This window comes from Choloepus didactylus, chromosome 27, assembly GCF_015220235.1.
Source record: "Choloepus didactylus isolate mChoDid1 chromosome 27, mChoDid1.pri, whole genome shotgun sequence".
Lineage (NCBI taxonomy): Eukaryota > Metazoa > Chordata > Mammalia > Pilosa > Megalonychidae > Choloepus > Choloepus didactylus.
This window is the reverse complement of record NC_051333.1, coordinates 11,395,242-11,536,826: the sequence shown is the minus strand read 5'-3', so window position 1 is coordinate 11,536,826 and position 141,585 is coordinate 11,395,242. Positions and strand designations below refer to the sequence as shown.

Genomic DNA, 141,585 nt, shown 5'->3' with positions numbered 1-141,585 from the left:
AGGGCTTGGGGCATGCCAGCAAATGAAACAGACAAAGATCTCTCTGGCCTTGATTAGAGGGAGATTAGATTTTATGCAGTGGTGGTTGGGAGGAGGCAAAGGATAGAGACAGACAATAAGTATGATAAATGGCATAATCATCTATTATGTTAGGAAGTGATGAGTGCCTGGGGAGGGTCAGGGTGCCGGGGTGGGCAGGCAGGATGCTCTACTAAACAGGGGGGTCTGGCAGACCTCAGAGCTTTGAGCAACTGGAAGGAGGCGAGGGAGTGAAACCTGCAGAATTCTGGGGGTTTCTGGGAATAAGTTCACTTCCTGAAAAATGGAGGTGAAGTCCCAAGGAGCTTCTGCTTCCTGCTTTTAAATAGCTGTATTTGTTTCTTATTGCTGCCATAATAGGTTACCACAAACTTGGCAGCTCAAAACAACACAAATGTATTATCTCACAGGTCTGTGGGTCAGGAGTCCAGCGGGCTCAGCTGGTTTCTCTGCTCTGAGTTGCATGAGATTGAAATCAAGATGTTACGGCTGGGCTCTTATCAGCAGGCTCAGGCAAGAATCTGCTTTCAAGCTCATTCAGGGCTGTTGGCAGAATCCGGTTCCTTGGAGCTGGGAGGCTGAGGTCCCTGTTTTCTTGCTCCCTGTCAGGTGGGTGCCACCGCTCTGGTCTTGCAAGTGAGTCCCCGCATCCCAGAGCCAGCAACGATGTCCCCTTCTGTTGCGGCTCTCTTCTGCTTCCAGCTGGAGAAAGTTCCCTGTTTTTAGGGGCTCATGTGATCAGATTGAGCCCACCTGGATAATCCAGGATAACTCCCTATTTTAAAGCCCACAACCTTAATTATATCTGCAAGGTCTCTTTGCCACAGAAGGTAACATATTCACAGGTTCCAGGAATTGGGCATGGACATCTTCGGGGTGCATTATTCTGCAGACACGATGGTGTGATGTGAGGGCAGGATATCTAGGATTAGGTGGCAAGCCTCAGGAGGATCTTCTGCCTGCTGAGGATGGAGGGATGGAGGGATGGATGGAAGGAATTCACTAAGCCACGAGATAAGCCTGGGGCATCTTGTAAAGTAACGATTAAGGGTTTTGCCACTGTGAGCCGAGTTATCTGTTGTTTGCGGCTGAATGCATCCCAGCTGGTACCCTATCCAGGCTCCAATGGAAATGTTTATTGGAATTGTTTGACCTGCAGTAAAATACCCTAATCTTTTAGAAGCCTAGAGTTTATGGGGCTTACATCCTTTGTCTTAGAGAGTAGTAAAATTTTTAAAACTTCATTTTAGAAGTCTGCTTAAAATTACTGCTGTTTAAAAGAGATTCCAGTCTAATCTCTTTTATTGCAGATGGGGAAACTGAGGCCCAGGGGGGTGCAGTGATTTCTTCTCCAGGGTCATAAAGCTGTCTTCTTGGAGCATTTGAGAAATTCCATTCTGTACTTTGGCCTTGAGAGCCTGCATGTAGGAAAAGCAAGATGAAGAGCAAAGCAGCAGCCTACAAGCACTCAGGTAACAAATCCTAACATCTCAAACACACGAATGGAAGAATCTATAACCAAGACCCCACCACCACCACATCTCCTACCCCTGAAGGCTCTACACCGTGCTTGCTGCCATAGCTTCTTAAATTTCCACAGATGCTTAGATATTTAATTGAACTCCTAATGCCTACTTGCATCATAGAAACGAGCACCTCATTGTTCAATCTTGGTTCAAGGATGTTCACTTTCCCAGCAGTTCCTCCAGTGGAGATATTCTCCCCTCACCAATGCAGTAACTTTGCCACCCCCCCCCATGTCTATCCCCTCCTTCAAGGATGATCCTGAGGCCCCAGAGAACACCAAAAGTAGAGCAAAACTCATGACGTCCCGGTGAGTAATAGTGGGGGCCCTTCCAGCAGGTGGAGCTCATTTGGTCTCTGCCCAGATCCACCCAGGAGGTTGCATCCACCTTGCATCTTCCTCCCAGCACCCCACCACCCTACTGCAGTCTTCATGAGTTTGAGGGGGCCCTACGGCACAGGGGTTAAGGGCCAAACTCAGGAGTCAGAAAGAAACGGCTCCAAAGTCCAGCTCCCCCGCTAGCTGGCTGTGTGACCTTGAGCGAGTGACTTAACCCTTGGAGCCTCAGTTTCCCCTTCTGCACAAAACGGGTAATCATAGCACCTTCCTGCTCAACGAGATGATGAAGTGCTGAACATAAAGGCTCAGCAGACGGTGGAAGACAGGAGGCAGCCAGGAAAGGGGGCTGCTGTCGTTGCTCCTTGTGCAATCTGTAGTAGGCTGGATGGTGCTCACCCAAAACTATCCTGTCCTAATCCCCAAAACCTGCCCTTATATGGAAAAGGGGTCTTTGCAGGTGTGATAAGGTTAAGGATCATGAAATGAGATAATCCTAGACTATATGGCTACGGTGCTGGAGGCCACCAGAAGTATCCTTATGAGAGAGAGGTGGGGTGAGAGTAACACACCCAAGGGGAGGTGTTGTAAGGAGGAGCAGAAAGACAGAGAAGTGGCCACAAGCCAAGGAAGCTGGAAGAGGCAAGGAAAAGAATCCCACCCCCCCACCGGAGCCTCCAGAAGGGGTCAGCCCTGCCCCACACCTGGATTTCAGCTCAGAGAAACTGAGCTCAGTCTTCCGACCCCAGAACATGTTATCTGTTATATAACATACCTGAAATGACATTTCTGTTGTTCAAGCCATCAAGTTCGTGGTAATTTGTTACAGCAGCCGTAGCGAAGTACTACTCAACCTTTCGTGTCCCTCTTGGCCCCTAAGCCGGTTCTGGTACTTAGGGAGCCAGCGCCCACCCCAGCCATGTTCACACTTTGGGGTGCATAAGAATCACCCAGGCAATCTGTTAAACTTACACTCCCAGGACTCTGATTTACGAGGTCCCAGGTGGCTCAGGAAGCTTAATTTTAACAAGCAGCCAAGGTTGCTTATATATGTTATAAAACATTCTTGAAATGACAAAATTAAAGAGAAGGATAATAAATTAGCAGTTCCCAGGGTTTAAGGATGGTGGGCGGAGGGGTGGGTGTGACCACAAAGGAGTAACAGGGGAAGGTCTTGGTGGAGATGAAAGAGTTCTGCATTTTGATTGCAGTGGTGTTTACATGAACCTGTACATACATATGATGAGCTGCTGTAGAACTACACATAGAACCATATTCTCATGTTATGCTACAGTTACATAAGATTTGCCCATTGGGGGAAGCGGGGTGCAGGGTAAATGGGACCTCTCTGTACTATCCGCAGACTTTGTATGAACCTATAGTTATTTCAAAGTAAAAAATAATAAAAATAAAATGAAAATTTAGAAATTTGTTTAAATCTGGAAAGAAATATAACCAAGTCTAAATAATTGCCTATTTGGGGAGTGGGAGCATGTGATATTTTTTTCTTTTCTGCATGCAAGCATTTTCCACAGTGAACACAAATTAACTCAGTTTTTATCATAGTAGTTTTAAAAAATCCACCCCCCCCCCACATTGTGATAGCCCATCCAGCTGCTGCATACTCCCCTCTAATAATGGGGAGCGAGGCATCTCCTGAGACAGCCCAGTGAGAATGTCCCCACAGATAGAAAATGAGGACCTCTGGGTAGTGAGGCAAGCGACAATCATTTGTAGTAAAAAACCTGGTAAACACTCTCTTACATTGCTGGTAGGAATGCAAAATGATACAATTGCCATGCAAGGGAATTTGGCAGCATCTAACAATCTATGTATGCATTTACTTTTGAAACCAGCAATCTCGCCTCTGGGAAATAAAATACATCTCCAACAATATATGAAAATACATGTGCACAAGGCTATTCACTGCAGCATTGTTTGTCATTGCCAAATCTTGGAAACTACCTAAACGTCCAAGCATAGGAGAATGGGTGAATAAATTATGGAACCTACACACAATGGAGTACTATGCAGCTGTAAAAAAAAATTAGGAAGTTCTCTGTGAATTGATAAGAAGTGATTTCCAGGACACTCTGTAAAATGAAAAAAATTAAAGTGCAAAAGAGCTTCTTCACGATGGTATCTGCTATGCAAGAAAGAAGGGGCAATAAGAAAATACATATCTATTTATTTTTACAAAAAAGAAAACTCAGGGAGATAAACCAGAAAACAATGAAATTGGCTACCCATAAAGAGTTAGGGGAAGTGAAGTGTTAGAGATAACAGAAGGGAATGACACTTCTCTAAGTATACCTTTATGCACAGTCTTGTCTTTTGAAAGCAGGACAAGAAAACTAAAGCAAATGAACCTAATTGCGTTTCAAATGAATACCATAACCATACTAAGGGGAAAGAAAGGAAGGGAGGGAAATCCAGGAGAGAGGAGGGAGAAGGAAGAGAGGAAGGAAGGGAGGAAAGAAGAAAGAAGGAAAGGAGACTGGATCCTGTACTAGATAGCTAAAATATGCTATAAAGGGCTCTATTGCGTCAATTGACAAAGTTGGAATTTAGAAGGTATATTAGATAAAACTATTGTAACTATAAATTTATTGAGTTGATTATTGTGGTTATGTAAAAGAATATCTCTACTCTTAGAAAATACGCACTGAAGTATTTAGGGGTAAAGGGCCATAATATAATTTACTGAGGTGGAGAGAATGCAAATAATGAATATAAATAGGGTGAATATTAATACTGAGTAAAGGGTAAATATGTGTTCTTATACTACTTTAATTTTTGCAACTTTTTGCAAATTTGAAATTATTTCCAAATAAAACATTTTAAAAATTGATGATGGAGAAGACTGTGGGAAGATGGCAGAGTAAGAGGCTCCAGGAATAAGTCCCTCCACAAAAATAACTGTTGAACTGGCAGGAACTGTCTGAATCAACTATCCTGAAATTCTGTAGTCTAATGGAACACTGCATAGCATCCAGGGAAGAGCTGGAGGAAGAGGCTGGTAAATTTTGGTAAATATCAGTGGATTTCACTCTCTGTGTGGCAGCTACCATCCCACTGCACGGCAGGCACCCGTGGGAGCACAGCTCAGGGTCCAGGTGCAGCCTGCTGGGGCCAGGGAGGGACTGTAAGGACTTGGTCCTCCAAAACCTGGGGTTGTGTGGTCTTATCACTGATCACTGCTTTTGATCAGCTACTTCCATTCACTTGTGGGGAGTACAGCTTTGAGGGTGGCTGTGCCAGTTTGAATGTATTATGTCCCCCAAAATGCCATTATCTTTGATGCAATCTTGTGTGGGCAGATGTATTAGTGTTGATTAGATTGTAATTCTTTCATTGAGTGTTTCCATGGAGATGTGACCCACCCAACTGTGGGTGATGACTCTGATTAGATAATTTCCATGGAGGTGTGGCCCCACCCATTCAGCCTGGGCCATGATTAGTTCACTGGAGCCCTATAAAAGCTTAGACAAAAGGAGCGAGCTTGCTACAGCCAAGAGGGACACTTTGAAGACTGTACAGAAGCTGAGAGAGAAGCTGCAGCTTACAGAGACATTTTGGAGACGGCTTTTGAAAGCAGACTTTTGCTCTGGAGAAGCTAAGAGAGGACAAACGCCCCAAGAGCAACTGAGAGTGACATTTTGGAGAGAAGCAGAAGCCTAGAGAGAAATGTCCTGGGAGAAAGCCATTTTGAACCCAGAACTTTGGAGCAGATGCCAGCCACATGCCTTCCCAGCTAACAGAGGTTTTCTGGACACCATTGGCCATCCTCCAGTGAAGGTACCTGATTGCTGATGACTTACCTTGGACACTTCATGGCCTTAAGACTGTAACTTTGTAACCAAATAAACCCCCTTTATAAAAGCCAATTCATTTCTGGTATTTTGCTTAATGGCAGCATTAGCAAACTAGAACAGTGGCCATTGTCCAATGCCTTTCAGGTAAAGCAGCAAAGAAGTCTTAAAGAGACAGTACATTTTTTTCTCTCTTTTCTCTATCCATTCCCGTTGAGGAGCAAAAATAGTTTGGAAAATCAGAAATTGATGGCTCCAGAGCTCAATATAAACAAACAAGAACCTGGAAATTCCAGGGGAGTTATAACAATACATCAATAAAATTTCCAGGGTTATAACAATATGCTACTCAGAATGTCTAGTACTCAACAAAAAATTACAAAACACATAAAGAAAATGGAAAGTATTGCCTATTCACAGGAAAAAAAAAAAAAAAGAATTTGCCAGAAACCGTCTCTGAGGAAGGTTACACATTGGAACTACTAGTCAAAGACTTTAACTGACTGTCTTAAATATGTTCAGTGAGCTAAAGGATTCATATATAAAAAACTAAAAAATTAGGAAAGTGTTGTCTGAACAAAATAATGAGATAGAAATTATAAAAAGGAACCAAACAGAAATTTTGGAGCTGCAAATACAGTAACTGAAATGAAAAACACACTAAATGGCTTCAAACAACAGGTTTGAAAAAAAATGCTCAAGGAAGTCCATCAGGCTGAAATGAAAGGACACTAGCAGTAACTTGAAGCCAAAGGAAGAAATAAAGAGTATTGGTAAAGGTAACTAAATCAGTAAATATAAAATCCTATATTATTATACTTTTGATTTCATTAATTGATAGAACATCTAAACAGAAGATGAATAAGGAAATAGAGGACTTGAAAAATACTATTAGCCAATTAGACATAATGGACATACATAGAACACTCCACCCAAAAATAGCAGAATACATATTATTCTCAAGTATACATGGAACATTTTCCAGGATGGACCATCTGTTAGCCCAGAAATTAAATCTTAATCTTAAGAAATTAAATTAAATACTGAAATCATGCAAAGTATCTTCTCACTGCACAATGGAATAAAGCTAGAAATCAATACGAGAAGGAAAACTGGAAAATTTACCAATATGTGGAAACTAAACAACACACTATTAAACAACCAATGAATGGGTCAAATAAGAAATCACAAGGGAAATGAGGAAATTCATCTTGAGACAACTGAAAATGAAAACACAACATACAAAAATGTATGGGGATTCTGGATCCAAGATGGTGGCATAGAGAGGAGTGGAAGCTAAGTAGTCCCCCTGGAACAACTGAAAAAAAACAAGAAACAACTAGTAAATAATCCAGAATAACTGCAGGAGGACAAACGTGACTGTCCACTCATCATACACTAACCTGAATTGGGAGGATTGCCTGAGATCACAGCATAAAACCTGTAAGAACTGCGGATCCAAATCGGGAGACCCCTCCCCCACAGCCCGAGCTACAAAGCCTCCTGGTGCCAGAGAGAAGCTTTCTCCCAGCAAGCGAATATAGCTCAGCTGAGCTCCAACTGGGGTTTCAATTAGCAAGTGTGAACTGTTCACTATGAGGTACAAATCCCCAACAAGTAGACAGAGGCTTTGGGTGACGACTGACCTTGGAGAGCTGGAGGGTCACCTCGGACTAGCTCTGTTTCTTTTTTGACTCAGTGGAGAAAGCCTCAGCCATTTTCAGTTCCCAGTTCTGTGACACAGACAGGGGTGTGGCACAGGCAGAGAGAGACCATTGAAATGCTAATGACCTCCCCCTAAGGTGTCTATCTTCTCTAAGAGGAAAGGGGTGGGGCCCAGCTCTACTACCTGCCTTTCATTCAGAACTTACACCAGTCAAGAATTATAGGCTAATCTTTGCATCAGGCTGGGAGCAACCCTGCACGGCCCGGCGGCCCAGGGCTTCCCTTGAGGGACGGCGTGCACCTGTGATGTAGCACAGCCTTCCCTCAGCAGAGGTCCTGGAAGATCACAGCTGAGAATGGGGGCCTGCTCGGAAAACCCAGGGAGGCTACATCAATGCCAGTGGTTTGTGGGTCAGCGACAGAGAAAATCTGGGGCAAAACTGAAATGAAGGCTTAGACTCTTGCAACAGCCTTGAATCTCTGGGAACACCTGGGAGGTTTGAATATTAAAGCTGCCCTGCCTGCCTAACCACCCAGGCACACGCCCCACATTCAGGGCGGACAACTCCAACAACAAACCCAAACTGAATTCACCAACTGAACCCCACAAAAATCATTTCCCCACACACCACAGAGACAGAGTTGAGGAGAACTGACTTGAGGGGTATAGGTGACTCGCAGACACCATCTGCTGGTTAGTTGGAGAAAGTGTACGCCACCAACTTGTATTTCTGAAAAATTAGATTGGTATTTTTTTTTTACAACTTGAAAGAACCCTATCAAGCAAAGCAAATGCCAAGAGTCCAAAAATGACAAAATATCTTAATGCATATGATAAAACCAGATGATATGGAGAACCTGATCCCAGACACCCAAATCAAAATATCAGAAGAGACACAGTACTTGGCACAATTAATCAAACAATTACAATCGAGGAACAAAAACATGGCACAGGATATAAAAGACATGAAGAAGACCATGGAACAGGATAAAAGGGACATAAAGAAGATCCTAGAAGACCGCAAAGAAGAAATAAAAAAATAGAAGATCTTATGGAAATAAAAGAAATTGTTGGCCAAATTAAAAAGACTGGATACTCATAATACAAGATTAGAGGAAGTTGAACAATGACTCAGTGTCCTAGAGGTCCACAGAACAGAAAATGAAAGAACAAAAGAAAGAATGGGGAAAAAATTGAAAAAATCAAAAAGGATCTCAGAGATAGGATAGATAAAATAAAACATCCAAATTTAAGACTCATTGGTGTCCCAGAAGGGGAAGAGAAGGGGAAAGGTCTAGAAAGAGTATTCAAAGAAATTGTTGGCGAAAACTTCCCAAACCTTCTACACAATATAAATACACAAAGCATAAATGCCCACTGAACTCCAAATAGAATAAATCCAAATAAACCCATTCCAAGACATATTCTGATCAGACTCTCAAATACTGAAGAGAAGGAGCAAGTTCTGAAAGCAGAAGTTTTTCTTTGTATAGGTCTTTTACATCTTTGGTTAAGTTTATTCCTAGGTACTTGATTTTTTTAGTTGCTATTGAGAATGGTATCTTTTTCTTGAGTGTCTCTTCAGTTTAGTCATTTCTAATGTATAGGAATATTACTGACTTATCTGCATTAATCATGTATCCCGCTACTTTGCTAAATTTGTTTATTAGCTCTAGTAGCTGTGTTGTCGATTTCTCAGGGTTTTCCAGATATAAAATCATATCATCTGCAAACAATGACAGTTTTACTTCTTCCTTTCCAATTTGGATGCCTTTTGTTTCTTTGTCTTGCCAGATTGCCCTGGCTAGCACTTCCAGCACAATGTTGAATAGCAGTGGTGACAGCGGGCATCCTTGTCTTGTTCCTGATCTCAGGAGGAAGGCTTTCTTTCAGTCTCTCGCCATTGAGTACTATGCTGGCTGTGGGTTTTTCATACATGCTCTTTATCATACTGGGGAAGTTTCCTTCAATTCCTACCTTTTGAAGTGTTTTTACCAAGAAGGGATGTTAGATTTTGCTGAATGCTTTTTCAGCATCTGTTGAGATGATCATTTGATTTTTCCCTTTTGATTTGTTAATGTGTTGTAATACATTGATTTTCTTATGTTGAACCATCCTTGCATGCCTGGAATGAACCCCACTTGGTCACGGTGTATGATTTTTTTAATGTGTCTTTGGATTCAATTTGCAAGTATTTCGTTGAGAATTTTTGCATCTATATTCATGACGGAAATTGGCCTGTAGTTTTCCTTTCTTGTAGCATCTTTACCTGGTTTGGGTATTAGAGTGATGTTAGCTTCATAAAATGTGTTAGGTAGTGTTCCATTTTCCTCAATGTTTTGAAAGAGTTTATGTAATATTGGTGTCAGTTCTTTTTGGAAAGTTTGGTAGAATTACCCTGTGAAGCCATCTGGCCCTTGGCATTTATTTGTAAGAAGCTTTTTGATAACTGATTGGATCTCTTTGCTTGCGATTGTTGGTTGAGGTCTTCTATTTCTTCTCTGGTCAGTCTGGGTTGTTCACGTATTTCCAGGAAATTGTCCATTTCCTCTACATTATCTAGTTTGTTGGCATACAGTTGTTCACAGTATCCACTTATACTTTTTAAAATTTCTTTGGGATCCTCAGTAATGTCATCTCTCTCATTCATTATTTTGTTTATTTGGGTCTTCTCTCTTTTTGATTTTGTCAGTCTAACTAGGGGTTTGTCAATCTTGTTGATCTTCTCAAAGAACCAACTTTTAGGTTTATTTATTCTCTCTATTGTTCTTTTGTTCTCTATGTCATTTATTTCTGCTTTAATCCTCGTTATTTATTTTATTCTACTTGGTTTAGGACTAGTTTGCTGTTCATTTTCTAGCTTCTTCAGTTGCTCCATTAGTTCTTCTATTTTAGCTCTTTCTTCCTGTTTAATTTATGCACTTAGAGCTATAAATTTCCCCCTCAGTACCACTTTTGCTGCATCTCATAGGTTTTGATATATTGTGTTCTCATTTCCATTTGTCTCTATATGTTTAGCAATTTCTCTTGCTATTTCTTCGTTAACCCATTGATTGTTTAGGAGTATGTTGTTTAACCTCCAGGTATTTGTGAATTTTCGAAGTCTCTGATGGTTATTGACTTCTAATTGTATTCCATTGTGATAAGAGAATGTGCTTTGAATAATTTCAATTTTTTTTAATTTGTTGAGTCTTGTTTTATGGCCCAGCATATGATCTATTCTGGAGAAAGTTCTGTGAGCACTACAGAAGGATGTGTATCCTGATGATTTGGGATATAATGTTCTATATATGTCTGTTAATTCAAATTCATTTATCAGATTGTTTAGGTTTTCAATTTCCTTATTGGTCTTCTGTCTGGTTGATCTATCTATAGGAGAGAGTAATGTGTTGAAGTCTCCCACAATTACTGTGGAAACATGTATCGCTTCCTTTAGTTTTGCCGATGTTTGTCTCATGTATTTTGGGGCACCTTGATTGGGTGCATAAACATTTACTATTATTATTTCTTCTTGTTGAATTGTCCCTTTTATTAGTATGTAGTGGCCTTCTTTGTCTCTCATAACCTCCTTGCATTTCAAGTCTATTTTAACTGAGATTAATATTGCTACACCTGCTTTCTTTTGGCTGTAGCTTGCATGAAATATTTTTTCCATCCTTTCACTTTCAATTTCTTTGTGTCCCTTTGTCTAAGATGAGTCTCTTGTATGCAACATGTTGATGGTTCATATTTTTTGATCCATTCTGCCATTCTATATCTTTTTTTTGATACCTCCTTATTGCTTTATTTTGAATTTCTCTGTTTACTAGTTATATCTTTTAATTGGGGAGTTTAATCCATTTACATTCAATGTTATTACTGTGAAGGCATTTCTTGAATCAGCCATCCTATCCTTTGGCTTATGTTTGTCAGATATATTTTCCCCATCTCTCTTTTAATGTCCTTTAACATATCCATACTGGATCTTTTTAGTTCTGAACCTTTCTCCATACCTCTCTCTCCTTTCTTTGTTTCTCTGTAGGTAGGGCTTCCTTTAGTATCTCCAGTAGGGCGGGTCTCTTGTTAGCAAATTCTCTCAGCATTTGTTTGTCTGTGAAAAATTTAAGCTCTCCCTCAAATTTGAAGGAGAGCTTTGCTGGATAAAGAATTCTTGGTTGGCAATTTTTCTCTTTCAGAATTTTAAATATGTCATGCCACTGCCTTCTTGCCTCCATGGTGGCTGCTGGGTAGTCACTGCTTAGTCTTATGCTGTTTCCCTTGTAAGTGGTGGATTGCTTCTCTCTTGCTGCTTTCAGAACTTGCTCCTTCTCTTCAGCATTTGACAATCTGATCAGAATATGTCTCAGAGTGGGTTTATTTGGATTTATTCTGTTTGGAGTTTGTTGGACATCTATGATTTATTTATGTTGTATAGGAGGTTTGGGAAGTTTTCCCCAACAATTTCTCTTCCCCTTCTGGCACACCAATTATTCTTATATTTGTGCATTTTACATTATCCATCATATCCCTGAGATCCATTTCGATTTTTTCATTTTTTCCCCATTCTTTCTTTTGTTCTTTCACTCTCTGTTCTGTCCTCTTCAAGCTTGCTGATTCACTGTTCAGTTTCCTCCAATCTAGTACTGTGAGTATCCAGGATCTTTTTAATTTGATCAACAGTTTTTCCACTTCCATAAGATCAACTATTTTTTTATTTACTCTTCCAAATTCTTCTTTATGCTCTTCTAGGGTCTTCTACATGTCCTTTATATCCTGTGCCATGATCTGGTTGTTTATCATTAGTTCTTTGATTAATTGCTCCAAGTACTGTGTCTCCTCTGATCTTTTGATTTGGGTGTTTGGGTTTAGGTTACCCATATCTTCTGGTTTCTTCATATGCTTTAAATTTTTCTGTTGTTTTTGGCCTCTTGGTATTTGCTTATCTTGATAGGGTTCTTTTGGGATATGTAGGCTTCTTTGAACAAATATCTCTAATTTGTCAGAGCTACAGCTTGATGAAGTACACTTTCTCTGACTAACCAGAGGTGGTGTCCGCAAACCACTTATTCCCTTCAAGCCAGTTCTCCCCAACTTTGTCTTTGTGGTGGGCGGAGGTCTGTATCTCGTGGGAGTCCAATTGGTGCACCAAATTTCTGTGTGTAGTTGGTGCTGCTCGCCCTGAATGCGGGGGTGTGTCTGAGTGGTTAGGAAGGAAGGTCAGCTTTAATAATCAAATCTCCCAGGTGTTCCTGGAGACTTATAGCAGTTGTAGGAGTCCGAACTTTCGGTTCAGTCTCCCTACAGTCTGTCTCTGCCACGGACCCACACGTCCCTGATATTGGTGTATGGTCCCTGGGACTTCCATGCAGTCCCACCTCCAAGGGCCTCTGTGGGAGGAAGACAGCGCAATGTCACCGGTGAGCGCAGTCCACAAGGGAAGTGCTGGGCCACTGCATCGCTCAGGGGCGTTCCCAGCCCACTGAAAAGATGGCTGTATGGGGCATGGTTATTTTCCCTTTTTCTCAGACCTCCGCCTTCCTAACTCTGGGACTATTAGCTGCGGGTGTGCCAAAGGCTATCGTCCATGCCAGATACTGAGCTATGTGCGCGTGTTGCTGGAAACACTTCCCGCCGCGCTGGGTTGTCTGGCATAGCCCTGGGCTGCGGTGCTGGGCAGGAGCGTTCCCAGTGCACTGGGAAGATGGCTGTATGGAGCGTGGTTATTTTCCCCTTTTTGCTGACCTCCACCTTCCTAGCTCTGAGACAATTAGCTGTAGGTGTGCGAAAGGCTATCGTCCATGGCAGACATTGAGGTGTGCCCAAGGGGTTGTGCTTCACTGTGTGGCTCTAGCTGCCAGCTCCCCAGCCTCTTCCGGGTTTTAAATTTAATCCCTCTCCAAATGCCAACCCCCGGTTTCTCCAGACCGCGGCGTGGCTCTCAGTTCCCCAGTAGGCTCACTCACTCATTTCAGAATGCAGACACTTGAATTCACCAAGTGCACGGTCCCTGTGGATTTAGCAGACCTTGATCAGCCAGTGCATCGCTGGAACTGGTGTTCTGGAGCACTTTCTGTCTTTTATCTAGTATTTTTCACAGAGATGTTTTTTTGCCCTGTCTCTCCTAATCCACCATCTCCCTCCCCACAATTACAGTTTTATTACAGTAAAAGGATATAAACAAAGAGAAGCCAAAAGAAGAGACACTTAGGGGGAGGTCTGGGAGAGTCTCAAAAGCAACCTTCCCTGTCCTCTCCACATGGAGTCAGAATGAATCACCCTCCTGGCAATGTCATTATCAACCATGTTAGCACATAATTGATTTTAATACAACAGTCAGTAGCATTTTAATTTAACCCCAGGAGATAAATGCAGAGAGGAGCAGACACTGGTGAAGACAGTTCCAGAGATACTCAGCATCAACCTCATCTGCTTCATTTCCCCCTTATTGATAACGACAGACTTCATAAGCACACAGGGTTTGCATAATGCATGCCTGCTGTTTATAAAGTAATAATGGCATAGAGGGATCTGTTTTCCAAACCAGTGTAGAGAACAAAATGGAATAAGGAACAGTCTTCATTTTGTAGCTTACAGCCCCAGCCCAAACACCCACCTGACCAGCCGGCAACTCATACGAGCCACAGCCAGGCTTTCCTAAGAATTACCACCTGGCGGACACATCACCGACTCAGAGCACAGGAGGGAGCTGGGACAGGTGCACCAGGCAGGTGCCAAGTAGTGTGCTGGGCGGATGGACGGCTTGACTGTGTGCTTCCTGGATGGAAGTGGTGTGTAAACAGCGAGACTTTGCTTGCCCAGGATCCGAGTCAGTCTGCACCAGAGGCTTCCCCTCCCTGGACAGGGTCAAGCTCCTGGGGAGGTAGCTGGGGACAGGCAGGGATCAGAGTGGGGAAACAGAAGCAGTATGAGGTGGCACCTTTAGGTACTGCTTCTGCACTGGGCTTTATCCAGCACAGTGACCTGATCCACCAGACTGGAACCGTGTTTCAAGTGGGGGTTCCAGTGGTTGGAACTGGCCAATGGGCGTCTGAGGTGGGCAGGCTCTTGGAGAACTGAATGACAATTGAGTCTGGCAATCCAGTTGCCAGTCAAGACACATTCATGGAAGACATTGCTAGGAGGCAATGGACCAATGGGAGCTGTGGGCAAGTGACAAGGAGATGCGATGACTGACAAACAGGGAGACCCACGTGTGAGAAACAAGCACTATTTCTAAAAAGGAATAAACGCTCACCCGATTGTGGAAAAGAAAAGAATTTATTCACGATCTTGCAAGAACGGGCGCCCAACCACAATGTGGTAATTGGCGTGCAGAATAATAGACCCAGCAGTATTTATTCCCTATACCTAACCGCAAGTCCCTCCCCTGTTTCTCCAGTGGCTGATACTTCAGAGGTTACATTCTATTCCACAAGCCTGACTAGCCCAGCAAATTTGAAACATGCAGCCTGCCCAAATTGGAAACATTTGAAAAAAAAAGTCTCCTGTGCAAACTTGGAACATTTGAAACAAGTCTCCACCCCTCTTTCCTTTGTTCTTGAGCTGCAGAGCCAGTCTGAGCTAGTTTGGTAACAACTTATGAAGCTGTTTAAGGAACCTCTACTCCTCCCCCCCAGTCTCCACCTTGCAAGGATAGTGGGCGGACAAACAGGAGAACCGGCCACCGATTATAGCTTGGCTTCTTGACCCTCTGCCATTCCCCTGAGCTGCCCCCATCCTGTGTGAAAGCTAAACTTAATCTAATTCTCACACCACGGACTGCCCAGTCAGCTCGATTGAGTAATGCCTCGCTCTCCTGACAAGCAATGCACAGCAACAAACACCCTCAAGTAACTCAGGGCACTTTTTCTGCTGGGGCTCTATCTGGAGAAAACATCTAGGTAGCTGGACCATCTTGGGGGAAAAGAGAGCAGGAGTCGAAAGAGGGAACAAGATTTTTAGGGCCTAGGAGCTTTCAGCTGGTAGAGAGGAGACTCAGGGAGGACCCAGTTGCTTTTAAAGTTTACTCATACGTGTATTCATTCCACAAACATTTAATGTGCACCTGCTACGACCGGGGCTCTGTTCTAGGCCCCAAGGAAACAGCAGTGAACAAAAGAGTCCCGGTCCCTGCCCTGATGGAGCTCCTGGGGCGGGGAGAAGAGGCTAACGATGAAGGAGCAGATGATGTGAGCTGTGGTCTGGCTGTGAAGGGCCCAGTCCAGGGGTTGCAATAAGGGTTGGGGTGGGGGTGTCAGCTGGGGAGGGGCCCCAGTCAAGATGCTCCCTGAGGGGTTCTGCGGCTCATGAACGCCCCAGTTGAGGGGAGAACACAGGGCTGGGGCCTGCCCAACCTGGGCCCACTGGGGGAGAGATTTCCTGGTGCCTCCCCCAGCTCCGACCTAAAGGCAGGGGAGGGTAGAAGCCCAAGAAGAGGAAATAGAGGAGAATCCATCACCCCCTTTCTTCTCTCCTGTCAAATAAAAAACAAATCCAGACTTAGTGAAGAGAGACTTTATTTGGAAGGGTTACTGCAAGGAGGAGAAGGGATGAGTGCCACAGGGGAGGAGGGCTTTGCAAAAGGGAGAAAACTAACCATAAGGTCTGCAAGTGTCTCCAAGAGTTAGGCAAAAAGGATTTTTCTTTTATAGAGAGGAGCAGACAAGACTAGAATGAAATGGGGAAGTGGGACGAAAGGGTGGCGTGATAAGATCAGAGACCAGAGACTGTTGTACGCTGAGGCCAGCCTGCAGGGAAGATGTGGGGAAATCGGAGCTCGTGCACTGCGCTGGGAGTGTAAAATGATGTCACCTCTGGCTGAGGGGGTTGTGGAGGGTTGGGGTGAGAGCTAAACTGTATTGAATTTCTTTTGAAATGATGAAAATGTCTTTTCACTGACAGCAGAGGGAATTCTCAACACAGAATGCATTGTCCCATTCTTCTGCTGGAAACCCTTCTGTGGTTTGCCTTTGTCTTCAGAACCGGGTCCAGTTGTGTTGGTGCAGCCTCTGCCATCCGACAAGGCCCTCGCTCATTCCACACCACCCTGGAGCCCCGGGCGCCAGCGGACACAACGTCCTGCGGTTCTCCAGGCGGACCACGTGCTTTCCGGCCTCTGGGCCTGGTCCTGCCCCTCCTCCACAGCTCCCCTGGTGCTCCTACAGCCTTGACTCCGGTGCTCCCTGGGTGGCCCCCACCCCATTTCCCTGCCCCTTCAGGCTTGGGAGTAGGAGTGACCATGACCTCTTAGCCATTGCCGGTCCCCAGGAGCCACAACAACCGTCGTTGGTTTCCTGAACCCTGCTCACACCCCTGCAAACCAGTCAATGCTGACTCAAACACCCCAAACCCACCGGGGTCTCTCTGTGCCTTCCCAGCCCTGACACAGTGTTTGATGACATTTATGAAGCATAATACAGGTACAGAAATGTGCCTACATCATAAATACGCAGCTTGACGAATTTTCTCAAACTCTGCACACCTGTTTAACCAGGACCCAGATCAAAAATAGAACATTATCCCAGTCCCCCCAAGCACCGCCTGCCTCCCCCTCCCAGTCCTCATCCCCCACGGGTGACCACTTCCTGACTGCTAACAGTTCCCCACCTTTGCACTGTGCATATAAATGCAATCATACACTGTGCACTCTTGTGCTGGCTTTTTATACTCAACATCCTTCGTGAGACTCATTCATATAGTTTCTTGAATTGTATTAAGTCGAACCATGTGAAGTCGCTGAAAGTCATTTCCTAGGGTTTGATCTAATAGATTGTCCTTCCTCATCAGTGTTCAGAATTTCATTGTTGGAACAGATCACAGTGGGTTCATCCAGCGGACTCTAATGGGCATTTGGGTTGTGTCCCCATGTTTGTGCTGTGCTTTCCTTGCAACAGACTTAAGAAGAAAGGGAAATATTTCTCCAAGCCATGTTTTTATCAAAAGTGTGAAAACAAACAACGGAGCCAGAGGGCAAGCATTTAAGCATTTGATGAAAATGGGAGGGGACCTACTGCTTTGGGGAAGTGAGGAATCTTCTCTGAATGGAATCTGCGGACTGTGACCTGCCGGCTTTTATATCTGAAGCTTTATATCCCCTGGTTGGAGACTGAGTTAGTGATTTTTGCTTCTCCGACTTGGCACACTCCTTGCCAATGGGGGCCAACAGCAGGAAGATCAAACACACACACACTCCCTGCAGATTGGAGGATCGATTGGGGCACACACGACATGTGGTGGGTGCTGTGTTCCCCCCAGATCCCCTCTTCAAGGTTAGCTCACCCATCTCTGGTTGCCAAGAATGTCAGCTGCTGGGGGCTCCCTGCTGAGTCCCTCCAAAGTCAGGCCCCTCCCAGGGGCTAAGGATGGGCTGGGACAGAGATCCGACCCCTTTGTTTCAGTTTGGGCCAGTCCAGCCTCAGAGCTCCCTGTGGGGTCTCAGGGTGGCCTCAGTTGCTGTCCCTCTGCCCGGTCCTGCCCTCCCCAACCCCTGCAAGCACGAGCTGAGAGGGCTCCCAGGTGAAACTCCTGCTGGCAACTCCCCGTCTCAGAGTCTGTTTCTGGGGAATCTAAGACACTGGGCAAACACAGAGTCACAGAACTAACCAGAACCAGCTTTGCTTGCCATGATGTCCTCCCAAGAGGCCACAGGCTTGGCACCCGCCTTGTGACCACAACCTGAAGACGGGGCATTGCTATGCTCTGCTTCTGTAGCAGAATAGTGAAGACCTGTGTCCTGGCCAGGGTTCAAATCCCAGTCCTGCCACCTCCTGGCTGTGTGATCTTGTGAAATTGCTGATCCTCTCTGTGCCTTCATTTCCCCATGTATAATGGGGATAATAATAATGCCTTCTCCTTAGGGTTATTAAATGAGTCCATAAAGCTTTTACATCTGAGGCTGAGCTGTTCCACAGACAAATGTCTCTACCCTTCCAGAGTAGGCAGGCCCCTGGGTCCCAAATTTCTGCTCCTAAATCTTAGGTCACTTCTCCTAATGACCAGCTGAACTTAAATTCAACCCTCCTGTATTTGCATCTGTCAAAGTGTCATAAAATTTCACATCACATTTAATTGACAATGAAAAATAAATTTAATTTTGTTTTAAAAAGAAAGGGGTGCTTAGGCAAACTGCCTCAAAAGTCCACAAAATCTTGCAATAGATTAAGAGGGCCACAGATGTACCAAAGAATCCTATCATACATAAGAGGCTGCAAACTTGAAGAAATGTTTATTGTAAAGGCAAAATTAAGTCCAAAAGTCACATGGGCTTTTTCTGGTAATAGCTTTGTTGAGATGTAATTAATATACCCCACAATTCCCCCACTTAAAGTGTGCAGTTCAGTGGTTTTAGCATATTCACCGAGCACCATCACCACAATCAGCATCTCAACAAAGCTGACATTCTTGGCAATCAGAGATGGGTGAGCTAACCTTGAAGAGGGGATCTGGGGGGAACACAGCACCCACCACATGACGTGTGTGCCCCAATCGATCCTCCAACCTGCAGGGAGCGTGTGTGTTTGATCTTCCTGCTGTTGGCCCCCATTGGCAAGGAGTGTGCCAAGTCGGAGAAGCAAAAATCACTAACTCAGTCTCCAACCAGGGGATATAAAGCTTCAGATATAAAAGCCGGCAGGTCACAGTCCGCAGATTCCATTCAGAGAAGATTCCTCACTTCCCCAAAGCAGTAGGTCCCCTCCCATTTTCATCAAATGCTTAAATGCTTGCCCTCTGGCTCCGTTGTTTGTTTTCACACTTTTGATAAAAACATGGCTTGGAGAAATATTTCCCTTTCTTCTTAAGTCTGTTGCAAGGAAAGCACAGCACAAACATGGGGACACAACCCAAATGCCCATTAGAGTCCGTTGGATGAACCCACTGTGATCTGTTCCAACAATGAAATTCTGAACACTGATGAGGAAGGACAATCTATTAGATCAAACCTTAGGAAATGACTTTCAGCGACTTCACATGGTTCGACTTAATACAATTCAAGAAACTATATGAATGAGTCTCACAAAGGATGTTGAGTATAAAAAGCCAGTACAAGAGTGCACAGTGTATGATTGCATTTATATGCACAGTGCAAAGGTGGGGAACTGTTAGCAGTCAGGAAGTGGTCACCCGTGGGGGATGAGGACTGGGAGGGGGAGGCAGGCGGTGCTTGGGGGGACTGGGATAATGTTCTATTTTTGATCTGGGTCCTGGTTAAACAGGTGTGCAGAGTTTGAGAAAATTCGTCAAGCTGCGTATTTATGATGTAGGCACATTTCTGTACCTGTATTATGCTTCATAAATGTCATCAAACACTGTGTCAGGGCTGGGAAGGCACAGAGAGACCCCGGTGGGTTTGGGGTGTTTGAGTCAGCATTGACTGGTTTGCAGGGGTGTGAGCAGGGTTCAGGAAACCAACGACGGTTGTTGTGGCTCCTGGGGACCGGCAATGGCTAAGAGGTCATGGTCACTCCTACTCCCAAGCCTGAAGGGGCAGGGAAATGGGGTGGGGGCACCCAGGGAGCACTGGAGTCAAGGCTGTAGGAGCACCAGGGGAGCTGTGGAGGAGGGGCAGGACCAGGCCCAGAGGCCGGAAAGCATGTGGTCCACCTGGAGAACCGCAGGACGTTCTGTCCGCTGGCGCCCGGGGCTCCAGGGTGGTGTGGAATGAGCGAGGGCCTTGTCGGATGGCAGAGGCTGCACCAACACAACTGGACCCGGTTCTGAAGACAAAGGCAAACCACAGAAGGGTTTCCAGCAGAAGAATGGGACAATGTGTTCTGTGTTGAGAATTCCCTCTGCTGTCAGTGAAAAGTCTGAACTACACGTGGAGATCTGCCTGGGACGTACCCTCCATTTTTGGTTCCCCTTCACCAACTATGCCTCTCTCCCATTCTCCACCCCCTGCCCACTCCCGCCGTTGAAATCCAGCTGACACTTCATTTGAACCATAAGCAAATGAATGGACAAACAATCAAAGACCCACCTTTTTTTATGCAAATGAATGGACAAACATTCATTTTTTGCAAATGAATGTTTGGCAAATGCATTTTTGCAAATGAATGTTTGCATTTTGCAAATGTATTTTTATTTTGCAAATTTTATTTTGCACATGCATTTTGCAAATTCATTTGCGTTTTGCAAATGCATTTTTATGCAAATGAATGGACAAACAAACAAAGACCCACCTTTTTTTATGCATTTTTTATTGTGAACTTTAACATATATATATACATAACAGTGATAACTTTCAAAATACAATTTAACAAGTAGTTAGAGAGCAAATTTCAAAGAATGTTATGGGTTACAGTTCCACAATTTCAGTTATTTCCTTATCATGAAATATAACATATATACAGAAAGGTGTTAGCTTTCAAAGTACAGCTCAACAAGCAGTTATATAGGTAATTTCAAAAAATGTTATGGGTTACAGTTCCAGTGTTTCAGTTCTTTCCTTATTGTGAAATACAGGATATATACAGAAAAGTGCTAACTTTCAAAGCACAATTCAATGAATAGCTATGGAGCAAATTTCAAAGAATGTTATTGTTTCACCATTTCAGTTATTTCCTTCTAGCTATTCTAATACCCTAGCATCTAAACATATATATGTATATGTTTAAATAAAGTTTCAGTATTCATAATCCTTTGTTAAATCCTATCTTGTCTGTTGCTATCCCTTCCTCTCGTTTAATCACTTTCTCGATCTTTAGAGGTGTCTAGGCAGTGACCACCCTAACTGAGTCATATTGAAAGAGGGTGTCAACACTATAGCGAAGGGGGCTGCATCTGATTATTGTTCTTAAGGAGGCTGTTGCCTCTGGGTTTTAGGACTTGTCTGGCATAGGAACACTCTGGTGGATTTCGGTTTCTGAGAGATAAAAAGTGAGAGAATATTTTATAGAATCTCAAACAGGGACCCAGGTATTTCATAACTACTCTTGGTAAGGGCATAGCATACTGTGGCTATTTGGGATATCTAGCTGGAGCTTGCATAAGAAAAATCTCTAGGATAGCCTCTCAACTCTATTTGAATCTGTTAGCCATTGTAACCTTATTTTTTTACCTTTCTTTTCCCCCTTTCAGTCAAGTAGGCATTTTCAAACCCTCAATGCCAAGGCCAGGCTCATTCCTGGGAGTCATGTCCCACATCACCAGGGAGATTCATTCCTCTGGGAGTCATGTCCCACGTTGATGGGGGGGGGCGGTTGGTTAATGAATTTATTTTCCAAGTTGGGCTTAGAGAGAGAAAGGCCACATCTGAGCAACAAAAGAGGTTCTCTGGCAGGGCCCCCCTGAGGAACTGGGGAAAATGCAGAAATGGTGGACGTCCCCACCTGGGTTATTACTGATAGTTTCATAAACATGGAGAACTAACAATTTAGTAGGCAGAGCCCTCTATCTTGGGGCTTACCCTTATGAAGCTTGCTACCGCAAAGGAGAGGCTGAGCCTCCATATAAACCTCTTTGTCGCTCAGATGTGGCCCTCTCTCTCCAGCTAAGCCAACTCAGCAGGTGAACAAACTGCCGTCCCCCCTACGTGGCACATGACTCCCAGGGGTGTAAATCTCCTTGGCAACACAGGACATGAGTCCCACGGATGAGCCTGGACCCGGCATCCTGGGATGAGAAAAGCTTCTTGATCAAAAGGGGGAAGCGAAATGATACAAAGTTTCAGTGGCTGAGAGATTCCAAATGGAGTGGAGAGGTCACTCTGGAGGGCATTCTTACGCGCTATATAGATATCCCTCTTTAGTTTTTAGTGTATTGGAATAGCTGGAAGGAAATATCTGAAACTGTGGAAATGCAACCCAGTAGCCTTGATTCTTAAAGACAATTATATAACTGCAGCCTACATGGTATGACTGTGTGACTGTGAAAACCTGTGGCTCACACTCCCTTTACCCAGTGTATAGAACAGATGAGTAGAAAAATGGGGCCAAAATGAAATGAAAATTAGGGTGGGACGGGCAGGATGGAATGCTTTGGGTGTTCTTTTTTACTTTTATTTTTATTCTTTAAAAATTTTTTTTTTGGAGTAAGGAAAATGTTCAAGAATTGGGTTGATGAATGTGCAACTACACGATGGTACTGTGAACGGTTGATTGTACACTGTGGATGATTGTATGGCATATGAATATATCTCAATAAAACTGAATTTAAAATTTTAAAAAGAAGTTCTCTGGAGGTATAATTATGGGAAGGCTTAGCCTCCCATTTATAACCCTAAGTTTCACAAGAGCAAGCCTTAAGTTGAGGGCCTGATTTATTAAGTAGTGGGTTCCTAATTTCACTTAATATATATTCTGTCCCAAGATAAACAGTTTCTCACATTATCTTCACTTAGTTGTACAATCATCATCACTCTCAATTTTAAACAATCATCATAAAATAAAACATCTCAGAGCTCTTATCAGTCACTAATTATTCATCTCTAATATTAGCATAGTGCTGGTAAGATATCCTTATTAAATATAGTCTATAATATGTAATGGGTAGTTTTTCCATATACCACTCTGTTGTTAACTCTTTGTACCAGTGTCGTACCTTATAAGTAGATCATGCTAACACTTATTTATGTTTGTGGTGCTACTCTGTGGGTTAAATGCCTTTAAACAACCATTTACAGACATGTTTGCCTTCAATGAATCACTGATACTTATAATTCCATTAATGAACCATAGTCACACCTGATGATTAGCATACCATTATGTTCACCCTCATTATCATATCTGTACATATTAGATTATCATTCCCCCTTCACTAGCTTCTGTCTATCTCACGTCCCCTACATCCTACATTATAAGACACTTATTTTACATTGTTCACGGAGTTCACATTAGTGGTAACATGCAGTATCTCTCCTTTTGTGTCTGTCTTATTTCGCTCAGCATTATGAAAGACCCACCTTTTTGCACCCCTCTTCAAGTAGAAAGCAATCCCCATTCCTGGGACACGTAGGATGCTGTTTCCCCTTTTCTTGTGGCCTTGATAACATTTATCTGCTTTACTGGTCTGTACATTTCCCAAGCACAACACCAGGCCTGACTCAACCAGCACATCCCCTGCCAGGGAAGGAACTGATTTTTCATTGAATTTATTCTCTGTGCCAGGGACTTTGTGCATCTTGTATCACTGAGTCCTTATAATGCAATATAATAAGGTTGCAGTTATCATCACCATTCCATGGAGGGAGAAAACAGGACCAGAATTGCAAAGGTACGTGCCCAAGGCTGAGACAGAGATGGGGAGAGGGACGCTGTGGTCAGCCAAGTAAGCCCAGGACGCTGAAGTCTGAGCTGCTGGAGAACATGTGTATATTCTATAGGCCTGGCATTTTCTAGGAGGACAGCTTTGTAGTTTGCTTTTTTACAGTAAGAAAAAAATACGCTTTTAAGTGGCATGGAGCACAGAGAAGGGAGCAAGCAGATGTGTGGGGATGCTTTTAGGAGAGTTCATCGGAGCTGGGTGGTGAGGGGCGATTCAGAGATCACCAGAGAGAAGGTGTTCTAGTTTGCTAATGCTGCTGGAATGCAAAACACCAGAAATGGATCAGCTTTTATAAAGGGGGTTTATTTGGTCACACAGTTATAGTCTTAAGGCCATAAAGTGTCCAAGGTAACACATCAGCAATCGGGTACCTTCACTGGAGGATGGCCAATGGTGTCCAGAAAACCTGTTAGCTGGGAAGGCACGTAGCTGGTGTCTGTTCCAAAGTTCTGATTTCAAAATGGCTTTCTCCCAGGACGTCCCTCTCTAGGCTGCAGCTCCTCAAAAATGTCTCTCAGTTGCTCTTGGGGCATTTTTCCTCTCTTAGCTTCTATGGAGCAAGAGTCTGCTTTCAACAGCCATCTTCAAACTGTCTCTCATCTGCAGCTCCTCTCTCAGCTCCTGAATGTTCTTCAAAGTGTCCCTCTTGGCTGTAGCTCCTCTTCAAAATGTCACTTTCAGCTGTACTCAGTTCCTTCTGTTTGTCAGCTCATTTATATGGCTCCAGTGATTTAATTTAGACCCACCCTGACTGGGTGGGGTAACACCTCCATGGAAATTATCCAATCAGAGTCATCACCCACAGTTAGGTGGGACACATCTCCATGGAAACACTCAAAGAATTACAATCTGATTAACACTGATAGTCTGCCCACACAAGATTACATCAAAGATAATGGCATTTGGGGGGCCATAATACATTCAAACTGGCACAGAAGGAAGGGAAGCCTTTGGAGATGGGGCTGGGGCTTAGGATAGGCTGGGAGAATTGGGATGCTAGCTAAGCCCAGCCATGCAACAAGTACTAAGTGAGCTAAATCCTGGGGATGCAGCAGGGAACAAGGCAAAGTCCCTGCCCTTGGGGAGCTGACATCTGGTGGGGAGACAACATAGTAAAGAAGTAAATGCAGGCTCTGTCAGCCAATGGTCAGTGCTACCGAGGAAAAGGAAGCAGGGAGGTGAGAAACGTTGGCGTGCTGGGAAGTCAGGGGGCCCTCCCGGAGGAGGTGATGCTTCAGCAGACCTGGAGGAGGTGAGAGAAGGAGGCGTGTGCAGACCTAGACAGAGGGTGCAGCCAGGGCCAAGGCTGGACCCAGTGTCCACGCTGAGGCTGGAGTGTGGCCAGGCATGTTCGAGGAACAGACAGCAAAGAGAGGGTGCAGCTGGAGGAGGAGGAGTGAGGGGAGAGGGTGGGAGATGGGGGCAGAGTGAGTCGGGGAGAGGAGTGGTGGGATGACATGTGGGCATGGGGTAGACTTTGGCTTTTATTCTCAGACAGATGGGAGCCTCAGGAGGACTTTGATCAGAGAACAGACAAGATATGTCTTAGTTTTAGTAAAATCCCCGTGGCTAGGAGTGGGGAAAAGACCCAGGTGAGAGGGCAGGAGCTGGGAGGCCAGTGAGGAGGCCTCTGCAGTGACCAGATCAGAGGAGATGGTGCTCAGAGCAGGGCATCTCCAGTTCCCCAAAACTGGAGCAACCCAGGTGTCCATCAACAAGGGAATGGATTAAAAACAATACAGATGGCAAATCCATACAATGGACCACTGCTCATCGGTAAAAGAAATGATAATGCAACCATACAGATGAATCTCAAAATCATTATGCCAAATAAAAGAAGGCAGATGAAGACAAAGAGTGCCTACTGTGTGGTTCCATTTATATAAAACTCTAGGAAATGCAAAGCAAGCTATAGTGACTGAAAGCAGATTGCCAAGTTAAAGCAGTGTAAAACAACGTCAACCATTTATTATTATTTTCTTTCCCAATTCTGGGGTTCGGCAGGGCTCAGCAGGGTGGTTCCCACTCAGGGCCTCTCTGGGATGAGGTCGGGAGCAGGGGAAGGGACAGGAGAGTAGAATTACCAAGGGGCACAGGGAAATTTTTGGGGGTGATGGGTATGTTTGTTATCTTGATTGTGGTGTTGGTTCCACAAGTGTATACACATAGAAAGACTCACCAAGTTGTACACTTTAAGTATGTAGAGTTTATTGGATGTCAATCATAACTCAAAAAAAGCTGCAAGAGAGCAAAAAGGAAAAAAGTGGTCAGATTCTTGGTGATAATCTGGAGATAGAGTTAGCAGGATTTGTTGACAGTGTGAGGGAAACAGAGGAGCTGAGGATGACTCCCAGGTGGAGGAAGGGTTGACTGAGGGTGATGGGAGGCATGGCAGAAAAGAGGCCACAGGGAGGTGCTGGGCGGGGCAGGGTGGAGATGACAAGGTTGAGGGGCCTGTGGGTCCACAGGTGGCAATGAGCAGGAGACAGTTGCATGAATGGGCCTGGGGCTCAGAAGGGAGGTGGGGACAAGAGAAGGACACCTGCTAAGCAGGGTGGGGTGGAGGGCAGGGGTGTGCCAGTTATCAAGAGCTGAGCGGAGCTGCCAGTTGTCAAAGGTTGAAGAGCTGATGACACACTAAGCCCAAATGAAGATAACAATGAAGACTTGAATCACTTACTGGGACGGTACAAGCCAGAGGCTAACCCGGAGAAAAAGCACCGGCTCCCGGCTGCTCCGTGTTCCCGCAGGGAACAGAGCCACCAAGTGCGGGTCAGATGGATCAGGGCAGATGTGGGGGCCCCGTGAGGCCATCTCACTGATCTCAGTGCCAAAGGAGCCCCGAACAAAAGGCTCCTGCAGATTTTTGGATCTGGAGACTGGGAGAAGGGAGGCTAGGTGTGGAAAAGTACCGAGTCAGAGTGGAGAAAGGTGACTTCAAGGCCTCTCCCTCTTTCCCCCATAGGAGGTCCCAGCAGAGGCCTCTGGGCAGCCCCAGGTTGGGAGTCAGCTCTGGGTAAGAGCTCCAGGGGCCGGGGGCCTCAGTCACGGACTGTGACTCCCTTCAGAGACTGCAGTCACTGGCCAGGCACCACGTCCAACATGGGCAGGCGGCTCTCCCCGGCCGGGCCTGCCAGGCGAGGCCTCCATAAATGCTTATAGTTGAGCCTGAAAAATCACGTGTAGGATTTTGGCCAGGAGCCGACTCCTCATGGTAAACTGTCTCTCTGAAAAATATGAAAAGCCTGATTCGTAGTATGCCTCTGTTTCCTAGTGCCACCTAACAGAACCACAAACTGGATGGCTGAAAACAACAGAGAGTTATTGTCGTACCCTCCTGGAAGCCAGACGTCTGGAATCGAGGGGTCGGCAGGGCCCTGCTTCCTCTGAAACCTGTAGGGGAGAAGCCATCCCGGCCTCTTCCAGCCTCTGTTGTTTGCTGGCAATCCTTGGCATTCTTTGGCTGCGGATGCACCTGCCTCTGTCTTTACGTGCCCTTCTCCCCTGCGCCCGTCAGCGCTGCTTCTTCCTTCTTTCTAAAGACACCACTCAAATCGGATTAAGGGGCCATATTGCTCCAGTGTGATCTCACTTTACTCATCTCTTCAAGGACCCTATTTCCCAATAAGGTCACATTTACAGGTACTGGGGATAGGACTTCAATATATCTTTTGGGGGAACAGAATTCAACCCATAACAAAGTGTGCCAGTTTGGATGTATTATTATTCCAGTTTGCTAATGCTGCCTTATGCAAAATACCAGAAATGGATAGGCTTTTATAAAGGGGGGTTATTTGGTTACAAAGTTACAGTATGAAGGCCATAAAGTGTCCAAGGTAAGGCATCAACAGTCGGGTACCTTCACTGGAGGATGGCCAATGGCGTCTGGAAAACCTCTGTTACCTGGGAAGGCACGTGGCTGGTGTCTGCTTGCTCCCAGGTTGCGTTTCAAAAGGGCGTCCTCCAAAATGTCAATGTCAGTTTCCAACAGCCGTCTTCAAAACGTTTGTCTCAGCTACAGCAGCGAGCTCTTTATGCCTGAGCTTACATAAGGCTCTAGTAAACTAATCAAGGCCCGTGCTGAGTGGGTATGGCCACACCTCCATAGAAATACTGAACCAATAGGTTCCAACCTAATCCACACTAATACATCTGCCCCCACAAGACTGCATTAAAGAATATGGCTTTTTCTGGGGGACATAATATATACAAACCAGCACAATTGTGTCCCCCAAAATGGCATGTTTTTTGATGCAATTTTGTGGGGGCAAAGGTATTAGTGTTGATTAGGTTGGAATCTTTGGATTAGGTTGTTTCCATGGAGATGTGACCCACCCAACTGTGGGTAATACCTTTGATTAGATTATTTCCATGGAGGTGTGGCCCCACCCATTCAGGGTGGATTTTGATTGATTTACTGGAATATTTTAAAAAGAGCCACGCAGGCCCAGATGTTTGCTGCAGCTTAGAGAGACATTTTTGGAGATAGCCATTGAAAGCAGACTTTTGCTAGTCCAGAGTTTGCCTGGGAGAAACTAAGGGAACACCCCCAGATGCCTAGAGAGAAATATCCTGGGAGAAAGCCCTTTTGAAACCAGAAACCTGGAGCACATGCCCGCCACATGCCTTCCCAGCTGACAGAGGTTTTCTGGACACCATAGGTGTTCTCCAGTGAAGGTGCCCTATTGTTGATGCTTTGCTTGGACACTTTTATGGCCTTAAGACTATAACTTTGTAACCAAATAAAGCCCCTTTTTAAAAGCCAATCCATTTCTGGTATTTTGCATAATGGTAATGGCAGTATTAGCAAACCGGAACACACAGTGTTTGTCAACTTCCATGTAAAAACTCCCACTCCAGCCGATTCCAAGCTGCCAGTGGCTTAACAACTGGCTCGACTCCCTGAATATTGAACAGCTCAACCGAGGTGGAGTGAGCCAGCTCCAGTAAACCACTGGAGGCAGTGAAGGGGGAATAATCCTGAAAAATAACATCCAGCAACGCATCACGTGCCCTGCCTCATTCAGAATTACACAGGGCTCTCCAGAGAAACAGAACCAACAGGCCATGTATGTATGTAAACATTATTTGATTTATTATGGGAATTGGCTCACACGACTGCGGGGATTGGCAAGCCTGAATTCCTGGGGGCAGGCAGCAAGTTAGGACCTCCAAGGAAGATTTCGATGACCCCCCCGGAGAAGCTGGCTGGCTGAAGGAGAGAAGGAAATTCTTTCTGACTGCCAGAATCATCAGTTCTCCCTTTAAGATCTTCAGCCGATTGGATGAGACTTCTCTCATTGCCAAAGGCAATCTCCTGTGTTGATTGTAGATGTCATTAGCTGTAGATGCAATCCACTGACTAATGATTTAGAGCCACAAAGTATCCTCACAGTAACCATCAGGCCGGCGCTTGCATGACCATAACCCAGCCAAGCTGGCACATGAACTCAACTGTCACACTCCCCTTCTCTTGGAGGAGAAAACAGAGACTGAGAGGCCCTTTGCTCAAAGCCACAGGGACCAGCAAGGAGAGTGTGGGATTCAAACCCAGGCAAGTCTGCAATCGAGGGGTTGGCAGGGCCACGCTCCTTCTGAAGCCCATAGGGTTCTGGCGACGGCTTGCTGACAACCCCAAACGCCATCTCTGCCTCCATCACACAGCCCCCTCTCTCTCTGTCTCCACAACAGTTGTCTGTCTTCTCTGTCCAAATTTCCTCTCCTTATAGGGCCACTGGTCCTATTGGGTTAGGGCCACCCTGATCCAGTTTGACCTCATCTTAATTGAGAACATCTCCAAAGAGCCTACTTACAAATAAGTTTGCAGGCATAGGACTGGCAGCTAGGACTTAAACATGCCTTTTGGGGGGACACAGACAAAGCCAATGCTCCAGTTTCTTGATCACCGTGCCCAGAAGCTCCCCTTACTGAGCTCCCCCACCCAGGTGAGAACCCATCTGTTCTCAGAGTGTTATTCCTGACGACAACCCTATGAAGTAGATTCTATTATTATCCCCATTTTAGAGATGGCTAAACTGAGGTTAGAATGTACTTCCCCAATGGCTCATGGCCAACTAATAGTGAAGGCAGGAAGTGCCCCCACGTGTGCTGGCTCCCACAGTCAGCTCCAGAAGCAGCGTCTCCCCCAAGCTCAAGGGCTCCACCCTCCACCCTTAATTCAGATTATGGAATCTTTATCACCCCTACTGGGCAGCGTTTCATGCCAACACAGAAGCAACCTCCTTCCCATAAGCTCAACCTGCCTGTGGCCCACAAGTGGTTTCCAGAATAGACCGTGCTACCACGCTTATGTCATCGCCATTTCCCCACATCGTTACATTCATCGTGATTGTTTTGCTTCGGGTTCTCGGACCCTCACAAGAGAAAGTGTTGCAGAGAAAGAAACTGGCTGTCACAGAGGATGTGGCTTGGCAGGCCACAAGGCAGGGAGGCACAAACCCTCCCTGTGGCTAGCGCCTCCCCGTCAGGACCCCTCCAGCACACGGCTGCCCCCGCCGAAAGGAGGGACGGCACCCACCGCTCATTCAGGACCCTAAGTCAGGGGAGCCTGAGAAAATCCATCTCCTCTGGGGGGTCAAAGCTGTGAGCGGGGAACTTGCAGGGGAAATGGGAAGCCACGTCTGTGGAGAAAGCCAGTCTGTAGGAGAGATACGAATGAATCCAGCGCACGGAGACAGGCAGGTGCAAGAGAAAGAGAACAAATCCCCAAGGTCATTTGAGCCTCTGTTCCAAGTGTCCCTGAGACCCCACCCCTAGCTTGGGATTCCAATATTAAAAATTTCCCTTTTTTCCTTCAAGTACTTCAAATCAGGTTCCTTCCATTTGGACCTAGTCTCTTCTTATTAAGAGAGGGAACCCTCCCAGCCCCACCCAGGATGAGGTCCCTATTCTACCAGCTGGGGGCCAGCATCCATCAATATCCCCTTCCCCCCTGTGGAGGCCACAGAGGGTGCTAACCTGGGATCCCCAAGTGCTGTAGATGGGGTGGAGTCCCGATCTCCTGCACTCCGGCCCCCAGAGATGGAAGACCCAGCCCTGAACCCCTTATCAGGACAAACCCCCATCCTGCCATTGCCCTTACCCAATATACACACCTCCAGGAAGCGCCATGCACCTAGAGCACAATGTAAGTGGCTCCCACGGAGCTGTGCAAGGTGACCTGGGGGGGAGGGGGTTGGAGGGTGTACAAACTGGATAAAGGGGGTGTACCCCCCTGTATTAGCTTCCAGAGAAATGTGTGGCAGGATGCACAGGATGGCTGGCATAATAATAACAAAAACTTCCATTTCTCACTCATTACAGCCCGAATGGCAGGGCTGGAGTCAGGCAGCAGGAAGAAGAATTCAATAGCAAGTAGAGTGGAGCAGCGAGGCGGGAAGCGGGGAGGTCAGCTGGAGGCCACTTCGGGCCTCTGGACAAAGAGCAGGGGGTGCCCTGAGCACATCCTGAAGGATGAGAGCCATTCCCACGGCCACATGTGTCAGGGGTTCTGACCAGCTCCCTGGAGAGCAGGCACTGGGGGCTGAGAGCGGAAACCGCTGGGTTTCCTTTTACAGCTGGAGAAAGGGGGAAGGGTGTGCCAGGGCAGGGAACAGCAGGGCCAGAGGCATGGCTGCAGCCTTCTCACTGTATCCCCAGCTCTTGCCTCTTCTCGTTCCAACCCATCAGGCAGTCACGTGACTGGGAGAATTATCCTTCAGAAGGCACAGCTTGATCCTATACTCATCCATGTTCTTCCCCACACTCAACAGCTGAAGTTGGCAGGATCGCAGTCAGATTTATAGGTTTAAATCTATAGGTTTATAGGTTTAAAGCCCCTACCTCAAAGCAAGTTTTCTCAACGTTGCTTACTCGTTGGAACCATGTGGGGAGGCTTAAAAATTACCACTCAATGGAGAAACAAACTGTGAAGCTGGCATACAATGGAAAATTACCCATCAGCGATAGAAGGCAACAAAATAGTGAGACATGAAACCATATGGCTGAATCTCAAAAACATGATGCTGAGTAAAATGAGTGCTCAAAGTGTACCCCAGAGAATATGTTCAGTGTGATTCTATTGATACAAAGCACTAAGAAAGACAAATCTAATCTAAACAACAAAACAAAAATCAGTGTTTGATGGTGGTGGGGAATTAATTGCAAAAAGGAACAAAGGAATCTTTGGGGGTAATGAAAATGTCCTATATCTAGATTCTAGTGGTGGTTACATCCTAATGTACACTTTATAAACGGGTGCATTTTGATGTATGTAAATTACACCTTGGTAATGTTGATTATAAAAAATATACCCTGGCTCCACCTTCAGAGATCCTGATTTGATTGGGCTAGAGAGCAGCCTGGGCACCGGAATTTTAAAAAGCTCCCCAAGTGATTAGAATGCGTCTCTGAGCAGTGGCTCTCCACATGTGCCCCCACAGATGTGCATCAGAATCATGGAACACTTGTCAATGCAGATTCCTGGGTCACTGATGTTGTAGGTCTGGGGTGGGACTGGGAGCCTTGCTTTAACATGTTTCTAGGTGATTCTCCTGATGTCCTAGAAACTGAGAGCCATTGGCTTAGTGCGTGCTGTGCTTTGGGCCCCACCCCAGGGAAAACCAGGGACTAAGGAGATGAAGGCAGAGCTGGGCCCTGCTGTGTGCCCTTGAACCAGTCTCCAAACCTCTCTGACCCTTTTTCACTATACATGTCAGAGCCAGAGCTGCCCACTACAATGGCCACTAGCCACGTGTGGCTATTGAACACTTGCAATGCAGGTGGTCCGCTTTGAGATGTGCTGTGAGGGTAAAACACACACTGAGTTTGGAAGGCTTAGTGCAAAAAAAGGCATGTAAAATATCTCATTAATAATTGTTTATATTGATTACATGTTGGAATAGTAATATTTTTGATAAATAAAATATATTATTAAAGTTAAATTCACCAGTTGCTTTTTACTTTTTAATTAAGTACTAAAACATTCTTAAATACACATATAACTTGCATTATATTCCCATTGGACGATGCTGCTTCAGGCTGCAATGACGCCTACTTCCCAAGGACCGGTGCATGACTCAGTTTGGCCTAAGGATACGTGTAAAGGAGATTGAATTTTAAAAGTTGAAAACACAAGAATTTGATAAACTACAGTAAAGAGTAAAATAGTAATAGGGAGCACGTGCTTATGAAGCCTACCTCATTAAATCTGCCAGCATCTCGGTGAAGGAGTGTATTAGTTTAGTTATCTGCTGCTGTGGAAAAAAGTATTCTAATAAATAAAGGAATGAGCACTTATTACCTCACTGTGGGTCAGGAATTTGGGTAGTTCTGGCTCAGAGGCTCTCATGAAGTGACAATCGAGATGAAGTCTAGAGCTGCAGTTCACTTAAGGCTTGACCCGGCAAGCGGATCTGCTTCCAGAATGGCTCATTCCCACGGCTGCTGGGCAGATCTCAGGGGTCTGGACCCGTGGTCCTCTCTGCAGGGCTGCTTTTAAGAGAGAGGAGAGGCAGAGAAGAAAACTTGGGGCTGGAGCAGTGGAGAGGGGAGGGCTGTGAACTGTCCTTGGAGTGCTGGGTGCCCGCCTCGGATGTGGGAGGAGCGGGAGATCGGGAGGATGTGGGAGGTTGGCGGGGGGTGGGGGCTCCCCCGGCTTCCACTCCTCCCGCCTTCCCTGCTGGAAGTTTTGTTACTGACAGAACAGGCCAGAGTTTCGCAGCAAAATGTCATGATCCCATGTTTCAGCATAGAGAAACAAAAAATCAACCCTGAGAAGGTCAAAACTTTAAAACCTGGAACAGAAGGTGGGAATAATAGGATTATTCATAAAACAGCAGAGGAAATCATGCAATGTTTTGGAAGAGCCCCAGGGCCCTATGACGTAACTCCTCCTCCTGCACTTGACCCGGGCTTCCGGACAGGAACAAGAGGTACGGATCCTGATTGGTCAAAGCCTGAGCCAATCGTGATGCTTCCATCTGCGGGCCAGGGCATGTGACCTGGTTCTGGCCAATGCTGAGTGAAGGGAAGTCTGCTGGGGCTGATGGGAAAAATTTTCTTAGATCTTGAAGAGAACTAGAAGTTCTCATCTTCTGCCTGTGGTGGTTGGTTGGCTGGAGCATCAAGAAAGGTGGCAGCCATCCTGGACTGTGAGAGGAGGCCACCTGGGAGGACAGCCTGAGAGATGCAGAACTTGGGTGTCCCGTGATATCACTGAGCCAACCCAGGAACTGCCCTTTCATTGGAATCCCTGCTGCATACCTGTCTGAGTTTTCAACCGTTTTGAGTTGGATTATCTATTTATTTGCAGCAAAAACTGCTGATTCTCTAATCTAGACAGAATGTGGGAACAATTGAGCATGGGATGGGACAAAGGAGCAGGGACACAGGAGACAATGGGAAATGGCCATTAAACGGTTTTAAAATGTCGGACGGAGACTAAGGGGAAGAAAGAGGCCCCAGGATAGACTTGAAGACTGGAGATGTCACTGGTCACCATGGTAGGCTTCTCAACTTTGCCAGAAAAAAATGTTTTTCAAATGTCAACCTCTGAGAGGGGGGGCAATGTGCAGATGTGGATTTTTCCAAGATTTGGTAAAGCCAAATGTCACCATTAACCCCCAGATGAGATACAGTTTAAGGTGACGTTGAATTGAGTCCTAAAATCTAGCAGAGACTCACAGGCATCCCAGCAGGGCCCAAACCAAACTTTTCATTTTCCTGTCCTGCTTTGTTTCTTTATCTTGATAGATGCAAAAGATTGCATGCTCCCTGTTCTGTTCTATGAATAATCCTATTATTCCCGTCTTCTTTTCCAGGTTGTGAAGTTTTGACCTTCTCGGTTGGTTTTTTGTTCTCTCTATGCTAAAACATGGTTTTATGACATTTTACCGTGAAACTCGAGGCTGTTCTGTCAGTAACACAACTCTCAGCAACAGAACAAAGAGAAAATGTGCCCTTTTCTGGGACTGCAGAAAAGTAGATGTTCTTTGCCTGGGGGAACTCTCCTTGTAGATGTATTTTTAACTAAAAGAGTCTTATAAGACACTCTTATAACCTGACGTTACTGCATTCCACGAGAGCCACCTTTAACCTCCCAAAGCCTGACTCATCTTAGTTGTTTGTTCCTTGTAATAAAACCTACAGTGGCATCCCTTTTCCTGAAAAGTGTACCTCCTTGCAGGTCTTCATCAACACTTCTCTCTTCTCTCACCCTCATAGAGCTAAAAATAACACCCTTAACTCTGTTAGCTTGATTTGAACAAAGATTGTCCCTAATCTTATCTGATTTAAACTACTGTTTTCCCTCCTGTTGATATATGGGCTGTGGCTGAAACAGCCAGGTGAGAAAATTGTTTTCACCCAGGAAATGCTATTACAATTGTGCTTTCTGAATGTTTTGAGGATGGATCTGGTGCCATGACATTCTTGTGTGTCTGATTTGATTGGATTAATTCAATTTCGGAGAAGCCAAAGAAGACAGGCCCATTCCAGGGAAAGATAGTGGGGTACAGTGGGGTGCCCATGGATGGAGAAGAAAGCTGACTCCTTCAGGCCACCAGACTCTGGGAGAAGCAAGCCTTGCCAACATCTTGATTTTGGACTTCTAGCCTCAAAACTGAGCCAATGAATTCCTGTTGTTTAAGCCAACCACTGTGTGGTATTAGTCATAGCAGCCTGGCAAACTATGGCAGAGGCTGAGCAAGCCAAGCTGCAATCTAAAGCTCCTGTGGCATTTTCTCTTCAGCTCCCTGCAGTCACAGGGAACCTCACTTCTGGCATTTCCCTGGGTAGGTAGGGCCAGCTTTGCAGAAAATGACCCAGATAACCTCTGGTTTCTTGGCACCACTTTCCTTCTGGCAACTGGGTTGAGATTTGGAATCCCAGTGAATAATGCCCTTCTTCCTGGCTGTAAGGCAGAACCAATTGAGAGCTGCAGGAGTAAGAGAGATGGGGACCTAAATAATAAGCAATACCTGGGACCATGGCTTAGCTGTGGCCCAAAGGATTTGTCATCACCGACTCCCTCTGCTCCCAACCAGAACAGTTTAACTTAGGACATGAATGTGGCTGCCTGTGACAGATTCAAAATAATAATGGCTTACATTACTTAGAAATGCCTTTTTCTCTCCAGTGACAGTCCCAGCTGGTATGGCCGCTCTGCTCTGTCAAGGCCTCAGGGACTCAGGCTGCTCCATCCTGTTCTCCGCAGTTGTCCCCATGGCCCAAGACACCTCCCCACCGTGTCCCCACCCAAGCCGAGGGAAGGGGAAACAAGAAAGGGAGGCTTTCCTCCTTTAAGGGCTTCACCTAGAAAACTGGAGTTCTGTTAGTGAAGGAAGAGAAGGGAGATTGGGGGGTGGGGGTGGGGGTGATCCACAGGAGCAAGAAAATATTGACTTGGTGGGGAAAAAAGAAACCATTCTAAGCATTTCAAGCAGGAAGTGACTTGGCAGGAATTAGGCTTACAAAACAGTTGGAAGTTCTAGGAAATTAAGGGCAGAAGACACAGGCAATCAGGAAGTGCAGGTATTGCAAGAAACCACCACTGACATTCTCAGCAGCCTGTAGCATCTAAGTGGGTGATTTACATTGTCACGTCTCTTCTGTTCACATCCCACTGGCCATTGAGAAATGTATTCCAGGAAGCCAGGTGCCCAGCTAAAACTCCTCTAACTGAAAGAGAGGGCTGATAGATTTTGGGTTGGGGGGTTCGGCACACCACTAGCTTCTCCATCACATAAATTCACCCCCAACAGCTGCAAGGCCCTCCCTTCAGGGACAGACCCTTTATCATCTGACAGGAGGGGACAGACCAAAATGTATCCTTTCCAGACGTAGGCAAATCCAAACACAGGAGAGAAACAGTCTGAGCTAGGCAAGCTCAGTTTCTCCCAAACTCCAATCCCATAAGAGGGAGATAGGGACAAAAGCCAAGAGCCTTACTGTAACTCTGATTTCTAACTGGGCACGTCAGCATTTTAGGTGAGATAAGTCTTTGTGGCACGGAACACTCCCACTTATTGCAGAATGTTTAGCATTCCCGGTCCCTGCCCAATAAATGTCTGCACTGTTTCCATCGTCAGGCACTGGAACACCACGCTGTAGGCAGGTATTTCCAAAACCCCTGGAAGGGAAAGGAGATGCCTCTGATTGGAAACAATCAATCACTGGGAAGTCCTTCCGATGGAAACGCCAACTGTGAGACAAGGCTTCCGCCACCCAATCAAATAGCCCTCCCTTATAATACACACCACACACACACACACACACACACACACACACACACACACACACACAGAAGGCGAGAAAGAGGGCCTGACGTTGTGCCTCAGGAACTTCATTGTCCCAGGATGACTGGAAGGAAATGAGACAGGCTTGGAGGCTTGGGATGGAGGTGACTTTGTAGATGGGGGAACAGGAAACGAAGTGGGACCAGGGGGGATTTAATCTAGGCCATGGGGAGCCAAGAGGAGGTTTCTCAAAGGAAACTCCAGGTGCTGTTATCCAGAGAAAGGAGAGTAAATGCTGGGGCAGCCGAAACCACAGAGCCCCAGTTGAGATGGCAGCTATTAGTCACGTTGCAATTATTTCCTTATTGTGCAGTGGGATGATCAGAGAAGTCATAAAGGAGGCAGTTTGGCTTATGCTAATAAAGAAATAAACAAGTCATCTGATAATGACTATTTTTAGAGATTTGTGGAGGAGACTTTGCCCCTGGATGGAATCTTGATGTCTCCGGAAGGGAAAAACATGAACTTCTGAGTCAGACAGATCTGAGTTCAAATCCCAGTGACTCACACATTCACTCATTGCAAAAACTTTTATCGAGCACCTGTGATGTGCCAGGCACTTTTCTAATCACTAAGGACACAGCTGTGACCCAGACAAAATCCCTCCCATCCTGGATCTGACACTCTGGTTGGGGAGAGGGGGTGGAGGGCAGAGGAGGGGGGGAGAGATAATAAACAAGTGGACAAAGAAATAAATAATTTAAGATTGTAATAAATATTGTAAAGAAAATAAAACAGAATAATAGTGCAACACAATCAGCCATGAGATGGTTTATGTAAGGTGCTGAGAAGAGAGGATAGCAAGTGCAAAGGCCCCAGATGTGGGAGCCTGCTTGGCTCCCTCCAAGACAGAAAGCCACTGTGAATAGCTGTGTGATGTTAAGCCAGTTATATCACCTCTCTGGGCCACTAGAAAATGAGGACAGTCATACCTACCCCTCAAGGCTGCCAAGAGGATTAAATCAGACAACAATTTTAAAGAAATTTAAAATTGCCTTGAAAACAATTTTAAAGTGCTAATTTTATAATTAGAAAATCATTTTACTGTGCCTGGCCTACAGTAGGTATCCAGTAAATACCAGCTTTTAGTTGGAGTAATACAGTTATTAATTTAAGAAAGAGAGAATGGGCCTAGAAGGTCAGAAAAAAGAAAGGAGCTTTGCAGTTTTATCCTCTGAGACTCTAAAATACAGGAAAGAGTTTGGGAGCGGCCCCAGCAAGGGCTTCTGAGCATGCCTCCGGCAGCCTGCGCACCAACAATCATAATTAGCATTATTTTAATAGCTCCCGCCATTCACTGCGCACCTGCCAAGTGCCAGTCCTGGGCTGGGCCCCTCACATCCAACGGTCCCTTCCGATCACAGGGCAGGCACTATTATTAATTTCCCCGTTTGACAGCAGAGAAAAACCGAGGCTCAGAGCCGACTGTCACAGAGCAGGGCAGAGCCAGGAGGCCAGCACGAGGCCCGCCGCCACCTCCCACCTGCTGACCTTCGGCCGATCCTCACCTCTGAGTGGGATGACGGGAGCGGCAATTCGGCCCCACGCTCCAGCTTCATCATCCTCCCGGCCTGGGGGGTGGAGGAAGGGAGGGGGTCGAGCGAAACCCCAGAGCCCCCTCTCCAGGAACTCTGCCCCATCCTGCTCCCCACTCACCATCACCACGACCCCCATGCTAGAAAAGGGCGCAGGCCTGGAGGTGACATGAGCTGGAGCCCAGGGCGGGGCCCGGGTGTGGCCGGGGCAGGGGGCGGGGCAGGGGCGGGGCTAGTACCGGGGCGGGGTCAGGGCGCTTAGCGGACTGCGCTGCTCAGCGGGGTGGGGAGCGCTCCCTTCCACGCCCGGGACAGATCGCAGCATGACGTGTCCTCTGGACGCCGGGCCCAGCTACGGCCCTGCCTGGAAGAGGCTGCTCCTAGCAGTGAGTGGGAGACGGCGGCTTGGCCACGGGCTGGAGGCAAGGAGACACCCGTGGGGAGAGTCACTGTCCAAGTCGAAGTCGCCCCCGCTCAGAGACCGGACTCTGGTCAAAGTCCATGTAGCCCAGGAGGCCAACGCAGGAGGGCTCTGGAAAGCCCTAGAAGGCAGTGCTGTTGTTCCCTTTTCCAAAAGAGGAAAGTGAGGCGCTGAGAGGGGCAGGGGTCACCAGCCCAAGACCATACAACTGGCAGGGGGCAGTGTCAGAATCCAGGCCCCTAACCCAACACCTTTCCACCAGTGCACCCTGACTCACGCCAGCTGTCCACAACATCAGCAGCAGCAAGAGGACAATTAAAAATAATAATAACAGTAACAGGCCATCATGACTGAGCCCTTCTCCATGCCAGGCTGTTCTCAGCACTTTACGTGTACTAATGTGTAATTCTTAACACAAACCTTTGAGGCAGGAATTAGATGATCCTCCTTTCAGGAGGGGGAAACTGAGTCTCAGAGAGTGTAAGTGACTTCCTAAGGTCACACAGCTTGGAAGTGGCAGAAGGAGGCCATGAACCCAGATGGTCTATTTACTGAGCTCACACTTTCCAGAGACCACACACATCTGCCTCTCAGATAGTAAATGAATCCCCTCTCTTTCCAGGTCTTAAAAAGTTCAATTCTGTGTAACACCAAAACCCCAAACTCTAGCCAGGGTAAAGCTTCTCCCCATCCCCAGCTCAGGCCTGCAACAGACTGCGGGGCAGAAGGAGATCTGGTGGGCCCCTTCCCTATTTCTCTCTTTGTGTCCTTTCTCCCCACCCTGAGCTGATGCCTGTGGCCCCTCAGGGTCATGGGCAGGGGGCAGAAAGAAGAAAGGGGACAAGAAAGTTTCTACTTGGCTGCTGTAGCTGAAATACAGATTCAAGGCCTTTTGCCTTGGCTGAGGAGCAGTTGATGGACTTTTCCAGGGCTTTGGGGTGTTGGGGGGCCCTTTATCACTGGAGAGCATGCTTCCAAGTTTCCATGAAATGGGCCTGCTGGAAGCTCACTGCTGTCTCCCACGGTCACCAGCAGCAAGGCTCTCAGGTGAGGGTCTCTGATAAGACAGCCTCCAGCGGGCTCCCTTCTGAGGTACCCACCTCTGTCTTGTGGGAAACATGCAGACATCTTTATCCTGCCAAACTCTAGAGGTGCAGGCCATTCTTCCCCCAGCCCTCTATTTCCTCTGTCCCACCAGCCTCTTCCACCCCACCTGCCTCTTCCATCCCATCCCTCACCTGTAGACATTCATAGGTATAAGTTCCCACATGCCCCAAACTCCAGAGGATACGCCTCAGGCTCTCGAAGAGGTTCCCCAGGAGCTGCATTTGCCTTGGCCAAGGTGGGAGAGAAACCCAGCCCCTCACCCATTGGGGGGTCTTCAGATTCTCCACCCTTCCCATGGAAGCCTCCCCACGAATCACTTCCTCCCTCCGTGCCCCCAAGGACTGGATGAGACAGATGGATCAGTGCTGGTAGAACCCAGGACAGGAGCCCCTTTTATCTAGACCACCACTGGGTGTCTGTTGATTCACTGAGCTTTTAGGGCCTCTATGGAGATTGTGAGACAATGGGAGGAGTCACATTTAACATTCTATTTTATATATGCTTGCATATAATTATATTTTATATATAATACATATAAATGTAATATAAATAAAATATATATTTAAAATATTCATTTTTTTTAGATGTGTCAGGTAAAGGATGGAATTTCACAGCTAGAATCATTGAGATGATTCCAGAAATGTTATTTTACAGGAGCACAGTTATTTAGAATAGATTTTTTTTTAGATCCCCAAATGCCCAGTAGAAGAGGTTGAATCAATTAAAGGATCAAGTACACGTAGTAGGCATCCAAGAAACACTCACTGGTCAAGTGAAGGATTGACAGGGCCACTTGGTAAAATAGCAGCCAGCTATTAGAAAGTGGCTTAAAGTGTTTGCAATGACAGGGGAGAAATGTTTATGATATCATGTTCAGAGAAAAAAATAAGCAGGTTGCAAAAAATGTACTCATGATATAATTTCAACTCTGTAAACACAAGTAACAATCTGGATAGCAGCATATACCTGCAGAGTGGGGGGCAGGGGGGCAAGTCCCAGTGTGGAGTTCAAAGGTAGGTATGGCTTTATCTGGTTCTAATTATTTTTTTAAAGGAGAAGCACTTGTGTGATTAAAACTGGGCCAAAGGGTAAAGGTCAAAACTGACTGTGTTTTAAAACTTCAACTTCCATGTGAGACCAAAGGAAGAGATGTCTATTTGGTGCAGGATCTATATTTTCTAAACAGTAGAACGCTACAGTCAGTTTGTTCAAACACCACAATTACATGGAAATTTGAATGGGAAGTGAGATACGGCAGGTTAGTATAGATTAGAGTGAAATAGTGACACATCTCAAAGTAATTTGGGCAGAGAATAAAAAATATGTTTACAGCCTCCTCCCCCCACCCCAAGGAGCTGGGGGAAGCTGCAGAAGTGTTGGACTTCTTCACCTGGACTGGTGTTGATGTTGTCACAAACATTGGGACTGGCAGTTTGATGTGCTGAGCCCTCGATCATGGGACTTGCCCTTATGAAGCTCATTGCTGCAAAGGAGAGGCTAAACTTGCATATAATGGTGCCTAAGAGTCTCCCCCTGAGTACCTCTTTGTTGCTCAGATGTGGCCCTCTCTCTCTCTAACTGAGCCATCTCGGCAGGTGAACTCACTGCCCTCCCCGCTATGTGGGACCCGACTCCCAGGGGTGTAAATCTCCCTGGCAACGCAGAGTATGACTCCCGGGGATGAATGTGGAGCTGGAATCGTGGGACTGAGAATATCTTCTTAACCAAAAGGGGGATGCAAAATGAGACGAAATAGTTTCAGTGGCTGAGAGATTTCAAATGGAGTCGAGAGGTCACTCCGGTGGACATTCTTGTGCACTATATAGATAACACCTCTTAGGTTTTAATGTATTGGAATAGCTAGAAGTAAATACCTGAAACTACCAAACTCCAACCCAGCAGTCTGGACTCCTGAAGACGGTTATATAATAATGTAGATTACGAGGGGTGACAGTGTGATTGTGAAAACCTTGTGGATCACACTCCCTTTATCTAGTGTATGGATGGATGAGTAGAAAAATGGGAGTAAAAACTAAATGACAAATAGGGTGGGATGGGGGGGATGGTTTGGGTGTTCTTTTTTTACTTTTATTTTTTATTCTTATTCTGATTCTTTCTGATGAGAGGAAAATGTTCAGAAATAGATTATGGTGATGAATGCATAACTATATGATCATACTGTGAACAGTTGATTGTATACCATGGATGATTGTATGGTATGTGAATATATTTCAATAAAACTGAATTTAAAAAAAAAAAAAACTTAAAGTAATGAAAAAACTTTCAAAGGAAAGTACTCCCCAAAATGTTTCCCTTTGTATGTTAGAACTAGGGATTTTTTTTTAAACTCCTTCTTAGTTTACTTTCCAAATTATTCTACAGTGAAAAGTATGGAATGCTTTTGTAATACTTTTTTTAAATTCAGTTTTATTGAAATATATTCATACACCATGTAATCCATCCAAAGTATACAATCAATGGCTCACCGTATCATCATATATTTGTACATTCATTGCCACAATAAATTTTAGAACATTGTCATTACTCCAAAATAAAGAAAAACATAAAAATAAAAAAGAGCACCCAAAACTTCCCACACCCCTTATACCGCCCCCATTATTTATATATATTTTTGTCTTTGTTTTATGATTCATTTGCCCATATACTGGGTAAACGGAGTATCATCACAAGGTTTTCACAATTACACGGTCACATGATAAAGGCTATGCACTATACAGTGATCATCAAGAATCAAGTCTTCTGGATTACGGTTCAACAGATTCCAGGATTTTCTTCTAGCTATTCTAATACACTAAAAACTACAAAGGAATAGCTATATAGGAATAACCTTCAGAATGACCTCTTGACTCTATTTGAAATCTCTCAGCCATTGAAACTTTATTTTGTTCCATTTCTTTCCCCTTTTGGTCCAGAAGTCATTCTCAATCCCACAATAGCAGGGCCAGACTCATCCCTGTGAGTCTTGTCCCACATTACCAGGGAGATTTATATTCCTGGGAGTCATGTCCCACATAGGGGGGAGGGCAGTGAGTTTATTTGCAGAGTTGGCTTACAGAAAGAGGTCACATCTGAGCAACAAAAGAGGTTTACTGGGGGTGACTCTTAGGCACACTCATAGGTTGGTTTAGCTTCTCCTTTGCAGGAATAAGATCAAGGGCTTGGCTTATTAAAATGGGAGTCCCTAATGCTTGAAAGACTATCCGTTTAATAGTTCCACATTTTTCACCAGTCACTCAAGGGGACTTTGTAAATACTTTCTTATTTTCTGTGCCAAATACTCTGAAATGTGTCAGGGTATTACATTAACCTGTATAGAATAACAGGATCTCATTCTCTGTTCTAGGTTCCATGTAATTGTGTTGTTTAAGTAAACTGTACAGGTTAAATTAATGTGCTACAGAAAATTTAAATTTGATACCAAAAAAGTGTCTCTTCCTTTGGTCTCATACAGAAGTTGAACTTTTAAAATACAGTCAATATCATCCTTTACCCTGTATTCTGATTTACCCTGGTCCTAACCAAGTGTATTTCAGTCACATCTGTAATTGAAGTATGTTCTCTTTATCAGCTTCTTTAGCAGTTGCTGTATATAATACGTTTTAAGAGTTGCTGAATATATTCCCATTTTTTGTGTTTTTGTTTAAAATAAATAGAAACAGTAAGAAGAAACAAAGCTTGAAAAAGAAAAGAAAATCTCTAAAAATGTAATACATATCTCCAGGTGTCTAAATTTTCTGCTATAAACAAATTTTCTGAAATTTTGAAAATATTTTTCCTTCAACTGATATGTGGATGAATAAAATGTGGCACATCCATACAATGGAATATTATTCAACAACACAAAAAAAGGATTCAAGTACTGATTCATGCTATGATATAGATGAACCTTGAAACCGTGATGCTAAGTGAAGGAAGCCAGACACAAAGGACCACTTTGTGGTTTTTAATTCCATTTATATGAAATGTCCAGAATGGGCAAATCTAGAGAGATGGACAGTAGATTAGTGGTCGCTAGGGCTGGGGGAGATGGAGAGATTGGAGAATGACAGCTAAGGGGAGCATGGTTTTTGTTGGAGTGATGAAAATGTTCTAAAATGGATAGTGGTGATATTTGCACAACTCTGAATATACTAAAAGCCATTGAATTGTGCGCTTTAAATGGGATAATTGTATGGTATGTGCATTATATCTCAATAAAGCTGTAAAATATAGATATAGTTAAGTCTCAATAAAGGCTCAGTTGAAGCCATTGTGTAGAAAAGGGGATGCAGGAATGTTCCAGATGCGATGCACAAGTGCAGGGTAAGGTCTAAGCAACTTGCAGCTAGTGGGGGGGAGGGAGTGAAGTTGCCTGAGAGAGCAGGGAGAGGGCAGGCGGGGCTGTACTTCTCCCTGGAAGAAACTGGAAATAAGAGAGAGACACGGGTGTGGGCGAGGCCGGCAGATGCTTTCAGTTTGGGACAGGCTGGGCATGCAAAACCTAATTTAGGCTGTCCTCAACCCTGAAAATTCCCGATCTCATTGCATCTCCCTCCTGGGTGAACGGGGATCCCGAGGCCCAAGGCACAGAAGCAGTAAGTGGTAGTAGAGTCAGGGTTATGGACCCAGGTGGGGAGGTCTCAGTCTATAAATGGAACCATGTTCTACCTTGACTGGAGAAAGTGTCGCTGTTTTAGTTTCCCAGATGCTAAAACAAATACCACCCAATGGGTGGGCTCCCCATCAGGAATTATTGGCTCACGGTTGCAGAGGCTGGGAGGCTTGCTTCCTCCCGGGGTCAGTATTTTCTGGCTGGCCGGAGATCTTTGGTACCTTGGCCCTTCCATCATGTGGCAGTGCACGTGGAGGGATCTTCTCCTTTCTCTTCCAGGTTCTGTTGACTTTTTCCCGGGGCCTTCTCTATAAGGCCTCCAGTAAAGGGATTAAGACAGACCCATCCTGATTCAGTTGGGGTCAGGCTGGGTGTGCTAATACCTAATTTAGGCTGTCCTTAGCCCTGAAAATTCCTGATCTCATTGAATCCCCCTGACTCTACTATCACTTACTGATTCAGTTGGGCACACCTTAACTAACAACATCTTCAGAGGTCCTATTACAAATGGGTTCACATTCACAGAACCAGGGTGTTTTGTGGCCTTTTATGGAAGACAGAGCTCAATTCCCAACATTGCTAAAACACGTGGTCTTCTGCTCATGATGCTTTTGGGACACCCCCCGAATCACCAGGTGCCTGCAGTTTTGTCAGAGTCAGAACTCGATCCCAGGGATGCAGGCTGGATGAGTTAGGATCTTCCCCTTTGGCCGTTTATCCAACAAACATTCCCTGATGCCCAGTCTGTGCCCAGCCTGTGCGGGATGCTGTGGGATCACAGCAGTGACCAAGACAGCCCCAGCCCAGTGGGGAAGACAGACCTGTCACCAGACAGCGATGACCCAGAGTGGGTGGGCCTGGGGCAAGGGAGAGGGAAGGACTGCAGAGGGCAGAGGTCAAGCCTGAAGATGAGGAGGTGGTGGCCAGGGGAGACCTCTCAGGGCTGTCAAAATCAAAGCAGAGCCTCAAAAACACATGGCATCCGTTATGCAAATGCATCCCTGTGCTTTGTGTTCCATCAGGACAGAAAAAGAAAACTCTGAGCAGGTTCTTGGGAATGACTCTTTATTCCTGACATTTTGTGACAAGAGCTCCCATCACCCCATCCGTCAGTGCAGGTGCCTACCTGAACACTGTAGTACACCTGGGGGCAGGGGAGGCTTCGGAAGAGGGGATGTCTGAGCAGAAAAATGAATCATGGATAAAGACTGGGAGAACAGACTTGTCTTGGTTTGCCAGGGGTGCTGTGAAACCAGGCTGCTTGGCTTAAGTAACAGAAATTCATTCTCACACCTTCTGAGGCTCAGGTCCAAAACCAAGGTGTCAGCAGGACTGTGCTCCCTCTTCCTTCCTTGCCTCTCCCGGCTTCTGGTGGCTCCCGGGGCTTCCTGGCCTGGGGCTGCATAACTCCCATCTGCATCCATCACATAGCTCTCTCTCTCTCTCTCTCTCTCTCTCTCTCTGTGTGTGTGTGTGTGTGTGTGTGTGTGTGTCTCTGTCTGTGTCCAAATTTCCCGTTTGGCCTCATCTTAACATCTTCAAAGATTGTTTGCAAATAAGTTCACATTCACAGGACCTGGGGTGAGGACTTGACCGTTTCTTTTTGGGGGACTCAATTCGATCCCTAACAGGCCTTCAAGGTAGGGAGAAAGGCATGGGCGAGTCCAGAGCAACTGCAGGGAGTTTGTCTGATTGGTGTAGAGAATAAGGGGATGTGAGCACAGGAGATTTAGCAGCAGTACCATGCCAGGGAGCCTGACTGTGTCCTCAGGGAACTGGGGAGCCATGGGAGGTTTATGAGCAGGGGAGTAACGTGGTCACTGAGAAAAGCCGCACCAGCTGCCGATTCAGAGAGAAACTCAATGGAGGTGGGAGGGAGGCAGTGAGCCCCCCATGAGATACTACGGTGGGGCAACTCCCAGCTCTCCGCTCGTGACCTTGAGTCTGAGACTCAAGCTTGCTGTGCCTCAGTTTCCTTGCCTGTAAAACAGAACTAGCACCAACCTCAGAGTGGTCAAGGGGGCTCAGGGAGGTAATGGGTGGAAGTCTGGCGAGATCCCTGGCACTCAGCTTCACAGGATCCCCCAAGCGCCTTTCTGAAGCTTCCAGAGCACAGCACATTTGAATCTGCCCCCAGGAGGTGCTGCCTAAAGCCATCATTTCTCTGTCACGAACTGCAAAGAGAGCTGGTGTTTTACGATTGTTCTGTAAATGGCTATTTGTTCTATAAGCATGCATTTCTGATCTTCAAAACATAACCACTTTTTACATTGCTTGTTCACGAGATCTTTAAAAGGCACATTTGCAGCACACTCCATCTTTGCAGAAATAATAATGATGATGATAATTACAACGTCAAGTGTTTATCCTGCAATCGCCACGTCAGTGCCACGTCAGGGCACTGTTGTAAGCCCTTTACAAGCGTTAGATCAGGGTTCCTCGAGCACCACTGACATTTGGAGCCACATAATTCTTTCACCTTGGGGAGGGGATCATCCTGTGCATTAGGATATCGAGCAGCAGACCCCCTAGGCGCCAGGAGCAACGCCCACCCCCATCCCCCACCCCTGCTTGTAACAACCAAAAACGTCTCCAGACATAGCCAAATGGCCCCCAGGGGACAAAATGGCCCCAGAAGGGCAAAATCCTCCCGGTTGAGAATGATTGTTCTTTAAAGATCACTGATCTAAAGTAGATCCTTGAATCCTCACCAAGTCATATGAAGGAGGTGCATTATTATTCGCCTTTTAGAGATAAGGAAACTGAGGCTCAAGGAGGTTATGTACCTTTTCCAGAGTCACAAGCACTAGGAAATAATAGTACTTGCACTTGGGCAGTCTGGCTCTGGAGCCTGCCACCTGGCGTGTGTGAATTTGTGTGTGTGCACGCAAGCATGTGTGGGAGGGACGATTAAAAGAACCTAGCGAATACTCTCTTATTTGTTTAATTCAAATTTTACTTAATTTTTCAATGCGTTATACATCCCCATGGTTCAAATCTCAAAGATATATAAAAAGGCCCCCACTGAAGTCTTTCTCCCACCCCTCCCACCTGGTTCCCCACATCCCTACCCGCCCCCACAGACGAACAAATAGATAACAAATGTTTTTGTGTATCCTTTCAGTTTTTTTATGCATTTACAAACAAATGCAAATATATATTTAGTTTTCTCCCTTTTTTACACAAACAGTAGCATATGATATAGACTGTATTAATGTCTTAAATTACTTCTCTTAGATTATAGGGATTTTCATCTTTCTCTGTGTATTATTCCATTGTGAGAATGAACCACAAATTATTTAATCAGTTCCCTGTTGACAGATAGTTAAGTATTTCCAGTCCTTTGCTATTGTAAATAAGATGCAATAACTTTGTACATCAGTCATTTCACACTGTGCATGTGTATCTGTAGAAGGCATTCCTTGGTGTTTAATTATAGGGTCGAAGGATATCAGAATTTGTAATTTTGAAAGATTTTGCCAAATTGCCCTCTGAACCCTGTAGTCGTTGCACCAGCAGTGTGTGCAAGTTCAGCCCTCAGCCTTGCCAACACAATGAACCATCACACTTTTAGATCTTTGCCAATCTGATAGGTAGAAATATTATCTCCATTTGTTTTAATTTGCATTTAATTTGCATTTTTCTTACTATGAGCAGAACTGAGCATTTTTGCCTATGTGAAGAGACATTTGAATTTTCTTTTCTATGATCTGCCGTCTCTTACCCTTTGCATATTTTTGTATTTGGCTGTTGATATCTTTCTTATTGATTTCTAGGAGCTCTTTATATATTAGTGAAATCATCTCTTTGTGTGTGATACCAGTTGCAGATAACTCTTCCTGGTATGTCATTGCTCTTTTGACTTTGTGCATGATATTTTTTTTTTACCTTGCAAAAATTTCTTTTTATTTTTATGTGGTCAAATTTTTCAGTCTTCTACAGCTGGAGCTTGTGTTCTTATGACAACAGTTGCCATTCCCACAAGGCAGTGGGTAAGTGCATGAGATATGGAGCCAAATTCCAAGGGTTCAACATCAAGCTCCAGAAAATATGGACACTGAATGAAAAGAAGTAAGAGAAACCAAAACTAGGGAGGGTAGAGGGGGCGCTGGACAGTGCAATTTAATGGCTGAGAATTTCATCTGCCTGGATATGCTTCACAGCTCTGCCATTTACTGCCTATGACATCTAGACAAATGACTTGAATTCTCTGCGTCTCCATTTCCTCCTCTGGAAAAGAGGTATAATACAGCATCAGTCTTGGCAAAAAAAGATGGCCTACTCAGAGGGGGTAACTGAGAAGGGTTTAATAAAAGGACTGTACAGAGCCGTGAGCAGTGAACTGGTAAACCAGCATGGGAATTGCGCAGCATTCAGGGTCCGATGACAGCAGGGAGCTGTTACCATCCCTGGGCTAGAAGCCATAAGAGGCTTAAACCCCAACACCCAAAGAGAGGAGTGTATGGAGAGGGCCTCCTGTCTTAGTCTGCCAGGGCTGCTGTAACAAATGCCACTGACTGTGGGACTGAGCAACAGGAATCTATTATCTCAGAGTTAGGGATGCTGGGAGTCCAAAATCAAGGTGCTGACAGGGCCAAGCTTCCTCTGATGTCTGTCGCGTTCTGGTGCTGGCTCAGCGGCGATCCAGAACTCAGGCTCTGCCTCTGTCCCGTGCCGCCTCTCTCCCCCATCTGTCTCCAGCTCTGTCCAAACTTCCTCGGCTTATAAGAGCCCCAGTCATATTGGATTGAGGCCCACCCTCATTCACTCTGGACTAATAATAACTTCAAAGATCCTATTTACAAATGGGATCACATCCACAGGACTGAGCATTAGGATTTGAATGCGTCTTTGTGGGGGACATGATTCAATTCCTAACCCCTTCCAGTGAGAGCTGTGAGCTTTAATAGAGGGACACAGTCAACCCAGGGTGACGGGGGAGAGTGGGAACTGTGGGAAAAATTGCCTCAACCTCAATTTCCTTCCTATCCTCCCTTCTCCTGCCAGTGCTCCCACTGGCCAAAGCCAACCGGAAGCAGACGGTGAGGGATCCCCAATAGTGCAGTCCAGAGAAGTCAGCCTTTTGGGGCACAGAGCAGGGCAGGGAAGGGTGGAGAGGAGATATCCAAAACATCCAGAGGAACAGTAATATGTGCTTTGTGAAACTGATGTAAGGAATAAACAAGTTCCTATACATTTAACATATAGAGCATGGTCTGGCTCATAGCAGATACTCGGTGAATGTTCCTTTTATTTCTACTACTATTTTTATCGTTCCCATTGTTGTCATCAACACTTGCAGAGCCACACTTATACACCCACCAGCTCAGGAAGGGTTACCTGCTGGGTCAGCATCTCGCCTTGGTGCTCACTTGCTCTCCGTGCTCCCTGCGCTTCCTTCTCGCCTCCTCCAAGGCACTCTGCTCACGTCCTGCACCTGCTCTGTCTCCTTGGAGCTGCCCGTCTCTGCCCAGATGGACCCTTGGACCAAAGGAACCCGTGCCCACCTGAACACCCCTGGGAGCCTCCATGGCATTCTCACCACTTCTCGGTTCTGGGGACACAAAGCTCAGCCGGAAGCCATGATCTTTTCTCCAGAGGGCCCCCCAGGGCCTGGTCACACTGGCCAGGAGATACCAGGCAGCCGAGACAGCCTGGGCATCAAAAACCTGATGACTCAAGACTCAGGCAGCTACACTGTAGTTCCTGAAAGCATCAGGGGACGCAGGAGTGCGAAGGAGCAGCTACAAAGCAAGGGTGAATGGGGGTCCCCGATGGGAAGGGAGCATCCCAGTTCTTAGGCCACTGGATCCCAGCAGGGCCCCAGCAGGACATGTTCTATGCCAGTAATTTATGGCTACTTAACAAACCACCCCAGAGCTTAAAACAACAGCCATTTCAGGGGTGCTGAACTTGCAAATTTCCCAAGGTGCTAGAAGTTATTTGCAACCCCAAAATCAATTCTCCTGGGGCATTAGGGGTCATTCTGCAGAGAAGCATAGAGTGGTGAAAAATTTGAATCGCCCAACACATAGTACCCAACTGAGGTGAAAAAAGATGACACTCTGCTTTCTCGTTTTAGCTCTCATACTGTAAACAAGTGTCCTTTTTGCAGTATACTTAATGCCACAATTATTGCATTTTTGTGCTTCTTTTTGGTGACCTTGCTGTTTAAGATGCTCCCAAGTGCAATGCTGCAGTGCTGTCTAGAGTTCCCAAGTACACCAAGAAGGTTGGGATGTGCCTTACGGAGAAAATACATGTGTCAGATAAGCTTTGTTCAGGCACGAGTTATAACGCCACTGGCCATGAGTTCAATGTTAACGAATCAACAATATATTTTAATTAAGGTATCTTTAGACAGAAATATACATAAAAGAAGGCTATGTCTTGATTTGTTGCTGAAAATGTCATTACCAGGAACCTATCTCTGAGTTCCCTCTTGGAGCAATGGTTCAGTATTTGCTAATTCAGTGTTCACAGTTTCTTTGCAGAACTTTACTACAATGAATAATGAGAATCCACTATATTTTTGAGCTCAGGATTCTCCTAGACAACTCCTCCGGTCTCAGCTTGTTTCAGCTGGGCTGACTCGTGAGTCTGTGACCAGCTGGTGGGTACCTGGGGCCCTGGCTGGTCTACGATGGCCACAGGGGTGACTGGGCCACGAGCAGCCTAGCCCGGGCTTGTCACTTGACAGTGAAGAGGTGAGAGAGCTGAAGCTGCAAGGCCTCCTGAGGCCCAGGCTCAGAATTCGCACAATGTTACTTCTGCCACATTTTTTGGCCAAAGCCATCACATGGCCGACTCAGATTCCGCAGGAAGGAAATAGATACCACCTCTCAACGAGAAGAGCTGCAAAGTGTCGCAGCCACTTTATATGCTCTACCACACCCTCCAACAGATATTCATTAAATATTTGTTCACTTGGGGAAGGGCAGTGGTGACCTTCAACTTCACCTATATTTTTATGAACTATTCAGCTCTGGACTCAAACTTTCAATATCTGAACCAGAAAAACAAAGCCCTGAGGTTAACCAGACCCATTCATCTTAGAAGGAAGTTTAGAGACCATATTATTTGGGATTCAGATTCTGGTGCCCTGACAAAGATACAAAATAAGTGTCTTAAACAAGGCGGAAGTTTAGTTCTCTCTCACATAGTAGTCTGGCATAAGCAGTTCAGGGCTGATATGGTGGCTCCGAGGTTTCAGGACCCAGGATCCTAGGACCCGAGATGGTTCCCATCTGCATTTCAACCAGTGTCCCGGGGAGGGAAAGGGGAGAGACAGTGAAAACACCTTCCCTTTAAGGCCCAGCCCAGAGCTACTCGCAAGGCCTTACTCAGCTGCAAGAGAAGCTGTTATGTAGTTTTAACCTGGGCGACCATATATCTAGTTCAGATGTAGGGTTCTGTGACTAAAGGGAGAAGAGGAGAAGAGATGATGGCAGACATCCAGCAGCTTCTGTCACAGTTGCTATTTGAACATCCCCTTGGGGTCTCACCTCCATCCAAATGACTTAGCCAAGTGGCCTTCCAACCACAATACATTTGGCTCCTAGATCAGCCCAGCAACTCACCCCCTGACCAGCCCACTCCCTAGTCTGCCTGTCTCCTGTGACCACTTTCCTATCCATTTATCCAACAAACCATCAGCAGCTGTCCTGTGCCCAGCCCTGTGCTGGGCAGTGTTGGGGAGACAATGGTGACTGAGGCGGCCTGGAATTGCCCTCCCCACCTGGGGCTCACAGTCCATTGGGGGAGACAGATCTGTCCCCAGAGAGTGACAATCAAGAGTGGGTGGAGCTGGCTGAGAAAACCTGGGGGGCAGGAGTGGGGTTGGGAATCCAGTGGGGACTCTTGCCCACTTTTGATCACGTCAGAACATCTGTATCTACACACACCGCAGCTAAAGGAAAGACGAGTTTCATAAGACATCTTTCATCATTGTTATAAGCAATGCACTCTGATTTTTTCCTGTGACATTTTGTTTCTTGTTTTAAATGATGATCACGACCTACCAGCCAGGATGGGACCGGGCTCACCGTTTAACGAGCCCTGAGCTGACGCATGCGCAGTGCTTATGAGTTGACACATGGGCAGCGCTTAGAAAGGTGCTCGGCTGAAAGTGAGAACCCGTTACAGGTGGCCATGACTTTGGTTCTTTCTCCTCCTTCAAGGCTTAACTCAGGCACTGTATCATCAAGGAAGGCTTCCGAGAGCTCTCTGGTTGTGCTAACATTCCTTGCTCTTCACTTACCACATTGCACTGAAATGGGAATCAGCTCAGGGAGGACGTTCCCTGGCACAGCCGCGACGTCAGCCTACCCAGGTTCAAATCCCAGCAGTGCCACCCTCTGACCGTGTGGCCCGGCTCTGAGGACCGTACAGTCTTAATTTCTCTAATGCTCTGTCTTTTTCACCTGAAAAAAAATATGGAAAGAGAGCCGTGGTGAGGAGTATGTATTTGGCATCTCTGTATAAGGCCCCCTTGACTCCCCTTTTTCTCTACCCAATTCGACAGATGCTGTGGGTTCTGCCTTCAGAATAATCCATAATCCTCCCTTCCTGCCACTTCCTCAGCCTTCACCTTGATCTATCCACTCTCTCCTGGACCACTGCAGTCTCCTCGTCACTGGGTTCTTCCTAATTTCCGCCCTGCAACCCTAAAATCTATTTCATGCCCAGCAGCCAGAGGGATGCAGTTCAAACCTACACCAGATCATGTCCCTTCTCTGTGCCGGGCCATCCCTGGCCTCCGTCTCACTCAGGGTAAGAGTCAAAGTCCTCATCACGGCCCTTGAGGCACTGTGCGCTCTGCCCCTGTTCCCCCTCTGACCTCTCCTCGCACCTCTCTGCCCCTTTCCCTCTCTGTTCTCAGGGCAAGCACAGTTCCTTCCTGTGCTGGGTCATGATCATCATTAAAAACAAGAAATAACCTCCGCTCGCCCCCACCTCAGGGCCTTTGCACTTGTCCTTTGTCCCCTCTACCCCCCCCAAATCCACATGACCTCCTCCCTCACCTCCTTCAGGTTTCTGTCCAAATGCCACCTCCTCAGAGAGGCCCTCCCTGCTTACTTCACCTCCAGACCAAGCCCACACCTGCTTCAGTTTTCCTCAAAGCCCTTACAACCACCGGGCATACTACATATTTATTAGTCTCTTTGTTGACTGTCTCCCCATTCGATTATCAGCTCCATGAAGACTGGGACTGTGTCTGTTTCATCACTGCTGAGCCCCAATGTCTTAGATTAACTTCGCCCAGAAGCAGATCAGGAGGCGAGGATTTGAGGGCAGATGATTTGTGGGGAAGCAGCAGAGAACTGGGGAGCGGGAAACGAAGGAGCCATAAAGCCTGTGTTCCCGGGTCAATTACGGCAGTGGGCAGCTGGAGCACAATCCCACAGGGGAACCCAGAGATGTGGTAGAGAGCGGGCTCCTCAGGGCTATCCCGCCCAACAGCAAGGGAGCTGGGGTATTTAGGCACCAACCTGGGCAGGTGTTGGTGGAGGACCGCTCCCGGGTGTGCTAAACTCCCACACTTGTGGCCTGCTGCCTATATGGGCAGAGCAGGCCCTGGCAGCCAGCAAAAGCCCTTCCACAGGGGGTGCGGGAGCCAGCGGTGAAAGTGGTTAGGGTGAGGGGATGGGGTGGGACACCAACAGCTCTGCTACACCCAGTGTCTGTGCCAGGCACTCCAAACACGTTTGTTGGTAAACGAGCAAAAGAATGAATGGATGATGGCCCCTGTGCTGGGTGGAAGAAACGCCCAGCCTCTCTGAGCGTCTTCACCCTGGTGACCCTGCTCCCTGTCTGCACAGCTGCCCCTGGCTCAGTGTTGCTCATCACTCACCTGGAGACCATCCAGGATGTCATCCAGAGTGAACTCAACTACTCGGTGGTCCTGCGGTGTCTGGCGAATGGGGACCCCGAGCCCACGCTGAGCTGGACCCTCGACGGGAAGCTCTATGACACCGGGGAGAGGCTGATCATCCGGCGACTGTCCTGGCAGCAACTCGGCACCTACGTGTGCACGGCCAAGAACAGTGAGGGGCAGCTGTCCTCCCAGCCCGTGACTGTCTCGCTGGCACGTGAGTCCCACCCAGGCCCTGGGGCCCATGCTGGCCCGTGACCAGTCTTCCCCATTCATGGCCAAGGCACCATTCCATTCTTCATCCACCCGGAGGGATGGGGATTGTGAGCCCATTTTACAGATGAGAGGCTACCGCGCGAAGAAGGCTTAACTCGAACAAAAGCCCAGCTCCCATCTGGACCCGGCTGCCTGGGTCTTGACGCCAGCCTGTTATAGGCTGTGGGAAGGCCCCTTCACCTCTCTGAGCCTCAGCACACACCTCCCAAAACTGCGGATCATAATAGCAGCAAGTGATTCCGAGCACAGGCTCTGGAATTTGGATTCCGGCTCTACCGCTTCCTGGCTGTGTGACTTTGGATCAGTGCCTTGACTTCTTTGTGCCTCGGTTTCCTCATCTGTAAAACTGGGAAAATAATACTGCCCCCTCCAGAGGGTGGTCGTAAGCATTCAAAAAGATAAGCTTAAAGGAATATTGCCGGCACATCATGAGGATGCAGTAATTGAGCTTGTCTCATCCATGCAATTATCATCGTCATCAGTAGTAGTAATTTTGTGACTGTTACTGGGTGTGGTGGTCTGTGTGGCGCCCTGGGCAGCTGTAACAAGAGCAGCCACTGTTGGGATCAGAGAAGTGGGAGAAACCAGGTTTAAATCCTGCCTCCACGCCTCCTCAGCTTTGGGCAAATGACTTCCCCTCTCTGACCCTCAGTTTCTTCCTCTGTAAATGACAATGATCCCACCTACCTTTGCAGGGTTATCGTAAGGAACAAAAATAATACACAAATGAGGTCCCATGGGGCACCTATCAGGCAGCAGGGACTTTAAATAGTAGTTGCTCTCCTGAATACGGTTTTTAAGGTATTTAGTCATGGATGACATGGGACTGGGGCAGGACTAGAAGGTTGCAGAGGACCTGGCCAGGAGAAGAGAAGAGGGAGCAGGGGAGGCAGGGGCAAAGGTCCAGAGCTGGACCAGCATGGGAAGGGCTGGTTTGACTGGGCCCTGCGGAACTAGCTGCCTCCTCTACCCAGCCGGGGTCTAATGGGAGCTTCGGGAGTTGGTGTTGGGGCAATTCAATGGGAGACAAAAATTAAAACCTCGTAGCACCTGTTCATTCAGAATGACAGTACTTCCAAGACCCTCTCTATTCATTCATCAACTATCAAAAAATGTTTATTGAGCACCTATGCTCAATAGGCCCATGCTGGCCGTAATGGGGACCCAGCGGTGACTGAGACGTCCCCAGGCCTGCCTTCACGGGGCCCACAGTCCAGAGGGGACAGACTTGCCCCCAGATTGTGACGAGCACAGAGTGGGCAGGATTGGAATTGGGAAACCCAGAGGACTATGGGAACCCAGAGGGGGCAGCTGACACAGCCTAGGGTTCCAGGAGGGCTTCCTGAAGGAGGTGACATCTCAGCTGAAACCAGGATCCATAGGAATTATCCAGGCCAATAGGGAGAAAATGGGCCTTCCAGGGAGAGGGAATAGCACGGACAAAGATCTGGAGGTGAGAGAGAGAGGTGAGCTTAGAAAACTGATTGGAGGTGTGGACAGAAATGAGGCTGGTCAGCAGAGCTGGGCTCTCTCCGCAGGGTGCTGGGGAGCCACAGCAGAGTTCTAAGCAGGGGAGGAACAGGGTCAGTTTTGAGCTTTAAAAAGACCCATCTGGCTTCCATATGATGGGGAGGTGGGTGGGGGTGAGATGGGGCAGGAGACCAGGGAGGAGGCGGGGGTGGGACCCAGCACCAAGGAGGAGGGTGGGAAGGAGCAGGTGGGCTGAAGAGACTCAGGAGGTGGGGGGTGTGGAGGGAGGGTGGATCTCCAGTCTCACCCCTCCTTGGTCCCCAGAAGCCAACGCAGAACCCACAGAGGCTTTGCCCTTCAAGCAGGACCCCACGCTCACCCTGTCAGGAGGGGCTGCCATCGGCCTGGCCATCGCTGGCACCGTGGGGGCCGTGATGCTGATCGGAGGTGTACGCTTCACCATCATCCAGAGCCGAAGGTACCTTCTGTCCCTCTCTCCTGCCCACCAGCCCACATCCACCCAGCCCTGGCCCCACGAGGCAGAGTTTACTCCGCAGCAAGGAGAGGCCAAACCAACAGCCCCCTCCCAAGGAGCTTTAGGTCCACTCGGAGAGAGTTCCCAGGACCCCTGATGTCTCCATCCGACTGTCCCTCAGTTCCCAAAGATGGGAAGAGGTGGGTACTGGGGCTGGGCTGCCAGAGTTCAAGTCCCAGCTCCATCCTTCACCAGCTGTGAGGCTGTGGGCAAGTCACTTCCCTTCTCTGGGCCTCAGTTTCTCCATCTGCAAAATGGGGGTGAAAACAACAGCATGCCTCACTGGGTCGCTGTGAGGACTAAATGAGCTAATATCTCTAAAGCGCCTAGATGGGCACCTGGGGTAGTAAGCACTGTCGCCACCCCTTCCACACGCGCCTGTTGAGGGCCTCTTCTGCGCCAGGCACTGAGGGAACCGTGCAAATAAACGGCGAAAAATCCCTGCCCTCGAGGAACTTGTATCCTAGTCGGGGACACGGACAGTAAACAATCTAGATGGTGTGTTGGATGATGACAAGTGTTAAGGAAAGGAGTAAAGCCAGGAAAGAGGACAGTTTAAATAAATAAATCAGAGAGGGCCTCCCTGAGAAGGTGACGTATGTGCAAAGACCTGAAGGGGGAGACGGAAGGAGCCTGGGAATATCTGGGGGAAGGGCACAGCTGGCCAAGGGAAGAGCAGGTGCAAAGGCCCTGAGGCAGGACTATCCTGGCAATGTTCAAGGAATCAAGTATGGCTGGAGAGGAGTGAGGGGTGAGAAGAGAAGTGGGACATGAGGTCAGAGAGGGAACGGGGAGGGGCCTGAGGGTGTAAGACTTCGTGGGCCACGTAAAGACATGACTTTTATTCCGGGTAAGATGGGAGCCATGGAAGCATTAGAGTAGAGGAGAGACAAGATCTGACTTACCTTTAAACCCCAGAACACTATTAATATCTTCCTACTTATTGATTGCCTGTGATGTGCTTTCTAAATACTAATCTGTAGTCCCCCAAGAGCCCTGGGGGGTGGGGATGAAGATCTTGTTTTTGTCCAAGTAGACTAAGGCTCAGAGAGGAGAGACTTGCCCCCAAGCCCCACAGCTGGAGAGGAGAGATTCAAACCCAAAACCCTGACTTACTCGTATTCTAGCTCCTACGTGACACTGCCTCTTTTCCAATCATTTGTGATACAAGCCTTGTGGGTTGGATGGTTTGGAGGGACAGGAACCCAGACCTCCAGTCCATGAGCCCCAAGTGGGCCCATCTGGGGGTGGGGGAGGGCCCGGTCACCCTGAATCATCGGCCTCACCTTCCTCACTGTGCCAGTTCCCACTTCCTGGGCCCTTGGTAATGTCAGAAGCCTTAAAGGCACAGCAGCTCTTGGAGGTGGTGACTGTGATTGTCCTCCTTTCCCAAATGAGTAAAACTAAAGCTCAGAGAAATCCAGCAGCTCGCCCAAGGACGCACGGCAAATGAATGGCTGAGACCGAAAGGAGCCCAGATCTCATTGCAAAGCGACTCTCTTAGACGGGGACGGGCAGAAAATCAGGCTGGCTTGAGCTCGCCCGGGTCTCCCTGGGTCCCTGCCCCTTCCCCGTGAGCAGGTGGGAGGGTCACTTCCTGTCACCCCCACCACCTTGGCTTGGATCCATATACCCACTGCACCCGACTCCACAACAGAACTGGCCAGAAGGATCCATCCTCCTCCAACTGCCTGTGACCTTGAGATGAGGTCGTGAGGCCCCAGGCCTGGCTGCCTCGTCCTCCCGGTGGGGAGGGGTGGTCCTGCAATAAGAGGGGCACAGGCTAAGTGAGAAACACCCACCCGCACGTGCATCTGCCATACCCAGCAAGGGCTGTGGAGATTCCTGCCATTTGTGACTGAGGGTTGCTTGGGTTCACCTCCCTGTGGAACTTGGGGTGAGCCCCTTTACCTTTCTGGGCCCCCAGTTGCTCATCCGTAAAACAGAGATAGTGATAACACCTGCCTCAAACAGGTGGGGGGGAAACGGGAGGGCTAAATAAAATGACAGGAGGAAAGCCACATATATTACCATCATTATTATTATTTCCCTGTCTTCATTGCAGGTCTGACAGATGGAGAATGTGCAGCTGAGGTGGGGGCATCTGTCCACCAAGCCCAAGAGGAAAGACCAGTAGGAGTGGGAGGGGTCTCCCAGGCAGGTTCTCCACAGGAGACCTCCTTCCTCTCAGTTTCCTCGGCATTTGTCTGTGGCCGTCCCCAACTTGTTGAAAGCCCCCGAGACTGCCTTCTCGCCTCTCGCTACCTGCCAACACCCCATCTGCCCAGCTCACCAATTCTCTGGAACCATCTTAAGGAGCACAGCAACCCTCGTTCCTTAAAACGCGTGGGCTGCAAGCAAAAGAAATTCACTTAGGTGGCTCAAGAGAAATAAAAGGAGGAATTTATATAAGAATCCAGGAAGAGTTCCGGGAATCAGTATCAGATAGTGTTTGCTGTGTAACAAGCGACCCCCAAACTAAGTGGCTTGAGATGACAGCCATTTGCTTAGCTTACTGCTCTGTGGGTCATCGATTGGGGTTGGGCTTGGTGGGACGGTTCAGGGCTCGGCTGGACTCACTCATGCCTCTCTGATCCATCGGTGGGCTGCCGGGGGGCAGGGAGGCTCTCTGGACTGGGATAGCCTCAGCTGGGACAACTGTCCTCTCCTCTGCATGGTTTCTCTTCTCGATATCACGTGACTCCATCTCTTGGTGGGACATTTTTGCAATCTACACTAAAGGCAGGAATGCTTGGTGGGAGAGCAGGAAAGCTCTGGAAGCAGGGCAGTGGCTCGATGCCTCTCTAAGCCCCCCACCCCCAACCCCTCGAATTCCTTTTCTCCAGGGGCATGGAATCCACAGTTCTCTCCCTCTCCCCAGGTGGGCTCTCTCTGTCCACATGGAGAAACCAGCCATCCCCCAGCTTACAAGTCCTCACCTCTGCTCAAGGCGGGGCCCAACGTAATCAGAATCCCTTTGCCTCATTTCTGAAACCCCTGGAGAAGGCGCCTGATGGGCTCACTGGGGCCAGCGGCCATCCTTGGCCCAGTTGCTGTGGCCAGGGTGGGGGCAGGGACATTTTGTGCAGTCAGAGCTCCAGAGGCTCAGCCCTGACTTGGGGGTGGGGGTACAGAGGTGGGGGAAGCTAGTCCCTGCTCAGAAAAAGAGAGGGGAGAATTGGCTTATAAACTGGGCAGACACCCAAAATATGCCCTCTACACTCACTGCTTATTTTTGTGCCTTTTTAAAAAAGAAAAGTAAAAAAATCTCCCGAATGCAGAGAAGTTGGGGAGGTGGTCACACCTCCAGGAAGTCCTCACGATGTATGTGTAAATAGGATCGACCCCTCCATTTTGAGCCTTCAGGTTTAACACCCCTTCACCGGAGAATCGTGACCGATGGCAGGCAAAGAGGAAATTATTAATAGGCCCTCCTGATCCTGCGTCAAACAGAGGAACAAGTCTCTTTGTCTTGGTGAGAAGATGAGTTTTATTACAAGAGCACATGTAAGGAACTGGAGGAAAGATTTTCCAAGACCAGTTTGGAGTGAGAAAGGCGATTGGGCTTTTATAGTCCAAACAGACAAAGAAATGGCCAGGAAGAGGAAAAGCTGTATGGTCACTGTGTTCTGTTATCTTAGAGTCCTCCACTCATTCAAGCTTTGATCTTGTTTTTCAGGAAGAGGCAGGTGCTGATTATCAGACCATATAGTGTTTCTTGGAAGGTCTTTAGGAACAGAGAGGAAAAGCTTTTGAGGTTAGTGTTAGAAAATTCCACTCCTTTCCAAGCAGCACATTAAGCAAGCATTTTGTGCAAGACCTCGTCGTGGCCAGAATTACACGCTGCAACCACTGTATCCTGCCCAAAACCCCACTTCCCAGCTTTATACATTCCAATCCTTAAAAAGCACAAAAACCCACTACTCACTTTTCCATTGGCTCAACGCGTTCCGTCTCAAATCCCCCCCCAACAGGCCCCCGGGTCCAATCACCATTTGACCCATCAGCTAAACTCCTGTCCCCATTTACCAGCTGACCCCAACCACCCCTGGTAGCTGGACATAAACACAGCTCTCCCTTTGTCTCGAGTGGGCTGACGCATGACTTCAGACCCCAGCCATGCTGATGGCGCTTTTCTTTCCAACACCACCCTGCTGCTGCTCCAATAAAACTTGCCTGCCTGAAGTCGGTTAGCCTCTGTGCCCTCTATGACTGTGCCCCCAAATTTCTAACAATTAGGTCAACAGCAAGCTATTTCAACAAGGGCTTTTAGGTTTAAAAGTCACTCAAGGCTTCTTGAGTGTAATGATCACAATAAGCATTTTTCTAGCTACTAGAGACTGACTATACTATGCAGTTTTCAGCTAAAGGATTATATTGAGGTGTTTTGTTTTTTTTTCCTAGCTATCCAGCTATCAAAATGAGTCTCGATAAAACTCTTAAGTGGATGCATCTAACACGTCAGGGACTGTCGGTGCTTCTGTGGCCAACCCCAAGTGACCTAACACGCCCCTGCAACCAGCAGAAACGGTGGCAGCCCCGAGTTCCAGTCGCATCTGTGACGGCCCCTCCTGGGCCTGCCACGATGCACCTTAGGTAACTCAGGTGTCATATGTCCCTGGGGAAAGGATACTTCATCCCCATTTTACAGACAAAGCAGGTGAGGTTCAGAGGGAGGTTGAACAATTTACTGAAGGTCATGCAGGTAGGACACGGTGGAGCTGCCTGGCTCTGAAAATATGTTGCTCGGTCCCTAGAGCCCCCTTCCCTGTCTCTCATGCCCCCCTTCCCATGCTATACAAGTAGAGGTCACTGCTCATGTACATAGAATCAAAGTGAGGCTCAGAGAGGGGTGGTGACTTGCCCCAGGCCACACAGCCACACATAAATATTCAAATCTGCCCAATTCCAAAGACCACACTCTAGACTAGCCCTGTTCAGTAGAACTTTCTGCGGTAATGAAAATTCTGGTTCTGCACTGGCCAATTCAATATGGTCCCACACGTGTGGCTATTGAGCACCTGAAATGTGGCTGACACAGCTGAGGAACTGAATTTTTAATTTTATTGTGATTTTACTTACTTTTAATTAATTTTCATTTAAATGGCCATGTGAAGCTAGTGGCTGCTCCATTGGACAGTGCAGCTCTAAATCCTAATTATGTGGAGATTGCCGATTCAGTGGCTACTCTGGAAAGCCATTTGAGGGGGACCCTGTCCTGGAGTCCAGACTTGCTGGGAAGCCCCCAATGCCCAGCCAGCTCCCTCCCCACCCGAGGCCCCTGCTCCATCTTCTCCCTGCCCCCACTCCTTGCCCTCACTTCCTTCTGCTGGCAAAGGAGAAGTCAGTCGTTTCCTGTCTAGGTGGTGACAGGGCCTGGCTGGGACTCAGTGGTGATGTGCAGTCACCACCTCAGCCACCAGCCAGCGCCCCTTCGTCACCTGGCAGCAATCCCCCTTGAGCCTTGGAACAGCTAAGAATCACTGTGACATTTTCCCCGCAATAAAACTGTACAAATGTCTTCAAAGGGGGCTGAGAAGCTGCTTAGATCACTGCTTCTCACATGCCATCAGCCAGAATCAGGCCCCGTGGCCCCACAGGGCCTTGCATGGTTCACATCTCTAGCCTCATGTTGCTTCAAGCATCCTGTCTCCAGCCACACTGACCAGTGTCTGCCGGGGCTGGCTAACTGCTGTAATAAATAGCTCCAACATTTCAGCGGCTTAATTCAGTAAAAGCGTCTTCCTCACTCCTGTCACAGTCCAGTGCAGGTCATCAGGGAGGCTCTGCTCCACACGGTCATTCAGGGACCCAGGCTCCTTCTAGCTATGGTTCTGCCCTCCTCCAGGTCCCATGACCACAAGGGACGGGGAGAGAGGCTGGGACTTGCAATCTAGCTGCGTGCCCGAGAGAAGGAGAAAGTGGGTGTGCTACTGTGAATGTATTATGTCCCCCCAAACACTGTGTTCTTTGATGCGATCTTGTGGGGGCAGATATATTAGTGATTAGGTTGGAACCTATTGATTATTTCCATGGAGATGTGACTCAATCAACTGTGGGTGAGATCTTTGATTGGATAATTTCTGTGGACATGTTACCCCACCCATTCAGGGTCGGTCTTAATTAGATCACTGGAGTCCTATAAAAGTGTTCACAGACAGAAGGAGGTGCTACAGCCAAGAGGGACACTTTGAAGTACACACAGGAGCTGAGAGTGCAGCTGGAACACAACCTGGGGTCAGCAGACACCAGCCATGTGCCTTCCCAGCTAACAGAGGTTTTCCAGGCGCCATCGGCCTTCCTTCGGTGAAGGTATACTTGTTGACACTATAGCTTAGACACTATTATGCCCTTAAGACTGTAACTTTTTAATCAAATAAACCCTCTTTATAAAGGCCAATCCATTTCTGATATTTTGCATAACAAGCAGCATTAGTAAACCGGAACAGTGGGTTTAATGACTAGCTAGCCTTCCTCAACCCACTACCCTCCACCCTCCCCTCACCACCCCAGGCATTTCAGGGCTTACTTCATTTTGGTTTCCGCTCAAACTCATCCATCACCTCAGAGATGATTTTTCTATCAGTCAGCATTCATTAGGTTTTGCTGCAATAACAAACAACCCCCAAATCTTGGTGGTTTACATCAATTCCTGGCTTATGTTACCCTTTGGCTGCAGGTTGGCTACACATCCTCTTCGCCCTGGACTGATGGTTGAAGAGGCAACCCCTTTCTGGAACAGGGCAATAATGGCTGAACCAGGCAGGGTTTTCAAACTTCAGCTGGGAAGTGGCGCCCCTCACTGCCGCTCGCGTTTCACTGGCCAAAGCGAATCTCATGCCAAGCCTGCTGTCAGTGGGGCAGGGCAGTGGAATCTTCTTGCAAGGAGGGCAGCGAATAAACTGACCACACTATATCCTGTCTCCACCAGCCCCCAGAATTTCCCGTCACCTGCCATTGGCCAGCACTCTTAGTTGCAAACAGTAGATATCACTTTGGCTAGTCGAGGCAGCTTGCTGTACCTCTCGGGGCACCAGAGAGAGACCCTGAAGCTACGCAGAAACAATGCCAGCTCCCCATGAGGGCATCTCTGGGCTGGACTCCAGAAGCCCCATCCCATCCTCCCCCTAAAAAACCAGATCCAGGGCCTCTGTGCTGCCAACTTCATGGGAGCGTCCACACTGTCGGCCGTGGAATTCCCAGTAAATTCCCTGTCTATCTCTCTTGGTCTTTCTGTCTCTCTCTGTTTCTCCCTCCCCATCTCTCTGTCACCCCACCCCCTGCTCTGAGACCCTCGCACTTGCCTTCCTGCCTCCTTCCCATCCCTCCGTCCCCTCTCTGCAGGCCACCTTTCCCCCTTCCTCCACTCACAAGGAAGAACCTGGAGGCCACCCTGGCTCCCAAGCCTCCACACCTTCAGGGCTGGGGCATTTATAAACACTCACCGCGCTCCGGGCCCATCTCCCAGGCCCACATTCCCAGGAGAAGCTTGGGTCAGCTGACAAGGGTCTGGTCCACTCGTCCGTGGCTGGGAGTCAAAGCCTCCTGGAACAAATGCAACCTCAGGGGCATGAGTCTGTGGGAAGGACACAGTTCTCATGGAAGGGGGCTGGGGCTGGGTGAACATCCCCAAAGCTGCAGGCCAGGCCCACCTCCCCTTATTTTAAGCCTGGCTGGAAACAGCTTCACTGTCTTCTGCAGCCATCCCAGCCCTACTGCTCTCCACCTCAGGCACCAAAAATCAACCCAGCAGGCCTCAGGGCCCTTGCGCTTGCTGTAACTGAGGCCTGGAGCACTCTTCTCCCAGATCTTTACATTTCTTGCTAGTTCTCAGCAGTCAAACCTTAATTCAAATGTCACCTCCTCTGAGATGCCTTCCCAGATTGCTCCCTAAAATAGCCCCACCCACCCCCCAACACCCTCTTTCCCCTCACCCAGATGGATTGGTCGCCACACACTTACCAGTAACTGAAATTATATTTTTACTTGTTTGTTGGCTGGGTCCCCTATTAGAGGGCAGGAATTTCTGTATGTTTTGTTCACAGCAGTAACCCCAGGGCCTGGAACAGTGCCTCGCACACCAGAGTCCAAAAATAGGCAAAAGTCTTCTACAGTGACACAAATCAGAACAGTGGTTACCTCAGGGAAGTTTGGGGAACTTTCTGGGAAGCTGGAAATTCTCTATATCTTGGCTGAAGTGGTAGTCACTTGGTTGTACATACAAAATCATCAAAAACTGTCCCTTTGGTATTTATATATTTTACAGTATATAAATTTTTCCTTAATTTTTAAATGCTATGATTTTTTTAAAGCATTATTGAGACACAATTCACAAAGCATAAAATTCACCCTTTCAGAGTGTCCATGCAATTCAACAGCTTTTAGTCTGTTCACAGAGTTATGCAACCATCACCATGACCTAATTCCAGAATATCTGCAGCACCTTAAAAAGAAACCCTTCCCCTTTAGCAGTCGTTCCCCATTCCCTCTCCCTCCAGTCCCTGGCGAACAATAATCTTCTTTCTGGTTCTCTGGATTAGCCTGTTCTGGACGTTTTGTATAAAGAGAATCACACAATGCACGGCTTTTGGTGACTTCATTCACTGACCATAATGTTTTCAAAGCCCATCCATGTTGTAGCATAAGTCAGTTCTTCATTCCTCTTCGTGGCTTAATAATATTTTATCGTGTGGATAAGCCAAATTTTCTTTAGCCATTCCTCAGTTGATGGACATTTGGGTTGTTTCCACTTTGGGGTGATAACAGTTAATGCTGCCGTGAACATTTGTGTGTAAGGTTTTACGTAGCTGTACAGTTTCACTTCTCTTGGGTATTTGCCTGGGAGTGGAATTCCAGGCTGTGCAAGTTTCCTGGGGCTGCTGTGACAAATTACCACAGACTGCATGGCCGAAGATGACAGGGAGTTATTCTCCTACAGTCTAGATTCGGAAGTCCGAAATCAAGAGGTCAGTAGGGCGTGCTCCTTTCGGGACATCTAGGAGAGAATGCTTCCTTGCCTGTCCCAGTTTCAGGGGGCTGGGGGGACAAGCATTTCCTTGGCTGGTGACAGCATCACTACAATCTCTAAGACCTCCATTCACATGGCCGTCTTCTCCCCGTGGGTCTCCATCTTCGCATGGCATTCTCCTCTCTGTGCCTGTCCCTTCTCTTCTTTTTATAAGGACACTAATCATATTGAATTAGGGGCCTCCATACTCCAGTATGACCTCATCTAACTTGATTACATTGCAAATACCATATTTCCAAATAAGGTCACCTTCACAGGTACCAGGGATAGATAGGTAGCAGTCAAAGAGCTGGTAAAGCTGTAGCTGCCCAACAGGGAGTCAGAGCTCTGAATGAGGTAGTGACCTCCCTGTCCCTGGGAGCATTCAAGCAGAGGCAGCAGAGCTGTTAGGGATTGAAAGGCCTCTAAGGACACTTCAGAACTTCGTTTCCCTGCTGTAATATGGAAAGTTCACCTTAGAAGGGCCCTGTGAAGACTCAGCGAGTAAATTCTGTTCACCTCCCCCCACCTCACTCCCCTCTGGCCACTTTAACCTCCTCAATGGTCGTGGCACACAGTAGATGCCTCCCACCTCTGGGCCTCTGCACTGGCTGTTCTCACTGGCTGAAAGGTTTTTCGCCTGCAGAAGTCTGCACGGCTCACTCCCTCGCCTCCTTCAGATCTTTGTTTAGGGCATTGTTCTCCCAGAAGCCCTCCCAGAACTTCCCCCCAGCCACGCCCACCTCGCCCCACCTGTCTGCACCCCGTCCCTGCAGTGTGTTGCTGAATAACCCTTAGCACCTCCAGCTGCAATGCTGATCTGTGTATTAATATGTTTATGGTCTGTTTTCCTCCACTACCTGCTGTAATGTCAGCCCCTTGGGGGCAGGCATTTGTGTCTGTATTATTTTCTGCTGATTCCCCCAGTGCCTGGAACACTACTCAGCTCAGTGAATACAGATCAAATGAAGTTTTGGTAATGGATGGCGGTGACAGTGGCACCACACTGCAAAGGTCATTAACACCACTGAATTGTATAACTGAAAGTGGATAAAATGGGAAATTTTAAGTGGTATATATGTTACCAGAATAATTTTTTTAATTATGAAGCTTAATTTTTTTTAATTATGAAGCTTGTTACTGCAAAGGAGAGGCTAAATCTGCTTATAATTGTGCCTAAGAGTCCCCCTGAGTGCCTCTTTATTGCTCAGATGTGGCCCTCTCTCTATAGCTAAGCTACCTCAGCAGGTGACATCACTGCCCTCCCCCCTACGTGGTACCTGACTCCCAGGGGTGTAAATCTCCCTGGCAACACAGGATATGACTCCGGGAATGAATCTGGACCCCACCTCATAGGATTGAGAATGACTTCTGGACCAAAAGGGGAAAAGAAATGGAACAAAATAAAGTTTCAGTGGCTGAGAGATTCCAAATGGAGTCGAGAGGTCACTCTGGTGGGCACTTCTATGCACTAATAGATAACCCTATTTAGGTTTCAATGTATTGTAATAACTAGAAGTAAATACCTGAAACTAACAAACTGCAACCCAGTAGCCTTAACTCTTAAAGACGTATGTATAACAATGTAGCTTACAAGGGGTGACAAGGTGATTGGGAAAGCCTTGTGCATTACACTCTCCTTTATCTAGATGGATGAGTAGAAAAATGGGGACAAAAAACTAAAGGAAAAATAGGACAGGAAGTGGGGAGATGATGTGGGTATTCTTTTTTTACTCTTATTTTCTTTACTCTTATCTTCACTTTTTCAGGTACAAGGAAAATGTTCAAAAAAATAGATTTGGGTGATGAACAACTATATGATGGTAATGTGAACTTTGGATGATTGTATGGTATGTAAATATATCTCAATAAAATTGAATATTAAAAAAAAGCAAACACCTTAGAATTGTACCACCCAAAAAGTGAACCCTAATGTAAACAATGGACTATAGTTAATAATACAATTATAATAATATTGTGTCATCAGTTGGAATAAAGATACCGCACTAAAGCAAAACTGTAATAATGGGGAAAACTGTGGAGGGGGGAAAGGAAGAGTATATGCAAACTCTGTATTTTCTCAATGTTTTCTCTGTAAACCTACAACTGCTCTAATAATTTTTTTAATGAAAAAAAATGAACTGCAGAAAGATAAGAAACTGTTATCATCATTGTTTTTTGCTGCTGTTTGTTGACCATAAAGTGGATTCCAGGAAATGGGCTAAGCAGTTCCTCGTTTAAGCCTTCGAAATGCCCCCGTGAGGCGAATACTATCATCACGCCCATTTTCCAGTGAAGAAAACTGAGGCCCCGAGAGGAGAAGCAACTTAGCCAGAGGAGAAGCAATCTGAGGCCAGGAAACCCCAAAGTCCGTGGGCTTAGACTGGAGGGACAGCATGGGGGTTAATTCAGGAGCTCGGGCTCGGGCCGGGTAATGGGCTCAGCTCTGCCCGGAGCCGCAGGTCCTCGGTAAGCGCCGCCTATCAGTCACCATCTTCCAGCCCTGGACCGATAGTCAAGGAGAGGCGCCCGCGCAGGCGCAGTGAGCGCTCGCGAGTCCGCGCCTGGGTTGTCGCACCGACCCCGGCCCCTTTAACCGCGGAAGAGGAGAGGGCGAGCGCGCGCGGCGGCCACCAGGCCACGTCACCGGCCCGGAAGCGGCGGCACATGGCCATCCCCCGAGGGATTCCTGGGCAGAATCTAGGGGATCGGAACAAGTGGCGGACGCCGCGGCGGAGCGAGCGGACGCCGGAGGTGCCGTGGCGGAGGCGCGACCCTGCCGGGGGGCCGGGACGAGCCCCGCCATGAGCCGAGGCGCCCTCCCCGCCTGGCCGCCGCCGCTGCTGCTGCTGCTGCTGTCGCTGTTCTCGGCGCCCGCTAGAGGCGGTGAGTGACCCCCGCGCATCCCCACCCAGCCTGCGATCCCCACCCCCACCCAGCCGGGGCGCGCGGCCCCCTGGGCATCCGAGAGCTGACGGCCCTGCCCCGGCGTGCTTTGAGCCGCCCTAAAGCGGCTGTCTTTGGGCATTGAGGTTACCTAAGGCCCCATCAGCCCCCAAGAATAGCTCAGCCCGTGGTGAGTCATACCGGTGGCGCCTCGTCTGCTCAGGGCCCCACCCGACCCTGCCGCCCCGATCCCAACAGACTTGATTGGGGGAGGGGTGGGGGGATTTGGGGTCCTCGCCTGACTCCAAATATCTGGCCCCAAGGATGTGGCCTTTCATTCATTCATTCATTCATTCATTCATTCATCCACGCATGCATGCATTCCTTCATTGAGCCAGGCAGTGGTCCAAGTGCTGCAGCTACAGCTTTGGGTTCAAACATCAGCTTTGTGACCTCAGGAAAGTTTCCTAAACCCTGTTTCCATAAAATGAGGGGATCCTACCTACCTTGTAGGGCTGCCGTGAGAATTAAATAAGACTGTCTTGAGAAGCTCTTGGGGTCACATGGCATGCACTGGGTAATAATGAAAATGATGTGTGTAAACAGTAATAATACTGAGTGGCGAGTCCCGGAAGTCCGAGTCCCTCCTCTCAGCATTTCCCAGAAGGTGATCCACAGAACCCTGGGTGCTTCCCCAGAAAAGGGGTCCCATGGTCTGAACAGTTCAGGCAGGGCCAAAGCCCTTAGAGATTCCCAACACGGGTCCTCTCGTGACCCCCACTTACAGACGAGGAGACTGAGATACAGAAAGGGGATGTGACTTACCCAAGGTCCCCAGTGGGTAGTGGCAGAACTGATACAGTGGGTACAACCCCCTCCACCGGGGCAGGGTTGGAGAAGGCTGCACGTGAGGGGGCAGCACAGTGCCTGGCACCCAGGACACACTTGAGCATGGCTGTCACCCGGGGAACACACCGAGGGAAAGGCCACCTCTCCCGATATCATCCTCACAGCAGCCCAGCCAAGGCCCACTCCATGGAGGAGGAAACTGGGGCTCAGAGAAGGAGACTCACTTGCCCAAAGCTGCACAGCCAGGCAATGGCAGAGCCAGCATTCAAGCCCAGTCCCCGGACTGGCACACTTGCCACTCCACCATTACCCTGTGTCCAGACTATTCCTCCCTCCCGGCCCACATGCTCCAAGCACCCTGCCCACCGCCGCCAGGCTCCCTCTCCCTCCCAATAGCAAGAGTTAGAACATTCACCCTTATGGAGGATTTAGCATGGATTTACATGGATTTCATCATTTTAATCTTCCCAAGAGCCATGTTCTGTTACTGTAACCCACATTTTACAGCTGAAGAAACTGAGGCTCAGAGGCCCGAAATCACCTGCACACAGCTAGTGAGTGAGTGGCAGGGCTGGGGCTCAGAGAACTTTGCTCATTGTTCTTATGATTTGTAGGAACACATTGCATTGTTTACTGCTACCAGTAAGGAGGATCCTACTGTGTGCACGGTGCCTGGGCAGAGAGTTCCCTAATGGGTTAGAGGCCAGGACTCTGAAGGCAGATGACAGAGGATCAAATCCCACCTGTGCCACTCACCCCCATGTAACCCAGAGCAAACAACTTTGTGCCTCAGTTTCTCCACCTTTGAGGGCTAAATGCTCAGAGATGTGTGAAGCACTGACCTGTGGTCAGCGCCCTGTGAGTGTTCAGTTATCTGTCCCGTTTTACAGCTGAGGATAAAGATTCACGGCAAGGGTCGCTAACCAGCAGAGATCTGAAGCAATCCCGAACCCCTGGGCTATAATAGCCCCCTTTGTTATACCAGGAGCCCCCACAAACCTTCTCTCAACCCCAGTCCACCCAGAGTGATAATAATAATCCCCTATTTCATGGATTCTAAGACCCACGATTTCTTCCCGTCTTCACACCTCTAAATTGAGGAGTCTCTAACCACCCTTGGTGAGTGGTGGCTGTAAATGACAGCACCAGGTACCTCTTAAAATCCATGACCCTGAGTGATGGAAAAGGCCTGGAACCAGATAGTGATGACTGTGCTAATGCCACTGAATTGTACCCTTTAAATTGGCTTAAATGGTAAATTTTATTTTCTGTTTTTTTACCACCATAAAAAGAATTGTTTTATTTTACCATAACTGCAGCCGAGATCCAGCGCCCACCGTGTGGCAGACCTGGCCCAGTCCCCCTCCCCACACCTGCCCCGCCCCTGCCCCAACCCTGACTTGTTTCCCCCTGGGGGGCTCCGGGCCGTCGCGGGCAGGCGCTCGGCCAGGTGCGCGGCCTCCCGGGCGCCCCCTCTCCATGCAGACCCGGGACGCCCCCGCCTGCTCTGCGCCCCATTTCTCTGCAGGCGCCGAGGCGGTGCAGGTGCAGGCGTCCGCGCAGCAGGACGGCTTCTTGGGGACCACCGCCACGCTGCGGTGCCATCTGCCGCAGCTGGCGCCCGGCGCCCGCGTCATGCAGATGATGTGGCTGCGGCGGGAGCCGGTGGGGGAGCCCCTCAGAGTCGCCGCCTTCCACCCCTCTCGGGGCGCCAGCTACCTCGAGCCGGAGCGGATGGAGTTCGTGGCCGCCAGGCTCGGCGCGGAGCTGCGGGACGCGTCGCTGGCGGTGCGGGAGTTGCGCGCGGACGACGAGGGCAACTACACCTGCATGTTCGCCACGTTCCCGCAGGGCAGCGGGAGCGCGGACACCAGGCTCCGCGTGCTCGGTGGGCGGCGCGTGGGGGGAGCCGGGAGGGGGCAGAGCGCGGGGAGGGCTTGCAGGGGATGGGCTTGCATGGAATGGGTGTGTGCAAATGAAGGGGGGTGGGCCGGACATGGGGGTGCAGAAGGTAGAGGGAGGAGAGGGCCTGGAGGGAGTGGAGCTGGCAGCTATTGTCATTGTGATTGGAGAGGAAGGGAAAGTTGAAACCCAGACGGGGCACTGTGACACCCAACTGGGAGCGCTTTCGCTAGTGAGGCCCAAACACGGGTATGGCCATGGGAGCCCGCGGGTTCATTTTCATAAGCCCCTGGGAGAATATGACCCACCCTCCTCTTGGAACTTGAGCCTGAACGCTCTGTGCCTCGGTTTTCTCATCTGCGAAATGGGGGTTGCTGTGCGGGTTACTAAGAGCTGGCATTTAGTTTTTGCTTGTGTGCCGGGCACTGTCGTCGGTCTTTGCATGAGCAAGTCATTAAAGGTATACAGCGCCCAAGCAAAAACAAACCAAGGCAGCTCCTGTCATTTCAGTAGCTGGGATTTGGGACCTTGTGGCTTAGGATGTGGGTAAAACAGAAACAGCTGGGTCCCATTAAAGAGAAAGCTTCAGCAACTAACAACCCAGGTAACATTGGGGAAGGATCAGAGTGAAGCCCCGGGTTTGCGAATCACCAGAGCAATAGTTAGGAAATGGTCGCGATGGTTTGGGGTCAGACAGACTTGTGTGAAAGCCAGCTCTGTGGCTTTCAGCTGTATAACCTCAGGCAAGTCACTTCCCCTCTCCACCTCTGAGGCACAGCTTAGCCTTGGACTCTGCAGGCTCAGGCACCCCCTCTGGGCTCCTCTGGGCTCCCCCAGCCCAGCCCTGCCCACTCTGGGTGGTCATTGTCTAGGCATGGGTCTGTCACCCCCCTGGGCTGTGAACTTCGTGAGGGTGGAGCTGGGGTTCTCATGGTCATTGTTGGGTCCCTAACCTTCCCCACCATGGAGCTATACAATGTAGTCAATAATCAATAATATTTATTGAGTACTTATTATGTGCCATGTACCATTTTAAGAGCTTGACCTGCATATTGCCTGGGATGTACCATTATCCCTGTTAGACAGACAAGGAAACTGAGGCACAGACTTCGGCCAGATCACCCAGCTACTAAGAGATAGAGCTGGAATTTGAATCCAGGCAGCCTGTATCCTTAATCCCCCCTGCTCTGCCACCAAGGTGTTTGTTGAATGACTGCAAGTGAGGAATGACCCATTTTTTTTACTTCTCTCCCCAGCCCAGCCACAGAACCAGGCTGAGGCCCTGGAAATCACGCCGAGCCCGGAGCCCGTGCCCGTGGCCCGCTGCGTCTCCACGGGAGGCCGCCCGCCTGCTCGCATCTCCTGGTCCTCGCATCTGGGCGGAAAGCGCAACAACAGCCAGGTCCCAGGACCCCTGCCCGGCACGGTCACCGTCACCAGCCTCTTCACCCTGCTGCCCTCAAGCCAGGTGGATGGCGAGAATATCACCTGCAGAGTTGAGCATGAGGGCTTCAAAGAGCATGTCCTGCTGCCCGTGACCCTCACTGTACTGTGTGAGTGCACCCAAGTGTGAGCCTGGAGGCCTCCGTCCCCTCCCCATTGTCTACGCTGGTTCCCCAAATCACCATTAACATTGCCCAATCATCTGCACTAGCGCCCCTGGTGCTGTTGTCTGCACATCATCCATTGTCTACACTGGCTCCTCTGAGCCAGAGACAGCACTGTCCTCTTTTGTCTACACCAGCAACTTAGACCACAGTCAACACTGCTGTCCATATTGTCAACTGTGGCTCTCCTGGCCACTGTCCGTGTTGACACTCTGCATTTCTCTAAACTTATTCCCCAGGCACTCTCTTTACTGCCCCCCAACACTGTCCTAGACAGGCTTCCTTGGAGAACTGTCCACACTGAACCCCTACAGTGTTTTCATCAGCTTCCCTAAGCCACAGTCGACTGACCATCCTGCATCATCTACACTGGCTCCCCTGGGCACTGTCCACATTGTACCCTCAGTGTGGTCTCTACTGCCTTCTGCCCCAATATTGTTTCTACTGGTTCATTTTGGGGCTACCTACCCTCCCCACACTGGCTTCCCTGTGTTTTTTCTATACACCTCCCAACCCTGTCTACACAGCATCTCTTCCCTGAGCTCCCCCAGCTGTCATGGACACCCCCCTAGGGACTCTCTAGACGAGTGCTGGCCGAGAGCAACACGCTGCCAGCTCCACATGTGGCAGTAAACTTTCCAGGAGTCCCCTTCAAGAGGTAAAATGAAGCAGAGGGGCTTGATTTTAATCACCCAGTTTATTTAACCCAATATATCAAAATTCTTATCATTTCAACATGTGATCGATTTTTTGCATTATCAGTGAGATCTTGTTTTCATACTACGTTTTTGGAAATCCAGAGGTAGGTTTCAGATCGGCCATATTTTGAGCGCTCTGTAGTCCCATTGGCCCACGGCGCCACGCTGAGCAGCACAGATCTAGACTGAGCCCCCACCTTGTCTACCACCAGCTCTTCCAAATAACTGTCTACACACACGCACACACTCACACAGCCTGCATGAGTTTACCAGCTCCCTTGGACACCCTCTGTGCATATCACACATGCACCCCAATATTTTCAGCACTGACTCTCTGGGCAACTGACTACATAATATCATCTACTCTGACACTCCAACCCACTGTCTATATGGAGTCCACTAGTAATGTCTACACAGGCTATTCTGGGCACTATCTGTATTTCCCTCTCTAGGATGTCTCTACTAGCTACTCCCCCCAAGCAGTCACTACATGGATTGCCTCAGGCACTGTCCACTCTGGACCCCTTGACATTGCCACTGGGTCTGAGGGAAGAAGGCCCTACACTGAGCTCCACCACCCCCCCAAAAAAAAACTGTCTCATTGACCTCCCCGGCCCCCCAGAGACTTTTTAAAGTCTTCTGTTTATCACATTTGGGATGGGTGAACAGCGGGCTGAAGTAGACACATGCAGGACGCTTTCCTGCAGGACTTTTCAGAGCCTTGATAAACTCCTGTGTGGTGAGTGTCCAGAGGCCTTTTCTCACAGGACCCCAGGAAGTGCCGGGAGCCAGTCCTGAGGAACACTAATAGAGGCAGGTCCCAGGAGGAGCCCCCGCTGCCCCGCCCCACCCCCTCCCCCCTGAGGGCTCCCAGGCCTCTGCTCTCCGAGGGAACCCCCATTGCCCCAGTTCCCCACAGGCCTCTTCACTGCTGGTGTTCCCCAAACCGGCTGAGGCCTGGCCTCGTTGTGCCTGGCCTCGTTGTGACAGTGACCCCCTAGAGCTCGGGACCCTCTAAAGGCTCCAAGTCTCTGAGGATTTGTGTTCTTTGCCCCCAGATCCCCCTGAGGTGTCCATCTCAGGCTACAATGACAATTGGTACATTGGCCTCAGTGAGGCCACCCTGAACTGTGACATCCGCAGTAACCCTAAGCCGATGGTCTGTAACTGGACAACGTGAGTCTGAGGGAGGAGGGGGCTGGGGCCTGGACCCCTGGGTCTGAGGGAGGAGGGGGCTGGGGCCTGGACCCCTGGGTCTAAGGGAGGGGGGGGCAAGGGGCTTGGACTCCTGGCTCTGAGGGAGGAGGGGGCTGGGGTTTCCATTGATGATAAATGCCATGGGAAAAATGAGGCCCAGGGCAGGGAAGGGGAAGGAGGTCATTGCTGTTGAGGTAGGGTCACTGCGGAAGGCCTCACATCTGAGCCAAGGTGGAGCCTGATGGAGGTGGGGGTGAGCCATGCAGATACCTGGGGGAAAAGCATTTCAGGCAGAGGGAACAGCATATGCAAAGGCCCTGAGGTGGGTGCATAACTGGAGTGTTGGAGGATAAGCAAGGAGACCGATGCAGATAGAGAGATGCGGCAAAGGGAAGAGGAAAAGAGGATGTGGTCAGGGATACAGGGACCAGATCGTGTGGCCCTGAGCAGGGCAGGAGCCACCGGTGGATTCTGAGAAGAGGAGGGGCAGGCTCAGACTCAGGTTCCAACGAGATGCCTCTGCCTGCTGAGTGGGGGACAGAATGGCAGGGTGACGGGCGGAAGCGGGGAGCCCATTGAGGAAGAGATCGCAGTGGTCCAGGAGGTAGGGGAACCAGCCCGGGGTGGGGGCCGTGGAGAAGCAGTCGGCTTCTGGGTGGGTTTTGAAGGTGGAGTCGACAGGATTTGCTGATGGGCTGGATGTCGGCGTGAAAGAAAAAGAGGAGTCGGGGGTCTCCAGTGTTGCCCCCATAGGTGTCGTGAGGGCTTCTGTGCTCCCAGCGCCTGGGGTGTGCCCGGTCACCTGTCACTCTAGGCCTCCGGGAGAGGCCACCGCCTTACCCACCTGTCCCTCCCAGGGCCGTGGGGCCCCTGCCTCCCCCAGCCATGGCCCAGGGTCCCCAGCTCCTGATCCGTAATGTGGATGAGTCCGTCAACACGACGTTCATCTGCAGTGTCACCAACGCCATAGGAACTGGCAAGGCAGAACTGACTGTCCTGGTGAGAGGTGAGGAGCTCCCCCGGTGCAGACATCTGGGGGCCAAGAGAGGAGGTGGCAGCAGGGTTCCCTTTGAGGGAAGGTTTGGAGGAGGTCCTTGGCTAAGGGAAACCCCTAACCCCAGGAATGCTCTCTGACCTCATCCTTCTCCTAATCCCCTCCTGAAAAGGCCAAGAGGCTCAGCTTTACCCTCCTATAGACTCAGCCTCTGTACCTAGACACTCTTTCCCCTGACCCAGGCTGGGGTAGTTGTGGCATGCCTCTTCCCCAGGGACTCAGAGAGACCTTTCCAACAGTATTTGGCAGAACTCTACCCATTGCAGTTGACAGGAGCACAAATCAAAGTAGTCCAAGCACAAATGGGTCTTCAGGTATGGCTGGATCCAGGTGCTCCGACCGCGTAACCTAGGAACTTTTCTTCGCATCTCTTTTCTCCGCTTTTCTCCATGCTGGCTTTATTCTCAGGTGGGCTCCCCACCCTCCCCTCAGTGAAGCAAGATGACTCTCAGCAGCTTCAGGCTCACATCCCTCCAACTTGGCGATCTCGGGGGGAAGAACACACAAGGGGAATAGAATGCTCTGATTGGCCAGGCCTGGGCCAAAGTCCCAGAGGATGAGGTCAAGTTCTCCTATACCATGTACACTGAGGGAGGCAGAGTGGTAGCTCCCAAAGGAGATTCGGGGTGCCGTTACAAGAATAAGGGAAAATGTTTGCTGGGCAGGTGAGAACCCCAAAAGCCTCCTTAACCAGACACCTGTTCCTTTCTTCTCTTCCAGCGCGGGAGCAGTCGCGCTCAGCCCTGTCTGCTGGGGGCATCACTATTGTGGTGGTGGCATCCCTGGTCGTGGTGACCCTGCTGGGGGGTCTGCTTTATTTCTTGGTGCACAAAAAGTCCAGTGAGTCTCCTCCTCCTTGGCACATCCCCTGCCCACGGGCCATGAATGAGCATCCCCACAGCCGCCAGAGTCAGCACCTACTATATACTCAGCTCTGTGCTACGCCCTCCACGCGGCACCCTCTTACTGAATCCTCACCCCAATACCATGAGGGCGCCCTGTTTCTACAGATGAGGATGCTAAGACCAGGGAGTCTCGCTCATTGGTTCATTCGGTCGTTGTGTAAATGTGTAGGGAGTGGGGCAGATCATTGAGGGCCTCGAAGGCCACGGTCAGGACTCTGGCTTTGAAACGGATGGATGGAGGGCAGAATAATTCTGAAGCCCTCGGCTTTCCTCCATCTGCCTCGCTCTGGGGTGACTCCTTAGCCACGCTCTTGGGAAGGAGGAGGCACAGGAACTGAAAGCCACAGCCCTGTCAGAGCCAGGAGCGGCTCTCAGGGAGCTGGTGATGTGCTACCCAAAGGGCTGTGCCAGGCCATTCCCTTGCCTGGAGCAGACTCCCCACAGCTCCTTCGGAAGCAGCCCTGCAGCGGAGTCTGTAACCCCAAGAGCCACGTTTTACTGCACACTTGCCATGTGCCTCAGATTTTCACAGCCGCCCTACAAAGTGGGTCTCGCCGTGAGCCCCACTTTACAGATGGCTCCAAGAGGTGAAGTGAAACTGCCAAAGGCCCCACAGCTTGCAGGTGCCTGAGTCAGGGGTAGAACGCAGGTCTGCCGACTTACAAAGCTTTTTCCCTCAACCACCAGACAAAACGGCCTCCTCACATCCCAGCTAGATGCCTTCTCCTCCAGGAAGCCCTCCCTGACCCCCCAGGATGGGTCAAGCACCCACTCTGGTGCCCCAGCCCCAGCCCTGCCCACCTTGGGTCACTGTCTCAGGACGGGTCTGTCTCTCCGACTGGACTGGGAGGCCCATGGGATGAGAGCCAAGGCCGTCTCAGTCACAGCTGTGTCCCCTGCACTACCCCACACAGGCCAGGCACGGATCAGGGACTTGGGGAAGTGTTTGCTGAGTGACTAAACATCTCAACTCCAGGGCCAGACTGCCTGTATTTGGCTCTTCACTCTACTGCTTTATTAGTTATATCACCATGGGCAAATTGCTTAATCTCTATGACTCAGTTTCCTCATCTATAAAATGGGTCTATCTGTACCTGATGATACAAGTAAAGCACTTAGTGCAGTGTTTGGCACATCACAAGCCACACACTCAGGATATCTTCGCTATAACGGTTATTGCTATTGTAATTATGGTCAACTGTTATTATTATTATCAATATTAATAATAATAATATAAACTAACTGAGAGCAGGGTTGTCACCTGTTTTCTTCACGCCTGTATCCCCAGAACCAAGAACACACCTGGCACAAAGTCAGCATTTAACATTTGCTGAATAAATATGTGATTGAATAAAGTCCTGTTTGATGGTTGAGGAAACTGAGGCACAGAGAGGTCAAGTCACTTGCCCAAGCTCACACAGCTCCTAAAGAGCAGAGCTGGGACTTGAACCAGGCCATCTGGTTTCAGATCCCATGTTCCATAAATATTTGTTGAATGAATAACTGAATGAATGAAACCTTAAAGAACAAATACCCAAGCCCATTCCCACTGAAAGGAAGTGGCACTTCCATGACAGTAGCACAGCCTGGACTCAGAATTTTAGGGGCCCTGGCACCCAGCTTTGTCCAAACATTGTCATTCATTTCTGACAACTCCTTCTTTATCCCCAGGTCGGAATTCTGGCAGCCCCTCTGCAAACGGGGTAAGTGCCAGGGCAGGGGAATGTGGAGCTGAAGAGGGTATGGGCAAGACCCCAGACCAATAGCTGGGGGCCTTCCCAAGGAGGGGACAGAAGCACAGATGTCTCTGAGCCACCTGTAGTGCTTAACCAGGAGACAGCTCGGCATCAGGAGCTGGGCCCTGGATCTTTTCTCCAAATGCCCCAAGCAACAGTTGCCAACCCATCCTGCAGGGCAGAATCCCCTGTGGAGTTTGCTAAAATGCCAATTCCTGGGCCCTACCCTGGAGAGTCCAGTCTGGTGGGTTTGTAACGGGGCCTGGGAATCTGCATTTCAGTTGGCACCCCCAGGCCCTGGCATCTAGAGAGAGGGGAGGGGACGGAACTTGCAGAGGCAGGGCTTAGTGCTGTCTGCACTCTGGCTGAGGCTAACATTTGCAAATCCCCCTTCCAGGCCGTCTCCTATTCAGTTGTCGCCCATGAGGACAACTCTACTCAGTAACTGCCACCAGTGGACACCAAGTGACAGCATCAAGGCTGCATGGAGAGGGAGACTGGAGCAGAGGAGGATGTGGGCTTTGCCGGCAGGACCCCTCCCCAGTGGATGAAGACCCCCTCCAAAGAGACTGGCTGACACCCTCATGGCCAACTTCCACAACGTCTCCCCCTCTGCCTCTCAGTGCGGTGGGTGGGCCTCCAGAATGTTCCGGCCATCTGAGAATATTTAAGAATTTAGTGTCTGAACTTGAGCTTCCAGTTGATGTTCTGTGGCTTTACAAGAAACCGCAGCTGCTCTGCTTGGGTGTGGAGGGGACTCCGAGGCTGGGGCTCAGGACCCAAGTAGCTGCCTGGGGCTCCCCAAGGAGCGGGAACAACTACCGTACATGAACTTGGGGGTTGTTATTGGACTGAGTCAGCTCCAGACACCTTCTGCCAAGATCCGGGTCCCTGGAGACCCTCTGTTGCCGAGAGGCTGGATGGATGAGATCCGCTGACAAGGGAACCACCACCCCACCAAGGAAAGCAGGATGCCATTACAAGTGGGAAAGGATGGTGGGGGTGCAAGACGGCAGCTGTGTGGGACACACTCCCCTTGCCCAAAATGGTAGCGTCCCAAGACCCAGGGGGCACTTGGCTGCCACTGACATATTTAAAAAGTCCATGTCCGGGATGAATCTGGACCTGGCATCGTGGGACTGAAGAGTACCTTCTTGACCAAAAGGGGGATGCAAAATGAGACAAAATAGTTTCAGTGGCTGAGAGATTTCAAATGGAGTCAAGAGGTCACTCTGGTGGACATTCTTATGCAGTATATAGATAACACCTCTTAGGTTTTAATGTATTGGAATAGCTAGAAGTGAATACCTGAAACTACCAAGCTCCAACCCAGCAGTCTAGGCTCCTGAAGATTATATAATAATGTAGATTACAAGGGGTGACAGTGTGCTTGTGAAAACCTTGTAGATCACACTCCCTTTATCTAGTGTATGGATGGATGAGTAGAAAAATGGGGATAAAAACTAAATGACAAATAGGGTGGGATGGGGGTGATGGTTTGGGTGTTCTTTTTTCACTTTTATTTTTTATTCTTATTCTGATTCTTTCTGATGTAAGGAAAATGTTCAGAGATAGATTGTGGTGATGAACGCATAACTATATGATCATACTGTGAACATTTTGATTGTATAGCATGAATGATTGTATGGTGTGTGAATATATTTCAATAAAACTGAATTTAAAAAAAAAAAAAAAAGGTGTCGGCAGAGCCTCAGTTCCTTCTTGGAGGCTCGGGGGGTGGACTCTGTCTCCTTGCCTCTCCCAGCTTCCAGAGGCCACCCACACAGCATGGACACGGGCTCCGTCGTCTTTTCTGCCCCCTGCTTCCATGTTGCTTTCTTCCTCCTTTGACCTTCTCGTCCCCTTCTCTCCCTTATGAGGCCCCTGGTGGTTACACTGTCCCACCCGGATAATCCAGGATAAACCCCACCCCCCATCTTAGGTCATTCATTTAATCCCTTCCACGACGTCCCTGGTGCCGCATAAGGTAATGTGGCCACAGGTCCTAGGGATGAGGACGTGACCGTTCCCCTGCTCCACTGCAGATAACCATGGCACAATTTTTCTTTTCTCCTCCTACGCCATAGGTAACATACTCTAGGCACTGCGCTGCACCTCGCTTTTATTGTTTAAGGTTTCTGGCAAGTCAGAGAGACCCTCCTTAGTGGTTTTGGAGTGGCCCAGGACTCCATGGGGTGGACCACAGAACCTCTTCTTAACCAGGCCCCTCTGGGGGAACACGTGTATCATTACCAGCACAAGGGGGTAGAGACTAACCTTGCACAGTTGCCATTTAGCTCATGCTGATGCGTGGGTGTCAGATCCACTCCCGGAAGTGGACTCTTGGGGTCAAATGGTATGTGCCCTTGCAGTTTTGACAGGTATTGACAAATGCTCCTGCATGGAAGGAGGACTCACCGCCAGTGACGTAGGTGATGGCATATTGCGGGGGAAAGATCTCTGGGCTCCACAGAGCCAGGAATCAAGAGTGGGCACAGAATTGTGAGACAGGCCTGGTCCAGACTTTACATCAGATTGAGAATGTCACAATTCTCCATATCAGAGAATGGGGTGGGGTCTGATGGAGATCACGGGAAGAGCTAAACAACCCCCAATGCACAGTGAGGGGGTCTCAAGACAATATTTTCCTGCCTCAAGGGGCTAGGAGGTCCTGAGAAGCCTTTTGTCTGCAGGTGTGCTTGGGGTGCAGTTGCCCATTCTACTAAAATCTGACTTAATGAAAAAGTGACCTGGCAATTCCACTGCTAGGGACATACCTAAAAGAATTAAAAACAGGTATTCAAACAAATGCTCACATAACGATGTTCTTGGAAGCATTGTTCACAGTAGCCAAAAGACGGAAACAAGCCAAGGGACCGTCAAGCAATGAATGGGTAAACAAAACATGTATGGCTCCACAATGGAATATTATTCAGCCCTAAAAAGGAATGGAGTGCTGGTACATGCTACAACATGGATGAGCCTCAAAAACATTATGAAAGCGCAAGTATCCAGTCACAAAAAGTCACATATTGTATGATTCCATTTATATGAAATGTCCAGGATGGGTAAAGCCATAGAGACAAAACACAGATTCGCGGTTGCCAGGAGCTGTAGGGAAGGAAAAATAGAGAGCTACTGCTTAATGCATACAGGGTTTCCTGCTGGGGGGTGCATAATAGCTGCACAACTCTGTGGATGTGTGAAATGCCACTGATGTGTACATTTTAAAATGGTTAAAATAGTACATTTTGTGTTATGTATATTTTACCACAATAAAAAAGTAAAAGTTAATAAGACTTTTGTTTTTCCCCCAGGTACCGGCTTTTCACTTTCTGACAGAGTTTTCAGGAACCAATTAAAGTCATGAAGTGAAGCATGGGCGTGTATAAAAATGTGATAGGGAGGACACTTCAGCCGCCAATAGCAGAAAGCCCCACCAGGCTGGCATACGAAAACAGGAACTGGGTGGTCTGCTTCTACTCCAGGCATAGGGACAGACTTCCTGCTGTTCGTTTGCTCACCTCACCTAACAGTATCAACCGCAGGCTGGTCCCAAGACGGCTGCTGGGTTCCGGGCATCATATCCAGGCTCCTCAATGACCAGAGAAGCAGCCCATCCCTGCCTGGTTGGGCCCAGCAGCCTCCCCTCCAGTCTCCATGGCTGGCCCCGCCCCATGCCCACCGCTCAACCAACCACAGCCTGGAAGAACGGCACGGCTTGAAGGCCTGGACCAATCAGGACCTGCGCTCTGGGATATGCAATCAAGGATGGGAGGTGGCTCGATGGGAGGCATTAGCTGTGATTATCTCCGCATAGTTGGAAGACAGTTGAATTTTTTTCTTCTTTTTGAGTCTGTACTGTTTCAATTTTCTGTAATACAACCTCTACCTTTATTTTAATGATGCAAAAGGAATAAAAATTGTAATATGAGAGAGGAAGAGGTGACAGAGAGAGAAAGAGACAGAGAGAAGCTACAGCTACTGGCAAATGCAGAATAACCGGCTTGAACCACTGCCTTTGCTTTCCGCGCTGCTTGCAGAGCCTTTGATCCTGGGGGTAGCAGTGAAAACTCAGAAACCCTTTGACCACTAAATTCCACTCCAGACTGGCACTGCCGGCTCCCGGTGGCCAGAATGCGCTCCAATTTGAGCACTCTCATGGCCACCCAGACTCGGGGCTGCCTGGCTCCCCCCAGGCAGCTGCACTTGGAAATAACTGCTGCATTTGCAACAAGCCCTCTCGGGTAGACAGAAGGAATCTCAAAATGGCAGCAAGAAGGACTGCGGACAACCGGAAACCTTCCAGGCGTTCAGAAATGTTGGGGAAGTGGGAGATAGGAAACTCCTCAGGGAATGTGCATTTTCCCGGAGCAGGGCCATGGGATGCCTTTCAGAGGTGGGGCAAGTCCAAAACCAAGGTCAGTAGCAAGGAAAACTACAAGCAGGTGTGGTGGCGAGCTTGCCAGCACCGCTTGCATGCTCTTACTCTTCCCAGCGAGCCCTTGACACAGGGATGCTTGTCCCCATTTTCCAGAGCAGGAAGCCGAGGCTCAGAGGGGTGACGTCATTTGCCCGAGACCCCATAGCCAAGTGATGGCAGAGTCGGGATGAAAACCAGGCTCTCTGCAGTTGTCTGCCTGGGCCACCCCTCGAGGTGGTTCAAAGTCAAGGTTTCTGACTTGCCCCAACCTGGAGATTCTGGAAGTTGCTTTCCCCTCTGAGGGAACACACACCACACATGCAAGCCAAGTCCTGCTGATGCACCACTCCTTCTCTCTTCCTGAAGGCCCCGAAATCTCCCCAGGAGGGGAAATGCCTGGTACCCGAACCCCACTCCCCAAACCATCATTGCCCGATAGAATTCTTTATGATGATGAAAACGCCCTATACCTACACCGTCCAATATGACAGCCCTGGCCACATGTGGCCGATGAGCACTTGAAACCATTTCATTTGAGGAATTAAATGTTTCGATGTATTTATTTTTAATTAATTTAAATGTATATTTAAATAGTCCCAGGTGGCCAGTGGCTACAGGATCTGACAGGGCAGCTCAAAACCAGGCATGACTGATCCCACCCACCTCTCCAGCCTCACCCTCATCCACTCGGGCCTCCACTCACCCAGGATTTTGCAGTTTTCTCCGTGTCCCTTGGAGGCTGTCTCAGCCTCCGCATCTCTGCATATTCTGTTTGTTCTGCCTGAGACACCTCATTCCATCCCACTCCATCATCTGCCTCATTCCTCCTCCCATTCTGGGTCTCAGTGCAGGTGTCCCCTCCTCCAGGAAGCCCTCCAAGACTGAGGCAGGCCTCTCCATCCTAGCCCTGCTCACTCTAGATCATCATGGGCTGCGGATGAGTTGGTCTCGCCATAGGACTGGGAGCCCCACTGTGCAGTGAGGGCAGGGCAGGAGCTGGATCAGTCATCATCGTGTTCCCAGTGTGCCTTGGGCCTGTCATTGCACAACCTGGGGCCATCATCGCTATTGTTGTGGAAGCCCCAGAAAGTTCTCCAGACACCCCAGAGAACTGGTTCAACCAGTGTCTATGCTTCCAGCCCGGGAAGCTTCTAGCCCAGCCCAGACAGCACAGGTGGAGTCTCCGGAGCCTGTGGAAAAGGGGTGCCAGGACTGGGCCGGCTGAGTCATGTCGTGGAGGCACCCCCGGGATCCCCATTGAGCTGGCCCACAAAGCTGGGCCTTGACATCTCCACAGGAATCAAGATGGAGACACTCACAGAAGCCCTGGGCCCCTTCTCAAAGGGCCTCCTGCTCTCAGGTAAGGAGGAAACACTCCCAGGGCTAAGGGAAGAAGGTGAGACTTAGCCTCAAAGACTGAGGTTTCTCCTTGGAAGGAGGAAAGATGCTCATGGAAGATGAAATTATTAGAATAGGGAGGGGGGCAGTAGAATCACAACCTCATCCCTGTTTTATATATGGAATTTTTTAGAATGTCAGGACAATGAGGAATTTATTTGTGTTTTGTTACTTGTTGAATCCCTAGTGCCTTGATATCTTGGAAGTGTATTGCATATCAAATATAATATACAATGTATGCCTGGTATTATGTCATATGTAACATATATGCCTGCAAGTATTGAATGAATGAATGAATGAATGAAGTCAGAGAGTCCAAGGGTTTAGAAACAGGGTACACAGCATCCCAGGGCAGAGAAAACTTCAGGGTCCAGGGGATGGTAAATCTGTGGCAATCGTATCTCTGTTCGCCATTCCTGCACCCAGGGCAGACATCACTAATCAATTCCAACACTGTTTCCAATGAGCCACACTCAGAGTTCTTGCCTTTAGATGAAGACCTATGGGGAGGAGAACATCATGGTCCTTGCCTGACACCCCACATCTCAGGCCTGCCCCCTAATTCCCCACAGCCACAATCTTGGCCATCTGGATCCCCCAAGACTCCTGGGCAGTCCTCCACATCCAGAAGATTCCAGAGCAGCCTCAAAAGAACCAGGACCTCCTCTTGTCTGTCGAGGGCATCCCAGATACCTTCCAGGACCTAAACTGGTACCTGGGGGAGGAGATCTCTGGCAGCACAAGACTCTTCTCCTACATCCCTGGGCTGCAGCGGCCCCAGAGGGACGGCAACGCCATGGGGCAGCGGGACATCGTCGGCTTCCCCAACGGCTCCATGCTGCTGCGCCGTGCCCAGCCCACGGACAGTGGCACATACCAGGTGGCCATCGCCATGAACACCTCCTGGACCATGAGGGCCAAGACTGAGGTCCAGGTGGCTGGTGAGTGTTGGCGGTTGGGGGAGGAAGTAGGGAGGAAGTGGGGAGGGGCATGCACCCTGAGGCCAGGCCCTGTGCAAGCGCCATTTCGTTTGACCCCTTCATTCATTCATCCATTCTGCATTTGTTATTTGAGCCACTCCTGTGCACCCAGCACAAGACTATTGTTTAACCTCCCCATGCAGTAACTAATCAAATCACCCTAGAATGCTTACCTAGTGCCAGAATCTGAGCCAGACCCTGGAGAATGCATCATCTCATTTATTCCTCCCATGATTAATTAATCAAATGTTTACTGAGCACCTACTGTATCCCTGGTCCTGAGAAATACACACCACTCAACCCTCACATTCATTAACCAAGTATTTATTGATGAACCCACTCAGGACAAGGTGTTGGGAATATGGGGTAGAAAATGGCAGGAGCTAACACACCTTGGGCAGTTGATACGGGCCAGGCATCATTCCAAGCACCTTCCCTCCAGTGGGGTTTCTTGAACTCAGCACTACTGACATTTTGGAATGGATAATTTTTTGTGGTTGGGGCTGGGCTGTACATTGTAGGATGTTCAGCAGCAGTCCTGGCCTCTACTCACGAGATGCTGAGACAACCTCCTAGTCACGACAAGCCAGATTGTCTCCAGACACTGCCAGCAAAATCACCCACATCCGAGAACCACTGTCCTATATTGACGCATTTTTACCTTAAAGCAATCCCATGAGGCAGGTGCTGTTATTGTCACCATTTTGCAAATGGCTGTGGGGAGAAATTGATGAAAGGACACTGTAGGGTTTTAAACTGGGGAGTGATTTGATGCAGCGTTTAACCCATCCATGTGGCATAGAGGGGGTGGAATCTCCATTTTTATCCAGGAGGGAACAGAGGCTCAAGCCAGGTAAGGGACCTTCCAATACCGGGCAACTAACCACGGCATCAGTGGCAGCGCTAGAATTCGAATTCAAGGCCACCTGAATCGGAGACACAGTGCTGCCTCCTAGAGATACTAAATTGCTCGCTTGTTTGTTCCTTCTCCAAACACTCCCAAGCACCTCCTCTGTGTCTGATCTGTGCTGGATGCTGCTGCAGACATGGCGGTGGGAATAAGCTATTTCAGGTGCTGTGAGAGTGGAGAAAAGACGGTTATTTCCAAACGGACCAGAGTGTCATCTTACATATGTTTGTGTAATCAAATTAATCAATGTTTTAAATAGAACTTTGACTATGTCAACTGTTTCCCTAAAGTCTCTCTGTTCAAAGTGTCTCAAAACCCGTTTTAATCTTCTCTGGGGGAAGAAAGTGCATTTGATTGGGGGAGCCTGGGTCACATGACATTGCCTGGTGAAAAGGAGTCTGGGAAAGTGAGTTTCTGGCCAGATTCATGAGGGGGAAGATTCCAGGGCTTGGGCAGCCTGAAAACTCAAGAAAGGTCCGGGACCTGTAAGTACTACGGCTGTCCCTGGTTTACAGATGAGGAAACTGAGGCTCAGAGAGGGCAAGTCAGTTGCCCAAGGTCCCACAGCTGAGCCAGTGGCAGAAGTTGGGCTCAAAGGGAGAGTCGGGGTCACAGCCGTTCATATCTTGCATCTTGTTCCCCCAAGGCCTGGGGATTCGGGGCCTTGGAGCAACCCTGCATGGGCCCCTCAGAGCCTCCCGGGCCCTCGGACACCCATGGCAGTTAATTCTGGACTCTGACCCCCCTTTGCTGACCAGGGTGCTTCATGCACCTTTCTCCTCTGCATTCTTCCAGCCACAGTGTGATGGTCCCCATTTTATAGATGGGGCAACTGAGGCCCAGAGGTTTGAGTAACTTGCCAAGGTCACTCAGCTGAGGAGCAGCAGACTCAGACCCTGAGCGCAGGCTGACTGTCTCCGGGCCCAGGCTTTTAGCCCAATCTTCTGCCTCATTGTTGACAACCACCATCAAGGACCCACTTGCCGGCAATACGATCTTTAGCCAAAGGGCCAAGCCCCTCAGGGCCTCTCCATGCCTGTAAATTGGGGGTGACAACACCATCTCCCAACAGAGCATCCTTATGAGGACTGACTTGGAAAATCCATGTGAACCTGCTGCTTTTTTTTTTTTTTTAAAGCACTTTCCAGATGTGATTGGAGCTAATTAAAGACCAGCCTGGATAAATCTGATCCATGGAAGAAGATCTGATTGGTTCTCTTTTAACAGAATCAAGGGTGGGTTGTCCCAGAGACCAGTGACAAGGAAATCCAAAAAGAAAGATTTCAGACCTGGAAGATGAAACAGAAAACGGGACTCGGTTCCAGTTACTTACTGCTCTGAAACAAACCACCCCAAACTTGGTGGCATAAAACAAGCACCATTTGATCATGGTCCTGATGACTGTGATCAGAAATTCAGACAGGTCACAGTCGGGATGGCTTGTCTGCTTTGTGGTATCTTGGGCCACAGATGAGAGGTTTAAAAAAAAAAAGGATGCAAAAAAAAAATTTTATTAAAGGCTGGTGTTGACTCAAAGGCTGGAGGCTGGAATCATCTGGAAGCGTCTTCACTCACTTGTCCGGTGGAGTTCTCGCTGGCTGTCAGCTGAGACCTTCCGCTGGGCCGCTCCACGTGACTGCTTGGGCTTCCTCGTGGCATGGCTGCTGGGTTCTGAGTCTGAGCATCTGGAGACCAGGCAGGAGCTGTAAGGCCTCTTCTGACATAGTTAGGAAGTCACACAGTGTCACCTGGTTACAAGTGAGTCACTAAGGTTGGCCCCGATTCAAGGGAGAGGGATCAGCACCCCATCACTTGACAGAGGGGCGCCAAAATCATATTGCAGAAGAGGATTGGATGGAAAATCCAGTGGCAGCCACCTTTGGAAAATGTAGTGCCCCACAGGCTCCCTCTTTACAAGCTCACTGTCTATAATTATAAGCAGAAGATCCTCAAGATTATTTAAAAGAACATACTCCATCACATGCATCAGCCAGGGTTCTTGCTGCAGCAACAGAAAGGGCTTCTGGCTGAGTTCAACAGAAAAGGAATGTGCCGCGGCATCTCCAGGAGGACTGGGAACCAGGCCTGGGGGACAGCATCAAAATCAGGCCGTATCCTGGAAGATTCTGGTGTGCAGAGCACAGCGCGCGGGCCCGGGACGGAGTCAGCTGGCTGCCAAGTGGGTCTGAGGCCCAAGCCCGCCTGTGCCGAGGCTGGAGGGAGCCAGGAAGGAGAGGGCGGCACGCCGTTATCCGGGGCTCTGCTTCCTTGGAAAGAGAAGCCCGGGATGTAGCTGGGCAGAGGCCTGCCCAACATAAAGGCGCTCCTTTGCAGCCCCACCTGTTGGGCAGCTGACTTAAACGTGTCTCACAGCTTCTGTGTTGACCAAACACAACAACACTGCTGCCGTCGTTGAGAACCTGGGCAATTTCACGTGCAAAATTCTCTTGAGAGAAAGGGAGGTCTGGCTGAACAGGGATGGTGGGTGCCAACGGCAAGCAGCCATGGGCTGAGCAAGCTCTTAGGCCACCTCCATCTGCACCGGGCTGGCTGCCTTTGTCGGAAACTCTCATTTGATGATCACAGCAGTTCTGTAAGGAGGGGCTATTTTCTTTCACTTTACAGAGGAAGAAACTGTGGTTCAGAGAATCCCACACCTACCAGTGGCAGAATCAGGATTCAAACAAACACACCTCCCTCACCTATGGGCTTTGCATCCTAATTAACTCAATGACTTAGACATTGTTGGAGAAAACAGAGGCAAATAAAGTAACTGTAACAATAGTAACATAATAGTGAAATTGATTGTACCTACTATGTGCAGGCACTGGCTAAGGGCTTTTTATCTTCCCATAACTCGATAGTATAGGGACTCTTCTCAGCCCATTTTACAGAGCCTGAGCTCTTCACTTCTGTGAGCCTCAATTTCCTAATTTGTAAAACAGGACAGCGACTCCCCACTCCACAGTTCTGTATACTTTTGCTCTACTCCACTCAAGTTCCTCATACTTGGCATTTCCGGAAAGCAGTATTTTTTTTTTTTTTAAGCTGTGAAATGTTTCTGAGAGAAAACTGGGAATAAATTCACTCATTTGTTCAAAAAATAACCACTCGGTGCCAAGCCTGGTGCTGGATGGCCCAACCTAAAGGGAGGCACAGGGTGTATGCACCAGGCTACCTGTGATGGATAAAAGAAAACCCACTCCAGCTGGCTTAAATAGCAAAGGGAAGCATTGTCTTTTATAACTGAGAACACGTAACAGGAGGTGGGCTTCAGGCACAGTTCTGTCAAGCCTCTATTCACTCGTCTCTGCCCTTCTCCATAGGCTGGTGTGGTTCTCAAGCTGGCTGCCCTCGTGATGGCAAATTGGCTTCACTGTTCACAGGTCTCACAACTCCACAGCCACTTCCGAAATGAGGGATCTCTTTTTTCTAACTCTGAATGACAGCCCTTCCCTCCATTCCTATTGAACCAATCCAGAGCATTTACAAGGAAACCCAGGGCTCTGATTGGCTTAGGCCTGGCTTGCTGCCTGTCCCTGATCCAATCGCTGAGACAAGGGGGTGGGGCGGTGCTCATTGGCACATGCTCGCGAGAGGCCCTCCCAGAGCCCACCTATGCCTCCTGGAGGCCTCCCGGAGGCTTGGGTGGAAGGTGCCCGGGAAGCTCCCACCACGTCTGCTCTACCAACGTTAATCAGCCAACGGCATAATTAAGGGAGTAAGCTATGAAGGGAAACTACGTGCGACGGGAGGCTCCCTGGTCCAGGTGGTCAGAGAAGGCTTCCCTAAGGCAGTGACATTGGAACTGGGAATGAGTTGGAGTTAGAGAGGGTGGGGAACAGTGTGCCAGGCCGAGGGAACAGCATGGGCAAAGGGGGGAGCTCAGAGTAAGGAAGGGAGTCAGAGATGATGAGGCTGCAGGTGGGGTAGCAGGGGCGAGTGTGAATTGGTGTTGAGGGGCAGGAGGGCTGGGAGGCTCCCCAAGTCCTCAGAGGCAGCCTCAGCCTCGCCCCGTGGCCTGAGTCATTTGAGGAAGTCATTTAATTTCCTCCCACCGTCATGGGGATTAAATCAGGTAGCAAGGGCAAAAGTTGCTAACGTAGTGCCCGGGAAAGGGAGAGCCTTCCTATTCTATGTGCAAACACAGCCCCTCAGGGCCTTGCTTTCCTTATCTGCAAAACGGGCCTAACTTAGCTCTGCCTGGAATTGTGGGGCCGATTCCCAAACAGAGCATACAAGGGAAGCCTGGATACACAGGATCCCCTTCCTCCCAGTGAGAAGACTAAATTTTAAAATGGGTTTTGGACACTTTGAACAGATAAACTTTTAAGAAAACCACTGAAATAGTCAAAGGCTGACTTTTAAAATACTAATTAATTTGATAACCTAAATATATATAAGACGACAGACGCACTAGTCCATGTGGAACTAACAGTCTTTTCTCCTTTCTCACAGTGCCTGGAATAGCTGATCCCTGCGCTTTGAGGGCACCCAGGACACAGGCGGGTTTTTCGGAAGCTGACGGGGTGGTCATTAGGCCTGCCGGTGCCCGGGTTGTGGCACCTGCACCACACTCGCCGTGAGCCCTTGCACAAGGCAGTTCATCGCTCTGTGCCTCGGTTTCCTCATCTGTAAGATGGCACAAAACCTATATTGTTCAATAAGTGGAAGAACATTATACACACACACACACACACACACACCTTTATGTATATATGTGTGTAGATGTGCCCCGTGTGTGTGTGTATATATATACATAGACTTATTCAGTCTTCACAACAACCCTATGAAGTAGGTATTCTTATTATCCCCATTTCACAGATAAGGAAACAAAGGCCCAGAGGTGAGTAACTCGCCCAAGGTCACACAGCCAATAGGCATCGGGGACTTGAGCCCCAGCCTTCTGGCCCGAGTCCAAGAGCCAAACTGCTGAGAAAGACTAGACAGGACAGGGTCCAGCTTGAGATTCAAGTTGGGAAGCCCCCCGCCAGGGGATGGAAGGATGGGAGTCACGGTTGGTCCCAAATCTGGCACATCAAGTTTGAGAATCCCGTGAGCCCCTGTATCCCTCCCCTCAAAACACAACCCAGACCCTCATCGTTTTGCTGAATGGACACAGGCGACACACACTGAGCTGGGGGGCAGCAGGCTGCTGGGGGTGGGGGGCGATTTGTGTTGTGCTGAGGGTGGTGACGGGGACTTCGTGATCGGGGGGAGCTGAGGAGTTCCTTCTGGGACACTTTGAGTCTTACTACAGTGGCATCAACCAGACAGTTGAATACCCAGGACCGAAAAGCATGAGGACGCTCTGGACTAGAAGTAAAAAGTCCCTCCTCAGTGCTCCGTGGATAGTCATGATGCAGTGTGGAGGTGGGGAGAGCCCTCATGAGACTTCATTCTGTCCCCTCCCTCTCAGGCCCCTCAGAGCAGCCTAAGGAGCTGCCTGTCACACACTGGCCCGCAAATGCCGGGATCATGGCTGCCATCATCATCGGATCTCTAGCCATGGGGACCCTCCTCGTCGGCAGCATCACCTACCTCCTGGTGGCAAGAGGCTGGAGGGGCCAGAGCCACAGGTACAGGGACCCAGGACCCTCCCTCCTACCCTTCTGTCCTCTCCCTGTCCCCTCTCAGATCCTGTTCTGGTTTTGCAAAATACCAGAAATGGATTGGCTTTTATAAAGGTGGTTTATTGGGTTACAAAGTTACAGTATTAAGGCCATAATCGGGCACCTTCATTGGAGAAAGGCCATTGGCATCCGGAAAACCTCTGTTAGCTGGGAAGGCACGTGGCTGGCATCTGCTTGCTCCCAGGTTGCGTTTCAAAAATGGTGTTCTCCAAAATGTCAGTGTCAGCTTTCAACGACTGTCTTCAAAATGTCTCTCTAAGCTGTGGCAGCACTGAGCGCCTTCTGTCTGAGCTCTTATAGGGCTCTGGTAAACTAATCAAGACCCACGTTGAATTGGCAGGGCCACACCTCCATGGAAATAATCCAGTCAAAGGTATTACGCACAGTTGGGTGGGTCACATCTCCGCGGAAAAAACCTAATCCAAAGATTCCAACCTAATCAACACTAATATGTCTGCACCCACAAGACTGCATTAAAAAACATGGCATTTTGGGGGACATAATACATCCAAACTGGCACAGGTCCCATTGATTCTTCAAGTCACATCAATCTGACTCAAATCGTGGGACTCCTGGGGTGAAAAAGATCTCTCCAGCCTGTATTAGACAGGATCCTGCCCTGCAAAGAATAGAAAATCTGCCCTTCAATTGCTTACCAAAAAATAGGAAATGTTTGTCCTACGTAGCACATTTGCTTAGTTATGACTGGAACCAGAGGCTGAATTCTATCAAGAAGCTCCTCCCTACACCTTTCAACTCTGCTTTTGCTTATGGTGGCTTCATTCCCAAGTGGCTGTCCCCTTGCGGTGTGACAAGCTGCTTCCCAGGGGCCCCAGGCGTATATCCATCCCAGCAGCTCAGACTCCCCGGAGGAAAGAGGACACCTTCTTTGTGACAGTTCCAGCAAAAGCCCCAGAGCTACTTCTCATTGGCTTAAGTTAGGTCACATGTCCTTACATGACCCAATCACAGTGGCCAAGTCTTTGATTGGCCAAACCTGGGCCATTTGTACAGGGCCACACCCACCTCCACATGGCCATGTGAACTGAGAGTGGGAGGTTGGTTCCCAAAGGAAAACAGATGCTATTACCAAAGAAGGGAAATGAACAGTGGACACACCAAAGCAACAGATGATGCCTAGGTGTGCGGAGAGAGAGAGAGATGGGAGCACTTTACCCGAGAGGACATCCCTGATCATGAAAATTTCCTTCCTTATGAGATCAGCCCTTTAGAACTTTCTTTCCTGACCATGGTTCTGAGTTGGTTGCAGGTAAGATGTCTAATTTTTCTGCCACCCAAAAGCAACCAGAATATGAAGGCAGCAATTTTGTCCCCCAGTTCCCAGCTCTTCCTTTTATGATGTAGTTTACTGACTGTCATCATTCTACTGGTCCTTCTCCCAGTACTTTCCAATTTAGGGGTGGCAAATAACTTTCACTTCCCAGTCCAACTCTGATCAGTAGATGTTCAGGCAGGCAACATGCAGGGCCTACCATGTGCCCAGCACTGTTCCAGGCACTGGAGAGCTTGGCTGGGAAGGATTCTGAGTTGAGCGGTATTCCTGTTTGCTAATGCTGTCGTTATGCAAAATACTAGAAATGGATTGGCTTTTATAAAGGGGGTTTATTTGGTTACACAGTTACAGTCATAAGGCCATAAAGTGTCCAAGGTAAGGCATCAACAATCGGGTACCTTCGCTGGAGGATGGCCAGTGGTATCTGGAAAACCTTTGTTAGCTGGAAAGGCACATGGGTGGCATCTGCTTGCTCCCAGGTTGCATTTCAATATGGCGTTCTCCAAAGCATCAGCTTTCAACGGCCATCTTCAAACTGTCTCTCTAAGTTGCAGCACTAAGTTCCTTCTGTTTGTCAGCTTTTTATATGGCTCCAGTGATTTATTTAAGACCCACCCTGAATGGGTAGGGTAACACCTCCATGGAAATTATCCAATCAAAGTTCTTGCCCACAGGTGATTGAGTCATAGCTCCATGGAAACACTCAGTCAAAGGATTCCAACAAAATCAACACTAATACATCTGGCCCCACAATATTGCATTAAAGAATATGGCTTTTTCTTGGGGACAAAATATATACAAACTGGCACAAGTGAGAAAGGATGCTGTGAACAAATTAGCAACATCTGCCATGGTCCTGTCAAAGGAAGTGGAGGCATATACACCATCCCTGCTAGTGTTTGTCAAGGACCTTCTTAAACCTGATCTAAATTTATTATCCCTGTGGAATCCAGTTTGTAAATGCCAAAAGTGTTTTCTTAACCTCTGTGGGGTCAACCCACTAATGACAGTATGGGTTCTTTTAAAGGATCACATCTCATTGAGCTTGTGGTCAACCACTAAGTTGAGTTTTTTAAAACAAAACAGAACAAAACAGGATTTGTATTTGTCTTTGCACATTTTCAACCTAATGCAAGATGTTGACTTCATCCCTGTTAAAATTCATCATTTGTTTATCATTCCAGTGGGTGAAAATTGTCTCAAGACCTGATTAGTCACCCAGTGAAGTAATCATTTGTTTCTATTAGAACCTTTATGTAACAAGTAATCACAAACCCTAATTAGATTGACTTAAGTAATATGGAAATGTATTAGATTGTGTAACTGGGAAGTCTGAAGCTTTGTGAGTTCACAGACTGGTTTGATCCAGCAACTCAAAAATACTAACCATGACCCAGTTTCCTTCAATCTCTTGGCCGATTTCCTCAGTTATCAGCTCATCCTATGGCTTTTCCCTGCCTGATCACAAAATGGCTGCCAGGAGCTCCTGGAGCTTATGCTGCGTTGTCCACATCTAGAAAGCGTCTCCCCTGAACCTTTCTCCCACCCCTCAAACACACACAGATAATGAAGGAAAATCCTGAGCTTAACTCTGGGCCAATTTAGGTCAAGGCCCACCCTATATAAACTGAGGTTAGAGTCATGCAGTGAATTGATTGGTTTGTATCTGGATTACACACATTTACCTTAACCAACCACTATGGCAAGGGGGTGGGGTTATGCAAACATGCTAGGACCAATCAAGGCCCACCCTGGGAGCAGGAAGTCATTAAATCACCCACACCATAGGGATTAGAAGGGAGATTAGAAGAAAGAGGGGGCAGGCAATGAATGCTGGGAGCACAGCCAAGAAATGTCCACTCCACCCTCCACCCCATTTATGTCACACAAGCTTGATGGACTTGCCCTCAACGACATCCCCAGGTCCCTGGTGAAAAATTCACCATCACCAGTCCAAAGGAAGTGCCCTGGGTCATGAATAGAATGTTCCAGATAGTGATGAAGATCCAGAGACTTGTAAAGAAATACCATGATGCTCGTGACGGTGATAAATACATCGCAGCCCGTCATGACTTAAACAGTAGTTGGACATTTATTACCTCATTTGATCATCACAAAAACTGCTAATGAGGGTTGAGCAGAGTTGGCAGGCTTTTTCTGGAAAGAAAAAGATGGCAACTGCTTTCAGCTTTGAGCTCCAGTCTCTCTCACGTCCACTCAATTCTGCATTCGTAGTGTGAGGGCAAGCTGGGACAATTCATGAAAGAATGGGTGCGGCCATGTTCCAAGGAACTTTACTTACAGACACTGAAATGTGCATTTGCAAATTTCATGGACTATTACTCTTCTTTTGATTTTTTTTCAACCGTATTAGAAATGTAAATTCTTAGCTCACGGGCTAGACAAAAACAGATGTTGGGGCAGATCTGGCCCCAGGGCCGTAGTTTGCTGACCCAAGAGAGAGCGGAGGTTATCACCCGGCCACCCCCTGACAGAGGGGGGAATGGAAGCTTAGAGAGGTGAGGTTGTTTGCTAAATGGCATGGAGCTGGCCCGGGAATGGCCACCCAGAATTGGAACCCAGGCCTGGGTGACTTGTAAGCTCCTCATCCAGAACTAGAGCCCACGTGTCCTGACCCTCAGATCAGCTTTCTTTCTACCACGGTCAGTGATTCTTAAAGAGCTGCTCCCCAGCACTGGTGTTGCATTAACAACACAAAATTACACAGAAGTATTTAAGGGTAAAACTTACTCTCAAAACCATTCAGGAAAAAAAATTATGCATGAGGATGGAGAACGAGAGAGAGGACAAATGGTAAAGGAAATAGGATTTTTAAAAATAGGCGAATCTGGGTGAAAAATATATGGACATTCTTTGTCCTAGTTTGCAACTTTTTTATAATTTGAAATTATTTCCAAATAAAAAGGGTTTTTTTAATGTTTAATGATTTTTTTAAAATGTATTGAATCACATGGTGAAAAAATTATTACCTTTTCTATTCTCTGTTCATTTTTTTGATTATGGCAAAGCAAACGTCTCAATCAGGTTTGTGGGCTGCCAGCCCCTCTCTAGTGCTTGCTAACCTCGCCCCCACCACCCCCACCCCCGTTTTACAAAGAGAAAATCTGCAACATTATCAAGCTACAAGTTTGAACCATTGTTTTGCTTTCCTTTATTTGTTTTCCCTGTTACTTTCTGTGTATGCCTAGTGCTGATTTTTCTTTTTTTTCTCCATTTGCAACACCATAGCTTCCTAACAGCCTCCAGGGCTCACCTGGTGGTCTGTTCACCCATTTGGCAGCCAGGGAGACCAGCAGGGCCCTCCCAGGCTCCCCACCTGGCACCGTCACCCCCCTGACCTCATCTCCCCCTCGGGCCCTCTGCAGCAACCCCTGGCCTCCTTACTGTCCCTCTAACATACAGGCCTGCTCCTGCCTCAGGACCTTCGCAGAGGCTGTTCCCTCTGCCTGGAACTCTCCTCCCGTGCCTTCTGCAGAGCTCACGCCCTCACGCCTTCAGGCCTTTGTGCAAAGGCCGCCTTCTCCCAGCGTCTCCCCAGATCAGCCTCTTTGAAACTGCACACATGCCCCCTCCCCGCTCCGCACCGTTCCTTCTTTGTTTTCCTACACAGCGGCTTTCACTCCCTGCTGTCGTATTGTGGATCGTTTATCTGAATTCCCTCTCTCCCCCCTAGAGTGGCCGCTCCCAGAGGACAGGGGTCTCTGTCGGTCTTGTACCCAGCTGTGTCCCCAGCACCTACAATGCCGCCTGGCGCGTGGTGAGTACTCCGCAAATATTTGTCAAGTGGGTTGACGAATTTGCTGTAGGGATGTCAAGTGTACTTTTTATATGAGGGTATTTAAATAAGTCAATTTTAAGAAAAATGTTAGAGAAATCATAAAACAGGTGGAGGCAGCAGAATTGTTTTGAAGTCTGTGTAAGTGGTGACATTTGAGAAACACCCCTCTTTGGCATGAGGTGACAGCTGGGGAAACTGAGGAAGGGCTGTGTGGCTGGGAGTTTTGGGAGGAGAGGCTTTGGTGGGTTGGGACAGGCCCCAGGTCTGCTCTGGGGCAGGTTTCATCGTCCTATTTGGGGCCTGGTGGCCTTTCCAGCTTCTCGTGATATTTTTCTTTTCTTTTCTTTTTAATTTCCATTCCCGCCATTTTCCCCCAGGCTGATGAAGGCAGACAAGCCAGAGCTGGGCCCGAGTCATTATGCTGCTGGTAAGCCAGGGTCCTGGGTCCCACTCCCGGCTCTCCTCACGGCTGGTGCCCCCATCACCACAAACCCCCTGTTCCCACCCGCTCAGGGGTCTCCCAGTCACTTGCCTGGCCCAGCCCTCCCCAGGGCCCCTAAAGCCGGCCCTCGGTGTCAGAGCACATGGGCCCCGACCCTAAACCTGCTTTTCCTCCCCATCTCAGTGGCTGGCAGCCCCAGTCACCACCCCACTCCCCTGGGCCACACCCGGCGGCTCCCTGTCCTGCAATCCCCACAGCCCATCATGCTCTGGTCCTGCCTTCCACGGAGAGGCCCGTCCACCCCCACGGTCACCACCCAGCCCAGGCTCCAGCACCCGGCTTCCTCGCTGGTCTCCCAGCCTCCAGGCTCACCACCAGGCCATCCTGGGCAGGGTGCTTTGAAAACTCTGCCCCTGCCCCTCTTCTGCTCAGAGCCCCTCCATGGCTCCCCAATGCCCTTAGGACGATGCTCAGGCTCCCAAACATGGCTTTCAAGGCCCTTCCTGAACTGGCCCCTGCTGTCTTCCTTGGCTTCATCTCTCACATGTAACATACCCCCAACCCTCCCCAATCCCCCCCCAAAAAATGAAGAAGAGAAAAATTATGATCCTGAAGGGCCAAATAAATGTAGTTCCTCACAGGCCAGGCGCTCTCATGGCCAGGCCTTCACACACACTGCTCCCATTCCCGCCTTTGCAGGCTCAGATGAACCCTCCTCCAGGAAGCCCTCCCTGACTCTCACGGTGGTCAGGTGCCCCTCACTGGGTTCCCAGAAGCCCCAAGTTTCCCTACCCCACCCTAAAAGGGGATCATCACTGTCCACAGATGGTCTGTCTCCCCTGGCCTGAGAGCCCCAGAAAGGCAGGGCCGGGGCTGTCTTGGTCACTGCTGTGTCCCCAAGCCAGGGCTGGGCAAGAAAAGGAGTTTGCAGGAATGTGGGTTGAATGAATGAATGAATGAGTGCCATCAGGCAGCCAGAGTGGGCCTGTGGGCCATCTCTCCCCTGCTTCAGGTGACATCTACGAGGTGATGCCATCCCCAGTCTTCGTGGGGTCCCCCCTCGGTGACAACCCGGCCATGGTGAGTCCCCCCCACCCCCCTCAAGCCACCTTGGAGAGGCCCCTCCCTGCTGAGTGTCCTGCAGCACCCTGGGGTGCCTTGACACCCAGCTCGGGAACCGCAGCTCTCTCTACAGGATTCTCCCTATTTAAAAAATCATAAGGAAAAAGACTGGCCAGAAGCAGCAAAACACAACAGTATTTGTCCCTGGGGTTTGGAGGACAGCGAGTGGGTTTCTTTTCTTTTCTATTTGGAGGCTTGATAAAAACAAGTTAAGTTAAATTAGAACAGAAATTTTAAAAGTTCAGGCTAAAAGCTTATAACCAGTGGTGTCAACGGGGTCAAAGATCACAGGTGTGGGGGGGCTGGGAATTAGCGGGGTGGGGGGCCCTCTGGACGGAGCCCCCCAGGAAGATGGCACCTTCCCACCTGTTTTTAGGAAGACACTGAGGGGCGGGGAGGGTGATTCCCCTCGCCAGGGGCCAGGCAGTCAGGGAGCGGGCAACGGGGACTTCAGATCCAGGTCTGTGTCAATGCCAAAGGTCGAAGGCTGGAGGGCGGCCTGGCCCACCCGTGTTGTTTCCTTGCAGCCCCCGCCCCTGCCCCCACCCCTGCGGCCCAAGCCGGAGAACCATCCCTACCAGGTGTGGACTTGTGAGGTGTGGGGGGCTGTCCGGGGACCCCGGGGAGCCCCAGGGCCTGGGCGGAGAGGGGCCAGGTTGAGAAAGCCCAGGGGAGGGGGCCACTGTCCTCACCTCCCCATCCCTCCCCCCATTCTCGGGTCCCCGGTTCCCGGGATAGCCCGGTCCAGCCTCGCTGAGGAGCCCTGGGACCATCCCTTCCCTCAAGGCCTTGAACTTGCCCGGGAGGAAGTGAGGCCCAGAGAGGGAAAGGGCTTGCCCGGGGTCACACAGCAAGTCGGGGCCTGGGTCTGAGTCCCTCTCCACCCCCTCCTGTCTGCCCTCCTGGTTCCCTGTCTACACCTGTCTCTTTCTCTGCATGTTTCTCAGCCTCTTTCTGCGTCTCCATCTCTTGATCTCCATTGCTGTGTCTGCCTCTTCTTTTCCCTCCCTTCCAGCGCTGCCATGTCTCCGAGTAGTTTCCTCGCAGTCTTTTTCGCTGCGGTCTCTTCCTCTCAGCCTCTCCACCCCCCCCCCCCATTATCACCCCTCAGTGACAGCTCCTCTCCCGTCTCCCCTCCCCTCCCAGGAACTGCTAAACCCCGACCCTGCCCCTTACTGCCAGCTGGTGCCGACCCCCTGGCCGGGCCAGAGGGGAGAAGACAAAGCCCCCGGCCTCTCCTAGGGCCTCTCGCCCACAGCAAAGAGAGGCCAGAGACCCAGCAGGACCAGGCCCGGGAGGCCGAGGGGCTGATGAGGGGGACTCAGCCAAAGACCGCAGGCGCCCCAGGAGAGGACGGGGGACGGCCACGGGCCCAGCGCTCACTCACCCCTCAGCACACGACGCCCACCCCCCAGTCTGTTCCTCCAGCAGACCACGTGTCCGGCGGGAGCAGGCCCTGACCCACCCCCACCCCAAAGCCCCCCACCTGGATATTTGGGAGTGAGGAGGGTGGTCTCGGGCCCACCTCCAGCCAGACCTCACAGGTGTCCCCTTAGCTGGGCTCCTCACCATCTGGCCACCGTGCCCCAGCCCATTCCACCCATCACCCCCTTCTGGGACAAGGCAGCCCCCACCACGCAGGCCTGGGGGGACGAGGCCCCTGGCCGGAAAGGCCCGTGCCCCCACAAGACAGTCCTGGGAAGTTACCTTGGCTGCGGACCCCAGCCCTGCTCAGGAAGCTTGAGCGCCTCTCAAAACCCAGAGTCTCCCCGAAGCTGCCCCCGACTACTGGTCATCCCTCCACCCTGAATCCCACCACGTCCCACAGCAGCAGGCCCCTTCTCTACCCCTGTCCCAAATAAGGGCCCCAGCCTGCTGGCCCTCGATTTATTTATTCATTCAGCAAATGCCCACTGAGCCCCTGCTGGGTGCCAGGCATGCTTCTGTTCCCTGCAGCTGTGGCAGAGAACAGGGCAGACAATGCAGCTGCCCTCCAGGAGGGACACTCTGGCCCCGAGAAAGTTAGGAAGCAAAATAAACAACTAAATGACTTGGTGTGTTGGATGGTGACAAGCGCAGTTGGAGGAAATTAAAAAAGGGAGGGGATTGGGAGTGTGGGAGATAAAGGTTTGAAATAGGGAGGGCAGAGGAGGCCATACTGAAAAGGGGGCACACAAGCAAAGACCTGAAGGAGCAGAAGGAGGGAGCCATGTCGGGATCTAGGGGGAGAGCATTCCAGTCAGAAGGAACTGCAGTGGGAGTCATTGTGGCTGCAGCAGAGTGGGGAAGGGGGAACGATTGGGAGGTGAGGGGTGGGGAGGCCCTGCAAAAACTGCAGCTTTTGCTCTAGCACATTAATTAATAAGACTCTGTGTAGGCTGCTAATGCCCCCCCCAAGATGACCACGTCCCAATTCCCAGGATCTGTGAAAGGTCCCTTATATGGCAAAAGGGACTTTGCAGATGAGATCAGGATCTTAGCTGGGGAGGTCATCCTGGGTTATCCAGCTGGACCAAGGTCATTGCAGGGATCCTTGGAAGAGGGACACTGGAGGAGCAGGGCCACAGGAGGAGAAGTGATGACAAAAATACAGACTGGAGGGAAGCGCTTTGAAGATGGAGGATGGGGCCACAAGCCAAGGAAGGCGGGCGGCCTCTAGATGCTAGAAAAGGCCAGGAAATGGATTCTCCCCTGGAGCTGCCCGAAGGCACAGCATGGCTGATACCTTGACTTTAGCCCAGTGAAACCCATCTAGGAATTCTGGCCCCCAGAGCCGTATGAGAATAAATGCGTGTTGTTTTAAGCCACGGAGTGTGTGGTGATTTGTTACAGCGACGGGGGAATGAATACAGGCCGTTTCCAGGCACTGTTCTAGGTGCTTTAATTACTGGCAGCAGATGGGAGGTGGCCAGGGGAAAAGGTGCAGAGTCAAGAGATATTTAGGGCAAAACGCTGGCAGAATTTGGCCCCCGATTGGATCTGAGGGATTAGGGAGGTGGGGGTGTCAATAACCTGTTCATCTGTTCAGCGAACACTTATTGAGCACCTGCTGTTTGCCAGCCCCATTCTAAGTGCTGGGGAGACGATGAGCAAATTGCACAATGAACAAAACACACAGCAATCTCTGCCCTCCTGGTGGGAGAGACAGACTCAAGGAAATGAAGAGCACCCAATATTTTGTCAGGGGGTGATGGTGCCATGTAGGGCAGTGAGGAGGGGCGCAGAGAGTGAGGAGGTTCTGGGGAGTGGGTGCACCCCAGCATGTAGCTTGTGCCAGGAGAAGACCGGGTTTGCCAGAGAAGTGAAGACCTGCACCCACACAAAAACTTGCAAGCAAATGTTCATGGCAGCAGAATTCATAACTGCCCCAAAGTGAAAACAACCCCAATGTCCATCAGCTGATGAGGGAAGAAAGAAAACATGGTCTCTCCAGTTGGTGGAATATTATTCAGCCATAAAAAAGGACCAAAGTACTGATACGTGCTACAATATGGTTGACCCTGGAAAATACTATGCTAACAGAGAAAGGCCAGACAAAATTGCAGGATTCCGTTTATATGAAATGTCTAGAACAGGCAAATCCATAGAGACAGAAAGTCGATTTGTGGTTGCCAGGGACTGGGGGGAGGTGAGAATGGGGGCAGATGGCTTAATGGGGTTCCTTTGTGGGGTGATGAAAGTGTTCTAAAACTGCTCATGGTGATGGTTGTCAACTCTGTGAGTATACTAAAAACCATCGAATTGTACATTTTCAGTGGGTGAATTGCATGGTACATGGATTCTATCTCAATAAAGCCGCTAAACAAAAAAACAAAAAGAGGACTGGATAGGGGAGACCAGACTTGAGGTCCATTTTGGTGAGCTGGCAAAGAGAGGGCAGCTGGAGACCCCGCTTTAGGGGTGTGGGATTGGGGACAGTGGACGTGAGTGTGCCTACAGCGGCACTGATTTGGGGTTTGAGCTCTTTTCTTTCCTTTCGGCCAGACTTGCCGACGGGACGCAAGTCAGCGCTGAGCCAGCAGGGGGCGGCAGAGGATCACACAGACCCACAGACACGGCTCTGCTGGACGCCGTCCACCCCTGGCCTCTGCCCCTTTCCTTACCCTCCTGACCGGGGCACCCAGAGACTCTGTCCAGCTACCCTGGCCCGAAACCTGGTCTCCACCCTCCTCACCCGCACTGCAGCAGGCACCAGGGCCTTTCCACTTAGCCCCTTGAACTTGACCTCCCCCATCCCCAGAGCCCAGCCCTGGGCCAGGTGTTTCCCCCGCTCCCTGCCCCAACCCCTTCCCTGGTTTCCTGCCCCTCCCAGCCTCCCTCCGCAGGGCAGCCCGAGGGAGCTTTCTAAAGCCCAAGCTCAACCCTGCCCCTCCCTGCTCAGAACCATCCATGGCTCCCCAGTGCCCTTCAAGCCCAGGCCCCTCACCACGGCTTCAGCACCCAGCATGGTCTGGCTCCTGAGGGCCTCTCGGCTTCACCTCTGCACACCCCCTGTCCTCCATCCTGACCCTGTGGGCTGTGGGCTGTGGTCTACCAAACGGAACTTCTTTCTGTTTCCCCGACTTAACTACGCTCCATCTTACTGCTAGGTTTGAGCACGTGCTGTTCCCTCTGCATCACGTCCCCAGGCACACAGCAACTGTACTTTACCTGCCTTGCCCCTGTGCATCCTCCAGGTCTCAGCTCAAACACCCCCTCCTCCAGGAAGCCCTCCCTGACCCCCAGGCTGGGGCCGGCCCCCCAGGCCGGTCCTGCCCACTCTCTGCAGACGGGTCTGTCTCCCCCACTGGAGCAGGAGCCCCGGGAGAGCAGGGCTGATGGTCCCAGCAAGGGCAGGCCCAGGACAGGGGCTTGAGGAGCCTGTGTGGACTAAACGATTATGTGTGGATTCTCCTTCCTTTTCTACACCTAGCAGTCTCCATTCTTTCATTGACAAATGTTTATTGAGCAACTACTGTACACCAAGCTCTGTTGAACAAACTCTACTGGGCACCAGAGACGTGGAGATAAACCAAACCAAGCCCTGATCTCCAGGCTAAACTTGCAGGCTAGTGGGGGAGACGACACGGAACCCAGTGTAATAATAATTAATAATAAATATGTATGATCATTTACTATATGCCCTGTTCTGTGTTCAGAGCTTTGTGTTCATTAACTTAGCTTATCCTCACAGCATCTCTGATTGGGAGGTACCATGATTACCCCCATTCTACAAATGAGGAACCTGAGGTTAGGCGCACGGGGTGTAAGTGGACAAGATGGAAATGGGACCAGTCTTTCTAACGGCAAAGCTTCGTCCTCTGCTTGCTTCAGACTGGTAGGAGGAAGGAGCAAGATGCAACCCATATGTCGGGGTCTGTGTGCCCCACTAGAGGGGCCTGCCTTCTACAGCAGAGGGCAGTGCTGAACCCAAAGGAGGGTCTGCGGATGGGGGGATTTCAGGCACTGAGTAAGCATGCGACCCAACAGGGGAAAGTCCAATGTCCTTGGCTGGAACTAGGAGCCCCAAGCTTGAGCCACCAGAAGCCACTGCCCCACCCTTGCCACTTCACCCCCTTTGCATGAGTCCTGGAGCCCCTCTGGATTCTCAGGCCAGGGGCTCCTTGGTCTACAAATGAGGAAGTGGCGGCCTGGGGAAGGAAGAGGGCTGCTCCCTGACCACGAGTCCTTATGACTCATGGGGAAAACCCTCCCCTCCTGAATTCAACTCCTAAATGTTCCAAAGGGCCTGTGCTATCAAGCAGCATCCGAGGTCAGCCAGTGTAGACTGACTAGCAAGGGGAGGTGTAGACACATAGACACATATCCCACCCCCAACTCCTCTTTCCATGCCGCCCCCCTTTTGCAGCCACTGATGGGAGGGGGGCGGCTCTCCTGGACCCGGGGGAGGCAGGGCTGGGTTTGGACTGAGGTCTTTTTATCTGTGGTACACATGGGAGTTTCATGTAAGATTCAGTTTGAGGAAAAATTTCAAGATATTTAACACTTTCTGGATCCTGAGTCAAACCTGCCATCTGTAAAGAGAATTCAAATCGATGGCAAACAGGAATGTGGGAACTTTCCCAGGTGATAGAATTTCTAAACCTGGATAACTGGCGCTGGCTGCACCAGGTGAATTTTAGGATGTGTCAACTCTGCCCCAATGAAGCTTGTGAAGAAATTATGGCATTTGTTAAAAATTCTAACACCGACCGGATATTTGAAGGCATTAAGGAAAGGTTGTTTATTTTATTTTCACTTTTTAGGGGAAATAGCGGCATTGCGAGCGTGTTTTTTGGAGTCCTTATCTTTTAGAGTCAGGCTGAAGTATCTACTAATAAAATGATAGGATGGCTTGGATTTGCTTTCAAATAACACAGGAGAGGGACGTGGGGTGGGGGAGAGGAAAGAAGACGGGCAGTAGCGAGCCATGGCATGGCTTTTCTCCCTACCTTCAACGAATGTGTAAAACTGTCCATAATAAAAAGTAGTTTGGTTTACTATTATTGATAATATTATTGTTGTTCTTAATCATAACTCTAAACCCAAGTCTAGACTCTTCCCATTTTCCTGATGGTGAAAAATGAGGCCGAGCGAGAGGAGGGCACCCGGCCAGGCCTCTCCAGCCCTTTTGGGGTCCCCAGGGAACCCCGGCATCCTCTCTGCTCACTTCCATCCACCGAGCTCTGCCCTTCACTTCCTGCTTTCCACCACCTTCCAGAACAGCCCGGCGTGACCTGGCCCAACGTTTGCAGCTTGTGCAGCCCTTTGCCCCAGGCCTGGGCCCTTCCCTGTCTCCCTGGCCAGCTCCCGTACCCGACACGGGCCTTTCCCCGCCTGACCTGGACCAGCGTCGAGGATCTACGACGGACCGTCTGGCTCCCATGTGTCCCACGCTCTGGGCGCCCAGCTCCCTCTCCCACCTCCTCCCAACGCCTCCTCCTCGCTTGCTCACCTCCAGCCACACGAGCCTCCTGGCCGTCCTCACACCCACCACAGACTGTCCTGCCTCGGGGCCTTCGCACTTGCTGCACCTTCTGCCCCAAACCCTCTTCCCCCCAGATTCCCAAAGGCTCCCTCGTTGTCTCCTCTGGGTGCAGCTCCAGGGACACCTCCTCGGAGAGGCCCTCTGCAAGCCCCCATCCTGCTCCTTCCCACTGCCCCACTTTATTATCTTATAGCACGCATCCCTGCCTGACATTATATGTTGCATCTGGTTTTTGATCATTGGCCATCTCCCTCTATTAAGGTTTAGCCCCACAGACGGTTCTGTGTGTCTTTCCAGCACCTAGAACACAGCCTGGCATGTCATCAGGGCTCAATAAATATTTGTTAAATGAAGGAATGAATGACTTGGGAAAACCCAGGTGAAAGCAGGGAAGGGGCAGGTTTCCAAGCAAAGGGGATAGCCTGGGCAAAAGCCCGGAGGCTCGCTCTTTCCATTCCCACCCCTCCTGCAGGTCGAGCTGGGTGCTCCTTCTAGGGTGAGGAACTAGGGGTGGGGGCGGGAAGGGGGGATACTTTCACCCCAAGAGCAACTTCCCAAGCTCACGCCTGCCAGGCGGTGCAGGAAGCCGCACCCTGAGGTCAGATCCTTGAACAAACATTGCCGAGGCCTGGCCCCACCCTGGTGTGATAAGGGGAGGAGGGGAAGGGGGTCCAGAAAAGGCTTCTGCGCCAAGCGCTCAGCTCCAGCCAATTCCTCCTCTGAGCCCAGGGGGGCAGGACAGCAGGCTTTAGCCCAAGCCCCCCGTTTCCATCGAACAAATGTTGATTGCATCAGGGGTGGGCAGGGTCCCCAAGATGAGAAAGTGCGGGTGCCCCAGCCCTCCTCTGGCTCCCTGGGGAATTAATAACAGGGCTGGTGAGTAAGAAGGCTGGGGTGGGGAGAGAGCGGATAACTCAAGGTCATGGGCTCTGTCGCCAGCTGCTGCACACAGAGAAGACTTAACCTGCTCTGACCTCTAGAGGCAGGAAACCTGAGCCTCAGTTTCCTTGTCTGCAAAATGGGGTTGATGAGGGTTCTGGGGGTGCAGGCTGGATGATGACAAAAGGGTCACGATATCATCATCAGAGAAGATCATTCCGACCACTTGCCCCCTCGCCCAAGCAGCCACCACCCCTCCCCTCCTGGGCCAGGACTGTCAACGGAAGTAGGAAGCAAGCCACATAAGCAATTTAACAGTTCTCGGTAGCCACACTAAGAAAAGTTTAGCAAGTGGGGAGAAAAAAGATTGATTTCAGTAACATATTTTATTTAACCCAATATATCCAAAACAATCTCATTTCGACATGAAATCAATATTAAAAACAATGAATGAGCTATTTTAATTCTTTTTTTTTTTTCTTCTTTTTGGCTGCGTGAAGTCTTTGGTATCCAGAGAGTGTTTTTCATGCACTCAGCAGCTGCACAAGGCCAGTGTCCACCCTCACGGTGACCGGTTCCCTCGCAGCAGGAAGGTCCTGGGAACATCCGAGGAAGGCCGTGTCCCTCGTCTGCTCAGTCATTCCGATTCCCTCCTCACCCTGTTTCAGAGTCAAAGCCGAAGCCCCCCCTTGGCCCACGAGGCCACGGATGCTCTGTCCCAGCCCCTCTCTGCCCCCATCTCTCACTCTCTTTCTCTCTCTCCCTCACTGGGCTCTTCGCTCTTCCCCCTGCCTCAGGGCCTTTGCACCTGCTGTTCCCTCTGCCCAGAACACTGTTCCCTCAGATTTCATCATGGCCCCCTTCCTGGGTCTCTCCTCCAGTGTCCCCTTCTCCGCTGTCTTCTCACTGCCCTGGGTGAACCCATTCCCCTCCCGCCACCCTCGGCTTTATTTATCTCTAGAGCGTTAGCTCTGCCTAATGTAACATATTTTATGTGTCCGTGTTTATTTGCCTAGTGACTTCTCCCCCATCGAAAGGTCAGCTCACCAGAGCAGGGATTTTGTCTGTGCCATCGACGGCAGTAGCCCCAGCCCCAGCCTGATGCCAGCACATAGTGAGCGCTCAGCACGCATTCACTGATCAGTGAGTGAACCACGAACCCAGCACCCGCTCCATGGGGGGCCCAGCCCTGAGCCCTCCACCACCCCCCACCCCCTGCGTCATGGAGAGGTGACGGTCCCTGCTCAGGGTCACCTTCCTCCAGAGTGCCAGGCTCTACCCTCTCCCAGCCCTGGTGCACAGGTGTTCAAGAAACTGCAGAAACTGCAGCTCTCATCCGACCAAGCAGACAGAGAAGGGCGGGTGGGAGGCTGTCGTGGAGGAGAGCCATGACGGGGTCGGGACAAAAGCCAAGTTCTGCTCGGAGCCTCTTGGAGCCACAGCCTCATCACGCTCCTCAGCAGATGGCAAATCACCAGAAACCTGCGACTCTCGGGGGACCCTTCTCTCTGGGTCAGCCACGCCCGGTGTCCAGTTCCACATACACTCCCTGAGCCCTTACGGGGACCACAACAGCCCTGCCCGGCCCTGCTGGGGCTCACAGTCCAGTGGGGGAGACAGACCCGTCCCCAGACAGTGACAACCCAGAGTGGGCAGGGCTGGGATGGGGGAGCCCAGAGTGGGCAGCTCACCCAGCCTGGAGGTCAGGGAGGGCTTCCTGGAAGAGGACAGAAAATAAAGTGGAGCCGTCAGGCAGAGGGAGGGAGGGGTATGCGGGATGAGTGCAGTGGGACAGAATGACTGGAGCAGAGGGTCCCCAGAAGGAAAGGGTGTCCCAAGAGGCTGGTCAAGGGGCAGGGCCAGGCCACAAGGGGCCTCAGGGACCACAGCAAGGAGCCTGAGCTTTCTCCTGAGGGCACTGGGGAGCCATGGCACGCTCAGAGCAGGGGCCGAGGCAGGTTTGTGCTTTAGAAAGGCCATCTGGTCACCATGTGGGGAGAGGATGGGAGGGGGCGAGACCAGGGAGGAGACTGGGGCCGGGAGGTAAGTGGGGAGACCCAAGCAGAAGCAGTGGCGTCTGGACCAGGGCAGGGGGCTGGGGGTGGGGGCGGGGGAAAGGGGCATGGGGAAAGATATTTAAGAGGCATTAGCCTCAGGGTGTGGTGAGCTGTGGGGCCGGCCGTGGCGCCTTCCCTGATACCTTGACCGCGAGGAGGAGCAGGTCTGGGGGAAGATGCCGAGGTCAGGCTGGGACAAGGCGAGTGGCAGGTGCTCAGGGACAATGGGAGGAGCATCCTGGACAAACAAGGGACTCAGAACCAGGGTGAGGTGAGGTCACGAGTGGGAGGGTGCAGGAGGTGCTGGGTCACCCATGTCTCTCACCTGGCTCCACCTGTCCCCTCCCACCCACCCCCACCCCCTGCCTCAGAGCCCCGCCCTGCGAGGGCAGCCCAGGATGCGGAGTCGGAGCCAGAGGAAACCAGGACAGGTGAGCCTCAGGTACAGCACCTGCCCGGAAGCAGGCGGCTGGGGTCTCTGCGGGGCCAGGACCCAGAAACCCCAAGACATCGATAATATAATGGTACTGTAAACAATTGAATGTATGCTTTGTTTCGTATGACTGCATGGTATGTGAATATATCTCATTAAAAATTAATTAAAAAAAGACATCGATAATAACACGCTGTTGGGAACGCTCTCCCCTTGGCTCCCCAAGCCCCCCACCTCCCCATGGCCTCGGCCCAACATCACCTTCTCAGAAACAAACACCTTCCCTGACAGCCCCATCTGGTCTAAAATCACCAACCCACTTTAAAAATCTGGCTTTATTTTGCCCAAATGGCGCTTATCTCCATCTGACGCGGACCGTATCGTACCTGTCTCCTGGTTGAGCCCAACCTGGCAGCCCCAGGAGGGCAGGGACTTCTGCCTGTCCTGCTCACTGCTGTTTCCCCAGCGCCTACAGCAGTGTCTGTCACCCAGCAGGTGCTCTGTAAACGTTTCTGAATGAATGAGTGAGTGATTTTTGAGCACTTTCTGCGTGCCGGGCTCTGTGGTAAGCACTTCACATATTTGCTCATTTTATCCTCACCATGGCTCTACGAGGCGGGTACAAGTACGTTCCCATTTTACAGAGGAGGGCGAGGCCCGGCAGGTTCCATAACCCGCACAGAGTTGCCAAGGTAGGGGATGTGGAGCTGGGGCCCGTGCCTGCACTTTTAAGGACAGTGACATCAGCCAGACCTCGTGGCATCTCCCCAACTTCTCTCAACAGCCCTTGAGGCAGGGTCGATACCAGCCCCCGTTTAAAATTCATATTGTGGTAACAGAAACAACACAAAATTTCCCATTGTAGCCAATTTCAAGCTTGCAGTTCAGAAATGTTCATCACAATTGCAATGTTGTGCTGCCATCACCACCACCGTTACCCAATCTTTGTCATCACCCCAAACAGACACTCGATACCCGTTCATAGTAATGCCCATACATCTTCATTTTCAGAGCGGTAAATGGACACTCTGCAGGGGACTCTCCCCAGCCCCCCTTCCACAGAGCCCAGGTCAAAACTTGCCTTTCTCTGATCCAGAAGCCTCCACCATACACCCATTTGACAGATGGGGAAAACGAGGCCTCAAGAGGGGAAAAGAGAGCCTGGAATTCTACTGAGAGGCAGAGCCCAAAGGAAGCATGCAGCCATCCCAGCTTCCTTCCTTCCAGGAGATGTCTGGCTGTGCCTGCGGGAAGCAGGGCTGCTCTCCCTCCCCAGCCGGCTGAGGGTCCTGGCTCACACCTTCCCTCTCCCTGGCCAGGAGGGTCCCTCCCTCCCTGAAGTGACCCCTGTAGGTCGCCCTCAACACTGAGGCTGGGAAAACGGTAGTCACCCTTTCCTGGTTTTATTCCTTGGTGACCCCCTAGCTCACAGGGTGGCCTGGGCCTGGGCCCTGGGTAAGAAGTGCCCTAAAATCTTCCTCTGCCCCTCCTCCTCCCTCCCTGCTGACCTGGTTCTCCTCCCAGGACCAAATCCGGGCCCTCGGCACAAAGAGGGTTAGGCAGCTGCCCCAGGAGGCCTGGCCGGGTCGTGCCCCCTGGCCGGTGCCCGCCACACCCGCCCTGGTGCCCACATGGGGCCCCAGATCCACGGTGACTCGATCCCTCCAAATTCAGGTGATCTCCCCGGGCTCCAAATCCCTGAACCCCTCCCAGGTCCCGCGCCAGACGCAGCCAAACCTCAGCCAGGCAGGGCCTGGGAGCATCCGGACGCTGACATCGACCCCGAGACCGGGTTTGGGGGTGCAAGATGTCGCTGAACAGGTGCAGCTGGCTCCTCCTCAGTGGTGAGCAAGATGGGCTCCCCGCTGCCTCTCGGACCCCTCTGGCCTCAGGGAGGGAGGGGACCCCCACCTCGATCAGGGAGAGGGAAGGTGTGAGCAAGGAGCCCCAGCAGGCTGGGGAGGGAGGGCAGCCCTGCTTCCCGCAGGCACAGGTTGCTCCTTGGAGCAGGCCGGGGACGGCACCCAGAGAGCTCTGCAGGGAGTGCTTTGGGGATTTCTAAGACCAGAGTGGGAGGCAGGCAGTGGGGCCACCACTACCCCTTCCTTCGTTTAACAAACCCTTATTGTAAACCGGCTACAGGAGGCTTGCCTCGGGTGAGTTTTATCCAGAGCTCGGTCCTTTCCTGAAGATGTGGTTTGGGGCAGTTGCCTTCCCCTTCTCGGCCTCAGTTTCCCTGTCTGTGAGGGCCTAGCTCACGGGGTCCTCGGCAGGTCACTATAACCAACATTTGCTGGCACTTTCCTTGTCCCTGGAGCCCTTCTAAGTGCTTTCTGTGTGCCAACAACATATGAGGCAAGCGCATTTTCAACCCCCACTTCACAAACGAGAAAACTGAGGTTCCAAAGGGCGAAGTCACTGGCCGGGGGTCACCCAGCCGCAAAGCAGTGGGACTCAGCGCCAGGCCCAGAGCCCGCCCTCCCAGGCACGGAAAGTACCGGAAACCCAGCTGGGCAGGCAAGTGCTTGCCACATGAGAACTGCCACGGCCACCCACTCCAGGCAACCACACACAACTCAAATCCAAGCCATTTGGACCAGCCAATCGGTTGCGGGCATCTCTGTTCAGTTTGAGGGGGGAAATAAAAGGAGTGGAATATGTATCAGTCATATCCCCACTTTTTTGCTGGGGTCAAGCCTGGAGAGCACTGGACTGGGAGCCAGGACCCAGGGGCAGGTAAAGATGTCTAACGTGGGACTGTAAAATTAGCCACAGTGGACAAGCCAGCTCTGGCCACCTAAGACTCAGTTCTGCGACTCTCATGATGGGAAATCTCTCGGGATCCCACTGGAAGCCAAAGGCCCCAGCCGTGTGCCTGCTACGGGCAAAGCTAGGTTCTTAGCACGAACCCTGGCATTCCATCCTCACAACACGCCCCTCCCCAGGACCGAGAGCCTGCTCCTGGCTAATGTTCATTGAGCACTTACTGTATGCCAGAAAAAATAAGTGGTTACAGTGATAGGAGTCAGAGGCCTCCAGGTTCAAACCCTGGCTCTGTGCGTGAGGACCTTGGGCTGTGACGTCCCTTCTCTGAGCCCACATCTCCTCCTCTGTCAAATGGGGGGGGATCCATCAAGCCCCACCTCACCCCGCTCCTCTCTCTCCTCTTTCTCAGCCACGTTCCTGAGTACCAGGGCAGAAATTTCCATCACCCCTGAGCCTGCCCAACCAGCCGAGGGGGACAACATCACACTGGTGGTCCACGGGCTTTCGGGGGAGCTGCTGGCCTACAGCTGGTACGCGGGGCCCGTCCTCAGCCTGGCCTACCTGGTGGCCAGCTATATCGTGAGCACGGGCGACGAGATCCCAGGGCCGTCCCACACGGGGCGGGAGGCCGTGAGCCCCGACGGCAGCCTGGACATCCGGGGCGCCCTGCCCAGCCACTCGGGCACCTACATCCTGCAGACTCTCAACAGGCAATTGCAGACCGAGGTGGGCTACGGACACTTGCAGGTCTATGGTGAGACACCCCCCTACACATATGCACACACACTCATATCTCCTTCCACCTCAGCTGAGCCTTCCCACCTCCCTCCCAATCCCTCTTTTAAAAAAAAAATGTTTTTGACCATTTAAAGAAGACAAAATAACATGAAAAGTTCGCTTCCTCCAGGGTGGCTTCCAGGATTTCACCTGCCTCCTCTCCCATTCTTTGCTGCTCTGGCTGAGGGGTCCTGGGGCATCGCCAGGGAACTGGCCATGCCCCTTGCCCAGATGGGGGAGGCCCTTGAGGCAGGCAGTGCTCGGCCCCCTCCCCCTCTGTCTCTTGCCTCCACAGAGATCCTGGCCCAGCCGGTGGTCGTGGCCAACAGCACGGCGCTAGTGGAGCGCCGCGACACACTGCGTCTGGCGTGCAGCAGCCCCAGCCCCGCCGAGGTCCGCTGGTTCTTCAACGGCGAGGCCCTGCCCATTGCCATCCGCCTTGGCCTGTCCCCCGATGGCCGGGAGCTCACCCGACACGGCATCCGCAGGGAGGAGGCTGGGGCCTACCAGTGTGAAGTCCGGAACCCGGTCAGTGCCAGCCGCAGTGAGCCCATCAACCTGACCGTGTACTGTGAGTCCTCCCGGCCCCACCAGAGAGTCCCGGGGCCCAAACTTCACAGGAGGGGAAACTGAAGCCGGGAGAGGCGGCCCAAGGGCACATAGCAAGTCAGCCCCCAAGCTGGGGTTAGGAGCCAGGGGTCCCTCTTAAAATGCACTTTGACCCCGTTGTCCGAGGTCTAATGGGCACCTTTTATTCAAATAGTCCATCTGTTCAAGCAATGCCTGCAGGGAAGGGGCACGGGGCTGCTTGGCTTCGAATGAGTAGGGGAGGGAGTGCTGGGATGGAGAGGGGGGATAAAATAAAAAATATCACCAAGCACGAAGTCATACCCAGAGGCAGCAGATACGCAGTGTGGAATCCTGGGAAAATAAATCACGGAGGTACATGAAGGCCAACGACGTAGAAAAACTTAGAATCTAGAATCCCAGAATCCTACAACCTGGATTTCAGAATCAATGAGTTCTAGACTTGGAGAATCCTAGAAAACCTAGAATCAGAAATTCCTAGAATGAGCTAATTCTAAAATCTTAGAGTCCCCAAATTCTAGAATATTAGAAGCCTAGATTTCTAGAATCTTAGAATCCTGGAACCTAGAAGCTTCAACTACTAGAGCCCTAGAATTCTAGACTCTTAGAATAACTTATCAGAAAAAAAAAAAGCCATTTCAGCTGATATTTTAAAAAAATACCTTTAATTGTGTCCAGCCCAATCCCTTCTTTTTACAGAAGAGAAAACTGAAATCCCCAAGAGGGGAAGTGGTTCTCAAGATCCTAGAGCAAGTTAGAGATGGATGTGGGATTCGAAAAGGCCAGAGCTCTTATTCTTTCCACAGGGCTCAGATATTCCTGGGGGGCCCAGCCTGGTGGAGAGAAAGCCAGGGGTGCCCATCTCTCCTCCCTTCTCCCTCCACTGCCCCATTTCTCTCCCTCCTTCCCGCACAGTTGGCCCAGAACGCGTGGCTGTCCTCCAGGATTCCACCACCCGCACGGGCTGCACCATCAAAGTGGACTTCAACACGTCCCTCACCCTGTGGTGCGTGTCCCGGTCCTGCCCGGAGCCTGAGTACACGTGGACCTTCAACGGGCAGGCTCTAAAGAACGGTCAAGATCACCTCAACATCAGCGGCATGACGGCAGCCCAGGAGGGCACGTACACTTGTATTGCTAAGAACTCCAAGACCACGCTCTCCGGATCTGCCTCGGTGGTGGTCAAGCTCTCTGGTGAGTGGCCACAGCCAGTCCAGCACCCACTCCCCGTGGAGCCCCAGTTGGACTGTGACGGTTTGGCTGCCATCCCAACAGTTAGGTCGCTGTTCACACAACAGATGATTAAAAATGGGATGTCATGGCCCATTCATTGGCCAAATGACAAACTGACAATCAGGCAGACCCCTCTCCATCCAGGTGACCAAAGGAGACAAACTTGGACCCCATCACCTGGAAAACAAATGGCGAATCAGATTGTCTGCCCTACAGGGTGACGAAGTGAGAAATGGGTCCCACTTCTTACACTGTTGGAGTGGCAGTGTGGGAAAACATTTGGATGCCCTTTCACGTGGGCACCCCTGTTCTAAATTCAGTCAGCGTCTGCTGGGGTGCTTGATCCACTCCCTGCCACACAAACAGCTGAACTGTTGCAGCCAAGTAGATCATCTGGTCGTCTGATCCAGATGATGGCACACACACACATGGAAAATCACAGCCAATCCCTCTGTGGGTGGATGGAAAAACACAGCCAGGGAGGCATCGTCTTGCCTCTGTCCTAAAACAACCTGGGGGCCGGGAGTAGCAGGGACACAGCTGGTGCTTTCAAAGCCACCAGGATCCTCGGGGGATGTTTTCTCATCTCCTGGGGATGGTGGCTTTGAACATTGGGGCCTCATGGTTCCTTCCCAAGTGGCCACCGTCCCTTGGGGACAGTGGGAACGGTCCTTCCCTCCCTCCCTCCCTCCCTCCCGCTAACAGGCTGGGTCTCATCCAAAGGGTGGATACTCTTTCACCCAAAGCAGAATTGTCATCCCCAGAGGTAAGTGCACCTCCCGCCCCACCCCTGACAGCTGGTCTTGGCAGGAGGCAGGGGGGTCGACCAGATGACCTCAGGCGCTGCCCCAAGCTCTGCCTGTGCAGGCCAGGATGGGGGTGCCCCAGGTGTGCAGGTATGTGCAGGGGGTGGGTACAATGCCCCAAGGACCCCCTCAACTGTCAGCAGCCCTGTGGTGGGGGCCGGGGGAGAGACAGAGGAAAGGGAGACACCACCTTTTCCCTAACCGAAGAGAGTCTGATGGAGGAGACATGGACAAATGACCCTGCACGTGGAGGAATGGCCCCCCTATCTGAGGAGTTGCTGGTCAAATAGAAGAGGCAATGTGTCACCCAGCAGTGATGGGGGAGGCATGACACCCACCCTCAGTAAGAAGGAGGATACACAGCCTCATTGGGGGAGAATTTCCATTCTGATTGGGGGACACGTTCCTGAGGAGACTTAGTCCCATTCTTTTTGAGAATTCCTAGTCTAATGGAGGAGGCACAGTTCCCATCTTTGGGGTACTCCCAATCTGATGGGGGAGTACAGGCCCCCATTGTCTAGGAATTTCCAGTCTTTTGGGAGATACATGACCTCCACCTTCTGGAGTTCCCCAGTCTGATTGGAGAGACCCAGCCCAATAATCTGGCAGTTCCTAATCCGATGGAGGAGACAGGGCCCCCAGCTTGTAGGAATTTCCAGTCTGATGGAGGAGACATGGCTTTCCACCCTCTGGTGGGAGAGCTCTTGCCCCTACGTGCTGGGGTCTTCCAGTCTGACAGAAGAGACACAACTGGGTAACACAATTCCAACCACTGAACAGGAGAGACCCGGTCCTCATATTCTGGAATTCCAATCTAATAGGAAAGACATAGCCCCTATATTTGAGGAATTTCCAATCTGATGGAGGAAACATGACCCCACCCTCTGGGATCTCCCACTCTGCTGTGCCTTAAAGGCTGGGAATTCCCAGTACGATGGAGGAGACAGCCCCCAGGCAGGCAGGCAATGTTGGGGCACAGAATCCACCACAGCACCACACAAGTCACCTCCTTCTTCTGTCTCCCCTCCCAGCGCCCTGCAAGGGGGCACACCAGCCAGTCGGGGTAGGCGTAGATGGGCCAGCAGGGGTGGGAGGGGTGCCACATCCAGTGCAGGCCCTGCTGACCCGAGGCCTCCCTCCATCTCTCCCCAGCGGCAGCAGTTGCCATGACGATCGTGCCCGTGCCGGCCAGGCCGATGGAGGGCCAGGACGTGACCCTGACCGTGCTGGGCTACCCCAAGGACCTGCTGGTCTATGCCTGGTACCGCGGGCCCGCTTCCGAACCCAACCGGCTGCTCAGCCAGCTGCCGTCGGGGAACTGGATCGCCGGCCCCGCGCACACAGGCCGGGAGGTGGGCTTCACCAACTGCTCGCTGCTGGTGCAGAAGCTGAACCACACGGACGCCGGCCGCTACACCCTCAAGACCGTCACGCTGCAGGGCAAGACGGAGACACTGGAGGTGGAGATGCAGGTGGCCTGTGAGTTTGCAGAAGGGGACGGGGAACCACCTCTTTTCAGGCAGGGGCTCCAAAAAGGGGGTGTGTCTCCTCCAAAAAATTGGGGGACACTGACCAAGGATGGATATGACTCCCCCATCAGACTGAATGGAGGGGTCTTATCTCCTCTATCTGATTGGTGGGGGGGGGGGCGCAAATGAGGCCCCTGCCTCTTCTATCAAACTGATGACAGAGAAAAGTGGTAGACAGGCCTCCTCCATCAGACTGAGGGCTCCTGGGGGGATTCCATGGGGTTTCTCTCTCATGTAAGAGGAACACGGGGCTGAAGGTTTTAAAAGAGGGGACATAGTCTGAGGGTGGAGCATCCTTATTCCTTCAGACTGGTGGGCCCTGAACACAGGAGATATTGCCACTTTCGCCATATTAGGGAAGTGAGCTAATGATGGGGAGTTTGCCTCCCCATCAGACTGGAGCTATAGGGTGAGGAAGGGGTCATTGCCCCATATTCGACTGGGAGCTCCCAGACAATGGGGATCGTGCCAGCTCTTTTCCACCACAGTGAAAGTGAAGACAGAACCTCTACCACCAAAGGGTGGAGTTTATCTCTCAAACACAAAGAGACAATCTCCTCCATCAGGATGTAGCCTTCTAAGTGTTGAGAATTGTGTCTCCTCCAACAAATTGGGAATTTCCAGTAGTCAGGAGCAATCTCTCCCCCATCAGACTGGGTGTTCCCAGATGTGGCAGACCATGTCTTCCCCACCAGACTGGGAGCTCAAGTCAGGAACAATGTCTCCTCCATCAGACTGGAGCGCCCAGAGTCAGGGGCCGTGTCTCCTCCATCAGACTGGGAGCTCCCAGAGTCAGGGGCCATGTCTCCTCCATCAGACTGGGAGCTCCCAGAGTCAGGGGCCGTGTCTCCTCCATCAGACTGGGAGCTCCCAGAGTCAGGGGCCGTGTCTCCTCCATCAGACTGGGAGCTCCCAGAGTCAGGGGCCGTGTCTCCTCCATCAGACTGGGAGCTCCCAGAGTCAGGGGCCGTGTCTCCTCCATCAGACTGGGAGCTCCCAGAGTCAGGGGCCGTGTCTCCTCCATCAGACTGGGAGCTCCCAGAGTCAGGGGCCGTGTCTCCTCCATCAGACTGGGAGCTCCCAGAGTCAGGGATGTGTCTCCTCCATCAGACTGGGAGCTCCCAGAGTCAGGGGCCGTGTCTCCTCCATCAGACTGGGAGCTCCCAGATTCAGGGATGTGTCTCCTCCATCAGACTGGGAGCTCCCAGATTCAGGGATGTGTCTCCTCCATCAGACTGGGAGCTCCCAGAGTCAGGGGCCGTGTCTCCTCCATCAGACTGGGAGCTCCCAGATTCAGGGATGTGTCTCCTCCATCAAACTGGGAGCTCCCAGAGTCAGGGGCCGTGTCTCCTCCATCAGACTGGGAGCTCCCAGAGTCAGGGATGTGTCTCCTCCATCAGACTTGGAGCTCCCAGAGTCAGGGGCCGTGTCTCCTCCATCAGACTGGGAGCTCCCAGAGTCAGGGATGTGTCTCCTCCATCAGACTGGGAGCTCCCAGAGTCAGGGGCCGTGTCTCCTCCATCAGACTGGGAGCTCCCAGAGTCAGGGATGTGTCTCCTCCATCAGACCAGAGGCTCCATAGTCAAAGATTATGTCTACCCCATCAGACTGGGCATCCCCAGAGGGCCAAGAGACCATGTCCCAGAGGCAGGGCACCCGTTAGTCAAGGAGCTCCTAAAGACTGGGGACTGTGGCATTCCCTGAGTCTGGAGTCTTGCCTCCCCCATCAGACTGGGCACTCTCAGAAGCCATTTCCCTGAGTCAGAATCTGTGTCTCCCCCCTCGGGCTGGAAGCTGCCAGGATCAGGGACCCAGTCACTGCCAGACATTGCCCCACAGACCCTCCTTTGTCCATTCGCTTATCAAAGCCTGGTTCTCTGGGTCAAGGTTAGGGGGACATACACCGTTTGGTGGCAGCTGGCCCCCCAAGCAAGGTTGGAATTCCTTTTCACTCTGTCTCTCTTCTCACAGTCAACCTCCCTCCCTCGCACGAAGATCAGCGCCACCTTTCTGAACCTGCACCTGGCACAGGCTGAGCATGGGGCAGGAGGGGCCTCCGGGAGGCCCTGGGGACAGGCAGGGGAGCAGGAGGGGTGGGGGCACTGGGGACCTGGTCCTCCACCCCCCTGACAGCCTCCTTTGCCCCCTTGCCCCATCGTCCCCCACAGCCCTGGAGTAGCAGTGCGGCCACCAAGACCTCCGGAGAGAAGGGTTCTTTGTGCCATCCTCCCCATCTCTTCTCCGGCGCCAAGGACCCCTCAGTCCAGCGAGGATGCCGGGCTGTGGTCCTGCTGTCCTCTTGCTTCCTCCTGCTTCTAACCATAGAGTTTGAGCTGACAGGGCCCTGCTCCTTCCCTGAGCTGTCAGACAGCCACACAAGCATAAACATCCTGGTTAATGCAGCCGTGTGTCAGTCTCTCCTTCCACAACCCAACCCACCATCTCCAAGTGGCCACACGTGCCCAGATCCAAGGGCTCCAAGCCCCAGCTGCTAGATGTCAGGGCCTCCCTACACCTCCCCAGATTACATCTGAGGGTCCTGCTTCCCCTTGGGGCCCCAGGCTGCCCATCCCTTAGGCACAAACAGAGCTGGGTTAAGTGGGAACTGAGTGACTCCTTCGCAGCACCTCACTCCATCACACAAGCTATTTATGCAGAGAGAAAGACCCAATTTCTCAAGAACAGTTCTGCCACCTTCTGGCCCTCACCCACCTAACCAAAGACAACCCTTCATGTCCTCCAGTGTCCTCGGATCCCCCCATGTCTCTCCTGGACAGCCCTTGCACAACTGTAAAAAGACCTCCCTCCTCCTCTAGCTACTAAAAAAGACCATGTGAATAAATGAATACAAATGTGGGGGGGGAGCCAGAGAGAGGGTGTCTCCCAAGAGCGCTCACCAGCAGGGTCTGAGCCACAGGCCCCACCCAGCCATGATGCCTGTCTAGAGAGAGGATCTTGGTGATGGTCAGAAGTGGTGATAGCAGCATCCAGGCTCAGGGTAGAGAGATGTGAGCAGATCTAGGAAGGCCTAGTGGGGAGATTTCCTGGTAACTTTGGAGACAGCCTTTCTGGGGATAGCTGAGTTGTTAAAACTGACACATCATAGGCAGAAGTCAAAAGTCACAATGTTGAAATGAGATAGTGGGTGGTGATTAGAACCCTACATTTTCCAGGGGTTCACTAGAGCCCCATTTTGACCATCCAGAAGAAGGAGTGAATTTGGGGTAGATCAGCGTTTTTCAAACCACATTATTAGCCTCAGAAATTTTTCTTCAAGTGCAGGCTTGCATGGATGGTCAGTATATTATTTAAAATAGCAATGCAACAAAAGTAGATATCAATTCAAAAGATATTCCCCATTCTATACCGTAGAAAAAAATTTGTAATCTCAATAATACTTGGATTACAGAGGCCACCAAAATGCAAAGTACCAACCAGAATCAACAGAGGAAACTGATAGCCTTAAATGATGAAAGGTATTTAAAGTAATAGAAAAAAAAAAGTGAAGAGTTTGAAAATAAATGAAACAAGCTTTCCACTCAAGAAATTTTAGAGTCTTTACTTTAAAATAAACTCAAGTAAAAAAAAAAAACAGAAGAAGAGAAGTAAACTCAAAAACGGATGAAATGTAAAACAAACATAAACTGTAGAGTTAGTCAATGAAACCTAAAACTGGTCCTTTGACAATGCTTGTGGAAGAGAGAAAGTTTTGGCAAGTGTGATCAAGAAAAAGCAGAGAAACAAAGAAATGACGCAAATAGCAAAGAGGCAGTGGGGACTATTATATAAGATAAAAGAGCAACAGGTCTGGTTGAAGCAGAGGGTGAGGTCTCAGGTTAGACTCTAAATAAATACATATTGAGGGAAGAGGGTGAGGCAGACCTTGTCGGTAGCTCCCTGGAAGCCACTCCCCTCCCCCTCCTCCAGGAGGCAGAAACTACCTCTGCAATAGAAGCCAAAAATGTCATGTACTCACTTTCCCAGACTGCCTTGCACCCAAGGTAGCCATGTGACCAATTCTGGCCAATGAAGGAGGGAGAAAGCTTAAAGCCCTATCCTCTGGCTCCACCCTACCTGGGGGACCCTAACAGAATTCTAGGGAGTGCAGTTTGAAAGCCATTACCTAGATCAGTGGTCTCCAACATGGAGTCTCCAGGCAAAGGCACAGAGAAGGGAAGCCCAAGGCCACACAGCTAGGAGGTGAGGATGTATATGAGCCCATACTCTGAAACCCAACATGGTCCAGTCCGGAAAAGGGAAATAGCATCTGTATCCTCTCCCGTCCCTCCCCCAAGTTCACGTAAGAAAGTCAGTGGCACATACAGGGCTAGAGTCCAGGTAGGTCAAGTAGAAATTCTCTTCAATGGCTTAGAAGAGAGACTGGAAATAACACAATGCAAACAACAAAGAGACAGCGGAAACCACTATATAAGATAAAAGTGAAACTGATAGTATATGTAAACGTAGCTTAGATAGATAAATGATTATTTCTCGCATTAAAAGCACCCAGAAGCAAGCTCCATGGTGTCATCAGGGACACAGCTCTTCCTGTCTTTTTACTCAATCATCCTTGGCTTGGGGCTTCCATTCTCTAAACCACCTCATGGCCCAATGTGGCTGCTTGGGCTGCAGCTGCCACATCTGTGTTCCAGGCAGGAAGCAGAAAGAAAGGGACAAAGGGCAAAAACAACACCAAGCCAGGTTAAGAACTGTGCCCCTTTTAAGGCACTTACCAATGTTTCACCCAACAAGTTCCACTTACATCTAATTGGCCAGCTCTTAGCCACATGGTCACCCTAGCTGCAAGGAAAACTGGAAAAGGCAGTTTTTCCTCTGGGCATGTTGCTGCCCTAAATAACATACAGGTTCTGAGACTAAGGAAGGTGGGGAGCAAAGACCCTGGGCAGACAGTTGCCGGGCAATGCCTTGGCAAGCCTTGGGACTTCTACCTCCCCAGCTGGACAAAATGACCTTTCTCACCTAAGCCCAAGATGTAAGAGCCAAAGCCAGAGTAGCAGGGATCCGGGAACAACTGGGGACCAGCAGATTCCAGGTGGGGTTGTCTTCGGTTGGAGCTTGAGCTGTGAGCAATGCTTAAGGAGGACAGTGGGAAGGGAGGAGGGAGAGAGTGGGGAAGGAGGCAGTTCAGATTTCTAGGTCAAGCCAGATCCTGTATCCTCATGGGGTGGAGGCTCAGATGTCCCCTGGACCAAGTCTCCAATCTCTCTGGGCATCTCTGGGCACTGCTACAGAATCCTCTGGAGCAGAGCAGTCCCCTTCTTTAACAATCCAGGAAGGAACAGCAGCCATAACCACTTAACATAATAGCTCCTGGATCTCATGCATCGGCTATGTCCCTTTACGTGCACGATCTCAATGAATTCGTACCACGAACCTTAGGAGGTGGTTACTGTCAGTGCCTCCAATTTACAGGTGAGGAAACTGAGGTACGGAAAGACGAAGACCTTGCTCCTGCTCTCAAAGCTCCCACAGCTGCTCGGTGGAGGCACCAGTAGAGGAGGCCTCTGCATTCGTCAGCAGAGCAGAGCAGCCAAGGGCTCCAGCTCTGAGCCCAGATGGAGCTGAGTTCAAATCCCAGCCTGTCTGCTTTCCGCTGTGGGCACTTGGGCAAGTTGCTTTCCCTCACCTGTAAAATGGAGATAATAATAGTCCCCACCTCCTAGGACTGTTACAAGGATTAAAGAGTTAATGCAAGTTAAAGCACCTGGCACATAAGTTCATAACTGCTTATGACCCAACTAAGGTGTTAGATTTTTGCAACAGGAAAAGCTAAAGATGAAATGAGGAGTTAATACTTAGTGGATACAGAGTTTCTGTTTGGGATGTTGGAAAAGCGTTGGTAATGGATGGTGATGATGGTAGCACAACCTTGTGAATGTGATTAACAACACTGAATTGTCTACTTAGAAGTGGGTAAAATGGGAAATGTTAAGTTGTATATAGGTTATCACAATAAAGTATTTTTAAAAGAAAAGCCAAAGATGACAATTTTGCTGAAAAGCCTGGGGTACAGTCCCACAGAAATAAAGAGGATTATAACAGGATGCTATGAGCAACTGTAAGCCAACAAATTAGATAATCTAGATGAAGTGGAAAAATTCCTAGAAACAAACAAACTATCTACCATGACTCAAAAAGAAATAGTGCACAACAAACCCATAACTAGTAAAGAGATTGAATCAGGCATCAAAAACCTCCCCCCCCAAAAAAAGCCCAGTTGGCTTCACTGGTAAATTTTACCAAATATTCCAAGAAAAATGAATACCAATCCTGCTCAAACTCTTCCAAAATACTGAAGAGGAGGGAACACTCCCTAAGTCATGCTCTGAGAACTGCATCACCCTAATACCAAAGCCAGATACTACAAGAAAAGAAAATTACAGGCCAACATTCCTTATGAATACAGATACAAAAAAATCCTCAACAAAATGCCAGCAAACCAAATCCAGCAGACATTAAAATAATTATACTCCGCGATCAAGTGGGATTTATCCCAGGCATGCAAGGATGGTTCAACTTAAGAAAATCAATCAATATAATACAGCACATTAACAGAATGAAAGGAGAAAAAAAAAATGATTGTCTTAATTGATAAAATGCCTGGGGGACTTAATTAGCCCTACTGCACAGGTTTGCCTCATTTTATGTAATGCACCACGGTCTTGAAAATTGTAATCATTGAAAGTGACATGCAAGAAAATAATAAACAAATGCTTATGAGCTTTTAGAATCGCAATGCTAATCGTCGTAGATCCCAGGGTAATGTGCTCTTGGCACAGATCCGCTGACTTCCTCCTCACAGCCTCCCTTTGGAAGGGGGCCACATCTCTCGAGTTTACTTGCCATTTATTAAAAATATACATCCCAGGTCCCGGGCTTGGCCCAGGGAATCTGCATCTCTCGGGAAGGAACCTGGAAGCTGAATTTTTAAGAAATAACCCAGGTGATTTTTGTCAGCTGAGAAGTTGGGGGATCCAGAGGAAGGGTTTGCTTGATAGAAAAGAAAAAAAAGGAAACTGAGGCACAAAGAGGGGAAGCAACCTGCCCAAAGTTACTCGGCCAGGAAGGGCAGGGCCAGGATTTAGCCCAGAGAGGGGCAGAAACTAGCCCAGGACCACACAGCATGTTCCAGATCGGTGGCTGCGACTGGGGCCCTCCCCTGTCTCGGGTGCAGCTGCTCTCACTTCCCCACAAAGCCACAGGGACGGTGCTTGGGGCCTCCAATTCCACGAGCCCTGGGTGGGAGACAGGCGGGACTTCAAGGTCAGCCTCAGCCTCTCTCTGGCCCCGTTCCTCTCCCCCTCCCCCAAGATGCCTCTTCCCAAGTAGCTGCAGGGGGGAGGGCAGGGGGGCACGGGGTGGGGGTGGGGGGACAGGACCAACCTTGAAGCCAGAGCACACAATGGCCCAGGCACCCTCTGGAGCCCTGCCAGGCAGAGGAAGGAAACCTGCCCTGTTTTTTTCCTCTGGGCTGGAATGTTGATTCAGGATGGAGAGAGGGGAGGAGGGAAGGAGGAGGAGGGACAAAGGGTTGCTGGACACCAGGGTGCCAAGGCCAGACTTTGGGAACCAAGCAGGGAGTCTGGTCAGCTCCGGCCCATCCTGACATGCAGTGCAGAGCTCAGAGAGGGCATCTCGTACCCCAGAGGTCACCCAGTGCCCAGGCAGCCGGAGGGCCTTGCCCGTACCACTTACCACCTAGGCAGGAGCTCCTTAAGTCCCTGCAGTGACCTTCTGAGGCTGGTGGCAGCCCACCCATCCCTCAGAAGGCAAAACTGAGGCCCCCCAGAGGTGAGGTCCCATTTCCTGCCTCCATTGACTGTTTTAGCCACGGGATAAAACCCACAGTCCCTACTACGATGGCCTGAAGGCCGGCCCACCCCTCGGACCCTTTCCTCCACTCTCAGTCACTCCCCCCGGCCACAATGGCTGGCCTCTTGGCTATTGTCTGAACTCACCAAGCAACTCCTTCCTCAGGGCCTTAGCACTGGCTGTTCCCTCTGCCTGGAATGCTGTTCCCCCTGACATCCGGTCACTCCGTTCGGGCCTCTGCTCAAAGGCCACCTCCTCCAAGGGGCCCCCAACACCCAGTCTTACACAGCTTTCTTCTTTGTCGCATCACTCATCTCACACACACACACACACACACACACACACACACACGACTTTATTGTATCCATTTATTTCTTCACTCCTTCATTGTCTTCTCCATCAGGCTGTGAGCTCCGTGAGGACAGGAATTTTCTCTCTTTCCTTCACCGTGCTTGGTACATGACAGGCAATCAGTTAATAGTGGTAGTGGTGCTAGGACAAAGAGCAGCTCTACAAGTACTAGTAGAAACAAGAAGACTTGCCCTACCAAATACCAAAACATACTGCAGAACTATCGTATTAGTTATCTAGTGCTGTATAACAACAAATTACCCCAAAGCTTAGCAGTTTTATTATTTCACAGTTTCCATAATTCAGGAATCGGGAGCGGCTGAGCTGAGTGGTTCAGACGCAGGGTCTGTTTTGAGGGTGCAGAGCGATCCCAGCCAGGCCATCTGACGTGTGGCTGGGCCTGGAGGCCCCACAGCCCGGCTCATGACCCCAGCCCCGGGCAGGAGGCCTCCGTCCATCAGCACATGAACCTCTCCGAGAGGCTGCCCGAGCGCCCTCCTGACCCTGCAGCTAATTTTCCTTTTGAAAGGAGGATTGTCAAGAGTCCATAGATATGCTTTTAAAAGTGTGAAGTTAGCCCAAGAACCAACAGAGAGGTAAGGAATGCTGGATAGGGCAAGACGAGGGCAGAGTCACTGCCTGCATCTCCCAGCTCCAAGGCGAGTGCCAGGCACATAGCAGGTGCTCAATAAATCTTTGCTAACTGAATGAATGAATGAATGAATGAATTTGACCAATATCTCTTGAGCGCCTACTCTGTGCAGGTCCCCTGGAAGGCGGTGGGAGCCCACCTTGACCAAGACAACAGGGTCTCTGCTCACAGAGTCCAGAGCCCAATGGGGGAGGCAGGCGTTAAGCAGGTCAGTCGGGGGAGGCAGATGTTAAACAGGTCAACAGACGAAGTTCCCAACAAATTGCAGGAAGTGCTGACAGAAAAGGATGGGGCCTGAGAGAGAAACGCCAGGGCCTCCAGTGGAGCGGAGGACCTGGCACAGCCTCCACAAGGCTGATAGTTAAGGGGTGTATTCAGCTCCCATGGCTGCTGTAACACATTACCACAGACGTTGTGGCTTCACACCACAGAAATATATTCCCTCTAGTTCTAGAAGCCAGATGTCAGAACTGAGTCCTACAGGGTTGAAATCCAGGGGCGCGGCCAGGCCGGCTCCACCTGGAGAGAAGCTGCTCCCCTCTTTCAGCAGCCAGGGCTCCTTGGCTTGCAGCCACCTCCCTCCAGTCTCCACCTTCTCCTCTTCTGGGGTCAGATCTCTCTCTCCTCCCTTGGTAAGGGCCCTGAGATTACATCGACCCACCCAGATAATCCAGAATAACCGGCCTGACTTGAAAGCTTTAACTTAATCCCCTCCGCAGAGTCCCTTTTGCCATAGGAGGGGGCACCCATGGGTTCCAGGGATCAGGACAGGAAGAGCAGAGACGACTGGTGGAGAGCGTTTGTGACTCAGGGCCCAGCGAGGACCAAGGCAGGAGGCAGGAAAGTGGGCTCCAGGACAGTGTGGCCACGGCGCAGGAAGCCAGGGGAGGGGGAACAGATGGTGCCCGGCCCTGGGGGCTCTGGAGATTTAGCTTACACACACACACACACACACACACACACACACACACACAGACACACACACAGTCGGACCCCTCTGGCTGCAGGTGGGGAAGAGGAGGGCAGGGAGGCCAGCGGTGTGTGATGGACGGGGCGGGAGCGGGGGCAGCTGGCCCAGAGGTGGCCGTGGAGGGTGGGCAATGGATGGGATGCGGCGTGAAGGAAAAGAGGATCCCAGGGCCCTCCAAATATGGGGCCTGAGCTGCTGCAGGAACGTTGCTGTCCTTTATGAGGTTTTTGAGGCGGCGGGTGCAGCAGGGTTGGGGGTCAGAAGGAAGAGGCTGCTTTGCAGACGTGGCGTTTGGGAGGCCCGAGAGCAGGGCGGCACCCCTGGACCCCAGGAGCATAGGCTCCAGGAGGGAAGCTGGCAGTGGCCGAGTTGTGGATTGTGGTTTTCACCCCCCTCGTGGGGCCCCTGACCCTCTCCCCCAACTTCCCCTCACGCCCCGCTGGAGCCAGCCTTGTTTGTTTCCCTGTCGTCCGTCATCTGTTTTATGATGGGGAAGGCTGGTTTTCCCCTAACCCAGCAGACACCTCTTCCCGCTGCTTGTCCCTGACCCTCCCTGCTTGGGAAGCCCCTTGCTGGCCTCCTCGAATGTCCCAGCAGGATGGGGCCTCTGCCACCCGGTCATACAGCCAGATGGACCCGAAAGGGGAAGGAGGTCACCCACAGTCACCAGGCATGTGGTCAGCTCACTACTTCAGGAGCTGGTGTCCCTGACACCCCACCACAGTCCAGGGAGGCTGAGGGAGGGGCCCTCTGCTCTCTCCACTTTTCCCACGAGAAAACTGGGGCTCCAAAAGAGGCCCTCATTTACCCAAGACACTCTGCCAATGGGGGAGTTGGAACTTGAACCCTGGTTCTGCCAGGAGGACTTAGCTGTTGCAAGCTCTGAGGAGAAGGCAAAGGTGAACAGAATCCAGCCCTGCCCTCTCGAGGCCCAGCTGGGGAGACTGACCCACCCCTAGATGGTAATGACATAGCAGTGGTAAGGGCTGAGATGGAGGAGCCATGAGGCTGTGGGAGATCAGAAGGGGCACCTGACCCTGCCTGGAATCCGGGAGGGCTTCCTGGAGGAGGGGATGGCTCATCTGAAACCTGGAGGATGAGTGGGAGTCAATAGGTTTGAATGTTCCAGGCAGAGGGAACAGTACGTGCAAAGGCCCAGGGTTAAGAGGAAGCCTGGGGGCTTCTAAACTGGACATGTCCCCCCTTGATTAAACCCTCCTATGACTCCCCTAGCAAATTCTTCAGTCAGGCATTCATTCATCCATTCAGTTAGTCAGCAGGTCAGTCAGCCATTTATCCAACAAACATTCCCTGGAGTACAGACTCAGAGTCAAGCCCTGAGGGGCCCCAGCAGGGACCACAACCTGCAGAAAGAGGCACCTACTGCAACACCTGAAAGTGGAGTAGGAGAGATGCTGGAGAAGAGGCAGGGAAGGGTGTTCCCAGCAGAGGGAACAGTCTGTGCAAAGGCTTGAGGGTAAGTTCCAAGAATGAACGTTCCCGAAACTTCTCCTCACTCAGCCGGAGCCTAGCACGGTGCAGGTGAGCAGGGAGGCAGACTTCTGGCCCATGTGCTTCCTCCCCAGGTACCAGGCAGCCACAGAAGGGCTGGGAGCAGGGGAGGGACAAGGGGAGGCTCGAATGTCAGAAAACCCCCCGTGGCTGCCATGTGGAGGATGAACAAAACAAAGCCATAGAATTTGAGGGGATGGGTTAGGACTTGGGCCAGGTCTGAGGGAGTGGGGTATCCACTGTAGGGCTGTCCCACTTTCTGGGCTTGCTTGCCACCAGCTCCGGGCGGGGGACCTGGTCCACAGCCGCCGCTAGGTGGTGCCAGGACCCCACCAGCCGCTGAGGCCCAGCGGGAGCAGCAAATCCCTCCCCGGGGCTGGGGTTTGCTAATGTGGGGTGGCGGGAATACAGGGGCTATGATTCTAGAGGTCAGGAAAGAGCTGGCTCAGCTGCAGCAAGCAGGGTCTTTTTCCTCTTTCATCACACCAGCAGCTCAGATTGGAGCTCCGCCACCCGGCTAGGGAGTTTCTTTGTCTCCCCCATTTCCACCATGAGTTTGGAAGCTTGCCGGCAACCCCAGAAGACATGGGAGCCCCTTATTCCCCCCAAGACTAGGCTACCTGACTCCCCCATCAGACTAGAAACTCATCATCTTATGCATTAAAATGGGCCCACCTGCCTCCCTCAACGGACTGGAAATCCAGGCTGAATACTGCTCTCACTCCAGGGGGCTGGGGCTCCTTGTCTCCCCCATCAGATTGAGGAAACCATGTTTTCCCTGCTGGATCAGAGGGAAAGGCTTCTCCAGCCTTGCAGAGCTTTGCAGGTATCATAAAATTAAATTAAAAATTTTAAATCATAAAATCATAAAAATAAAATCATAAAAATTTAAAATCATAAAATTAATTAAAAAAGAAAAGAAAAGAAACAAATAAAAAGAGAAAACGAAATGAAGATTAAAAAAAAAAAAAATAGCTTTGCCGGGAGAGAAACTGAGGCACGGAGAAGCCAAGTAGCACACACCCAAAGCCCTGTGGGGCCGCAGATGCCTCCTCCCCCCTCTGCCCCCTCCTGCACCCTGCCCTCCCCGCTCCCCACGCCCTGGGTAACTGCCCTGGCACCCGGAGCCGGGGATTTTCGACCGCTGGCCTCCAGGCCGCTCCCCTGGCACTTATCAGCGCCAGCACCGGTGGCAGACCGGGCTAAAGTCCGAGCAGAATTCCGGCCTCAGGGTGGATGGAGGGAGGGGTAGCGACCCAACCCCGCCTGGTGGGGACTCCCCGAGAGGTCAAACCCTCAGAGCTGGGAGGGTGGGGGTGGGCAGGGGGTGGGCTGCAGGTTCTGATGCCTCCTCTCCTGCTCCAGGCTGCCTTGGATGGGGAACCTCACCTCTTCAAGCCTCAGTTTCCCCAGTTGTCAAGAGTAGAGGGCGTGAAAGCATAAAAGCTCAGGAGACAGACTGCAGGAGTTTGAATCCTGGCGAGAGGCCTGGGGCCAGCGAGTTCATCTCTCTGGGCCTCGGTTTTCTGTGAGGTAAAATGGGGATATCTCACTGGGTGTTTGGGAAGCCTTGGCAAGTTAGGGCACAAGCAACCCTTGCAATGTGGCACCCAGAGGTCAGCATGATCACTTTGCTTCCCTCCCTACCCCCCCTGGAAAGGTGGCCCCCTAAATCTCTGGAATGGGGCCTCTTCAGTCCCTCTGACCCACCCTCCTGCTCTCTCGCAGCTCAGCCAGCTGCCCTGCCTGTAGACTCATCCAGCACCACAGCCAGAGAGATTTTTCCCAAACTCAGCCCTGACCTACCCCAGCCCTGCTCATGCCCCCCCACTCCTCGGTGCCCTCAGGAGAAAGCCCAGGCTGCCCCACAGCCACAGGCCTACTGGGCACTGTGTGGCCTGACCACGGGCTGGTATCCACCCTCCTTTCTGTCTTTCAAAGAGGTCCGTGTTCCCTCCCACTTCCAACACGCTTCCCCAGCCCCTCGGGTCTCAGGTCAAACATCACTGCCCCCGGGAGGCCTTCCCCGGTCACCACAAACCAGGCCAGTTCTCCCCCGTCCCGGTGTCCTGCGCTCCTCTGCAAAACCCCCACCACCCATTGAAGTGAAAGTGCATTTGGGTGCCATTTGATGGACCATGAGTCCTGAGCTGGCCCCAGTGCCCAGCAGGGCGGAAGCATGATAAATGTTTGCTGTTACTTTAATTTCATTTGTCTGGTTTATTTGGAGGCTCAACCTTCCAAATAGCCTCTGAATCCAGCCATTTCTGTCTTTCTCAACTGCTCCCCATCCCCGATCCAGGTGCTATCACCGACAGCCTCCTCCACTCTGAGCTCCCTGGCTCTGCCCACACAGCAGCCAGAGGGACCTTGTTAAAACCTGAGTCGGATCATGTCCTCCCCTGCGCAGAACCCTCCACAGCTCACGTCTCCCTTGGAGTAAAACCAGTCCTTCGAGAGGCCAACAAGCTTTGCTCCCATCTCCCCAGTCTCACCTCCCTCCACTCTCGCCCTGGCTTGCTCTGCTCCAGCCACACTGGTTGAGCCTGCCTCTGAGCCTTCCTACTTGTTCCCCTGCCTAGGACACTGTTCCCCCAGAGGGCCACGTGATTCATTCCCTCACCTGCCCAAACCGTCCCTCCCCAGGCACTGTCTTTAAACAACAGCTTCCACTTCCACCCTCTACCACCTCCAGCCCCCTGGCCAGCTCTGTTTTTCTCCATAACAAATACCCTAACATTGTACATGTTCTGTTCCTGTTTACTATCTGTCTCCAGGACGAGCTGTGACTCCCTGGGGGTCAGAACCTTGTTTGCTGAGATACCTGTTGGCTGAATGAATGAACTGCATGACTTTATTTTGAAGAAGTTAAGACGCTCCCAAGTTTCCACATTCAAAAAGCACAAAACGGAAGTGAGAAGTCGCCTACCCACCTTGACTCATGTCCCCCAGTCCTGTCCCCACGTCCCAGAAGTGGCTGCTGTCAGTTTCTTGTGTTTTATTCCAGAGATCTTCTGTGCACTTACAAGAAGCTATGTGCAAACGGTTCTTCTCCCCACCGCCACCGTCACCCTTTCTGCATCTTCCCCCAGCAATATAATTGGGAGCTCGCGCCACAGCATTGCAGAAAGAGCTTCCCCCTTTTTTTTTAAGAGCTGCTCGCTGGTGTCCGCTGGCAGATAGAGCTATTGTCCCCATTTTTATTACTTATCAGGAGCAGACGGCGTCTTCCTGGCTGGGAGCTCAGACCCAGATTGAACACGGAGCCCTGCTGCACCCAGAGCTCCCCCACACTGCTAGGGGAATGCGAACGAGGGCAGCCACTTTGGAAGGTTCGCCAATTTCTCATGAGGTTAAACACACACTTCCCTTATGACCCAGCAATTCCACCCCTGGGTATTTACTCAGAAGAAATAAAAACTTACGTCCGCAAAAAAGCCTGTGCACAAATGTTTACGACAGCTCTGTTCATAATTGTCAATGAGTGGAAACAGCCCATTCGTCCTTCAACTGGTAGGCAGAGAACAGAATGGCAGAACATGCGTGGTGGAATACTATTCAGCAGTGAAAAGGAGCAGGCTCCAGACACATGCATGTGAATCTCAGACACATCAGGCTGAGTGAAAGGAGCCAGACTCTAAAGGCTACATGTTGTGTGACTCCATTTATAATACATTCTGGAAATGGCAAAAGTATATGGACAGAAGACAGATCAGTAGTTGCCAGGGATGGGAGAAGAGGCAGCATCAGGGAATTTGGGGGGTGATGGAACTCATCTATATTTTGATTCTAGTGGTGGCGACACAGCTGTACACAATTGCCAAAGTTGATAGAACTGAATACCAAAAAGAGGGAAGTTTATTGTACATGTTTTTTTTTTTGTTTGTTTGTTTTTTAGGCTATATACTCTATGCTCCCATTTCTAGGACATTCTGGAAAAGCCAAACTGTAGGGACAGAAAACAGATTAGTGGCTGCCCAAGGCTGGGGGTGGGGGAGGGGTGGACAGCCAAGGGGCACTAGGGAACCTTCGGGGATGACGGAAACACTCTATACCTTCACTGCGATATGGTTCTATGACTGTACACGTTTATCAGAATTCGTCCAATGTACACTTAAAACGGATGCATTTTATGGTACGTAAATTATATCTCCGTTCAGTCAATTTTTAAAATCTTAGCTCTCCTTCCGCCTCGCTGGCTGTGTAACCTTGGACACACCCCCTAACCTCTCTGTGTCTCTGGCGAAAGATGGGCAAGGGGCTAAGGCGCTCCCAGGGTGGGTGCTGAGGTCTCAGGTCTCAGCCTCGATCCTGGGCACGTGCAGGAAACATTTACAAACAAAACAGAAGGGCTTTGTGAGCCTTTAGGGTGGAACCCGGGGCAGACAACCGAGCTACCGACAATGGTTCCCGTGTCCTGAGAAAGGCAGATCTCATCCGTGTCTCTTTGAAGACACTCCTTTGTTGACCCAGAAAAGCAAGGAGAGCCATCCGCGGGTCCCAGAGGGGTGGCGGCAGCAGAGGCCACAGTTCAGAGCACTGTAAGGAAGCCATTGTCAACAGTCAAACGACAGCCCCGTTCCAAGGTCTCTGCTGTTCTGGGTGCTGCTGGGTGCCCGCGGCAGACAGCCCTGAGCCTGCCCTTGCAGGGCTCACACATCTCGGGGACAGGCCTGTCCTCTGTCCTCAGACAGTGACACCCCAGAGTAGTTGGGGCTGGTGTGGGAACCCGGGTGGGTGCTTGACCCGGCCCGGTAGGGAGGGAGATATCAGGAAGGACTTCCTGGAGGAGAGGCTGTCGGAGCTGAGGCTGTCAGCCGGATCTATGTATTGAGCACTAAGCATGCACATGGGTTTGGATCTCAGAGAAAGAGGCATATTTTTGAGGCTGAAACAAAAGGGGAATTCTTGGGCAGGACAGCGGGAGGGGAGGCCACAGCTAAGCATCAGAGGTGAGGTGGGGGCAGAGCAGTGAGAGATGAGGCCGGAGGGAGGTGGTGCCTGGCTCGGGCCTCCCTGGCAGGAGTCTAGACTTTCTCCTGCAGATGCTTGAGGTGGGGGCAGCTTCCTCAGGGCCCATCCGCAAGTAGGGAGGACCGGGTGGAGGAGGCCAAGAGGGAAAAGGGGAGGCTGTGGGAAGGAGAGGCAGAAGTGAAAGCCACGTGGGGGAGGGGATGAGCCAGGACCTTGCTGGTTTGCCCTCCATCCTCAGTCCTGCCTTCAGACACCAGGGGAAATTCTAAAATTTGGAGTCAAGTTAGCTAAGGATGCATTTTTATCCATCTTTAGTTACTAAAAGCCTCTGATCTGGTCACTCTTAATTTTTTGAATTCTTTGCACCTAAGGTTCTATAATGGCAAGTTTCTTTGATTTTAAGATGTCAGGATTCATTCATTCAGTAAACATCGAGCCTCTGTTCTGTTCTAGGTGCTGAGTATACAGGGCAGGACACAGTGGATTAAATTCCTGCCCTCGGGAAAAACACATTTACCAAGGGCTCACTAAGTGCCAAGCTCTGCTCTGAGTGTGCACATATAACTCATTTAATCTTTTCAGCAACCCTGTGGGTGAGAGACTTTTATTGTCCCTATCACACAATTGAAGAAACTGAGGTGTAGGATTCTGGAACACCTTGTTCCTAAAATTCTGGGATTCTAGAATTCTTTGCCCCTCAGATCCTGGGGTTCTAGATCAGTTCTCCTTAAAACTCTTCTCAGGCAACTTTTGGGGAAGATGGCAGAGTCAGGAGCTCTGGGGCTCGGTCCTTCCACCAGAACAGCTATTAAACATGCAGGAACTGTCTGAAACAACTGTTCTGGAGCTTCAGAGGCCAAAGTACACTGTACAGCATCCAGAGCAGAGCAGGAGGAAGACAAAAATATGGTAAAGAACTGCAAATTGCTCTCTCCCCGTGGCAGCTGACAGCACTGATCCCCACTCTCACGGCAGGCCACCTTGGGGTCCAATCCCTGGCTAGCTCACAGGGGACAGCATGGGACATAAAAATCCTCTTTCCCAAAAACAGGGGTGGGCATGGTAGATCACTGATCATGGCTTTTGATTAACAAATTTAGACCCCTGGATCCCAGCTCTGAGCTAATGTTTCAATCCTTCCCAGACAAAGGCTGCAGAAGCCATTGTTTCAACCCCGCCCCAATCAGGGGCAGAGGCAGTGGAGATTTAAAGACATGATGCTTTCTCAGGGCTCCGTCAGAGACTTTTGACACTTTTCCTGATCCCTCCCCAGGGCACTTTGGAGCTGGTCTGTGCCCTCTTCGTCCCTGACACTGTTTTGGCTGGGAAATACTGACTTGGGAATACACTCTCCGGGATGACCCTCCTCCCAGATTTTGCCTTCCAGGCAAAAGCGGCTAAAGACAGGAAAGGGATGTAAAGGCCACAAAGATAAAACAAAAACAAACAGAATGGATCAAGATTCCAGGAGAAGAAACAGAGGGAAGGAAGCTTTCTCCTGGAGGTGAAGCAATTGCACAAAAAGCGTATTCTTAAAAATTGTGCCACATATCCAGGGCAAGAATCAGATGACAAAGAGCTGAAAGAATCTGATCAGTTAAACATAGAATATTCTAAAGGTCTAGAATAAGGCAGACTAAGAGCCAAAAACTAACCTTAACACAAAGTCAATTGACAATAAAACCCTGGGCAAGAGAGAGAAACTGGCCTTCACGGTAAATTCATCAAGGTATTCAGATGCCTAGACATTGGCAAAAAATAACAAGCCATATACTAAGAAACAGGAAGATATGACCCAGTCAAGGGAACAAACTAAAACTTCAGAGGAGACGCAGAATTTGGAACAACTAATCAAAGGTGTTCAAACAAATCTAAATCAATTCAAGGAGATGAAGGAAAATATAGCTTAAGAGATAAGGGATATTAAGAAGACACTGGGTAAGCATAAAGAAGAAGTTGAAAGTATAAAAGGATATAACAGAAATTGTGGGGATGAAAGGCACGATTGAAGAGATTAAAATTACACTAGAGGCATACAACAGCAGATTTGAACAGACAGCAGAAAGAGTCAGCAAACTAGAAGACAGGGTAATCAAAATCTTACAAACAGAAGGACAGATGGAAAAAAGAATGGAAAAATAAGTGAGCAGTGTCTCAGGATTTGAATAACAGCATGAAGCATGCAACCATATGTGTCATGGGTATCCCAGAAGGAGAAGAGAAGAGAAAAGGGCAGAAAGAATATTTTAGGAAATAATGACCAAAAATTTCCCAACTCTCATGAAAGACATAAATGTACACATACTAAAAACATGGCACACTCCAAACAGAATAAATCTTAGCAGACCTACTCCAAGACACATACTAATCAGAATGTCAAATGCCAAAGACAAAAAGAATTCTGAAAGCAGCAAGAGAAAAGTGATTTGTCACATATAAAGGATCTGCAATAAGACTGTACCAATTTCTCATCAGAAACCATGGAGGTGAGAAGGCAGTGGTATGATAAATTTAGGGTACTAAAAGAGAAAAACTCCAGTCAAAAATTCTTTATGCAGCAAAAACATCCTTCAAAAATGAAGGAGAGTTTAAAATATTCATAGAAAAACAGAAACTGAGAGAGTCCTGCTGGCTGAAAGGAAAGGACAGGAGAGAGTGGCTTGGAGAAGGTGAACAAATGAAGATTATCACTAAGGGTAACTAAAAGAGTTAAAAGAGAGACAAGAAAAGATATGACATATAAAAACTAAAGGATAAAATGGTTGAAATAAATACCGCCTTTACAGTAATGAGATTGAATGTTAATGGATTAAACTCCCAAATCAAAAGACAGATCAGAAGACTGGATAAAAAAGCATGATCCAACTATATACTGTCTTAGACTCAAAGACACAAACAGATTGAAAGTAAAAGGTTGGAAAAACATACTCCATGTAAATAGTAACCAAAAAAGAGCTGGGACAGCTATACTAATACTGGACAGAATAGACTTTAAATGGAAAACTGTTATGAGAGACAAAGAAGGACACTATATATTAATAAAAAGGGCAATCCACCAAGAAGAAATAACAATCATAAATATTTATGCACCTAACCATGGTGCCTCAAAATACATGAGACAAAACACTGGCAAAACTGAAGGAAGAAACAGATGTCTTTACAATAATAGTTGGAGACTTCAGTATACCACTCTCATCCACTCATCAATAGACAAGACATCTAGACAGAGATTCAATAAGGAAACAGAGATCTTGAATAATATGATAAATGAACTGGACATATATGGATCATTCTCCAGGATAAACCACATATTGGGTCACAAAACGAGTCTCAATAAATTTTAAAAGATTGAAATCATCCAAAGCATCTTCTCCAGCCATAATGGAATGAAGCTGGAAATCAATAACAGGCATAGAACTGGAAAATACACAAATATAGGGAAGTTAAACAACACACTGTTAAACAATCAGTGGGTAAAAGAAGAAATTGCAAGGGAATTCAGTAAATAACTTGAGAGGAATGAAAACGAGAACATAACGTATCAAAACTTATGGGGCGCAGCAAAGGCAGTGCTGAGAGGAAAATTTATAGCCCTAAACACTTACATTAAAAAAGAAGAAAGAGCTAAAATCAAAGATCCAAGTGCATACCTGGAGGAACTAGGAAAAGAACAGCAAATTAATCCCAAAGTAGGAAGAAAGAAAGAAATAAAGACTAGAGCAGAAATAAATGAAATTTTTTTAAAAATAGAATTAACAAGACCAAAAGTTGGTTCTTTGAGAAGAGCAATAAAATTGACAAACCCTTAGCTAAACAAAGGAAAAAGAGAGAGAGAACATGCAAATAAATAAAATCATAAATTAGAGGGGGGACATTATTACTATGTCCCCCACAGAAATAAAAAGAATTATAAGAGGATACCATGAGCAAGAGTATGCCAACAAATTAGACAAACTAGATGAAATGGACAAATCAAATGCCTAGAAACACATGAACATCCTACGCTGACTCAAGAAGAAACTGAAGACCACAACAGACCACTTATAAGTAAAGAAATTGACTTAGTCATCAAATACCTTCCAACAAAGAAAAGCCCAGAACCAGATGTCTTCAGAGGTGAATTCTACCAATCATTCCAAGAAGAATTACCACCAATCCTGCTCAAACTGTCCCAAAAAATTGCAGAGGAGGAACACTACCTAACTCATTCTATAAAGCCAAAATCACCCTAATACTAAAGCCAGATAAAGATACTAACAAAAAAAAAAAAAAAACAAGAAAAGAAAATTAGAAATCAATTTCTCTTATGACTATACATGCAAAAATCCTCAACAAAATACTAGCAAACTGAATCCAACACACGTTAAAAGAATTATACACCATGATCAAGTGGGTTTTATCCCAAGTATGCAAGGGTGGTTCAACATAAGAAAATCAATTAATCTAATATACCACATTAACAAAACAAATGGGAAAAAACACATGATCATCTCGATTGACACAGAGAAGGCATTTGACAAAATCCAGCATTCTTTCTTGATAAGAACACTTAGAAAACCAGGAAAAGAAGAAAACTTCCTCAACATGATAAAGGGCATATATGAATCCATAGCTGACATCATACTCAATGGCGAAAGACTGAAAGCCTTCCCTCTAAGATCTGGAACAAGACAAGGATGCCCACTGCCACCACTGTTATTAAACATTATTCTGGATGTTCTGGCCAGAGCAGTTAGTCAAGAAAAAAGAAAATAAAAAGAATCCAAATTGGAAAAGAAAAAGTAAAATTTTTACTATATGGCATGATCCTATATATAGAAAGTCCCAAAAAATCTACAAGAGCTAATAAACCAGGTAAGCAAAGTGACAGGATACAAGATCAACATGCAAAAAACCAGGCACAAAAAGAGAGATATTGTATGTTATCATTAATGTGAACACTGTGAAAAATGTAAAATAAAAGGTTTATATTGTAGGAAAAAAAATCAGTAAGGTTTTTATATACACTAGTAATGAGCAATCTGAGGAGGAAATCAAGAAAAACATCCATTATCAATAGCAACTAAAAGAATCAAATACCTAGGAATAAATTTAACCAGGGATGTAAAGGATTGTACACATAAAACTACAAAACATTGCTAAATGAAATTTTGAAAAGACCTAAATAAATGGAAGGACATTCCATGTTCATGGATTGGAAGACTAAATATCATTAAGTTGTCAATTCTACCTATATTGATTTACAGATTCAATGCAATCCCAATCAAAATTCCAGCAACCTACTTTGAAGAAAAAGAAAAGCCAATCATCAAGTTTATTTAGAAGGGTAATGGGTCCTGAATAGCCAAAAACATCTTGAAAAAGAAGAATGAATTTGGAGGACTCGTACTTCCTGACTTTAAAGCATATTACAAAGCTACATTGGTCAAAACAGTGTGGTACTGGCAGAAAGATAGACGTATTGATCAATGGAATCGAATTGGGAGCTCAGAAATAGACCCTCAGATCTATGGTCAATTGAATTTTGACAAGGCACCCAAGCCCACTCAACTGGGAAAGAATAGTCTCTTCAACAAATGGTGTTGGGAGAACCAGATATCCATATGCAAAAGAATGAAAGAGGACCCCTACCTCACATCCTATACAAAAATTAACTCAAAATGGAACGAAGACCTAAATATAAGAACTGGGACCACAAAACTCCAAGAAGAAAATGTAGGGAAGCATCTTCAACATCTTGTGGTAGGCAATGGTTTCTTAGACTTTACACCCACCACACAATCAAAGAAAGAAAAAATTAATAAACAGGACCTCCTTAAAATGAAAAACTTTTGTGCATCAAAGGACTTTGTCACAAAAGTGAAAAGACAACCTACTCAATGGGAGAAAATATTTGGAAACCATGTATCTGAACAGGTTTAATATCCAGAATATATAAAGAAAGCCTGCCACTCAACAATAAAAACCCATTTTAACCCATTTTAAAGATGGGCGAAAGACTTGAATAGACATTTCTCCAAAGAAGAAATACAAATGGCTTAAAAGTATATGAAAAGTTGCTGAACATCACTAGCGATTAGGGAAATGCAAGTCAAAACCACAATGAGAAATCATTTCATACCCATTAGAATGGCCACTATTAAATAAACAGAAAACTACAAGTGTTAGGATGTGGAGAAATAGGAACACTTGCTCATTGCTAGTGGGAATGTAAAATGGTGCAGCTGCTGTGGAAGACAGTTTGGCAGCTCCTCAGGAAGCTAATTATAGAACTACCATATGATCTGGCAATTCCACTACTAGGTATACACCCAGAAGAATTGAAAGCTGGGACTCAAACAGATTTTTGTGCACTGCTGTTTATAGCAGCATTGTTCACAGTTGCCAAAAGATGGAAACAACCTAAGTGTCCATCAACTGATGAATGGATAATCAAAATGTGGTATATACATACAATGAAATATTTTTCGGCCTTAGAAAGGAATGAAGTCCTGATGCTTGTGACAACCTGGATGGACCTTGAGGACATTACATTGAGTGAAAAAAGCCAGACACGAAAGGACAAATATTGAATGACTCCAATGTTACGAACTAATTATAATAAGCAAACTCAAAGAGTTACAATCCAGCATGTAGGTTACCAGGAGATAGAGTTGGGGTTGGAGAACAGGGAGTTGATGCTTGTACAGAATTTCTATTTAGGTTGATGATAAAGATGTGGAAATAGATGGTGGTGATGGTAGCACATTATTGGGATTGTAATCAATAGCAATGAAATATATAGGTGTATGTGGTTAGAAGAGGAAACATTAGGATGTATATATTACTAGAATAGAAATTAGAAGATTTTTTTAAAAAAAAGATTCTCTTAGGCTTGGATCCAGGTGGCCAGTGCACAAAGGAAAAGATGCTAAACCTCCTTATTGATCCAGGAAGTGCAAATTAGAACCACCATGAGATTCCAACACACACACACCCCAATAAGATCGTTCATATTTAAGTCTGGCCAGACCCAGTGCTGGCTAGGATGTGGAGCAACGAGAACTCCCAGTAGACAGTGGAGATGGAAATTAAAAAGTGTGCAACCCCCTGGGCACACTGTCTGGCACTATCTTCTACAGCTGGATATATGCACACCCCAGGCCCCACAATTCCACTCCTGGATAATGTAGAAGAATCCCGGGTTCATGGGCAGCAGGAGATGCCTGCTGCATGGGTCAAAAAAATCAGAACCTGGAAACCACCCACAGGCCCATCAACAGAAGGAACGAATAAAATGGGGTATATCCATGCAAGAATAGTATACAGCAGTGAGAAATGAACACAGTCAAATACATGCAAAAATATGGATGCACCTTGGACATAAAATTGAGTGAAAGAAGCCAGATGCAAAGAGGTTGGGCTATAAGATTCTCTTCATTAAAAAAATCTGAAGAGGCAAACGGTAGTGGGCAACCATGTATTCGCCTGTAGTAAAAGTATAAAGAAAAGCAAGAAAATTGTAAAAGTCAGAAAAGGGGTCACTTTTGCAGGGAGGGAGGAAATTGGGATTGGAAGGGGCTTTGGAGACTCTGGCTACACAGTTTCTTAACCCGCCTGTTTTCTTCACCATAGTTTGTTAAACTGAACACTCCATTTGATGCAATTCTCCATGTTATATTTCCTAATTCTTCAAGAATTTTTTAAAATCCCATGATCCCAAAGCTCTTTGATCCTCAGATGACTTGATTCTACCTGGGGGCAAAATGCAGTCAGTCTGAGCCCTGGCAGGCAGGCGGGCAGGCAAGCCCGCAGACGAGTCCTGCGAGAACCCACAAGAATTCGGGATCTGAAACACATAATACAATCTGATTTTCCCAGAAGTGAGCAAAATGTGCTGAGCTCTGTGTGACCACAGGGGACCCAAGAGGCGAGTTCAGGGGTGGGAAAAGACCAAGGTGGAAGCACGAGCCTGACACCCCCCACCCCCACCCCGGACAGCCCACCCACCGCGAGCGGGACAAGGGCGCCCCGCGTCTACACCACCGTGCCCGAGCCAGCCCCGAGCCCCGCGCCAGCGCCACCATTTCCGGATGTGGAAACAGCCTGCCCGGGGTCGCTCCCGGCTCGCGACCACCGGATTCGGCGGGGCGGGGGCAGTGGAGACGCGCCCCGTCGGGTCCTCACTCTCGTGGGAAGATGTTGGATGGCGGGGTGGGGGGTGCGGGCGACTGGGCCGGTGTTCGGGGAGAGGGGAGGGGGTCGGCCGTGGCCCCGGCTCAAATGAGGAAGGACCTGGCGTGACCTCGGCTTTCCCAGGAGCGCGAGGGACTTTTGCGTCTGTATTTTTAGGCCCCGGTGGCCGCGGGTGGGGGAGGTTGCGGCCTCGGGCGGGGGAGGCACCGATTTCCAGGGAAAAGCTGGAGTTTCGGGGAAGGTGCTGTCCCTTCCTCCGGAGTGGGCTCTCCGCCTCACCTGGGGGGTGGGCTTGGGAAGGGGGTGCTCCTCGGTCAGTGAGGGACGCTTGCCCCACCTCCGGGAGTGACTAGGCGGAGGGGGGAGGCTTGCTTCCCCAACTCAAGGCTCAAAAAGCACTAATCTAATGGAGGGGGCAGGCACCAGCGCCCTCCTGGGGAGTTCACAGTTTTCCTAGTTCCTGGTCTAAGATTAGTGACGAGACTTAACCAGACCGGCA

General features: G+C 49.6%; 4 protein-coding genes and 1 long non-coding RNA gene across 12 annotated transcripts; 4 read left to right on the top strand and 1 right to left on the bottom strand.

Moving 5' to 3' along the window:
- Positions 1-32,077: 32,077 nt before the first annotated feature.
- LOC119521448 lies at positions 32,078-38,578 on the bottom strand. Its single transcript, XR_005214356.1, has 3 exons — positions 38,421-38,578; positions 32,816-33,106; positions 32,078-32,704 (listed from the first exon to the last, which is right to left on the bottom strand). It is a non-coding gene; the product is annotated as an uncharacterized LOC119521448 (long non-coding RNA).
- A 192-nt stretch (positions 38,579-38,770) lies between these two features.
- IGSF23 (immunoglobulin superfamily member 23) lies at positions 38,771-57,152 on the top strand. Its single transcript, XM_037819213.1, has 5 exons — positions 38,771-38,999; positions 49,940-50,344; positions 54,409-54,678; positions 56,532-56,685; positions 57,146-57,152. The coding sequence occupies exons 1-5, from the start codon at positions 38,771-38,773 to the stop codon at positions 57,150-57,152; spliced, it is 1,065 nt and encodes a 354-aa protein (XP_037675141.1).
- An 11,350-nt stretch (positions 57,153-68,502) lies between these two features.
- On the top strand, positions 68,503-79,818 carry LOC119521761 (poliovirus receptor-like). 7 transcript variants are annotated; one of them, XM_037820400.1, is made up of 9 exons: positions 68,503-68,635; positions 71,013-71,372; positions 72,643-72,939; positions 74,750-74,867; positions 75,746-75,894; positions 76,182-76,256; positions 76,663-76,782; positions 78,519-78,550; positions 78,981-79,818. In XM_037820400.1, exons 1-9 carry the CDS (start codon positions 68,554-68,556, stop codon positions 79,026-79,028), a joined length of 1,281 nt encoding a protein of 426 aa, XP_037676328.1. In that variant the 5' UTR covers positions 68,503-68,553; the 3' UTR covers positions 79,029-79,818. The 7 variants fall into 7 exon arrangements, with proteins under 7 accessions (XP_037676328.1, XP_037676323.1, XP_037676327.1 ...); XM_037820395.1 differs by lacking the exon at positions 68,503-68,635 and having other exon boundaries at positions 69,051-71,372; XM_037820399.1 differs by lacking the exons at positions 68,503-68,635; positions 76,182-76,256 and having other exon boundaries at positions 69,051-71,372; positions 75,842-75,894.
- Positions 79,168-99,826, top strand: CEACAM19 (CEA cell adhesion molecule 19). The gene is made up of 11 exons (XM_037819212.1): positions 79,168-79,210; positions 84,304-84,366; positions 84,977-85,345; positions 91,723-91,873; positions 96,916-96,999; positions 97,398-97,447; positions 98,288-98,290; positions 98,475-98,542; positions 99,112-99,165; positions 99,436-99,438; positions 99,731-99,826. Exons 1-11 carry the CDS (start codon positions 79,168-79,170, stop codon positions 99,824-99,826), a joined length of 984 nt encoding a protein of 327 aa, XP_037675140.1.
- Positions 99,827-110,696: 10,870 nt separating this feature from the next.
- Positions 110,697-122,813, top strand: CEACAM16 (CEA cell adhesion molecule 16, tectorial membrane component). Of its 2 annotated transcripts, none has more exons than XM_037820152.1 (6): positions 110,697-110,764; positions 112,096-112,440; positions 112,759-113,034; positions 113,967-114,245; positions 116,243-116,569; positions 118,788-122,813. In XM_037820152.1, the coding sequence occupies exons 1-6, from the start codon at positions 110,728-110,730 to the stop codon at positions 118,796-118,798; spliced, it is 1,275 nt and encodes a 424-aa protein (XP_037676080.1). In that variant the 5' UTR covers positions 110,697-110,727; the 3' UTR covers positions 118,799-122,813. The 2 variants fall into 2 exon arrangements, with proteins under 2 accessions (XP_037676080.1, XP_037676079.1); XM_037820151.1 differs by having other exon boundaries at positions 118,591-122,813.
- Positions 122,814-141,585: the final 18,772 nt, after the last annotated feature.

Bases quoted from the DNA above. Each gene is read 5' to 3' on its own strand.
- CEACAM16 (XM_037820151.1), top strand. From the start codon at position 110,728: ATGTCGCTGAACAGGTGCAGCTGGCTCCTCCTCAGTG. The intron at 112,441-112,758 runs GTGAGACACCCC...TTGCCTCCACAG, and splicing joins CGGACACTTGCAGGTCTATG to AGATCCTGGCCCAGCCGGTG. The intron at 114,246-116,242 runs GTGAGTGGCCAC...ATCTCTCCCCAG, and splicing joins GGTGGTGGTCAAGCTCTCTG to CGGCAGCAGTTGCCATGACG.
- IGSF23 (XM_037819213.1), top strand. From the start codon at position 38,771: ATGACGTGTCCTCTGGACGCCGGGCCCAGCTACGGCCCTGCCTGGAAG. The intron at 39,000-49,939 runs GTGCTGTTGTTC...CTGCTGGGTCAG, and splicing joins CTGGAAAGCCCTAGAAGGCA to CATCTCGCCTTGGTGCTCAC. The intron at 50,345-54,408 runs GTGAATGGGGGT...CTGTCTGCACAG, and splicing joins GGAGCAGCTACAAAGCAAGG to CTGCCCCTGGCTCAGTGTTG.
- CEACAM19 (XM_037819212.1), top strand. From the start codon at position 79,168: ATGGCCAACTTCCACAACGTCTCCCCCTCTGCCTCTCAGTGCG. The intron at 79,211-84,303 runs GTGGGTGGGCCT...ACATCTCCACAG, and splicing joins CCCCTCTGCCTCTCAGTGCG to GAATCAAGATGGAGACACTC. The intron at 98,543-99,111 runs GTGAGTCCCCCC...GTTTCCTTGCAG, and splicing joins TCGGTGACAACCCGGCCATG to CCCCCGCCCCTGCCCCCACC.
- LOC119521761 (XM_037820395.1), top strand. From the start codon at position 70,736: ATGGTAAATTTTATTTTCTGTTTTTTTACCACCATAAAAAGAATTGTT. The intron at 75,895-76,181 runs GTGAGGAGCTCC...CCTTTCCAACAG, and splicing joins ACTGACTGTCCTGGTGAGAG to TATTTGGCAGAACTCTACCC. The intron at 76,783-78,518 runs GTGAGTCTCCTC...CTTTATCCCCAG, and splicing joins CTTGGTGCACAAAAAGTCCA to GTCGGAATTCTGGCAGCCCC.